The sequence below is a fragment of the Garra rufa genome, chromosome 10 (genome assembly GCF_049309525.1).
Source record: "Garra rufa chromosome 10, GarRuf1.0, whole genome shotgun sequence".
In the NCBI taxonomy this organism is placed as follows: Eukaryota; Metazoa; Chordata; class Actinopteri; order Cypriniformes; family Cyprinidae; genus Garra; species Garra rufa.
Genome location: NC_133370.1, coordinates 18,222,566 through 18,366,744, shown reverse-complemented (window position 1 = coordinate 18,366,744; position 144,179 = coordinate 18,222,566). Strand labels below are relative to the sequence as shown.

The window sequence follows — 144,179 nt, the reverse complement described above, 5'->3', positions numbered from 1 at the left end:
CCCAGCCCAGATGCTAAAGATCCGTCATGCTGTCACTGGCTCATTAAGTTTGCTAATTTACAGACGCTACCCTACAGGAGATTGCTTTGCTTTGTTGTTTTTTTCTCTTTTCTTTTCTCCTTCCTTCTTGATTTTTTGCTGCTTCCTTCGGATGCTTACCTCATTTTTGCGTGCTATCATGTTTACAGTGAGGGGTTGTGGGTGGACCAAATCTGGGAGTGACTTCTTCAGTATTTCTGTCGGTAGACTTGCTCAAGTTTTGCGAAATGCTATTTTTGCGATGCCTAAAATGTGCAAAATGTGGGAAAGATTCTTGCCTTTTTGCATTTTCTTGCCAACCATAAGCTAAATGGGCCATGAAATGTAATCCATCAGAGCAGCGTTTAACACTGTAATCTAAATGGACACTGTTGTGATTGCCACCTGCTCATGTGCTGTCTGAGCACAAGCGACTGCATGATGCAAGTCTCAAATGCACACATGTAACAAGTTTCACTAATTCAGAGCACAACCCCAAAATACTAGCAGAAAGAGACTGCGATGAAAAATCAATTTACTTTTTTTTAAAAATCTAAATAACTTTTAACACCTTCTAAACCAAGTAAATGCGAAAAAGAATAAAAAATATGCTGAAAAGGCATATGCTAAAGCCTTTATTCAAAACTTTCATTACTTGGAAACAGTGTTGGGTAAGTTCCTCAAAAAAAAAAAAAAAAGTATTCCACTACAAATGACTAATCACTTCTTTAGTCCCCATGAAATTAAAATCAAAGTTTTGGGCTTTTAGTATGAATATGTTAGCCTTAAAGTTAACTTTAAGCTAGTGTGCTCCAAAACAATGACAAAATTTGCATTTAAAGTTATAAGCATTTAAAACCTACAGTCAACGATTTGGATGACGTCACCCTGAACTTCAGCTTCTCATCAAACTTTCTGTCCAATCAAATGCTCCCTAGAATCCAAAAAGTCCCACCCCCTACACTACAAATAGACGTTGAAGCTGCGGCTGAAATCGGTCACTTGCTCAGAGAGTTAGTATTTTCTGTAAGGGGAATGGCATGTAGTGCACTATATAGGGAATGATTCAGACAGTGTAAATATGCTTTCCATTGGGGTGAAAGAAGTCTGGTTTTGCATGTAACATGAACCGCTGCAGCACCCACACAGTCTGCTTGCTCCGGTCCAGAGACACAATAGCATGGAGTCATATGTGCGAGTTGGTGCAGAACACAAAACGTGACAGACCCATTTGAATTCTACATAGAATGCTATATTTTATAGCAATAGATTTGAGATGAAATAGTGGCTACTGGCTATCATAAGCAGTCAAATGTGGCTTTACCAAGCTCAAGGGGTTTGGCCCAAGCTGTAAAATAAACTAAATGCTATTGGCCATTTAAAAAAGGGGGCATGGCTGCTTGATATGTCCCACCCTGTCTTCCTGTTTCAGTTGAAATTACGTCAATACGTCAACGTTTACTTTACTTTTCAAGTTATCTAACCTAAACAAAATACACTTTCAAAAGTACTTTCAGTATTTAAATCTTGACTGAAAAATTTTAAAAGTATCAAAACAGCAATACTTTTTTCCTGGTAACAGTGAAAAGAACTTAAAATGTTCCGTCATTATTGATCATACAGATAAGAGTAATACATCATTTAAAACTGTAAAAGGTACATTTTATTTGTATACATTTGCAATATCAACAAAATCAAGCGCAACATTTTGAAATGCATTTCATTGCATCTAAATGTTGTATGACTCATTTGCATTTTAGCTTGCATTCTACGATGATTTATTAAAGGGCATATACTGACACGCAAAACAGATTTTAAAATGCATTTTACTTCATATTTTTTCTTTACACTGCATTTGTAACGTAAAGGAGAATTTCACTTCCAGAACAAAAATTTACAGATACTTACTCGCTTATCATCCAAGATGTTCATGTCTTACACTAAAGCTACAGCCTTGGGTAATGTAGCAAGCTAAGCTACAGCATCATGGCGAAAGCAGTTCACCACATCTAAGCTATTTTTTCAAATTTCATTTTTCTATTGAACCAACATCATACCAAGTCAATGCTCTCTCAGTGATCAATTAAATTGTCAGTCATACAGGCATACAAGTTCAGTTTAATTGTTTATTCGACCACTCTTCCAAACCAATTTGGCAACAAAAATCAGTATCATGTACAGGGCTGGATTTATCTCATATTTTGGGGGGGTTGAATTCTTTCTTGAAAAAAAAAATAATAATAAATAAAATAAAAAATGGCACCAGTTTCAGAATATTAATAACACAGGGAAAACATGAAATTTGTAAATAAAATTATTTTATACATATTATTGAATAACATAAGTCTATATATGAATGGGTGTTCGTCAGCTGATTGCATGTCAGAGTTTACAGTGTTGACAGCTTCATAAAAAATAGCCTAATGGAAGCGCTGTAGATTTGCTGTATATAGCTACTAAAATATGACACAAAAACAGCACTTTAATTTACTGCCGTTTTTGAACAAAGATAGTGATTGATTTCATGAACACAGGAGCCTGTTTTTTTTTTTAATTGCCAGAATCTATAGTACATAACAAATACAAAAATAAAACAAATCACAAACATTTGCAGTCAAGACTGTGAATAAAAGACAAGTGCGTAATGTAAGCCAGATTTGGCCCAGACCCTGTTACTATCTGGGAAGCAAAGCTAAATTCTATTGTAAATTTGTTAACTGACAGTAAGAATATACAACCGAATCAAGCGGCTATTTTCATTTGCAGAAGGTAAAACACATTAACATAAATTGTAAGTCTTTGAGAGGAAAAATTAAACCGACAGGTCACAGCGGCTAGGCCTATAAGTCACATTTTATTATAATGTGAAATAAACAGGCCTACAGCGTAATGTTATAATGTTTTGACATTATTTCCCAAACTCCACAACTAATCCTTTAACTTTAACCTTTTTCAGAACAGAACAATGATGAAATAAATAAATAAATTTGCCTAAACAATCCAAAACAAATTAAATGCGAAACTGAAAGTAAAGTTGGGCTTATGTAGACTACCTCTCTTGCCACAAATACAAATGATCCATTTCTGCAATGTATTTGAAGCGAAATTATTATGCATTGGGTAAGCTTTGTACTTCATGCACGTCGACGGAAAATATCATGATGAGCAAAAATGTGCCACAGGACCGGTGGTCACGCTGAACTGCATGTAATACACACTATTTAAATTGACTAGTGTAACTTTTGGGTGACTGTGTTTTATTTTTCAAATGAACAGCTGCAGTGATAGTGTGCGCGTAATAAGACACCGGCGCGATCAAACAGCTGAATGGCATATTCTGTCATTTTGGTCATAGTAAAGACATAATTCGATACTGCAAAGTCCAAAGCAGTTTGAAGTATCAAGAATATTAGCAAATATTATTAGAATTTGTTTATTTTTGCTAAGAACGAACCGAAACATTTTGCCTTTCGCCATGAATTTGACACTCACACCCACCCACTCCCCATCTCGTACTTCTGAGGTTTGAGATCTTCCCAGAGCATTAGCCTGCTTCAAAGACTAAAATCAAGGCGCCCATCACTAGTTCTAATACTACGTTTTGCATTGCGGATTATACAGTTTTCTGTTGATATGTGGGCGCTCAGTTTTTTTCTTACATTTAGCTAAAATATAAAGATTCACATAAGCAATTTGGTTGTGTCGACAACAAATGCTAGACTAAGACACACTTTTCTCATCTCCTCGAATGCAAAAAAAAAAAAAAAAAACATTAGCCTTTATAAATACAGAAAACGTACTTTTCAATCAACACGTCTTTATTTACCTCAAGTCTGCAAACACGCTGAGATGCTTCAGACTGTGCGCCGCACTTCATTCACGAGAGAGGCGGGAGGAATAATACGGTTTGACTGACAGTTTAACAAGCCAATGGCGTCACGAGGTTTGGTGGCGGTGGCGCTGCTTACTGACCCAGGATCAGTGATCCGTAGCAGTTATATTTCCGATTTGAGCTTAAAGTATAGAAAAATATATAGCTTGTAGCTTTTGTTGACGCTACCGCGCTACTCAAAAAAAGAGCTTAGCTACTGAAAAGCTATTTGATTCAGAAAACAGCGACGCTACCACCACGCTACTGAGAAATGTAGTTAAGCTAGTAGCGTCACTACTTGTAGCAACGCTACTGCCCAACACTGATTATCCTTGCATTTTTGTTCTGGAACTGAACTTTATACTCCTTTAAGTAACATAACTTTATTGACATTAGTAACCGTACTTCTGTCAAGACCACTATCGTCAAATAACTTACAATTAGCATGCATTTTAGGTTGGGGGTATGGTTCTTTTCTGGGCAAACACTCCCTGCCTATCCATGCAGCCTTGCATGGATAGGAGCAGGGAAAGCATAAATAACCCCCCATAGGGTAAACAGAACAGAACCAACATTAATGCTTTATGTAGCAGATATCATTAATGTTCTAAGTGATTATTTTATGTAACAACATAATTCAGTGGTCTGACTCAACAAGAAATATCCAAGCCAAGTCCTTACTGGACAAGAGGAGGAGTTGGGGATGGAGGTGGGTGATTAGCTCCTGAGCAAAGTGATAGCTGATGAATAATGACTGAAAGGACCTTATAAACAGAATTATGATCGGCGTCATATTCCTATAGGTAGACGCAGATCTGCTGAGCATCAGCTGATGCGAGCTTGACTAATGTGACCTGCCAGAACTAACGCTGCGCTCCATTCAAATTACATAAATGTAACATTACATTACTGTGTTATCAGGAAAAGTAATTAGCGTTAAGTAAAATGTATTACTGCATATGTTACTCCCAACTGGAAATACTCAAAAGAGTCAAAGAAAATTAATTGTAAGTTTCCTCAACTCTAAAAGCAATAGTTTGTTAACTCCTTGCCTACTTTTTAATAAAATATCCAATTCCAGAGCTTTGTAGTACAGCAATGAATGAAGATGTCTTTTAAACGACAGGCCAGAGTCATTCCCACAATGATAAAATTCTTATTATGGCATTAACAACTAATCTTGCTTTCTTTGACTCACTCCATTGGATGCATATTGAACAACAGATCTGTTGGTAATTCAATCACCAAATGTGCAGCAGAAGTATACCAAAAACTTCATTCTAGACTACCCAAACCCCCATTTCTCAGAATCACATATAAGACCCCAGACAGATGACTCATACGAGTGAAAATGAGAAGCTTTAGAGACAGATTGCTATATGAATCTAGTTCGTCACTGTTAAATTGACTTTAAAAAATATGGTTTCAGCATCTGTTGGGTTCAGAGGTCTTTTTATGCAATAATCTTGATAGACAAGAAGAGACATAGGTGTTAACAGAGGATTCATGGTCACTATTGCCAATATGTAGATTCACTAAAGGTGCCAGGAGGTCATTAATACTGCCTGGCAGTGAAAAGAAGGAAATGTCCTAATGCAATGATGCATTTCTAATAAATGGAACTTTAGTCTTCACTGTGATGCCATGAGAAGTCATAAAGGGATTCAGGGATTCTAAGAACAGCAACCTTGTTGTCTTTTACTAGCGAGCTTGTGTTGTAATTTTATTAGACACGAGCTGTACACATCAACAGTTAGTTAAATTTTCATTATCATTTAAGTATCTGCAATAAAAAGTCAAGGTAAAGATTATTTAAAATCTTTTCATTAATGACTCTAGTTAAGGTATTTGCTTCCAGTCATTCAGCTAAAATGTACTCTTATAGGTTGTTCTAGTTGGTTGGCTAAATTATTGGAAACGAAATACAAAGCTCTCAGCAAATCAATCACAAAGGCACACCTGTGTGAGCAAAGACAAGTGGACATGAACACAATTAATCAGAGTATTTAAACAGGTCTCAGACAAGCGCTGAATATCAAATAGGCTCACAATGAGAAGCAAACAGCACTCAATGTCATCCTGGAATAGGCTTTCTTGTTCAGCGGTGTGGGTAATGAGTTTAAGGTTGAGTCTTTAATTGTTTTGTTTGAGGAGGCTCTAGTTATCGGTATGGAGGAATGAGGGGGAAGGAGCAGGGGTTTGTGGGATATTGATTTCCTGTGGCGGTTGACGCTGAGGCTCCATCATTTGCATTAGTTCTTAATCAACATCCCAGCGCAAAGTCAGATAGGAGGAGAGAGAAAATACACAAAAGAGCAATAGAAAAATCAGAGAATCCAAAGGAAATTTATAGTGCTCAGAGGTTGCCCTTTCATACCTCAGGAGATTTAATGGAATCTCAGTTATGTTCCAATTTCTTCTCAGATGTTTCTGGGAATAAAAATGGGATAAATGTTGGCTAAGAAATGTCTGTTAATAAAATATTTGGGTTAATTTGATTACGCTTCAATCTATCAGTAACAACTGCCACAGACTTTCCATAAAAAAGAGAGAGTTAGAAAAAACTCATAAAGAGATGAACTCATAAAACGACAGAAAATAAGAATAAACAGCATTTGGTTTTCATGCTGGTGATCAAACGTCTTGTACTCCGTGCTGAGAAGGCCTTGGGGCGGCGTGTTTTTGTTTCAACCTCCCTCCTCGTCCTTCTCTTCCTCTCTCCTCCCTCTGGAATATTTGTTTGTTTGCATCTCGGAATTGATAAACGAAAGGGGGGAGTGCGGGATACGGAGGGATGCGGTGACATGAAGAATACCAGGCAGGCGACATGGTGCGTGGCAGAGGTAATGAATTCTTCAGCAAGGCAGAAACGCAAGGCGACACAGCTTGCGGATCAATTTTTAATAAGGAGCCTGGCTCTCCCAGGCAGTGCTAAAAAACAATATTTTAATCAGAGCCCTCCTGCCAGTTCTCTTTTCACCACCTGATTAAGTCAGAGTTGGCGGATATGGTTCTTCGCATTGCGAACGGAAAGAGGCCGCTATCCGTGGCTCAATTAGAGAGCCAGGCCGTGGTCCCAGCTCCTGATTATCAGCACTAGCTCATATGTTACATCACAAGAGGCTGATAGCATGCGCAATAATCCTGTTTTCTACAGGCAGAGCTGAATTTTTAGTATGGGAGGGTTGTGAGTTAGTACCACAGACAACAACTAAACAAATGCCCCTTTTACTTATTTACATGTGCGAGGACCAAAAATGTGTCACTGTGAAATTAAGATGATTATGACTATATGTGACCATGGACCACAAAACCAGTCATAAGTAGCACAGGTATATTTGTAGCAATAGCCAAAAATACATTGTATGGGTCAAAATGATCTTTTTTCTTTTGACAAAAATCCAATTCCATTATGATATTTTGTCATTTCCTACCGTAAATATATCAACTTTAGTGGGGTTTTTTTATATTTTGATTTCTTTTTTAACCCTCAGATTCCAGATTTTCAAAGTTGTAATTGCCAAATAATGTCCTATCTTATCCTCAATGTAAAAAAAAAATTGACCCTTTTTTGTTGTTATGACAGCCACTATTCATAATCATATTATTAGTATAGTCTTCATTTAATACAACTCAAAATGTGTTTCTGAATCAAAATTATCCAAAATGATGGAGCAGGTCATGAAGTTTAGCTTTTTCCCCCAAAATACTCTTCTGTAAACATTCCTGTGTACAAACCACAAGAAGTTACAGAATCTCTGGATACAATTCCTTGTTTTTTTTAAAGCATTTAATACTCATACACCAGCGATTGTGGTTTTAAAGACTGCGGGTAGAGATTATGGCACAGTGTGGAGTATAAATGCTGTGTGAAGAACTGGATGGCCAAAGGAAGGGGATTATTTTTGGGATTCAGTGCAGCCCTGTGTATTAATAATTTATGTAAATCCATTTATTGCAGTTTGGATCCTCTCTTGAAATGCTCAAGGTTATATAAGTATGTTTTAATACAAAATTGACCAGAAGAATATAATTGCAATGCATTGAGATACAATAAAACATTGAATAAGTATTCCCCTTCATTGCTCAGAGCAAACTCGACAAAAAGAGAGAAAATGCTTGTGATGGTGGTCACAGAGTGCGATCTGTCATGACCTGGTTTGATGTACCACAACTGCCCGATTCAATCTGTGTGAACATAAAACAACGAAGAGCCGGATGTGGGAACACAAGTTATTAAATCACTGAAAAACAGCCCCATAGCCAAAATCAAAAGCCCTATATAAAGTTTGGCCTCGGAGAGGAAAGAGATCTTCAATTTCTCTGAGCTTTATTGACTGATGTCACTGCGATATGAAGGACGACCCGCATTCGAGTGAGAGTTTCCACTGTGCCCAGCTGGACCGTAAAGTCCCATCACACTTGACTGGACAATGAAGAAATGGACGTCAGTCAACTTTCTGCAGAGACAGTCAATAAAGGACAAGCTTTTAATTAAGTGAAGATACAATATAAAAGTTTACGAGTCTCTTTGAGTAGTGGGCGTTCTGCTTTAAACATCCAGTGAGAGCAGAAAATAAATAATAGGCGAGGAGAGAAAGGAATAAACTAATTGCTTAACCTCGTGAGATAATTTTCTAAACATTTAATCCGCTCAAATAACAATACCCAAAAGTGCTTTGCATGTGCACAGCTTGAACACTGCTGTCTTTATCTATTACATGATCAGTTTGCATTGTTTGCTTGGCCTGAGCTAAATATAATCCTGACTCGGAGGATGCATTGCTTTCTCCGTTTCTCTCTTCTCCGTTCCTTGCGTAATCCTCCCCTGCTGTAAAAGAGACGCACGTCTTCTTTTGTCAATACAACAATTCTCGCTCGTCTTTTCTGTACAGCAAGGATACTGAAAAGACGCCTTGTAAATGTTATTGTAACTATGGAAATGTGAAGAATTATGGTTTATGGGCAAAAAAAAAAAATAGCTTTATCACAAAAAGCACATGAAAACACAAATCTAGTTTTGTAAGTTATGAGTGTTTATCCTTGAGAGACTTCTAATTCATCTGGCATGTTGTCTAAAACCTGGAAGCTAATGAGAGAGAAAAAATGTCATGAATAAATCAAATCAAAAAAGTATGAAACACTGTTTCCGCCACTGAATAATAATAAAAAAAAAAGTTATTGTGATTTTTTTCATCTCACAATTCCGACTTTTTTTCTCAGAATTTAGTGATATAAACTCACAATTGTGAGGAATACAGTCAGAATTGTGAAATATAAACTCACAACTATGACTTTTTCTCTGAATTGATTGATATAAACTCACAATCTCACAGTTCTGACTATTTCTCAGAATTGTGATATAAACTCACAACTGGGAGTTATAAAGTCAGAATTGTGAGATATAAACTTAGAATTGCAAGAAATATTTCACAATTCTGACTTTTTTTTCTCAGAATTGTGAGATATGAACTTGCAATTGTAAGTTATAAAGGTTACTGTACACTGAGTCCTTTCCTATTGAAATGCTTGCTACGGATGCGAAAACGCTAAAATGTAACCTGATCCGAACTTTTTTTATGACGGACGAAAGTTTCAGAGGCAGTGTGTAAATGTGATTGACACAACATGAGGTCATATTTATTTTTTAACATGCAAAAATTTTGGACAAAAATTTAACACTCAGTGTGCAATGACTTTATATGCAATTGTAAGTAATTAAAGGAGAACTCCGGTGTGACATTGACCTAAAGTGTAATGAATCATGATACCGAGTCTGAACTTACCTTTCATAGCTCATCTCGGCTTGACCCCTGCAGTCCGAAATCTAGCACTAGTTAGCCGATGCTAACAACAGGTTGTCTTTGAGGGTGAATAGGGCATCGGACTAGCCATGTAAATAAATCACTGTTTTACACCATTTACGAGGCACAAAGTAGATCCACACTTCATTGGTAGACTTCCAAGGGCCCTTACATTTAAAACGAGACATTGAGAACTTTGAAAAAGCACTGGTAGTTTATTTACAAGAAGATTTATATAGACAGTCCCTTCAGGAAATTTACCGTTCGCCGCCATCTTGAATTTAGTCACGATAAGTCGAGTGACGAGCAAGTCAGAATTGTCAATATCACACCGGACTTCTCCTTTAAGTCAGAACCGTGAGATATAAACAAACAATTCTAACTTTTTTTATCTGAATTGTGTTATATAAACTTAGAATTGCAAGAAATATTGCGTGATCGCAATTGCGATAAAGTCAGATTTGCAAGATATATATTTGCAATTGTGAGTAATAAAGTCAGAAATGTGAGATATAAACTCACAACTCTGACTTTTTCTCTGAATTGCGTGATATTAACTTACAATTGCAAGAAATCTCACAATTCTGACCTTTTTTATCAGAATTAAGATTTAAACCCACAATTCTGACTTTTTTCTCAGAAGTGCATGATATAAATTCACAACTGTGAAATATATCTTGCAACTGAACTGTGAAATAAAAACTCACAATTGCAAGTTATAAAGTCCAATTTTGAAAAAAAAATGGGGGGAAAGACTGACATGTTTTCATAATTGTGAGTTTATATCTCACAATTCTAAGAAAAAAAATGTGAATTGCGAGATTAAAAAAAAGTCAGAATTGTAAGATAAGAAGTCGCAATTACCTTTTTCATTTTTTATTCAGTGGCAGAAACTGGCTTCCATAAGAAAAGGCTTTGGTGACATTAGGAAAAAATGTTTCTATATGATTTAAGAGAAAATTCTGTCATAATTTAATCAAACCTTGTGACTTTCTTTCCTCTTTAGAACACAAAAGAAGATATTTTTTTTTAATCAAGTTTTGTCCATACAATGAAAATAAGTTAACACCAGACTTTTATTTTATTATTATATTGACAAGAAAAACTTTTCAAAATATGTTTTGTGTGTGTTCTAGAGAATGCTAACACGATCTCATAGGCAAACAAGATGGCAATGTAAAATGTGAAATGGCTGTAGGACTCCCTTCCAGATTCCTATAGATTCCTAAGATGAATGAATGAAGAACCTAAAATGTGGCATTTGGTAAAGTTCAGAATTCATATCAATTGAGGTCAATTACATTTCTATTGAAAGAGGTAAGAAAGCACAGTCTGTGTGACTGTGAAGACCATACTAAATACTGCATGTAAAATATCATACCTGTCAGGTTCTTCCCACTTTTATTAAGAACCATTCCACAAGTGATGAATTTAATTTACCTTTGGCCACAGATCCAATCTCAGAAGATTACAATAAAGCAGTCATTATGCAAATCCTTTAATTTGCATGTGAACTACCCATGAACCTTTTCAATTCAAGTAGAAGGGTTATATGTTGCCATTTAATCACACATTTCTGGCATTTCTCCAAACGAATAAGAATCTTGATCCCATTTTTAACAGTAAAATCAATTTTGTAACAGTAGGAGGGAAAGTATTTTTATATGCATCTATGACCTTTACATGCTTCAGAATAAATAAGCTGTTCAAACCAAATCTGACTAAATGATACAAAAGTATCACCAGACAAAACTATTCAGATGCCATCTCAGCATTTTAAAAAATTATTTCCAATACACTGTTTTGGACATTTCGTTTTGAAAGTGTTGAGCATGTTTTCTGTGCCGTTTTCACATCATAGCCTATAATGAACCTGATTAAGCATCTAAAGGTTGTGTACTGATATTGCAGCATGCTCTACAGCACTACAGGAAAAGCTAAGTTAAATGACCCAGGCTAAACAGCACACTTCCTTGATCTTTTACTCTACTACGCTGTATTATTGGCTTCCCTCCCAGTAGGCTGGTTAACACAGCTGCTAGGTGACTTTTTGTGGGGACACAAGCCTTAACAAAGTGTAACGCTGCAAAATTGGCCTACATTTGTCAGGGCTATGACAGATCTTGGCCATTTCCTACCGCAGTAAAGATCACCTTTAGCTCATGAAGGGGAAAAAAGGGCTTTGGCTTCTATAAGTGGATATGGTAAACAGCAGTGTGATCATATGTCTCTGTGTACATGCACAAGGTCACCTGTGTGGAAAAACAAGACTGGTACAGAAACAACTCAACCAGTTATGTGTCTACAGAAACTGACATAAAAAAATCTACCTTGAGAAATATTCACTGGAGAGGAAAAATGACAACTAGCCTCAGCCTCTCCTACACAAAATATTTGGGCCTGTAAATTGAAAACAATCTAATTAAGTGCTAAATTAAGGCGGGACAAGTCTCCTGTGCCTGTCACACAGCTGAAAACCTATTTTATTCCACTTCATTTGTCACTGTATGTCACATCCAGTCGAGGAGAGACTACAGTGTTGAGTATTCATAGAACAAGGGCTTTACCTTTCAGTTTGAGGAAGGAAACAAATGCGTCTCCCTCATCTTTCAGCTCATGAATATACTGTTCCTCTGCGACCTCCTTGGCAAACAACGGAGAGTGATTACTCAGACAAGCAGCCTTTGTTACACACCTTCCCTTACAAGCCTTGGAGCCGTCGCCTATTCTGTTCCACCACACAAACTCGTCTCGGGATGTCAAAAGATCTCATTTGCATTAACACAAGGACATGAGCTAAGGTGTAGCAATTAACCTCGCACCGAACGACATGGATGTGGGGGCCGAGGCATCGGTGGACAGGCCACGCAGAGAGGGTCTCACACACAACACAGAGTAATGTGAGCTGCTCAATAAGCCATGCAGCCCCTAATAGTTCAGTCTAATTAATGGAAAAGAGCTCTTGCTTCGGCACTTTAATGAAGGTAATAGTCCCACTGCAAAAGTAAAATATTTACAGTCCTTACAGGGTTAGTTCACCCGAAAATGAAAATTCTGTCAATAATTACTCACATTCATGTTGTTCCAAACCCGTAAGACCTTTGTTCGTCTTCGGAACACAAATTAAGATATTTTTGATACAATTCTAGAGCTTTCTGAACCTTTATAGACAGCAAGGAGTACTTTATCGATGAACTTACTACCTTTCTGGGCCTTGAATGTGGACCCTTGCTGTCTATGGAGGGTCAGAGACCTCTTGAATTTGATCATATTATCATTTCACCCACGTGTCGTTCCAAACCTGTATGACTTTCTTTTTTCTGTAGAACACAAAATAAGATATTTGAAAGAGTGTTTTGAAGTCAATGGGGTCCAAAATGACAATGGACCCTATTTATGTTAATTGTATGGTCAAAAACAGTTGGACAAGTTTCAGCATATCTTCTTTTGTGTTTCACAGATAAATGAAAGTCATACAGGTTTGGTACAACATGAGAGTGTTTGGATAAACTATCGCTTCAACATTTATGAAGGGGGTCTGCCTCTTAAAAGGATAGTTCACCCAAAAATGAAAATTCCTTCATTAATTACTCACCCTGAACCATAACCCATAAGACCTTCATTCATCTTCAGAACACAAATTAAGATATTTCTTGACCAAATCTGAGAGCCTTCAGACCCTGCATTGACAGCAATGCAACTACCACTACCATCTCATGAACGCATGGCGAAAACTCATTATATATACAAGTCATTATTTTTGTTACCTTTGCACACAAGAAGTGTTCTTGTAGCTTAACTTTACAGTTGAACCACTGATGTGACATGGTCTATTTTAATGTCCATACTACCTTTTTGGGGCTTGAATGTGTCAGTGTTGCTGCATATGCAGAGTCAGAAAGCTCTTGAATTTCATCAAAAATATCTTAATTTGTGTTCTGAAGATGAACAAAGGTCTTACAGGCTTGGAACGACTAGAGGGTGAGTGATTAAAGGGTTAGTTCACGTAAAAATGAAACTTAGCCCATTATTTACTCAACCTTTAGGGAATCCTAGGTGTATATGACTTCCTTCTTTCAGTCGAATGCAATCTGAGTCATATTAAAAATTGTTCTGGCTCTTCCAAGCTTTATAATGGCAATGGGCAAATGGGTGTTTCTCTTCAACAGTCCAAAACAAGTCCAATAAAGTGCATCCATTCATAATAAAAAGTGCCTCACAGGGCTCCAAGGGGGTGAATAAAGGCCTCCTGTAGCGAATCGCTGCGGTTTTGTTAGTTCACAAACTAAAAAGATTTTTTTTTAAGATTTTTCATTGAAAAGGTTGTTGGTATTCGATCATCAATTGTTCCACTCTGTTCTAGCCTTTTGGGTGATTGTTCAGTTTCTACAGCTACCTTTTGCAGTTTTCAGCCTGTGTCGCTCTCTGAGTTAAGGGACCTAGTGATGCAGACAAAATCTTCAACCTCACCTTATGATCCTGTTCCCTCTAATTTTTTCAAAGATGCTTTCGATACAATTGGTCCTAGCATTCAAGTAATTATTAATTCCTGCATAGTTTCGGGCACAGTCCCTGCATTTTTGAAGCATGCAGTTGTCCACCCATTGCTTAAAAAACCCAATGCTGATATTAATTGCTTGAACAACTTTCGGCCCATTTCAAAACTCCCCTTTCTGTCAAAAGTTCTGGAAAGAGCTGTCCTGTCACAACTACAATCATTTTTAAATTCAACTCATATTCTTGAAACTTTTCAATCCGGCTTTACTGCCCTCCACAGTACTGAAACAGCTTTGTTAAAAGTGTTAAATGACTTGTTACTGTCGGTTGATTCTGGTGATAATGCAGTTTTGGTTTTATTGGATCTGAGCGCTGCTTTTGATACTGTAGATCATAGCATCTTGCTATCTCGCCTTGAACATTGGGTGGGCTTAAAGGGTACAGCACTTTGCTGGTTTGAGTCCTATCTGAAACTCAGGTCATTTTCAGTGTCTCTTGGCCAGTGCATGTCTTCATCTGCCACTTATTTCTGTGGAGTTCCGCAGGGGTCCATTTTGGGGCCATTGCTGTTTAATTTATATATGCTTCCTCTTGGTAACATCATAAGGAAATATAACATTTCTTTTCATTTCTACGCTGATGATTCTCAACTGTATCTTCCTTTAAAATCTCCAGATTCTATGCAGCCTCTCATTGATTGTCTTGAGGATATTAGATGCTGGATGTCAAACAACTTCCTGCAGCTCAATAATGATAAAACTGAGGTGATTCTTTTTGGTCCCTCTAAAATCAAGAACGCCGTTGTTGAGAGTTTAGGACAACTCACGCCATATGTTAAGTCTAGTGTTAAAAATCTCGGTGTTATCCTTGACTCTGAGCTGTCTCTTGAAAAACAAATAAGCTCCGTTGTTAAGAATAGTTTTTATCAGCTGAGGACCATTTCCAGACTTAAAATTTCTCTTTCCTTTCAAGATCTGGAAAAGGTCATTCATGCTTTTATCACATCACGCCTAGATTATTGTAATTCGTTATATGTTGGTCTTCCACAGTCTTCATTGGCGCGGCTACAGATAGTCCAGAACGCAGCAGCTAGAATGTTAACTGGCACCAAAAAACGGGATCATATTTCTCCAATTTTAGCGTCTCTTCATTGGCTTCCTGTTTTTTTTAGAATTCAGTTCAAGATTTTACTTATGGTTTTTAAAGCTCTCAATGGACAAGCCCCATCTTATATTGCTGAACTTATTTATTTGCACTCCACGCCAAAGTCGCTCAGGTCGGCTAATAAAGCTCTATTACATATCCCTCGGTCACGACTTAAGTCAAAAGGAGACAGAGCATTCGCAGTCGCTGCTCCACGATTGTGGAATGAGTTGCCTCCTGACATAAGGAGTGCGTCGAATCTCTCTACTTTTAAGTCCAGACTTAAGACACATTTGTACTCTCTCGCTTTTCCGGGCTATTAATTTGTGGTTGTTGTTGTTGATTACTTTATTGTTATTGTCGTTTTATCTTTATTCTATTTTATTTTGTTGTATGGGCTATGTTCAGCACTTTGGTCAGTGTAATGCTGGATTTAAATGTGCTTTATAAATAAATTTTATTTATTTATTTATTTATTTAAAAGGGTACAAAACGAGGATTTGTAAAGGATTTCAATATAACCCAAGAGGAGACTGGTTTTCCTTTGCTAAAGTAAGGAAACTTTGCTTCCTTTGCTCCTGTAAACAAATGTTCGTTTTCGCAAGACTTACAGGCGCATGCGTAACGTTGACGTCCTACGTAATGCGCCCGGGATGGCTTCCATGTACAACTCTTAGCACAAGCTAGATTGAAGTGATTATTACGTTTTAAATATGGATATTTTTCGTACAAAAATTCATCAATTCACTACAGTGGTGAATAAAGGCCTCCTGTAGTGAATCGATGCATCTGTAGCGAAAATGAACATTTGTTTACAGGGGCAAAGGAAGAAAAGTTTCCTTATTATAGAAAAGGAAAACCAGTCTTTTCTTGGCTTATATTGAAATCCTCCGACATTTTTCTTTACAAATCCTAGTTTTGTATATATTTGTGACCGTTGTTTTGTTTTGCTCTCTCCACTGCGCATCCGGCATTCTACATCATTTATCCGGAGCGACTTTTTGTGTACAACAGTTAGTGCAAGCTAGAGAAAATGTATTGTTTCATTTTAAATATGGATATTTTTCTTACAAAAACGCATTGATTTGCTACAGGAGGCCTTTATTCACCCCCTTGGAGCCCTGTGAGGCACTTTTTATTATGGATGGATGCACTTTATTGGACTTGTTTTAGACTGTTGAAGAGAAACACCCATCCATTGCCATTACAAAGCTTGGAGGAGCATGTTTGGGTGAACTATCCCTTTAAATTGTTGGACTTGACCTTCAAGAAAACATTCTGTTTACAAATGTACTAGTTTTCCAGTCCTCCCTGCTACATTCAGATTGTGTTTGCTTTTATAGGCTGCTTTATTTAACTATAAGTGTGTTAATGTTATGTTTATTGCTTTCTCCTCTCCTAAACAACTTATGCATGTCACTAATAGGCGTCATCCAGGTGACAGCAGTGTTTGGCATTTTCCTGCCTCATTGTAAGCAGAGAATCTAGATATGTCACAAAAAAGAACATACTTACTGTCTTCTGTGCATCAGCTTACATAAGGATGCCGTTAGCTATCTTCGTCCCACCCATGTAAAGTTGCATGTTTTCCTTCTGCTCATGAGAAGTTTATCTCGTCAAGCTCTGCAAGTGACAGACAAACATTGAAGGAAAGTGACTGCGCTCTATCTCAAGACATAACATCTCATTTCAAAATAGACAAGCGAGACAACAGCAGCCTTGGTGAGCATAAAATAATTTTTTCAAAAAAATGTTACAAATCTTAATGATTCCAATTTTCCTGGTATGTGGTAAAAGAAAACAAATAGAACAGAAACTAAGGAAATTAACAAGCCTATTTGAACACATTTCACACTGACAAAGACCAACAACGTGATCTGTTGCTACAGCACTAATGTATCTAATGAAACAGATAATTATGATAATATTGAGCAGATTTGTAAGACTAACCGTTCCTCTTTTTGTGTAAAAGAAAACAGCAGCTATGATAGTAACTGAATGATTAAAGGGGTCATGAACTTGAGATTTTAAAATTCCCCTGATCTTTAAACATAAGTTTAAAGCCACTCCATGAATGTGCCACTCCATTATGTAATAGTGTGGCTAAAAACATGGCTTATTTAGCTGCGACCACTTAAACACAGATGAAACGATAAAGATGGCTCTGAAGACAACAAGACTGTGTGCAGTGCCAACCTCTGCATTGCCTTCCTTATGATTGAAATATTAGGAAAGAGTGGATGAAGTTTATTTTTTAATGAAGATCCAGACTGCATTAGAAAGAACTTGGTCCTTTGATCACTTTATTTTACAGCAGATTTGTTTACAAAAAAGGCACAATTCAACACAGGTTAAAACTAAAAGATGCTGTGCCAGATATGTCAGAGAACAGTATAAAAAAGACAGTTCATGACCCCTTTAAGAAAACTATGAGCAAATACCAAATATACATACAGTAGCTTAGTTTGTCAGCACATTGTAGCTATGCAAGCTAACCATGATGTTCACAGTGCCCTTGGTTTTTACTGAGCATGCACATATTGTGTTAAGTCTATGGTTTGTTGCCATTGTAGAAAAGTTTTATCTTTCTGCAGTCATCCATTGTATATTCAAATGTATGCTCTTGTCTCGAGCTCACCAGCAGGTTCAAAATATAATTACATGGTGTGTGACCCTGCAAACAATGCACAATCCAAAGATTTCCCATCTCAGCATATTACTGACTCAAAGCAAGGCCAGGGCCAAGGTAGTCAGCTTTAATACATGAGCTAAGCGGTATTCCCAGGCACTGGGTGTACCATATTATGGAGACACCTCTTTATTCAATTTGCACCCATAAATGAAAATTCTATTTGCGTTAAAATAGTCAAAACAATGCGTGTGCAAAACAACTTTCTGTCAAACATATAATGAGATCTTTTTATAGTTACAGTAGCCTACGTGACAGTTAAACTTTAAAGCACTGACATATATTTTCTCAGCGTTCGGCATCATAATATGATGCTTCTAAAATGAAATCTTAGGCCCAAACAAAATAAACCAAGTGTAACGTCTCCAGAGTTAGCCATTGATTTTCCCGTAATGAAAAACACAATTAGCATTTCTTAATTATGATTCACAAGCGCTGATGTGTTTTCCTGCTTTTTCATCATTCTCCCATGACTGCAACATATGGGGTGAGTTAATCAAGCTAATGATCTAATTCAGTGACTTCATTATTTCATGTAATTCATTTTCCAGGAGGGACTCCTGTTTTCTGACGGAAAAAAAGATGTGTGAAAAATATATAAATAAACACAAATACAAGCAATCAACCATCTTTGACTCACATAAGTATGCAGACAGGCAGATTTTTGAGGCAAATAAATTAAACTTTGCTACAATTAAATTAAACTTTATGTAACTTGCATCAAAGTAGGTTTGCACTTATGGCACGATTTGGTCAGTTACCCGGATGTGTCGGATATAAACAACAGTATGGAATGCACGATTAACTACTGAATACATTGTTCTACTAATTTGTCCTGTCTAAACTATGGGAAAAAATGTGTGGAGACTGCTAAATCATATAGAGAATGACTTAGTAAACAGGAAAGGGCGCATTATTTTGACAAACTAAAGTTAATAGGTGGTAAAGATATATACAAGCAGTATTAATTAAGATATTAGCCTAATATATTTCACCTACCTGTGCGAAAAAGAGAAGAACAAACACGAATGTTGCCAAGATTCTTGTCTTGGTTTAGTTTGGCCAACCACAAACGCCTTTTGTTCCTCAGACAGTTTTTGGCCGCCTTCTCTTTGATTTGTTATAACTTTTTGCAGTCTATAGTACTCCAAATGTTTTTCCCGGTCCGACCGATTAGTACAGCCCAAAACATGACAATACCTGATCATTTTCAACAGCAATAATCAACATGGGTGAAAAATATGCGAGTTTCGTTCGGTCCAGTGGCATTGTTTACGTTACGTCGTGAAAACACCCTAGACCTGAAAGCGTATTTGAATTGGTGAATCGTATTTTAATCGACTCATTTTATTGAACCGCACAAACGAACCAATTCACTAGAATCTAAATGGCAAGTGCGTTTGTTTACTTCTTTGGTTTCACTTGACTGTAAAGCAGCATTTATGGCAAGCCTTCTTAGCCTAAAATATACTATGCGTTGCTCGTAATTGCATTTTTACTAGAAACAATTCAGTTAGAGAGCTCTACAATTCAGTTCATACTAGTAACAATTCCAGTTACAGAGCTCTACAAATTAATTTTTACTAGTAGCAATTCCAATTAGAGAGCTCTCTAAATCAATTTTTACTAGTAACAATTCCAATTAAAGAGCTCTCTAATTCAGTTTTTACTAGTAACAATTCCAATTAAAGAGCTCTCTAATTTAATTGTTACTAGTAAGGACTGAATTAGAGAGCTCTTTAATTCAATTACGGAACTCTGCAATTAAACATCTTTAATGTGTTTTTTTACTAGTAAAAATTGAATTATACAGCTCTGTAATTGCATTTTACTAGTAATAATTAAATTACAGAGCTCTCTAATCAGAATAGTCACTAGTAAAAACTGAATTAGAGAGCTCTTTAATTGGAATTATTACTAGTAAATATTGATTTAGAGAGCTGTCTAATTTTAATTGTTACTAGTTAGAATTCAGTTGTAGAGCTCTCTAATTGAAATTCCTACTAGTGAAAATTATGTTGTAGAGCTCTGTAATTAAAAATGAATGGAAGTCAATGGAGACATACTGTATGACTAGTAAAAATTTATTTATAGAGCTCTGTAATTGGAATTGTTACTAGTAAGAATTTAATTAGAGAGCTCTCTAATTTGCATTGTTACTATAGGAATTAAATTATAGAGGTCTCTAACTGAATTGTTACTAGTAAAAATGCACTACGATGAGTAACACTTAATATATTTTAAGCTAAAACGGCTTGCCATAAGCATTCGCAATACAACGTGATGCAGCGTTGTCAAGTTTGAGTTTTTTCCACGGAATTGGGCTACTTGTGGTGTTGCCACAGATTGATTTCTTTTCGTGGTTTAAAGGTTTGATATTGCATAAATTGTAATTGACTAAAATGCGTGTATTGTATTGAATTAATAAAAAACACATTGTCAGTAAAAAAACTGTACATTACGGGTTTGTGAGGGAGCTCCTTTATGAAAACAGACCGTTTAAGACTAGTGATTTTAAAATGTGTGTTTCACATAACAGTGATTGTAAAATATGTATTTTAGTAGCATATGTGATATTCGGATCCACTACACTGGTTTTGTTACAGACATGGCAAATGTTGTGACGTCAGAAAAGAAATAAGTCTTTTTATTTATACAACATTTTATATAATACATATTGTTTCGAAGCAGATTTACAAGAAAATAGTGATTCAATGATGCAAACAAAATTCAATTCTGCTGTAAAGCAGCTTTAGAAAGACAATAGTAAACAAATAGAATGTGGTTAATATTAATATTATTAAGTTAATATTGCCACTAATTTAGTTAGTCCCTAACACCACCTGCTCGTTTTGGAATGATGAAAGGGGATTGTTTGCTGTTTTGATTTCCTTATAAGACAGTTTTACAGTTCCTGATAAAAAGACAGTAAACACACTCTCCAGCCATCATACTTCAGTTATACATGGGTGGGCACACATTTCAATGATGTAGCAAAGTGCAATATGAATGAAGCCTACAAAATGTCTTTTGGGCATACTTGAATTCTACATGCACCTGGAGAGCATCTGAACATTCAGGGGATGAGAAAGAAATGCATTTGTCAGGGGACTTCGGTGCTGTTTAAAGTAAACATGCACTTAAAGGAAGTGAAATTAATTTAGCAAAAAGAGGACTCTCAGAAGAGACATTAGCCACGGCAGAGAAATGATCCCCTTCATGTTCAATCTCCCACCGCGTGTGTGAGAAATGGGATTTTTCACTTCGGCATTCAGTGACGTTTTATCCATCGCTTCTCTGAATATCTGAGAGAGTTTCATAAATATGCTGCTAAATTTCATTCTTACCTTACCTTTTTTCTCTCTCCTTACGCCTGGTTAGTAGTTAACTGTGAAAAAATTGTTATAATGAGTTATGTACACCAGGTGATACTTAAAGGGATACATACCAAAAAATGAAAATTCTGTCAATAATTACTAACGCTCATGTCGTTCCAAACCCGTAAGATCTTTGTTCATTTTCTGAATGAAAATTAAGATATTTTTGATGAAATCCAAGAGCTTTCTGACCCTGCATAAACGACAACACAGCTATGTTTAAGGTCCAGAATGGTAGTAAGGGCAATGTTAAAATCAGTGGTTCAACCGTAATTTTATGAAGCCATGACAGAATTTCGATTTTTGGGTGAACTATGCCTTTAAGCTTGACTTGATGAATGGACAAACCTTTCAAAACTTTTCAGACTGACCCAGTAATCCACACTGAATGAACATGACCCAGAACACTCTGTAGTCCCCCACATTGATTAGTTCAGTAATAATAAAACATGCTAAATAAGCTGTTACCTCATTATGAGAGCAAACAAAGTATTCAATGGGGAGCAGATGCCTGAATCATTTCACGACCCCAGCTGTTGTTATTATCACCACATTGCACTAGTCTCTGACTTTTTACAATGACTCATCATGATTCATCATCACTGTCATCATCATCATTCTCGAATTCCTCTTCATCAGCACATACCGAATCCCATTCTTTCCGTCCCCGTTTCTGTGCCGGTCTCCTGAAAGTTGCATAAATCATGAAAAGGGAATCGTACGTTGTTTTACAAACCATTTGGAAGCGGCATGAGGCAGTTTAATGTTCCATTGCTAATGTCCCTACCCAGTCATATTCAGTAATGATATAAAATTACTGCCGTCAGCCTGATGATGTTTGCTTTAGGCGCACTTAGAAGGCACTGCTTACACTGTAATTATGGGAACAGCACCTCCACCAGGAGGATGAGATGAGATGAGACGAGTGGGGCTCCTGACCTTTTCTCTCCACGCTGGACTCTGGTGGTCAATTTTCTTCCCTCCAATGTTCAAAACACTGTACTGTACAACAGCACCTCAGCAAAATGTAGACCTTCCCCATGGAAATGCTAACTTGCCCTATACAAGCTTCCGTTTCTGCAGTGAGCATCTGGAAGACAGAGTCTGCAGTGAATGGGTGCCGTTAGAATGAGAGTCCAAACATCACAAAAACATTACACAAAAAAAGCAGCTTATAAAAACATCACTTTATCTCATGTTAAAGAGGACTAAAATACATTGTATGAGTCAAAATTATCGATTTTTCTTTCATTCCAAAAATCATTAGGATATTAAGTAAAGATCATGTTCCATAAAGACATTTTGTACAGTTCCTACCGTAAATATATCAAAACTTGGCAGTTTTCTCAGTATTTAGATTGTTTTGCACCCTCAGATTTCAAATAGTTGTATCTTGGCCAAATGTTGTCCGATCCTAACAAACCATACATCAATAAAAAGCTTATTTATTCATATTTATGACTGGTTTTGTTGTCAAGGATCACATATTTTCTTTATGATATCTTTTTCAATAATTCTGTTTTCACATCGCTGGTCTTCTCCAAGCATCTTTTCCTCTATACAGTTCCCTTTCACTGCACTGTGTTTCCAGATCAGGTGGTTTCTATATATGATAGCTTCCTGCCAACTCAAAAAAGAAAAAGAAAAAAATCATTAAAGTAGCACAATACCCCAAAGAGAGCCGCAGTGCTTTGATGTGACAATAGTCTGAAAAGTGCCCTTTAAAGTCTATCTTTCATGACAGCTGCAGTGGAACGCTTTCATTCTGCAGCCAGAGTTTCCCCATAAACTTCAGGATAAAACTTTGACTCTGTTTCCAAAGAACCAGTAAGCGTTTTAGTCTTTTAAAGCCTTCCTTTCTTCCGTTTTCTTACAGCATGGAATATATCACATGACCATGGTTTGTAAAGTGACCAATGTACTTGTTTGATTTGTATCAAACTGTTCTCATTCAAAAGAAACCTCTTTCATTTCAGTGGGAACAGTTAAATCACTACCATGCATACTGTGGCTCTTTTTTCCTTCCTTAAAAGCAATTTAAGATCTCTTTCTGAGTGATATAGCTAGCATTTTATGGAGAAACATATTTTTATTGTTTGGTTTATTGTTGCTTGTAAAGAAGGTCCTATTTTCGTTTGAACATTTCAGGGTTTTTATCCTTTGGTAAGGAAAAGGCAATTACCCTTTAAAGGTCAAGTTGGCAGTAATAGAACTTCCTCTGCCTCCAATGTTTTAATGATACAGAAATTTTTTAAATGTCCAAAGAGAGCAAGCTTCATGGGACTGCTTTCATGTACGGCCTGACTAATTTAGCATTGAGCAGTACTCCATATGCAGTTTTTCACACCAATAGAAGCACTCCTTCTTTGCCTTAAGCTCAGGTAAAAACAATATTCTGGTAAATGTTAGTCTTGGAAAACCCTTGTTTCATGGTTACTTAAGTAAAATTAGACTGGACACTTAACCACACGACCACTAAAAGTATTCTCGTAGCTTCATAACATTATGGTTGAACCACTGATGTCACATGGACTGTTTTAACAATGTCCTTACTACTTTTCTAGGCCTTGCAGGTCAGTTGCATTGTCCATGCAGGTCAGAAATCTCTTGGAGTTCATCAAAAATATTTTAATTTGTGTTCTGACGATGAACAAAGGTCTTACGGGTTTGGAACAACATGAATATTCAAAATTATCACAGTACAACAAAACTGCACATTTAAGGTCACTAGAACCACAACAAAGACTGAAAGAGAAGTTATGATGGATAGCAATCTATCCTGTTGTTTTTGGATGCAATGAGACCACCTCTGTTTCTCTGTGAGGGTGAAGGGCCAGCCTGGCTTTGGGATGAGAGACAGAACTCGCCACTTCAGCGCAACACCTGCTAAGAGCACAATTAGAGGCAATTAGCCGGGTATGAAAAGGCCATAGCTGGATTTCCAGGCTCAGCTCTAAAATTAATGACTCCTGGCAAAGTGTTTATGCGCGTGTATGTGTGTGTTTCCGTTAAATGTGACATTGAGTGCGGCTGGAGGCGTGCCGCTAATTTCAGGCCTTTGTGATCCTCATTCACGGCACTGAGGAGATTAATGCCATCCTCACACGAGAGCGAGGGATCACCATGACAGCAGGGGCCAGACAACACAACGTCCAGCTACATCTGTTCAGATGACACATTAGTGGAATTGAGAGGTTGTTTATATCAAGAGGCTGCTGATAGTATTGCTCAAATGTGAGGTTCACAGATTCCATAGATATGCGTTATGTTCAGTCATTTTGGGCAATGATGTACAGTTTTAAATGACTAATTAAAAGTTGAGAAACATCTTCAATCAGCTGTTATACAGAAGTGAGACAAGTTTTATACCAAATCAAGTTGGACATCTATTCTACATTTAAATAGCTCAGCAACAGCAACAGTCAGCATAACACACAGGTTTTGGACATTGTGATGCCAGTTTAAGGTGACCAGATGTCCTGTTTTTCCTGGGACAGGAATTTAAAGGTCACATATTGTACACCTTTCTGGAGGCTTATTTTAGCTGTTGATGTCCTTAAGAATATGAAGAGCTCTTTTCCAAAATGCCGGCATTATGCCATTTTGCTGTGCACTGAACCTATTCACTGCTCCATTAATGTTTCATGCCAAATCGCCATATTTCCTTGTTTAAAATGTACTGCAAGATGCAGTTTCTTTCCAAAACGCTATAAGCGGCGAACCTGTTTTTAATCTAAATGCGATATGTCCTCTCGACCAATCAGAATTCGGTGAGCGTTTCGACGCAATCCAACATGGCAGCGCTCAGAAGCGAGAGATGTTCATGTTCAGTCTCCAAAATGAGTGCTTTAAACTCTAATAACACTTTTGATGCCCTGGATGAGTGCTACCTACACCTGTGGGTAGAAAATGCCGACTAGACAAAGAAAATCACAAAAAAGAAAGTTAGTCACTCAGGCCCTGTTTACACTAGTGCGTTTTCTTTTTAAAACGGTGTTTTAAAATGAAAATGATCCTCACCTACACTAGCGTGTAGCGTGTATAGGTAGATTCCCTATTGTTTAGATGAAGGACATGCTTGAAGTGGTCAAAGGGGAATCTACTTATACATATCTATGGGTACAGCAACAAGCATGATATTGTTTACACGGTTGTCAAGGATACGCAGAGAGAATGTGGGCAGCCATGCGCTGCGTCCGAAAAAAACAGTATGTGAAGAGAGTAGTATGTCCGAAATCATAGTATTTGAAATACAGTAGGCGAAAAGTACCCGGATGACCTACTGCTTCCACCCGAATTTTGCAGTACGCATACCATGGACACTTGAGTCTCCGGGAGAGGAGTCGTCATATTCGAAAAATGAAGGAAACTAGAGATGCGGCGGATGTAGTACATCCGAATTCCATTCATACTACCCATATTCATACTATATATAACATACTTTTTTAACGGTCGGGAAGTACATTCAAATTTAAATGTAGTACCTACTGAAGCAGTATGTGATTTCGGACGCAGCATCAGTTTTGGTCCATTTACAATGATACGCAACCCCGGAGTTTTCAAACTAAAACGTACAAACTAAAAGCTGTCACCGGACAACATGATGATGAATTTTAACAAGTTTTATGAAAGACCAAACAAGGTTGACCAGGACAGGGCCATACTTCATCTCCTAAACATAATGCAAGTGAAAAGGCAGCGTCTGAAAATCCTGGACGTAAACAAACGGAAAGGCCGACATTAAAAATAAACATTTATATTAATTTATAGCATGAGTCCCTAATGTCATATGTTGCATGTTCTCTTGTTTGTTTGTTTTTAAAGACATAAACAAACAATGTTTTGGAAAAAAAGGATCGATTTATAGCGTTTTGAAAAAAATAAAAATTAATTTTCAATTTATAATCGACAATATTGTTGTTTAATTTAACAATCATTGTTTAACATGTTCAGACTGAGCCAACAGACCATTTTAACAGGATAAATTGAATATTAACAAAATGTATGGGTCTACGTAAAAAGAAAAAGTCATTTTCATGAAAACTATTCAAATGAATTTATAGCATTTTGGAAAAGAGCTCCTCATATACAGTATATTTGCGATATAAGTGCCAAAAACCATCTAAATATATTTTTACAGCTCCTCTCTTAGGAGCTCTGTCAAGAACAAGTCGATTTTGGCCTGTCTAATTAATATTCACCAGTCTCTCTTCTGATTGGCCTGTTGTTTTCTGAGTGACGCACGTCCAGGTCAACCACAGGTAACTAGAGTCACGTATGCTGTAGCCTGCTGTGGCTTGGTAAAGAGCCTTGGTGATACTTAACAGGATGTTTCAGAATGGTAATTAATGTTTTTTTCAAACACTGAACGCAGTAAGCTACGTAACTATTGCTTTAGTAAAGCCCCTTTCACACTGCGTGTTGATTCCAGAAAATTGCCAGAGTGCCTTCTGTGTGAATGCAAACACGTCCCGGGATGGATACCGGGAACGATCCCAGGTTGGGGACCTAGTAACATTGCTGGGATCAGTCCCGGAACGAGCGCTGTGTGAATAAAAGCCAGAACCAATGCCATAAAGGCTGTGTTGTGGTGATGATGCACATTATCATGCGACTCTTCATGACGAAAAAATAGTGCAAACTGGAATGAAGCAGCGATCAGGAGTTCCTCACTATCCGTGCTGAAGCGCAGAACGTTCGCTAGTTTCAGTTTGGTGCAACGTACCCGACGCATTATACGTCACATCCAAATGTCACATGTCTTTACGGGATCTTTACGGGTTGTGTGTAAAGCACGCACAGATTCCAGAAAATCACTGTGTGTATAAATGAACCAAATCAAACAATTCCAGAACAAATCATGGGACACATTATCTGTGTATTTTCCGGAATCGATGTGTAAAAGAGGCTAAAGTTGACATGCCACTGGTCTCTTATATTAATGTTTTTCAGAAGCCTGTGCAATGATGTAGTTTCCTGACTTCTATCAACTGAACAGCGTTTTCTCAACTTGTTTCCGTGTTGTTGTTGCTCAGCAATGGCATGGACGTAATGTCGTCAGCGGGTTTGGCAAAAGGAGGGTGAGATGGTGGTTGGTGCTTGGGGTGGTGACTGAAGGCGGTGACTGAGTAGATCGGACATCCCATTTTTATGGAAGTCACAGCGGCTCTGAAAAGGCACAGCTACTTTATACAGGCTGTGTGTATTTTACTGTGGACTGACTGTTTTGAAACTTATATGGTATTTACATAGCCCCTAGACCTCAGTTATCATCAAAAAAGCCAGGAAATTTCAGTTTTGACAATATGAGACCCTTAAGCTCTATTTCTAGTGTCCCGACTTGTTAAGAAAATTAGAGCGAGCAGTGGTAGTGGTAAAAAAAAAAAAGCATTAAAATTAGATACATGTCAGTATATTACATCCATGCATTCGGTCTTAAAGAGACAGCAGCCTAATTAAATGCATGTCTGTGTCAATAATGTTAATTAAACAAAAGAACAGAAGACTGAGACGAAAAAAACTGTTGAATGAAGTCATTATTTTTGCTTTCTTTGCACACAAAAAGCATTCTTGTAGCTTCACGAAATTAAGGTGTCCACCGATGTCACCTTGACTATTTTAAAGTTCCCATGAAAGCAAAATAGTAAAAGTATGAATATGTAAGCCTTAAGGTTATCTGTAAGCTAGCGTGCTCCAAAACAATGACAAAATTCACATTTAGAAGATATAAGTATCTGAAACTTAGTCGCTACCTTCCACCAATATGAATCTATGACTTTGATGACATCACCCTGCACTTCAACTTCTCATCCCGCCCCCTACACTATAAATAATCGCTGAAGCTAAATGTATCAGACATATTCAAATGTATCAGACACATTTGAATTTTACACAGAATGCTATTTTATATATAGATAATGCAATATGGATGAGATTGTGGCTGTCACACGCTGTCAAATGTGGCTTTATTGAGCTCAATGGCTCTGGCCCAAGCAGTGATATAAACAAAACGCTATTGGCTATTTAAGAAGGGGTGCAGGGCTGCTGTTTTCCTGTCCTGTCTTCCTGTTTCAGTTAAAATTACGCCAACACATAGAATAATCCTGTGTATTTCAAAGCACTTCACTGGACCTTTAACAATGTCCTTGCTACTTTTTTGGGCCTTGAACGTGTTAGTTTGTCTATGCAGGGTCAGAAAGGTCTTGGATTTCATCAAAAATATCTTAATTTGTGTTTAAAGATGAACAAAGGTCTAACAGGTTTGAAACGACATGAGGGTAATCAATGACAGAATTTAAATTTTTGTGTGAACTATTCCATTAAGAAAAGTAATATTGTGAAATATTGTTACAATTTAAAATAACTGTTTTCTATTTTAATTTATTTTTAAATTTAATTTATTTTTTAGCACCAATTACTCCAGTCTTTATTGTCAAATGACCCTTCAAAAATCATTCTAATATGCTCATTAATAATTATTAATGTTGACTCTTACTGACCCTACAATTATGAACAGTATTGTACATTTGGGTACACACAGGTGTCAAGTGTTTTAAGCAAGAGAAATACTTTTCAAAGTCTCAATGGTTCTAAAATATGACTAAAGAGACTAAAATCATTTTGGTTAAAAAGAAATGAAAGAGCCACCTGGGCCCCCACAGTCCCTCCCTGTCTGTCATCATTAGTCGTCACGGCTGATTCATGAGGCTGAAGAGGTTGCGGAGCTGTAATCAGAGGGTCCTCTCCTGCTCGATGCCTGCGGAGCGCGTGTGAGACTGTGAGGGGGAGTCTGCTTTCAGCCCTGCAGGCCCAACACAGGACACCCAAACCTCCAGCCCTGATGAGGGGAAAGAATGTCAAAGCATTCTGATTACCAGAGCTCTTCAATCAAAGCTCTATATCCGTCTCTGAACCAGAGAAGTGATTGGAGAGCTCTGGCTTGCCAGAGATTCTCTCTGATTGCGATTGTGGAATGAAGTGAGCCTTGTGTGGCGTGGCTGCAGCTGCAAATTTGAAATGTGTGGCCAAAAGGCCTTTTGGGAAATTATTGGTTGTGAATTTGTGACTCGAGTTAGCAAAACAAGCCGCTCTGAAAACGTTTTCAAATGAAAGAGGTGTGATGGATTGAGAATTTGGATTGGTGTCAGGTGGTGCAGTGATCTAACAAGCTTTTGATGACCTTGCAGCAAAATCCAGTCAAAACCAGCTGAATAGTTGGTTTTACAAGGATTGTATCAACCAAAGCTGGTCTAGATGTGGGATCTTCAGCCTTTTAATGGCAATTATCGCTTAGTGGTTAGAAAAAAACGGAGCAGGGATGGTCTATTAATGGTCTAGACAGTTGACAAGATGGACCACCAGCCAGTGTGACCGAGGTAGATCATGGTTGGTAGACCACCCTAGAGTTTAACTAACCACATGGCCTGTTTTTTTTCCAACAGGGGAGACATGAATGCTAAGCACATTGGTACAAAGCTGGTGATCACCAACCAGAAATCCATTTAGCCGCAGGTAATCGGCTTATACTTGCAGTGACTCCCATGACAATGAGGTGCGCTTGAGTTAAATGAGAAAGACACAGAGTTCCCACATCAACTGTGTCGGTGATACCTGTAAATAACAGATGAAAAAAGCATAGAACTCCCAGACCTCTGAGACTGTTACACTGTTAGAACTTCCTGCTAAACGGTTGGATGTAAATGGTAAAAAGAGCTGGGTAAACTTTTAAAAAATGAAAAAGCACTCACTCTCTTATGCAGACACACACAGTCAGACCATTATATGAATTTGAATAGAATATGTAATCTCTGCTCATTTCATGTGGAATAAATGGCGGTATAAATCAACAGCCAGGTTGTCCGCAGCATGATGAATGCATGGGTAGAAAATACTGGCTATACTTAATGGGGCGACTCAATAATATAGGCTATATTAAAGTTTGTTAGGTCATTAGAGCCCATTCTTTACGATAATTTACGGCTTAGATGCCTTTCTTGTAAGTTCTTCAAGCAAAATTTCAATGTGCACATGAAAAGAATATATTCTCAGCTGCAAAGCCGGAGAAACTAAATCAAAAAGAGACAAAAGCCTTCCTATTCATTGTGCACGGCACATGGTTGCTGAAAAGAAGGTGTTTTAAACACACGTTCTGTTAATGGAGTTCCATTTGGTCTTCCTCGTGTCCGACGGAGATAAGCATAACTTAATGATAGAATGGATACCCTCAACTCACATAAAGGGATAATGATGAATTGATTAGAGTTGTTATTACTCACCTTCAGAGCTTTTTGAGAATATCGAGAACTTTCCAAAAGCTTGGTGCCCTCCTCTTCCTCTCAGCAGCTGACTCATAACCATTTCTCTCTGGCCAGCTGAGCCTTTCCATTAATACTGAAGGGAAAATTGCCAGAATGTGACATCTGCTTAAGGGCTCTGGAGAGGAAACATGAAATTTCAGCCTTGTTCATCAGTCACTCTCAGACTGTGACTTCGGCAATCAGAGCTCCTCAGCTCGGTTCTTCACGCCGAGAATCAAGCGTGATTATACAGAAATGCATTCGACGATGTGAGCGCGTGTTTGAAGGAACTATTTTAATCCTATAATTGAGACGAGTTTGTTTGTGAGACTGCAAAATAGGGTAATTCCTTCAAGTACAAGGCATTTTGTACCATTTGTTTTGCTCTTTGGGCACTTTGAATGGCAGGTGAGTGAAAGGCGGTTTATTTTTCCATCCTCAACCTAAGTTGGATTGCTTAGCTGGTTCCCCAACTTGTTTTAGAGAGCCTAATCTCATGACGAAAATGTACCTGTGGGAACATTTTCAGAATGCACGAACTACATAACGCCATGTACATTTCGTGACAGATTCAATGTGAAATGTCCACTGACATTGAATCTGTAACAGTATAGATCCGGGCTAAAAACCTGAATATGTAATAATGACTGGCAAAATATTCATGCATTTAAGGGTTAAAATAACGTACCATCTGCACTACACCTCAACCTACTTGACAGTATGAACAAAAGTGAATGTAATGTAAAAACACAATCACAAGCATGCTGTTTTAGCTTGTTTTTTGATCTCTCATCTTTCAGCTCTTTCATCATGAGTCATGTTTTTCATAAGATTCGTACCCAAGAATTCTGCATTCAATGTCCAATTCCATGCCGGCTGAGCTACCGAGCAAGCTTGTTACGTTCGGAAAGCGAAACATACAGGGTTGTGGCTAGAAGGGATACAGCTGCAGCCAGAAACTAACAATAAATTTAATTTTCTACCTATTAGATTAGGTTTTATTAACGCCTACACCTACCCCAATCCTAAAACTATCCCTTACAATAACGCAAAAACAGTCATTATTGAGCTGTAATAATTTTTTTTTTATTGAAGTAGCATACACATAAAAAAAACTATGAGCAAAAAAAGCTGGGAAATCAGCTGGGAAATCAGCTTACTGACCTGCTAAACCAGCTCAAGACCAGTTTGGACAGGCTGGAATGCCAACTAGACCAGCTAAAACCAGCAAACCAACTTAGGCTGGATTAACCTTTTTCCCAGCAGAAACTATTTTTTTTAATTTTTTGACTTTCGTCTTTCATTCAACAAATATGGTGGAAAAACAAAGCTGGATTCAGACCTGTCGTAACTGCATGGGTTGACCACTGTACTTTGACCACTGAGCTCCAACATCTTCGTTCTATTGTTTTTTTTCCTTTAGAGAGCCTGATCTCATGACGAAAACACACCTGTGCGAACGTTTTCGCAAGACGCAAAACACGTACATCCATGTACGATTCGATGTGAAATGTCCACTGAGTGGCGCTAAAAGAGTGTTTGGTTTTTCCCCGGAATGTACATATGGTACGTTTTATGGTACGCTCAGTGGCGTTATAACTCTAATGACATTTTAAAATAAGGTACCCTCTCTGCACTACACCTAAATCTACTCGATAGTATGAACAAAAGCGAATGTGATGTAAAAACAAGCATGCCACTTTAGCTTGTTTTTCGATCTCTCATCTTTTAGCTCATTTATTGTGAGTCATGTCTTTCCACAGGATTCGTACGATTCCACATCCGGAGTCCAATTCCGTTCCAGCTGAGCTACCAAGCAAGCTTGTTATGTCTGGAAAGCGATACATATAGAGTTGTGGCTAGAAGGGCTACAGCTGCGGCCGGAAACTACCAATAAATGAAATTTAATGTCTACACCTAGCACAACCCCAAACCTACCCTTTCCAATAATGCAAAAACAAATGTATTTCGTGTCTTGCAAAAAAGTTCCCACAGGTACTTTTTTGTCATTATATCAGGGTGGTTTTAGAAGTGTTTTGGACACGTGTCAACTGGGAAATCAGCTTACTGACCTGCTAAACCAGCTCAATGCCAACTAGACCAGCTAAAACCAGAAAACCATCTTAGACTAAATTAACCTTCTTCCTAGCAGAAACTACATTTTTTATTTATTTTTTGGACTTGGTCTTCTTTTATTTAACAAATATTGTTTAAAATACAAGGCTGGATTCAGTCCTATCATACCTGCATGGGTTGACCACTGTACCAGAGCTCCAACATCTTCGTTCTGTTGTTTTTTTCCTGGAGTAGGAGGACAAGAGCACACACAACACACAATTGCCAAGGTGAGATGACCACAATTACACAAAATGAATAGCGAGATGCTTCGGTGGCCACCTGCCTCTACAGCATTACCTCTTGTTTCCTGACATGCGGCACGCACACACACAGCAGGTCAAGGCCCCGACATGTGCATCCACACTCGCCGTGGAAGGTGTACAGGGTGCGGGATGTTTCAGAGCTCAGTAATTGATAGTGACTGGACAGATAGTGGTGAAGCGGCCGGGGGGAGGATGCTGTCAGACCCAGAGACAAGAACTCTGCTGAGGAGAGCAATACTTCACTAGACTCACCCTCCCACTCTCATCTCATTCATTAGCAGCCACCTGATGGAAGGCCACTGATCGATCCACAGGGCTTCCTCTGCTGCACAGAACCAGAGAAAACCCACAGTTTCATTTCACAAAAGCCACGGAGAGGAGACCTTTGGATCAAATGGAGAGAGAAAAATGTACAGAGAGCATCAAAACTGAGACCACGATTTAAAATTAAAATTTTCATTTAAAGTTTTAGTTGGCTTTTGAGCTGTTTGGTATGGAAGCCTGTTTACGCCACTGAATAAAAAATGTTAATGTGACTTGTTATCTTTCAATTCTGACTTTTCGCTCAGAATTGTGAGATAGATATAAACTCCCAATTCTGAGAAATAAAGTTGCAATTGGGAGTTATAAAATCAGAATTGCATGATATATACTAGGGGTGTGCAAAGCAGCCGGTATTTGTATCTGTATTTGTATTTGTTGAGGGGGGAAAGTATTTGTATTTGTATTCGAGTAAAATCAAAATAGGCGTAAAATAATGAGTGACGGGAAGCTATGCTAAGGTTAACTAGCCTATAGCCTACACCTTGCTGTCTGCAAAAGACAGAGTAACTTAAACGTACCATATAAGGGGCTGTTCACATGTCGCGCCTAAAACGCGTGGAAAACGCTAGGCGCACCGCTTTCTCCTTCTTTCCAAAGCACTCTGCAGATTGCGCTCTCATGGCGTCTGCTGTTGCTAAACAACCATGACCTGCGCTCTCCCTGAAGACGCGGAAGTTTCAGCAAAGGATAAATGGATTTCCAAAACTAAAAATCGCTTGCAGTAACTCTGCTACTAAAAGCTGTTATCCCTGTAACAGCTATGATCAGCTGTTTCTCCATCTTGGCTAAGCTTTTAATGTTTTTGTGAAAGGAAGAAGCTGATTCATTGGTTCTTGTCACATGACCCGCGGTACGCTCGGCATACTGAAAAGTTGACATGTTTTTATCTGGATACGGCGCGGACGCGCCTGGAACTCAGAACTGGATTTTAAAACCTGCAATTGCAAGGTTATATCTCACAATTCTAAGAAAAAAAGTCAGAATTTTGAGATTCAGATTTTTTTGTCGCAATTGCAACTTTGCATTTTGCAATTCTGACTTCATTTCTCGCAATTGTAAGTTCATATCCTGAAATTCTGACTTTATAACTCACAATTGTGCGTTTATATTTTACAGTTCTGAGGGAAAAAAAATTGCGAGTTTACATGATCCAATTCTGAGAAAAAGTCAGAATTGTGAGATGTAAACTCGCAATTGCGAGAAAACTAGTCAGAATTGTAAGATAAAAAGTTGAAATTACCTTTTTTATTTTTTTATTCAGTGATGGTAATGGGCATCTATAGTTTTGAAATTAAACATTGACAAAGTTATATATAAAAAGAAAATCACTTACCCTTTTTTTTTTTTCAAATCTTGCTGTAAAACATCTAGTTTTAAAAACTTGGAGTTCATGGAGCTCCAGTGCTGCTGTCAATAAAGCAAAAAGAGGAAAACTGGAAAAAACACATACAAAAAATTTCAGACTCAATGTGTAAGGACCTTAACACTGAGTTTCAGACATTTAGACTATTCCGTATGAGTTGTGGATGTAACATATTTGTAAAAAATGATACTCACTAGTGCATTTTGTCATGAAGGAAAAAATAGAGGTCCATTTCAGTCCTCCACGCATGGAAAAATGGCCAGGCATGGTCCTATCTAGGGCAGAAATGTACATCACTATGTTTGTATGGGTAGCGGACACGAGAGGCACCCATGAGGGGTTTCCATCAGGGGGAAATTACACTGATAGAACATGGGACACAGAACAGAGAGAAACAGGTCACAGTGCCTGGGGTCATAATAGAAAGCAGAGCAGGCGAGAGGAACATTAGTAACCCCAAACCTAATGGTCTGCGCAGAGCTTGCTGCAGGCGAGAGAGAGAGATAAAGAGACAAAGAGAAGGTGAAAAACAGAGGGCATTGTGGGGACAGTGTGTTTCCACTGCAGGCTTTAACAAGTGCTGTGAAAGATCTAAGCCTCGGTGGTTTGCTGTGATGCATGTGAGGTGTTTAAACACTGAGAGTTTGCTGGAAATTAGAAAGGAGAGTTGACAGGAGCAGAGCTCATTTGGTTTGTTCTACCTGATTGGGTCCGTTTCAGCAATCACAGAGGGAAGACGGCGGAACGTCGCTGGAGGCAACGTACAGTGCACTGTTGTCGCCAGGGGTGATGAACAAAGCTACATCTCCAATGGCAACCACAGCATATAGAGACATATTGTGACATACCATACTGCATGGTCAAGCAGCCATTTGGTTTGTGGCGCTCAGTGCTTCATCATATTTGTGGCAAGTACCTAGAATGGAAATGAGTGTCAGTACTGTATCTGTTCATTCAACCATTCATTAGTTAGAGTAAGTTGGTTAGTTTTATACAGTTAGTTGTGCTAAGTCTTAGAATGTAAACAAGCCTCAGTATTAGTTAGCTAACAGAACGCTTGTTTGCATTCAAAGACAACAAGCACAACTAACCGTTTAACTACTGTAACTGGCACTGACTAACTTATAGTGAAATTAAGTTACATTTAAAACACGTGGCACAACTAAACTGTCTAATTAACTAATTTAACTATCCAATTAACTAACTTATTGTATACTGATGTTCATTTAAATTCTAAGACACTTAGCACAACTAAATAACTAACTGTCCACCTAGCTAACTAATTAAACTAACCTATAAGACATTTAGCATAGTTATTTAATTCAATTATACAACAGTCTTTTGCTGTCTACCTAACAAACTAATTAATGCTGAAATTCATCAACATTCTAAGATATTCAGCATATTTTTTAATTACCTAACTGATACTAATTGCATTCAAAGACATCTGGCAGAGGGTCTGTTTAACTAACTTATAGTGAAATTCATTTATATTCTTAGATACTTGGCACGACTGTCTAACTAACTATTTAACTAACTAACCAACCAACTTAGGCTGAATATCACTCACATTCTAAAACTTTTAGCCTAGTTACTTATTTAACTAACTGATGCTAACACTCATTCACATTTAAAGAAACCTGGCACAACTAACTGTTTAACTAACTAACTTAGAGTGAAATTCATTTCCATTCTAAGACACTTGGCACAACTAAATTACTGTTACTAACCAACTTAGGCTGAAAATCACTGACAGTTTAAGACATTTAGCATAACTATTTAATTAACTAACTGATACTAACACTCACATTCAAAGACATCTGTTTAACTAACTTACACTGAAATTAATTTACATTCTAAGACACTTGGCACAACTAAATGACTAACTGTTTAACTATTTAATTAACTAACCAACCAACTTAAGATGAAAATCACTGACATTCTAAGAAATTTAGCATAGTTATTTAATTAACTAACTGATACTAACACTCGTTTACATTCAAAGACACCTGGCACAACTAACTGTTTAACTAACTAACTATTGACTAATTACTATTTACATTCTAAGACACCTGGCACAACTAAATGACTGTCTAACTAACTAACTATTTAACTAACTAACCAACCACCTTAGGCTGAAAATCACTGACATTCTAAGAAATTTAGCCTGATACTAACACTCATTTACATTCAAAAACACCTGGCACACCTAACTTATAGTGAAATTCATATACATTCTATGATACGTTGGCACAACTAAAGGACAAACTGTCTAACTAACTATTTAATGACTAACTTACCAACCATCTTAGGGTAAAAATCACTTTCATTCTAAGACATTTAGCATAGTTATTTAATTAACTAACTGATACTAACACTCGTTTACATTCAAAGACACCTGGCACAACTAACTGTTTAACTAACTAACTATTGACTAATTACTATTTACATTCTAAGACACCTGGCACAACTAAATGACTGTCTAACTAACTAACTAACTATTTAACTAACTATTTAACTAACTAACCAACCACCTTAGGCTGAAAATCACTGACATTCTAAGAAATTTAGCCTGATACTAACACTCATTTACATTCAAAAACACCTGGCACACCTAACTTATAGTGAAATTCATTTACATTCTATGATACGTTGGCACAACTAAAGGACAAACTGTCTAACCAACTATTTAATGACTAACTTACCAACCATCTTAGGGTAAAAATCACTTTCATTCTAAGACATTTAGCATAATTATTTAAATAACTGATACTAACACTCATTTACATTCAAAGACACCTGGCACAACTAACTGTTTAACTAACTTATAGTGAAATTTGTTTACATTCTAGGGCGCTTGGCACAACTAAATAACTGTATAACTACCTATTTAACAAACTAACACCAACTTAAGTTCAAAAAATCACTGATATTCTGAGACATTTAGCATAATTATTTAATTAACTGATACTAAAACTCATTTACATTCAAAGACACCTAGCACAACTAACTGTTTAACTAAATAACTTAAAGTGAAATTTGTTTACATTCTAGGATACATGGCGCAACTAAATGACTAACTCTCTAACTATTTAACTAACTAACCAACCAACTTGGCTGAAAAATACTGACATTCTAGAAAACACAACTAAACGACTGTCTATCTAACTATTTAACTAACTAACTAACTAACTAACTAACTAACCAACCAGCTTGGCCTGAAATACTAACACTCATTTACATTTAAAGACATCTGGAACAACTAACTGTTTAACTAACTAACTAACTTATAGAGACACTTGGCACAACTAAATGACTAACTGTCTAACTAACTATTTAATAACTAACTTACCAACCAACTTAGGCTGAAAATCACTGACATTTCTTAGACATTTAGCATAATTTATATTTAACCAACTGATACTAACACTCATTTACATTCAAAGGACTTGGCACAACTTACTGGTTAACTAACTTATAGTGAAATTAATTTACATTCTAAGACACTTGGCAAATGGCTATGACTAATGACTAATTAACTAACTAACCAACTTGGGCTGAAATACTAATAACTTTTTACTAATAAATACTAATTCATTTACATTCAAAGACAATTGGCACAACTAAATGGCTAACTGTATAACTAACTATTTAACTAACTAACCAACCAACTTAGGCTGAAAAATCACTGTCATTCTAAGACATTTAGCATCATTATTTATTTAACTAATACAATCACTCATTTACATTCAAGGACAACTAACACAACTAACTGTTGAACTAACTGAAATGCATATGCATTCTAAAACACTTGCCACTATTTTTTAAATAACCAACTTTTACTGACACTTATTTACATTCTAAGACAAGTGGCACAAGTAAATGACTAACTGCCTACCTAACTATTTAACTAACTAAATAACCAACTTGGGCTGAAAATCACTGAAATTCTTTATAATTAACTAACTGATACTAACACTCATTTACATTCAAAGACACCTGGCACAACTAACTGGTTAACTAACTAACTAACTAACTAACTAACTAACTAACTTACAGTGAAATTCATTTACATTCTAAGATACTTGGCACAAATAAAGGGCTAACTAACTATTTAACTAACCAACCAACTTAGGCTGGCATATTTTTAAACTAACTGATACTAACACTCACATTCAAAGACACCTTGTACAACTTTTTAACTAACTCATAGTAAAATTCATTTACACTCTAACACAATTGGCACAATTATTGAATTACTTATACAAACACTGATTTACATTCAAGACAGATGGCACAACTAACTGTTTAACTAACAGAATTGAACATGCATTCTAAAACACTTATAACTTCTACAGACATACATTTACATTCTAAGACACATGGCAAAACTAACTAACAGTAAGTAAGAACTCAGATTCTTGGACATTCCAAATGTCTACGCTGTTTGAAGATGTTAAAGCTCCGTTGCTGATACACTGAAACATTTTGGTGCATTTTTCTGCCAACTGAACTCCAAAACATGTCCTTTTTGCTGGGCTCTGTACTAATCAGCGAATTCAGTCAACACAGATCCGCACTAAACTTTATCTGCCTCACTATTTCCCTCTGCACCTCTCCATCTGTCTTTCCAGCCTCATTCTGTCGCGTGAAGTGACCCGTTCTCCACTAGTCCATTCAATCACGCTGAGCCCACACAACAATAACTGCAATATTGGATTTTCACAAGCTCTATCCCTCAGGACAGAAGATTCAGCATGAGTATAACACAAACCAGACCAGGTGGGAGGGCAACTGGCCACACACTAGCGAAAGTTATTGACTTGGGGAGGAGACTTCAGGGGACAGTGACATTCCCAGAAAAATATAAACCACAGGACCTAAACAGACAGAATGAAAGTGTGATAGATGTATTTAGGCCTCCATCAATGTCACTGATGTGATTTCTAGATAACAGCTTTACCGATTAGCCGTTATCATCCCAACATTTATGTGCTGGAGATCCTGATGTTGCCGCATTGTCATTGTGCCGTTCACTGAATGAGAACGACAAAGACATTAACACAGGAAATAGGATAGAATCTACACATAATCTTGTAATCGTTGCACAATCTGCATTCTCAGCAACATCCCTGATCAGATGAAGCACGTCAAGGTGAATGCATTAACAGGCAGGCGTTAGGTTTTTTTTTATGTGCGTGCATGCATGAGAGATTATCCACTTCAGTTACTGATTTTGTTTGCAAGCTACTTCAAAAGATTGTTTTGAATTACAGCAAACACCAGTTTCTAAGCAACAAGAAACATGTATAAACACGTTTCATCATTCAACAAGCTATCGTTTATGACACCGAGACTTATGATACTCATAACTCACACTTTACGAACAAAGCTCCACAACTTAAATAATAGATTTTGTTTATGGAGGAAAACGCCTGCTGAGAAAACAGTGCAATGGTGAGCTGTAGAACACAGAAAAGAGGAGGTGGGGAAAAATAGGAGATTTTTGTCAAGGCTTTGACTGATCCTGGGGCATTATAGTCCCAGTGAAACTAAGATGATTCAATAAGTTGTAAAACTGTGATGCCAATTGTTGTGAAGTTGGATAGTGAAGAGGTTTTCTTTTCGGCTGGTTTAGTTGACTAGAAAAGCCAAAAAGCTAATTCACTAACCATTTGCAATGCACTTTAGCCAGGAGAGTTTGCCGTGAAATAGCATTGCATCCAGAGTATATAAAATGAGTTTTACTAACACCGTGTCTACACCAGATGCGAGCGGCGCAGTGCGGCGCAACGCGACAAAATACAATAGAACCTATTATGCTGTCTACACTGGACATGGCAAATCCCCGACAGTAATCTGCTGCCACGTTCTATTTATGACGTGCTCACACAAAGTTTAAATGATTTGCAACGGTCGCTTTGTCACGTCCAGTGTAGACAGACTTTAGCTGTTGCGTCCGGTGTAGACACGGTGTAAGTTAAACATGTTTCCTTTCTATGCAAATTAGCATCAGATTTTGTATTAAATAAAATTTTCTTTTGATGACACATGGTAGTTATTCAAGTTATTTAAAGCAGAAGTTCACTTCCAGAACAAAAAATTTACAGATAATTTACTCACCCGCTTGCCATCAAAGATGTTCATGTCTTTCTTTCTTGCGTCGTAAAGAAATTATGTTTTTTGAGGAAAACATTTTAGGATTTCTCTCCATATAGTGGACTTCTATGGTGCCCCTGAGTTTGAACTTCCAAAATGCAGTTTAAATGCAGCTTCAAAGGGCTCTAAACAATCCCAGCCGAGAAAGAAGGGTCTTATCTAGCAAAACGATTGGTACTTTTCCCAAAAAAAATTGACAATTTATATACTTTTTAACATCAAATACATGTCTTGTCTAGCTTTGTGTCAACTCTGTGTATTCCAGTTCAAGACAGTTAGAGTAGGTCGAAAAACTCCCATTTTATTTTCTCCTCCAACTTCAAAATCGTCCTACATTGCTGCAGAAGTACTATCCCAGTGTTTACAAAGTGAAAGTGAGCGATGTAGGACGATTTTGAAGTTGAGATGGTAGTTTTGTCATGAACTGGAATACATAGAGTTGATGCAGAGCTAGACAAGGTGAGAATTTGAGGTTAAAAAATATATAAATTGTCTATTTTTATATAAAATAACCGATCATTTTGCTAGATAGGAGCCTTCTTCCTCGGCTGGGATCGTTTAGTGCTCTTTTAAGCTGCATTTAAACTGCATTTTGGAAGTTCAAACTCACGGGCACCATTGAAGTGCACTATATGGAGAGAAATCCTGTGATTTTTCCCTCAAAAAACATAATTTCTTTACGACTGAAGAAAGAAAGACATGAACATCTTGGATGAAAAGGGGGTGAGTAAATGATCCATATATTTTTGTTCTGGAAGTGAACTTCTCCTTTAAGTGATGATCTAGACTATTTTAACAATGTCTTTACTACCTTTCTGGGCCTTAAACATGTCAGTTGCGTTGCTGTCTATGCAGGGTCAGAAAGCTTTTGGATTTCATCAAGAATATCTTAATTTGTGTTCCAAATATGAACAAAGGTCTTGCAGATTTGGAACGACATAAGGGTGAGTAATTAATTCATTTTTGGGCGAACTAATCCTTGATTGTGTTCTTGATTAATAAAAATATTAACTTCAAAAAACTAAGTTCGCAAACATAGTTTGTACGAAAAAACGACTAAAATATCTGTGGAAAAACAGCCTACTTTCCACTCCAAGGTGAGATACCTAAAGGGTGTATGTGTGTGTGTGTGTGTGTGTGTGTGTGGCCGCTATCTCAGGACGTGAAGTCCAGGCTGGTAAGAGGCCCTGTGGAGAGGACAGCAGTCGGGTTATGCTATTCCCCTCTGATGTGACGAAAAGGTCAGTACGCCCTTCTTTTGAAGCCAAGCCCACACACACTCTCAGTAGGGTACAGTTCTGTCCACACATCCTCTGTCCTATCTGATACCTTCAAAGACACGCACGTCCTGCCCTTTAATGCCCTACATGGGCCGTGAAAGGAGTTCTGCTTTGGACAGACAGGTACATGATAAGAACAAATAAAAAGCAGCATGAGACAGCAGACTGGCATGCTCGCTCGCAGGAGAACACGTGTAGAGTGGTTATTTTGTCAAATCGCTGGTAATGCGCACACAAGGGGGAGAAAACACACCACGCTATAAGAACTTTAATTAGCCTTGAAAGCTAAATGAAGAACTTGTAACATATAATAGTTAAAAATACCTACACCTAAAAATAAAAAAGGAGATTATATACTTACCCTCAAGTTGCTCAAGTCCCATATGAATTAGTGTCTGTGGAAGACAAAAGGAGTTGTATTATTTTATAGTGTTATGCATGTTATCTTTTGATGAGCATTCTCTTTGGTATATAATACAATTAAAGAAGATGGCTGTCAGATTGCTCAAATGACAAAAAAGGACCATGAAAGTAGCCCATGTGACTTGTACAGCAGGAGTTTTTTTTTTGAAGAAAAAGAAAACAAATCTGTTAAACAAATGCATTAAAATAAATTCTAAAGTAAAGTTGTTGCAATGTGTATGCATTTCTTTCATCTGCAGAATACAAAAGATATTTCAAAGAATGTTGGCACTTTGTTTCGGTTCTCATTGATTTTTGTATTTTATGTTATTATAATGGATGTCAATGGTAACTGAAATAGTTTTGACACCAACATTCTTCTTCATTCAAGTTGCTCAAAGGACAAAAAAAAAACAGCATAAAAGTAGCACATGTGACTTTTGTAGCAGGAGTTGCCATATAATATTTCATCTCCAACTATTTTTTGAGAAAAAAGAAAAGAAAAAGAAAATCTGTTAAACAGAAATGCATTAAAAAGATTAAAGTTCTAAAGTAAATTTGTTGCAAACGTGTATGCATTTATTTTATCTGCAGAATACAATATATTTCAAAGAATGTTGGCAACCAAACCTTGTTTCAGTTGCCATTGATTTCCATTGATTTTTGTATTTTTTGTTCATATAATGGAAGTCAATGGCAACTGAAACTGTTTCGATACCAACATTCTTCTTCTTTCAAGTTACTTAAAGGTAAAAAAAGGAGTATGAAAGTAGCCCATTTGACTTGTACAGCAGGCATTGCAGTATTTCATCTCAATTATTTTTTTTTTTTTAGAAAAAAGAAGGAAAAAGAAAATCTGTTAAACAGAAATGCATTAAAAAGATTAAAGTTCTAAACTAAAGTTTGTGCAAATGTGTATGCATTTCTTTCATCTGCAGAAAACAAAAAGATACAGTATTTCAAAGAATTTTGGCAACCAAACATTGTTTCAGTTCCCATTGATTTTCATAGATTTTTGTATTTTATGTTCATATAATGGAAGTCAATGGGAACTGAAACAGTTTCGATACTAACATTCTTCTTCATTCAAGTTATTTCATTAAGTCCGTCAAGGACAAAAAAGGAGTATAAAAGTAGCCCATGCAACTTGTGCAGTAGGAGTTGCTGTGTGATATTTCATCTGCTGGTTTTTTAGAAGAAAAAAAAGATGGAAAAAGAAAATCTGTTAAACAGAAATGCATAAAAAAGATTAAAGTTCTAAACTGAAGTTGTTGTATGCATTTCTTTCATCTGTAGAATACAAAAATACATTATTTCAAAGAATGTTGGCAAGTTTTTTTTTTCAGTTCCCATTCATTTTCATTGATTTTTGTATTTTTTGTTCATAATAATGAAAGTCAATGGGAACTGAAACTTTCAATACCAACATTCTTCTTCTTTCAAGTTACTCAAAGCACAAAGCTGAGCCATGAGTTGCCATATAATATTTCATCTCAAACTATTTTTGAGAAAAAAAAAAGATAGAAAAAGAAAATCTGTTAAACAGAAATGCATTAAAAAGATTGAGGTTCTAAACAGAAGTTTTTGCAAATGCGTATGCATTTCTTTCTTTTGCAGAATACAAATGATATTTCAAAGAATGTTGGCAACCAAACTTTGATTTTTGAAGTCAATTAGAATTGAAACTCGATACCAACATTCTTCTTTTTTCAAATTACTCAAAGAACAAAAACAAAGCCTAAAAGTAGCCCGTGTGCAACAGGATTTGCAGTATAATATTTAATCTGAAACTTATGAAAGAAAAGACAAGAAGGGAAATTAACGATTTTCTTTATATTTCTTCGTATATGTAACCCTAGACCACAAAAACAGTCATAAAGGTCAATTTTTTTAAATGAGATGTATGCATCATCTGAAAGCTGATGTATGAAAAATGATGTATAGGACAATATTTGACCGAGATACAACTATTTGAAAATCTGGAATCTGAGGCCTTTAAAGTCGCCTTTAAAGTTGTTCTTCAGCAATGCATATTGCATATTAGGTACTGTATAAAGGTACTGTAGCTAAAGTTTAGCTAAATCTTTCATTGTCCCTCTTGCGTCAAAATGCAAAAACTACAAGTAATATTAAAATGTATGACTTGCATTTAGTAAGTACCATACTGAACACCATAATCATTATTTAATGACCAAGTACATGCACTTTCCTCCAAGGTGGGCTGAAAAAGTCTGTAGACTCCTATTCTGTATGAGGAACACACAGCTATGGTGCAGACCTTTTATTTTTAGGAGAACTGTCCCTTTAAATTCCTCCCATCAAGGCTAATTCTCAAATAATGTTCTTATTGATGAAACGCAACCCATTATTCTTTAAAGACATTCTAAGAACTTCAATTACCTTCATCCACAATTGAGTGTCCAATTGAGTACGAACTGAATGACAGTTGAATGTCAACTGTCTAGAGTCCCAAGTGCTTTTCTTTTACCTTTGTGCAATGGTATAATCCACACAAGCCTCTCTATAAAAGAGCAATCCTCGTAAAGAGACTGAGCTGTATATAAAAGCCCACCCTTATCCTGCTTTAGCAAACACACGGCATAAATAATTGTCAGGCACAGAGAATATACTGTATCTTGCTAATGATAGAACAAAAGCAACCGCGTCCAGGTCCTCTCCATAATATTGTGTTATATTACATATATGGTTCATTTGTTGTGCTGAGTAGTGTTATAATTGCTAAAAATCTTTTTGAGTGAGGAATGACGGCTTTCAAATGCTTTTCTTGCTCATCAGATAAACAGATTCCTTTTACAGTAAGTAATCTTAAAATGAGTTTTACAGCAATACAGTGGACGCCTGCCAAGTATGAGAGTTACATTTTAAAGTCGCTCCATGTCACGGTGGCCTTATTGAGCATGCTAAACAAAAGCATTTCCCTGGATCACTTAACTTTTGACAAGCACATAAATGGCAGAGCAAACACATTAGATGCGTACATAAGCAATAACTCAGACTTTCCCGATAGATCTGAAGAAAAATCAATATGCAAACAAAATGATGCAGAGTTACTGCAGTGATGGAAAGAAACTTTAATGAGAAACCTTTCTGGAAGAGAACTTTTGTGGCTTTTGCAATCTCTAAATCCAAATCTCTCACATTTTGGACTAATCTAAGTTGAATTTAAGAGCCTGTTGGGGAAGATTCAAGAAGCAGTTTAAGAAAATACGATGTTACAGCTGTTCCATTTCTCCTGATTAGGACGAAGTTGTGATCGCTTACCCGGCTCGGCTTTGATCCGTCTCAGCGAGTCAATGCCCTCCTCCAGGAATCTTTTCTCTCCCTCACCGGGCCGCTGATGCACAGATCAATTGTTGTTTTTTCTTCAAAGTCAAAGTGAGTTAGTGCTAATTCAATGGAGAACGCGAGTAAGAAGGCCTCTCGTGCTCCTCTGGGATGCTCCATCCACCTTGCTGCATGCTGCAATCACGGCTCCGGAATAGCAATGCAGAAATACTGTAACCTTCAACATAGTGGAAGAATATCAGAGATAGATATTAAGACACATAAACATTTATAAAATGTGATGGATTTGTATTCTATCTTGCATCAAAGTGCTGATAACAACAGGAGACAGCTGACAAAGTAAGCTTTTTCTCACGTGCATGGGAAGATTTTAACGGCACAGTCCACACCAAAAATGAAAACCTTCATGTTGTTTCCAAACATGTATGACTTTCTTTTTCTCATAGAGCACAAAATGTAGTGACTGTTTTTGCATAAGTATATAACTGGCAAGAGGTCCTCAAGCTCCGAACAAATATCATAAAAGTTCATACTCATGCTCTATAACCATGTATTTATGTGGAGAAAGCGCAAAAATTTAAGCTGTCAAATCTTATTCATGTTTGTGTATATTAAACATGGCATGTCAAGACATGTCACACCAGGTTTGGAGTCAATCATGAATGCAAATTGTAAATATTAAAGGGGTAATTCACCGCTGACAAGATGAGATTTGAATAAAAGTTGTCTGTCTATGCAAAAAATGGTATTACTTGAATAGATTACAGAGGAAAAGGGCTGTGGCAGAAAAAAAGTATTAATATACTCAATCAGACTATACACAAGTGTTTAGTTTTAGATTTAAAAAGCCCTGAAGCTTTTAAAAGGCCACCGTCATCCTGCAGACTTTCGCTGAATAATAAATGGTGATATCTTGATGTAGATAACAGAAAAATTATATATTGTTCATTTAATTTAACTATTGACATAACTGTATGCACATTACAGAGCATAAGACAACTTTCTGGTCACAGTCTACTTTTACCATTGACGCGATAGCTTCGTGGGCAAGGTGCCGACATACAGTGAGGGAAAAATTATTTGATTCCCTGCTGATTTTGTACGTTTGCCCACTGACAAAGGACTGATCAGTCTATAATTTTAATGGTAGGTTTATTTTTAACAGTGAGAGACAGAATAACAACAACAACAAAAAATCCAGAAAAACACATTTTTTAAAAAAAGTATAAATTGATTTGCATTTTAATGAGTGAAATAAGTATTTGACCCCTTCGCAAAACATGACTTTGTACTTTGTGGCAAAACTCTTGTTGGCAATCACAGAGGTCAGATGTTTCTTGTAGTTGTCCACCAGGTTTGCACACATCTCAGGAGGAATTTTGTCCCATTCCTCTTTGCAGATCCTCTCCAAGTCATTAAGGTTTCAAGGATGACGTTTGGCAACTCGAACCTTCAGCTCCCTTTACAGATTTTCTATGGGATTAAGGTCTGGAGACTGGCTAGGCCACTCTAGGACCTTCTTCCTGAGCCACTTCTTTGTTTCCTTGGCTGTGTGTTTTGGGTCATTGTCATGCTTGAATACCCATCCACGACCCATTTTCAATGCCCTGGATGAGGGAAGGAGGTTCTCACCCAAAGTTCTCGACCTGTCCAACGTCCCTTTGATGCGATGCAGTTGTCCTGTCCCCTTAGCAGAAAAACATCCCCAAAACATAATGTTTCCACCTCCATGTTTGACGGTGGGGATGGTGTTCTTGGGGTCATAGGCAGCAGTCCTCCTCCTCCAAACACGGCGAGTTGAGTTGATGTCAAAGAGCATGATTTTGGTCTCCTGACCATAACACTTTCACCCAGTTATCCTCTAATTAATTCTGATGTTCATTGTCAAACTTCAGAAGGGCCTGGTGTGTTACCAATTGTTTTCTTGGTGACTATGGTCCCAGCTGCCTTGAGATCATTGAGAAGATCCTCCTGTGTAGTTCTGGACTGATTCCTAAGGTTCTTTGTCTTGTTGTCACCTTCTTACCATGCTGCTTGGCGGTGGTCTTGTACCCCATTCCAGCCTTGTGTAGGTCTACAATCTTGTCCCAGACATCCTTGGAGAGCTCTTTGATCTTGGCCAAGGTGAAAAGTTTGGAATCTAATTGATGGATTGATTGATTGATTGATTGCTTCTGTGGAAAGGTGTCTTTTATACAGGTAACAAGATGAGATTAGGAGCACTCACTTTAAGAGAGTGCTCCTAATCTCAGCTCATTACCTATATAAAAGACAACTTTCCACAAAATCTTTTCATTAAAATGCAAATCAATTTATAATTTTTTTGAAATACGTTTTTTCTGTTTTTTTTTTTGTATTCTGTCTCTCATGGTTAAAATAAACCTACTATTAAAATTATAGACAGATAATTTCTTTGTCAGTGGGCAAATGTACAAAATCAGTAGGGGATCAAAATATTTTTTCCCACACTGTATTGTGCTTTGAATATCCCGAGTTTGAGTCCCAGCTCGCGGACCTTTCTCGATCCCATTCCCCTCTCCTTTTCCCACTTCACTTCCTGTCTAAAATACTGTCCTGTCTAAATAAAGGCAAAAACACCCTCCCAAAATCTTGAAAACAGTGAACTTTTACTGTTTGGAAAAAAGAGCAGCATGAACATTCTGCTCAACATCTCATTGAAAGTTCTACAGTATAAAGAAAATCAAAGGGTTTGAAGTAAACCGGGGTGAGAAAATGCTGACAGAATCTCTCACTTATGGGTGAACTATCCATTTCAGATTATTTAATAAGAATGGAAGGAAAAAAACTTGAGCTGATTCAGATCCTGAAAACACAGAAACAGAAGCATGACGTATGCCAGAATGAGAACTAACAAATCGGATAGCTAGGACGGCGGCTTAGACATCTTTACAAAGAGGGTCTCTCAAAGCTATTTTTCAACCCGTTTCAATCCACTGAGTGGAGGGAGAAAGATATCTGTGCTGTCACTGCCAAGTTGATTTCTTATAAACAGACTTTCCTTAGTATTTTTTCAATGAGGCAGACTACTTTACTACACTAATACTATTATAATAGATTCCTTCATGACAGACAGAATGTGAGTGCAATCTGCAACTAATATAGTATCATTAGCCATTCAGAATGTCAATTATAGACAAACAGCCAGTGACTTGTATATATAACGGCCTCATAGAATTCAAAACGGTCTGGTAACAAGCATGTTTTAAAAGGCAACACATCACTCTACAGCCACTTTCACCGTTTTTCTTGTTCATCTAAGAAGCAGTCTTTGAAGACAAGACTCTGTGGAACTAAAAATATGTTTAATAAAGTATCAACAACCTTATCTAACCAGTTCAAGCCAGCTATTTCCAGTATAAGGTGGCTCCGGTGGTCCCTGATATGTGACACATGGTCAAAGCGCTAGACTGTGAGCTCTTTTCTGAACTAATGAGCATAAATGACCCTTTACGTACAGCAAGAGAATAACGGGGTTCAGCTGAGGTCACACATGTGTTATTATTTTATTTAAAGAACATGGAAGCAGGAGAAAGGACAAGGTTTCCAAGGGAAATCTCAAAGTGATGAAATGCAAGTGCTTACAAAAATGTATGCAAATAATTCCTCAAAGGTGCTATATTTTTTAGAAACGGTCTATTTTGACTCTATCGACAAAACTATTACAACTAGATTAAACAATTTATTTGACTTTAACAGTGGTCATTTTTATAAATTCAACTATTATTTTCTCTTGTGGACTATATGTAAATGTCTTTTATGTGAAATATCTTATTCAGGTCAATACTAAAAATACCATGCATTTTGTATGATCCTTCTTATTTTAGTAAAGCAATTAACATTTTGCAGATTCTGCAAGATGCATGTAAACTTTTGACCTCAACTGTAAATTTCCGGTATGAGTGCTGACATCTTTTTCTCCACTTTACTGAAAATTGTTTGCAATATCACCTATTTGATGTATTTAAATCCCATTTCACATGCTTCCTTCATTACTTCAACAGAATAATGAGTATGTTCTCATTAAAAACATCTCTCAACAGATGCCTTAAGATTATCCTCTCAAGACTTTTAGACTTTATTAAAACTTTTTTGTGCCTCATAAAGGCAAGAAGTTTGAAAGCAGGGTTTAAAGAGCACAATTCTACTCTTGAGACAGCTACGCACTTGTTTTGTGAGAGCATTGCGTAACTAACATCTTTGTTGTGTAAATTTGCCTGTTTTTGACCATGTAGCTCCAACAGTTGTTGAAAGCAGTCATTACAATGCATCACATTATCGCTTTTATTCTACAATGTAATTGGACTGACCTTAAAAAACAACTGTATAATTATATAATCATGTAATAATGTCACTCTGAAAGCAGAGAAAAAGTGTCATTTCACTCAAAGAAGTAGAGGGATCTTGATTATGTTTGCTTTCCTCAGCAGCAGGCCAAAGGTAACTAATTAAATTAATTTATAATCTAGTGCCAGGTTTTAAAATACTACCTTACAAGGCAGATTTCAAACTCTTTTTCTTATAACACAGTGTACTTTTACATGATGCATAAACAGTGTTCTTTAAACTAAGTGATTTTAGGCAAGTTAAGGTGCACATTCTTTGTAATCAAGCATTAATAGCATTCGCTAAGGATGCAAAGTGTTTGGGATGTCTCTTTACAACAGCACAGGAAAAGAGCCCTGTATTTCTCTCAGCCTGGGATGAATCCTGGCTCATTTCATTTAGATTAGCCTGTCCCCCCCTACGGTCCCCCGAATCAAATATTACAGCCTGACCATTCACTGCTCTGACAGCCAAGGTCAAGAGACAAGCCATTGGACTTGATATAGCAGCTCTCACAGAGAGAAAAACTGACAGTGAGAGAGGTGAATCTGATACGTTCAAAATGAATCCACTTTATAACGTCAAACAACGTACCTTTTCTACTAATAGCACTTGTGCATTCATCTTTTAGTGAAATTGAAAAATGTCTTCCTGTTTTTCAGATGCAAATAGCATGTAACATCAGAAGTATTAGGAAAGAAATATGCTCTGAGCAAATCTGCCTCGTAGCCAGATTTGCCCTCTCTAACAAGTGTTAGCCGCATGACTAGAATCTATAATAGGCCCCATTTGTGTGCTAAATCTATGCTGGATCTGATCATTATTCATTTGTCTATAGAATACTGCAGGAATGTAAGACCACATAGCGAGCTCAAGCGGGAAGCAGGTAACTCATGTATATCCACGTGCAATCAATAGAATCCCTATAATATCCTAGCATCCATACATAGCGGGTATACGTTAAGGCTTTGTCCACAATCCCCTTGAAGCAAATGAAATTGCCTTACAGAACACACTGAATGCTTTCTGATGAAAGATGTGGAGGTCAACACACCAAACTCTAACATGCCATTCTGAAGCTGAAGTACCATAACCTTGAAAGGGAAGGAGAGGCAGGGGAAGACAGAGCGATTGGTTCATCTTTAGGTAATTTCCAACATCTGCGTCTGTCATTGAGTCTGGACTCTCGTCACCTTATCATTCACCTAAATGTTCAGACTGTCACTTACCGGCTGAATGTGATCTCACGTGGCCTCGTTCAGTCATTTCTTTTCTTTTACTCTCTAATTCTCAGATCTGAAGGTAAAGGGTGGAGAGACAGGGGCATTCATTCCCGTTTCCAGCTCACCTAATTGGAAATATAAAAAGAGGAAAATTAACAGCTTGGTCCTGAGGAGCAGCGCTGTAAATTTAGTCATGAACTCCCAAACGCTAATATGGACCTTGGCTCTGAGTCTGGTGTACGGATCCAAAAATGACCTCAGAGAATTACCATCACCATTTAGGGACTTCTTTAACAAATGATTTTCTCTGAAATAATGCGTACTCGATCATTTCAAATGACTTGCTTTTTCTACCTTATAGCTATTGTTATAAAGTTACAGCAGCACATTCTGATGACTCCAACGAATGTGCTTTTTCCAACGAGTAGCAGGTGTGACACAATAATATCATATGTTGCCGTTTTTTTTTTTTTTTTTTTTGGCATGTTGTACTTCAACTGTAGCTTTATAGCAGAGATGAGCTTTAATATTGTCACTGTAACTGAGATCATTGTAGCATCATGTTAATAATATTTACAATTTATATAATTTATAAGTAACTTAAAGTGATAGTTCACCCAAAAATGAAAATTTGATGTTTATCTGCTTACCCGCAGGGCATCCAAGATGTACTTTGTTTCTTCAGTAGAACACAAACGAAGATTAACTCAAACCGTTGCAGTCTGTCAGTCATATAATGGCAGTCAATGGTTACCAAATCTTTAAGAGTAAAAAAATGAATAAAAAAAAGAAAAAAAAGATATAAATACTGTTCAGTTTCTTGCAAAGACCGATCGTTATGTGTCTTAAGACCTCAATGTATCATCACCTCAACATCATTTAATTTGGTTTTGTCTGTGTATGCCAGACAGAGTTTTGTCTGTGTATGCCTGCCATTATATGACTGACAGACTGCAACAGTTTGAGTAAAAAATCTTTGTTTGTGTTCTACTGAAGAAACAAATTCACCCACATCTTGGATGCCCTGGGGGTAAGCAGATAAACATCAATTTTCCACTTTTGGGTGAACTATCCCTTTAAGTGTAGTTAGAATAGAACAATTTAGAGTTGACGTCACAGTTACGTCACTTGCAGCTGAGCGCGCAATGTGGTGGCAGAAAAACACTGGACCAAGTGTTGGAAAATGGGTAAAATGCATGGAATAAGAGAAAAAATGTATTGTTGTGCCTTTGAATGTCATAATCAGAATGCAAATCATTTTTATAGTATACTATAATCAAAGACGCCATTTGAAGCTAAACGCAAATGTTTAAACAGAGAGGCTAATGGATGAAATCTAAACAATTTGTCTATATTATTCACATATGCAGTTCATAGAGGACCTATTGTATTAGCCCTACAGTTACAACATGAAATACTATTTAAAACTATAACAATTTACATATCATTTACCTATTGTATCTCACATTTCTGACTTTTTTTTTTCTCACAAATCAAAGTTTATATCTCCTAGTTCAGACTTTATAACTTGATTAAACTCATTTAAATCATAATTGTCAAATTTGAGGTAAAGAAACAAACAAACAGAAGTGTGGGATATAAACTCATGTTTCTAAGAAAAAGAGAGAATGAAGAGCTGCATTTTCCTATCAGAATTGTAAAATATAATCTCAGATTTGCGAGTTTTGAAATATAAACTCAAATTTACAAATTACTTTTTTATTATTTTAATCCATGGCTTCCCTAGATCGCTACTTGAAAACTGTCATTTTCTGCCACCAAGCTCTGCCCACAAAAAACATCATCACTGTTTGCAAAATCCTGGAGCAAAGACTGACAATGACAACACACCGACAGACAAAACAGTTACTTTTGGTATGAAACAAAGTCTCAGCTTTTAAAATTTGTCATTTTTTAAGAAATTCAAACAATAAATACCATTTTGTTGCTCTTTAATATTTTGTGACAGATTGCTGTAGTACAAGTAATCTCGCCCCCTTTAGTAGTTATATCATGAAATAAACATGAATGAACACCAAAAGGTATCTTGTTTCAACCACGGAAAGATGTCAAAACACACCATTTTCCGAGTTCAAGTCCACTGATGTAAATCTATTCTCCTGTCTGGTTTGTTTTCCATTTAACAAAAGGTTCTTTGTGGTGAAATAAGGTTATTTAGATGGTAAAAAGGTAAGAAAAAGATGGTTCTTTAAAGAACCTTTGACTGAATGGTTCTTTGTGGAACCAAAAATAGTTCTTCTATGGCATCGCTGTGAAGAACCTTTTAAAGCACCTTTATTTTTAACAGTGTAGAGGTAGTTGCACAGAACTTTCAAAGTAGAAATGAAGCAACCGTTAAGCCACCTTTCTATTATCTACGACAAGCGACAGACCGGAAGTTATTCATTTCCAATGGAGAGTAGTGCAGGAGCTGTGTGGAGTTCCGATCATATGCATATGCGGAAATTTCGGCTCTGATTTGTGCTTCGGATCCGTATCCGTAAAATATTTCTGCTGCTACACCGTGTGCGACTACCACTAGGGGGAGAAATGTGCCCCCTACAGGTAGTCGCACAGAACTTTCAAAGTAGTCGTAAAGCAATCGTTAAGCCACCTTTCCATTATCTTCGACAAACCACAAGCCACAGATCAGAAGTCATTCATTTCCAATGGAGAGTAGTGCAGGAGCAATGTGGAGTCCCGATCATATGCATATACGGAAATCAATCTCTCAATATTATGCCTGATTATTCACACCCAATTTGAAGGTTCTGTGCGATTGCCACTAGGGGGAGAAATGATTAATTTTGCCATGGTAAATATGCAGAGGTAACGGTGGCTACATAAGCAATTTGAAAGTTTTGTGCGACTGCCACTAGGGGGAGAAATGCGACAATCATATCCAAATGTCGAAGACAGTGAAAATGCAAAATTTTAAGGCATCTGAAGCTCAAATCTAAAGGTTCTGCATATGCAGTATAGAAAGATAGTTAGAACCATTGCTAAAACATTGGATACAACCATAGATAGAACGACTGAACGACTGAACGATAGAAAGATAGAACGACTGAACGACTGAACGATAGAACAACAGAACGACGACGGACGGACGGACGGACGGACGGACGGACGGACAGACAGACAGACAGACAGATAGATAGATAGATAGATAGATAGAGGCAAAAATAAAAAAATAAATAAAAGAGATGAAAAAGCAGTCTAGTACATGGTATTGTGTCTTACTCAAACTTTTAATTGAATTAATTAATTTATTCTATCTAGAGTCAACTGTGTTTTTGTCCTCTTATCAAGCCCATTAATGTAACTCATGTTATTTCAGCAATTAAATGAATTTTCAAAACAGTGTCTAAGTTAATTCACTCATCTAGTTTGTAAACTGTACAAGCCAGATGCTCGTTTGGGAGTTCACCAACTGTCTTTTCATTTAGTGTTTTTATAGAGACACACAGTCTAATATAGACTAATTAACACATACTGACAGTAAAACCATGGAGAAGGTATCTGGTCTGTTCCAAACAGAAGACAAAACTATTTAACCAAGGTAAACAAGCGCTCTCAGGTCACTGTTGCCCATCTGGTTTTGAATAGGCTATAGACTGAATGACACGTTTTGCATGTAAACCACGCGGCGCCTTATTTTTGTAGCCGGGCTGCACAATGCAGAAAGAATGGGAACAGAGGGACAGCATTGATTGCACAGTTCCTGTGAGATTCAGATAACAGCGCTTGAATTTCCGGAGTAAAACAGTGCAGGCACACGGCACAACGGAGAAGAGGAGTCTGACTGCAAATAGAAAAAATAAATAAATAAAATACTAGTCTCATATATTTAATGTATGGCTGGCTGATGCACACAGATGTATACAAGTGGATCCAAATTATTCACTAAGGGAGAAAACCCATTTAAAAACCATTTACTTTTTTTCCATTAAAACTTTTCAACAACTTTTACAACAGTCCGCACTGTACAACACGAGTTACACAAGGCATCTTTATAGCAAGTCTAATGGAACTAAATGACACAAAAAAGAAATCTAATACCAAATATCTGTCATCTTTTTTAGCTAGCATCTGAAAAAAATTGTGAAAGTTTGGACTTGGTGGGACTTTATTTTTGCAAAAATCAATTACAAAACTTCAGGCCTTTACTTAGGTCAGGTCAGGCTCTTGTTTATTCAAAGTTAGCCCACAATTTGGAAAAAGAAGCAAGTAGTAACATCATGACACCCTTACAGTGCTATTTGTTGTGAAAGTGAGCATGAATTAAACTCTCAACTTCTGCAGCAAATAAAGTCTCATCTCCATACCTCACAGCAGGACTGTTTGGAGCTCCCAGCTGGTTTGTCCCTGGTTGAACGAGTTCTCGGCTCATCTGCATAGTCGTCCTGAAGGGAACTTCATGCGCTCTTGGTAAAACCAGCCTCGTCAAAGTTCTCCACACCTTCCAAATGAGATCCATCCACTTATGAAACATTTATTAATGTGATTCCAACTAATGAATCTGAGTCAACAATGAATTATGTATTGTTTTCTAATTATTTACCGTTTCCATAATTACAGAATCACACATTGAGACAAATCATCAGATTACAAGTGTGTTTTTCTCTGGTTGTTTATGAAGACTCCCTCCCCCAATAGTAATAATTAAATTACAAATAACAATGAATATTGGACCCACCTCGATGAGATCTTTCATTACAGCTGTAATTTGCAATCACACAACCAATAACAGGATGATTGACCTGATTTTTTTGCTCAGAAGAGACAAGAATCTTTCATGCAAAAGTTTATTTTTGTTTTCATTGCTGTCTAAGGCCAAAACTGTGATGTTGAAGATTTCGTAATTTTACTTTCCCGTGGGGGATGGGATGTTTTCCTTAATAACCCTATTAACTGACATATTAATATTTTATAAATGTTGAGAGGAACATTCCTCCCTCTCCCTTGGGATCTACACACCTAATGAGAAATCATCTTGCAGGTTCTTAAAAAAAACCTTTCTGTGGGATAGAAAAAAAAATCCAATCCTATAAAATTACAGTACCTTATGGAAACCCATTTCCGCCATTGAATAAAAAATAAACAAGGTATTTTTCTCAGAATTCGATGATACAAACTCTCAATTCTGACTTTTGTTTGTATTGATTCTGATAAAGTCAGAATTGCATGATACAAACTCGCAACTGCAAGAAAAAAAAGTCAGAATTGTGAGATACAAACTTGCATTTGCAAGAAAAAGTCAGAATTGCAATGATTTATCTTGCGATTCTGACTTTATTTCTCATAATTGTCTGTTTATATCACGCAATTTTGAGGAAAAAGTAAGAATTGAGTTTATATCTCACTATTTTGACTTTAGAACTCGCAATTGCAAGTTTTATCTCACGATTCTAAGAAAAAAGTCAGAATTGTGAGTTTGTATCATGCAGTTCTGAGGAAAAAGAATAACCTTTTTCCATAGTTCCTATAGTATGTTATGATCTAGAGGAAAACAAAACCCTTAAACTAAACTAAATTTCAATCAATTTGAGCACGTTTTTGTGCTTTTGTTAGTCAGGCCTAAGAAAGGCCAATTTCACCTCAGTAAAAAAATAAATAAATGTGACCCTGGACCACAAAACCAGTCTTAAGTCGCTGGGGTATATTTGTAGCAATAGCCAAAAATACATTGCATGGGTCAAAATTTTAGATTTTTCTTTTATGCCAAAAATCATTAGGAAATTAAGTAAAGTTCATGTTCCATGAAGATTTTTTGTAAAATTCCTACTGTAAACATATCAAAATGTAGTTTTTGATTTGTAATATGCATTGTTAAGAACCTAATTTGGACAACTTTAAAGGTGATTTTCTCAGTCTTTTTGATTTTTTTGCATCCTCAGATTTCTGATTTCAAATAGATGTGTCTCAGCCAAATATTGTCCTATCCTAACAAACCATACATCAATTTATTGAGCTTTCATGTGATGTATAAATCTCAGTTTTGAAAAATTTAACCTTATGACTGATTTTGTGGTCCAGGGTCACAAATAAATAAAATAAAGTGAGATATAAAGTGGCAGGTGTAAAACTAAAATACAGAGTCTAAATTTTAAAGAAAATTTTGCAATTACAAGAAATTAATCATATAAAATCACATTTTGAGATACAAAGTGTATGAATTATGAGAAGATAATTATGAGAAACAAGTCAATTTGACAAAACGTTACACTGTGAGATATGAGGTCGCAATTACTAGAAACAAACTCACAATTAGGAGATATAAAGTCACAATTACCTTCCTTTTTGTTACTAGGGACACACCAAACTGACGCCAAAGAACTAGTGTTAAGGAAAGCTGACTGTTTTGTTGCCTCACCTGGTCTGCATCTGTACAAAAAAAAAGTTGCACTACAACCAGGATTTATATAGATGCAGTAAAATAAAATTTCAGGATTTACAAGGACTTACAGGGACTACTTTTTTGATTTTCAAGGACTTCAAACAGAGATCTCACTCATCAAACAAGGTCTTACAAATTCTAAAAAGATAAATAGATAAATAAAAACGGGAAAAATAAAGTTTTCTTAAGGGATTTGTATTTGTGTATACTTCCTATTTTTTATTTTGTTTTTATGACTGTACTGCCTTAATAGTTTGAGGTTTTCTACTGTTTAATAAACAAGCAAAAAAAAAACAAACAAACAAAAAACGCTAATTGGCTCCAAAGTCCCAATCTCCAAAGTCATGATCTGAATCAAATGACTTGCGAACCCGCTCTGAAGTTCTGATCTAAATCAAATAACTTGCAAACCATCTTTTCAGATCAGACTTGAAGCGGATTGTGTATCATTTAATTAGCGAAACGAACCCGCTACAAAGTCATGATCTAAATCAAATGATTCGCGAACCTGATCCAAAGTCATGATCTGAATCAAATGATTCGCGAACCCGCTCCAAAGTCATGATCTAAATCAAATGATTCGCGAACCCGCTCCAAAGTCATGATCTAAATCAAATGATTTGCGAACCCGCTCCAAAGTCATGATCTAAATCAAATGATTCGCGAACCCGCTCCAAAGTCATGATCTAAATCAAATGATTCGCGAACCCGCTCCAAAGTCATGATCTAAATCAAATGATTCGCGAACCCGCTCCAAAGTCATGATCTAAATCAAATGATTCGCGAACCCGCTCCAAAGTCATGATCTAAATCAAATGATTCGCGAACCCGCTCCAAAGTCATGATCTAAATCAAATGATTTGCGAACCTGCTCCAAAGTCATGATCTGAATCAAATGATTCGCGAACCCGCTCCAAAGTCATGATCTAAATCAAATGATTCGCGAACCCGCTCCAAAGTCATGATCTAAATCAAATGATTTGTGAACCCGCTCCAAAGTCATGATCTGAATCAAATGATTCGCGAACCCGCTCCAAAGTCATGATCTAAATCAAATGATTTACAAACCCGCTCCAAAGTCATGATCTAAATCAAATGATTCGCGAACCCGCTCCAAAGTCATGATCTAAATCAAATGATTTACAAACCCGCTCCAAAGTCATGATCTAAATCAAATGATTTGCGAACCTGCTCCAAAGTCATGATCTGAATCAAATGATTCGCGAACCCGCTCCAAAGTCATGATCTAAATCAAATGATTCGCGAACCCGCTCCAAAGTCATGATCTAAATCAAATGATTTGCGAACCTGCTCCAAAGTCATGATCTGAATCAAATGATTTGCGAACACGCTCAAGTCATGATCTGAATCAAATGATTTACAAACCCGCTCCAAAGTCATGATCTGAATCAAATGATTTACAAACCCGCTCCAAAGTCATGATCTGAATCAAATGATTTGCGAACCCGCTTTGAAGTTCTGATCTTATGATTTGCAAACTCACTCCGAAGTTCCGATCGAATTATTTGCTAACCTGATCCGAGGTCCTGATCTGAATTAAATGATTTGCAAACCTGCACCGAAGTCCCAATTGGAATGAAATGATTCGCCAAATCAGAGTTCTCTTTTTCGTAGATGAGCTCCGCCTCTGATTTAACATTGGGTGTGAGATAATAAAGCAATTCGTGGATCTATACTACGATGCATTGCAATTCTCTCTCGATTCGATTCTGAGCTTAGTTTTTTAACAGGAGATGCCACTACCACATGCTTTAGAAACAGCTCTGTACTCTGCTTGCATCCAGTTCTTTACGTGTACTTGAACCTAAAATAATCATTCATAAATTACAAAAAGATTGAAGCGAATTACAGTGTTTATAGTGGGCGGTATTTATATTAATCTTGTGTCATAAAAGCCGAGGTGCAATTACATTTAACCACTTTATTTAGTTTAATGCACAACCATTCTTCTTCGTAAGCATTTGAGTGTGCCGTTAAAAAACAGCCTAGAGTGCCATCTGCTCTTAAAAACTAAGTTAAGTTTATCATTGCACCCCATTCAATATGCAGAAGTGGCGAAAAACAGCTGATGGCATCCGATCAGTGCCATCAATGCGAAACACAAAAAAAGCCGGTTGACGCGCAAAAACACCCAACGTGGCCTGTGTGGGATTGAATCTCTGTGTAACCACTCTCACCGTTTCTGTCTATAGTATGTGCGAGTATCAGTAACAGCATTGATTAGTTGGCGCTTGTGAACATCTCTTAGCATGATGAACAGTGAGGAAACAGCTAGGAACACTTCTCTAATCACATTTTCATTTTGTTTTACCTAATGGATATTTCTTGCTTCTGCTTTTTTGGTGCAACATTACGATGATTTAAGCGCTTCCCCTTGCTTTAAAAGTGTCTGCTTAGCATTTGCTTTCACGACGGACTTTATTTATCTCCCTGTTTTCAAAAGTAATTTCAAGTCTTAATGAAATGCATTGGGTTGTCTAAATCCCTTTTTAAAGGGAAGTGTTGGATGGATTGATGGACGCTTGAAAGAGTGTGGCCATACGGAGGGGTGTCAATAACTCTATTAGCCTGATCACGTTGCACTGGCCAACGCTTGCACGCATATAGTCGTAAATCCTTTTCTAATGCATAAAAGCAGCCTTAAAGTGCCAATGATTCTCTAAAAGGCATTGCGAAAGGCGTCTCCACCTTGACAAGAGCCATGACGAAATATCCATATGCTCATTTCCATTTCAAAACGATTCTTTGCGCTGGCAAGGACAGAGTGTTAGTCCTCTTAACGGGTATTTTAGATTTATGCTTTGTGCAAAAACACTGGTATTATTATTGTCATCATTGCTACATAAATCATAAGCGAACCAGCACTGAACTAAAGGAGTTTCGTAGACTAAATCCTATAAAAATGGCTTTTAATCCATCAAGCTTGTGAAGCTATTAGCGGTACAACCTGAAGTGAGAAATTTCAGAGGGAGGAAGAAACTGTCGGCTTCACAGACCAGATGGAAGGGTCCCGTCTTCACAGCCTCCCACAACATCCAGCTTCACCTCCACCTTCTGATTCCTGTGCTCCTCCTAATGATTTCAGAAGATTTTCTCAAAGCTTTGGCGGACATTAAAGCAGGATGTGTGTCCATGGAGGTCGCGGCCCCCCTCTGATAGCCGTTACATTGATGTCTGGTTGATCTGAGGGACAGGCAGAGGTCTTCTGTCAAGGCTGTCCTCTGTGAGAAAGACAGGGGTGAACAGTGTTAGATTTTTACCTGGCAAATGATACTGAGCTGAGCTGAGTTTTAGTGCCTGATGTTCCAGACATACTTACGTAATGCTTTGTACGACATAAATGACTGGCAGGCAATATCAATAGTTGTGCATGGCAGCAACTGTTCTGTCTAAGCTTCCATGTACCAATCAAAGTCAATCTGACTATTTTTAAAATAGCTCTCGGACATATTTATGACTGTAGCTCACAGAGTCCTCATGTCTCGAGTGACTCTAACAGACGGATACAAACCCAGGCAGAGAAAAACCTGTGAAATAGGCCATTAGCACTGATTTTCCATCTTTTTATGAGTTGTGTGCTTTCATTTAGCATCTAAGGGTGGGTAAGAAATGCATGTTTCATGCCCCCTTACACTTCCTCCTTTATCTGTCGTAGCGTCTGATTCCATTTTCCCTTTTATGTCTTGCCAAATTTTACTTTTTCCTTCCACACACCTGTTAACATGCATCTCTTCAGCAAAGGGAAGCTCTTTATGGATTTTTATGGACACAAACATGATTCTGAGATGAGTTAGGAGGACAAAAATAATATCTAAATTGTGGTGATATCTCAATGAAGGGTAACTACTTCAAGAAGTGTTGTAATACAACAACTTACATCAGAACACCGGCTTGCATGTGGTACTCTGTTAAACGAGCATTAAAGACTGACAGAAGAAATAAATAAATTCATTATTTTGGGGGGGGGGGGGGGTTGCACACAAAAAATATTCTTGTAGCTTCAAAAAATGTCACATGGACAACTTTAATGATGTTCTTACTACTTTTCTAGGCCTTGACCATGTCAGTTGCATTGCTCTTTATGCAGGGTCAAAAAGATTCTGGATTTCATCAAAGGTATCTTAATTTGTGTTCTGAAAATTTACGAGGTCTTGTGGGTTTGGAAAGATATGAGGATAAGTAAATTATGACAGAATTTTCATTTTTGGGTGAACTTTCCCTTTAAAGCATTAGGTATTGTGAACTAAAACTTTTTTTAACAGCATTTATTAATCTAAAGTTAATTTTGTTGATACTACTGTTGATTGTCAATGTTCATTCATAATGGCTAATATAAAAATCATAAAATTTAAATGTAGAAATTATATTAAACTAATGGATAGATGACTCGTGTTGTAGCCAGAAGTAACAAATCAATAGTTAAAAATGTCTTATTGTTGAATTTGTTTCTTATAAACATGCAGATTGTTGCTTCACATGTTAGTAATTGATGGACTGGAGTTGTTTGGAATAGTTGCGGATTGCATTGTTTTTATCAGCTGTTTGGGCTCTCATTCTGACGGCACCCATTCACTGCAGAGCTTCCATGGGTGAGCAAGTGATGTAATGTTAAATTTCTCCAAATCTGTTCTGATGAAGAAACAATCTCAAAAATGTTTAGCAAACGTTCATGTTTGAGTAAACTATTCCTTTAACCAAAATTAATAAACGCTGGAAATGTATTGTAAGAGATACCAAGATAACTATACTGCATTAATTAATGTTAACAACATAAATCTAGTGTATGATATCAACATTAAAGGGTTACTCCACCCCAAAATGAAATTTAGTCATTAATCACTTACCCCCATGTCGTTCAAAACCCGTAAAAGCTTTGTTCGTCTTCAGAACACAATTTAAGATATTTTGGATTTAAAAAAGGGAGGATTTTTGACTGTTTCATGAAGTGACGAGAATACTTTTTGTATGCAAAGAAAATAAAAATAACGACTTTATTCAACATATCGTCTCATCTGCATCACCGTAGCTCCATTTTGGACAGTATCTCCTGTATGCTGTTCTCTGTCAGCTGCGTCCCGTGGATATGTTTTCTCCGTTTATTTATGCTTTGATTCCAACGAAAACAGCGTATCCGGGTGGCGCAGCTGACAGAGAACAGCGTACGCTGTTTGAGTACAGGGGATACTATCCAAAAAGACGCTTTCGGTGACGCGGAGGAGACGAATTGTTGAATAAAGTCCAGTGTTGCCAACTTAGCGACTTTGAAGACCCCCTTAGCGACTTTTTTTTTTCCCAAAAAAAGCGCCAAGCGACAAATCTAGCAACTTCTTGGACAAAACTTATTTAGTTTATGAGACTCTCCGGTAGCCTACTGCTGCGCGAGCGCAAAGTCATGCTTTCCCAGCACGCGCTTTCTCTCTCTCTCTTTGCTCTGTTTAGTGAGCAGCAGTAGGCTACCTTTTAGAAAAAAAAAAAAAAAAGATATTAACGCTAACGCTATTTTACATGCAAGTATAGCCGAAATCAGCACAGCCATTGTCTTAATCTTATGTGTATTTGATTTCATTAGACAAATGTCATGATTATTAATCAGGATTTTAGTGTAGATTAATATCTTCGAGAGCTGGTTATGTAGTCTTAATGGGCTACGTTTCAGTCACTATTTCATATTCACCCCGTTGTCTGACAAATGAAACCGTAAAATATATCATATCTATGAAATATCCCTGGTGAAAAAAAAAACAGCTAAAACCAGCCTAGGCTGGTTGGCTGGTTTTAACTGGTCAACCAGCCTGGTTTTAGCAGGTCAGCAGGCTGGTTTTAGAGGGGTTTTGGTCACTTTTCCAGTCTGGCCAGGCTGGTTAGGCTGGTCTTAGCTGGTTAGGCTGGAAAACCACCAGCTAAAAGCAGCTACTTCCAGCTTAAACCAGCTAATACCAGCCAACCAGCCTAGGCTGGTTTTAGCTGTTTTTTTTTCAGCAGGATATCAATGAAAACCGTTTTATTGAGAATTTGGCTGCATTAAAATGCAGTATGTGAGCACAGAGAGGCAAGACAATAAGACACACTGACGTCACGAATATGCAAATTGGCGTATGGCGTCATTTAGCGGCATTTGGCGACTTTTCAAGCGTGGTTTAGCTACTTTCCATTGCAAAAAAGTTGGCAACACTGATAAAGTCGTTATTTTTGTTTTCTTTGTGTACAAAAAGTATTTCTGTAGCTTTGTAAAATTATGGTTGAACCACTGATGGCAGATTAACTATTTTGATGGCGTCTTTCTTTCATACTTTTCTGGGTCTTGACAGTGGTATCTACCTGGCAGTCAATGGGACAGATACTTTTTATCCAAAATATCTTAAATTGTGTTCCGAAGACGAACGAAGCTTTTACGAGTTTGGAACGACATGGGGGTAAGTGATTAATGGCAAAAAAACTTTTTGGGGTGGAGTAACCCTTTAATTCAATAGCTCTTTATATCTAATTACATAAAAATAACTTTGCAGTTTCTTTTTGGTTTGATCTCTCTCAAGAAAAAATGTATACTTAAATATAAATGAGAACTCTAAATCTAACTCTAAAGAACATTTAATCTCCAAAGTCATGAGAGATCAACCTCTGAGCAATCAAATTTTCATCTGGGTTCAAATGAGATCCAAACTTAACATCCAGCACATTAACACTTAACACTTTTAACTGATTAATTGATCTAAACCTCTTGTTTAACCCGTCCTTGCACTGTGGTGGGAAAATAAAAGACGTTTCAATTCAACTCTCTGAGTTGGGATGTCATCCAACATTTCAAAAAAAGAAGAAGAAAAAAAAAAAAAAAAGAACAGAAAAATCCATATTTCATTTGAGTACTTAAAACGCTGTTGTGCCGACAAGGCTGGATGGAGTCATTAGGCTGAGGCCCCTGGTTTCTTCGTTCTAGAGAGAGAACAGGACAGCTAGTACACACACTAGGGAGGACACAGGGGATCAAGGGCAGGGAAAGCGTGCAAACACAAGCTCAGGGCTGAGTTATCAGTATTGACTGTGCTTCAGGCAGGACGCCGGAGGATAGAGGGGGCTGTGTGTGCGTGTGTGTGGTAGACGTGTTAGCGCAAACCTCTTTATTCTTTCAACACCTGCTGAAGGTCAGTCAGATGCAGTGTTGCCAATCACCTGCTGGGCATGAGGTTGCAAAACACATCCCACGCCACAGCCTCCTTACCCACTGTTAATTGACGGTTGTCACTTCTTAGAGGATGTCAATCAATGTTAATCAGATTTACTCTCTTATTTTAATCTGGTTTTCACGCCAGATGCATTTACAATGTCCTTTTGTGTACCTTCGCAGCAGAATGACAATAGGAATCACGCTGAGGAACCCCGCCATGTCTTTGATTTTTCAGAATGCTGTGAACACACACAAAACAAAAAACATTTATCTGATGAAAGTGACATGTACTAGTTCTCTGTGGACATCAGAATCAGATGATCAATATTTAATTGAGCCTTTGTTTTTGTGTAGAATTTGTATTCATTACATTTTTCATTCTCATTTATGATTCTTCTTTCGTACATGCTGAATGTGTTACAAATATTGATCTAGTGGCCCTGAACATAATTTGGACTTCATCTTCTTTCAAATTAGGATATTTTTGATGAAATCTGAGAGCTTTCTGACCCTGCATAGACAGCAACGCAACTGACAAGGCCTAGAACAATACAGTTGAGGTCAAATGTTTATATCCCCCTTTCGGAATCTCCTAAATGTTAACTATTTTAGCAAAATAAGAGGGATCATACAAAATGCATGTTATTGTTTATTTAGTACTGACCGGAATAAAATATTCCACATAAAGGATGTTTACATGTAGTTCACAAGAGAAAATAATAGTTGAATTTATAAAAATGGCCCCCTTCAAAAGTTTATGAATGATCCACAGATGTGTGTTTTGTTGTTGTTGTTGTTGTTGTTTAGTGATAGTTGTTCGTGAGTCCCTTGTTTATCCTGAACAGCTAAACTTCCTGCTGTTCTTCAGAAAAATCCTTCAGGTCCCACAAATTCTTTGGTTTTCCAGCATTTTATTGTGTATTTGAACCCTTTCCTACAGTGTCTGGACAACTGAGGTATTCATATGCAACTATTACAGAAGCTTTAAATGCTCAATAATGCTCCAGAAGAAAAAAAAAAAAAAGGAAAAATAACTTTTTGAAATTGAAGGTGCTGTAGCCTCTGAAGAACAGTACTAAATGAAAAAATATGATATTTAGGCAAAATAAGAAAAATCTCCATTCTAATCAAAAGTTTTCACCCCCCGCTCTCAATGCATAGTTTTTCCTTCTGGAGCATTAGAGAGCATTTGAACCGTCTGTAATAGTTGCATAGATTCCTTCAGTTGTCCTCAGTGTGAAAAGATGGATCTCAGGATTTTTCTGAAGAAGAGCAGACAGTTTAACTGTTCAAGAAAAACAAGGAACTCATAAAGATGTATAACTAAACAAAAAAACAAAGCTGTGGATCATTCAGGTAAGGGCACAGTGTTCAAAATCAAGGGGATGCAAACTTTTGAACAGGGTAATTTTTAAACATATTTTAAGTGAAATATCTTATTCAGGTCAGTACTAAATCAACAATAACATGCATTTTGTATGATCCCTCTGATTTTGCAGATTCTGAAAAGTGTAACTTTTGACCTCAACTGTGGTTTAACATTGTTAAAATAGTCCATGAGACATTTGTGGACCAACTGTAATGTTATGAAGCTACGAGAGTACTTTTTTTTTTTACGCAAACAAAACAAAAAATAATTACTTTATTCAAAATGTTCTTCTCTTCAGTGTCATTCAGACACGCTGTACATAAAAGTCTTCCTAAACATGCCTGGAGATTTTGACAGAGAGGATGACTTGCAATTTTTCACCCAGTCTTACTTATTTGAACCAGAATATACAGACGATAAACTAAGAGAGATGGACGTTCTATGTCAGAACGCCAGCTTCTGCATCAGCAGCACTAAACGCATGCATCATGGTACTCAAAGACTGCCACGAAAGAGAAAAAAAATGTTGAATTAAGTCATTATTTTTGTTTTCATTGCACACAAAATGTATTCTCATAGCGTCATAAAATTACGGTTGAATTACTGATGTCACATGGACTATTTTATCGATCTCCTTAATACTTTTCTGAATGTGTCAGTTTCGTTGCTGTCTATGCAGGGTCAGAAAGCTCTCGGATTTCATCAAAAATATCTTAATTAGCGTTCCGAAAATGATCAATGGTCTTACGGGTTTGCAACAACATAAGGGTGAGTAACTAATGACAGAATTTTTGGGTGAACTACCCTTTTAAGACTTTTGTTCCTCTTCAAAACACAAATGAAGAGATTTCTGTCCCTGTCCACCAAAACTTTGACGCTTCAAAAATCTCATTAAGACATCATAAGAAAAATCCATATGAACTGAACGGTTTAATCTAAAGAAGTCATCTGAAGAAACGAGACAGCTTATTATGATGAACAGGTTTAATTTTGCTTTTTATTCACGTTTGAACATATGATCAAAGCACATACACAGAGCACAGAGAGTAATTGATGTCAGAATTTTCATTTTGGGTGAGCTAACCCTTTAAGGCACACTTCAGAAGTATGATTTCATTTACGTTATATTAATAAATAATTGAGTCAAGCTGCAAACAAATGATGCAAGACCTTTTCTCCTAAACCAACTTTTCTCAGCCATTTTTGAACCTAGTTGTGCTATCTTTCTTTAAAATAAATGCCATTTGGTTTGACATTTTGTTATCAGACGCAAAGGTGTTTAAACATTACATGTGTTGAAAGTGACTTTTTATGCCACTGCATGTCTAATAACTGAGGGGCCATATAATATTCCAGTCAATCTGTTTAAACAGGGACAAATAGAGAGACACTACCTCAATCTGCGGAACCGAGTCTGTGTATCTTCTTGTTGCTACCTCAGTGAAACGTCACTTGCAGTCTCTGAGGAAAAAAACGAAAGAAAGAAAACTTTTGCAGGAGAAATGTGAATCGTAAATGGCAAACAGTTTGCAAACAGGCAATCTGCTCTTTAACAGCAGGCTTGTTTTATTAGTGAGGAGGATCTAGATTTCTGGAAGGGTTCACAGACCTGGTTAATCAGCAGAGAGATCCTGAAGTCATCAGTCAACTTGCTGTGTTCTAACTTCCGTGGGCAAATGCTTCATGATGATCATAATGGGAACTCTGGCACCAAAACCTATTAGTCTTGGCTAATCAAGTGAAAACTCATAGACTATAAGGCCTGCCTAATCAACTGTGAGCACATATATTCACTGGCTGACACATGCATCACTAACTAAATGTGTTAACCAGGGAAACAAGGTTTGGCTGGTTAGCATGACCCCGTCAGCCCTGGCTGGTAAATTCCTACACTATGTGGTTATAAAAAGCATCTTTCCTACATGAAGGACATTCTGATGCAATAGTTTAGTATAGCTGGAAAAGCCAACGGGTAGCTTTATAGACTATTTATAGACTTGCTTAGTGTGAACACACTTTTGCTGACCTCAGGCTAATGATCTAAACATAGTACAAAGTCTGTGCTGTGGTTAATAGTAGCCAAAGGCTAATTTAGACTGCTACAATGAACACCAATGTATTAGGTTTTGTCTGATCATTGTGGTAACCCTGTTTGTTCAGGCAGTGTGAAAATGACTAAAGCAAAATCTAACAGCTTAGAACTTGGTGTGAACGTTAACATTTGTTGGCGCATGTGTGAAGTAGCTATTTACAAACCAACAAGAAACAACACAGACATCTTTCTCCCTGTTTAGGGTGTAGAAGTATATGATTTGAAAATGTACTTCATTGTACTTCTAAAAGCCATTGAATGGATGTTCCTTAAAAAACAACAGATTTGTTTCCTCTGCTATCATCTTTGTATATGAGAGTCACTTTGAAAAGCAAGACCAATTAACTTAAAAACGTCGAGTGTTCATGTTTACATGCTACCGAACGGTTTGCTCTCAGTGGCTCATAGAGTAACAGCGCCACCCAATGCCTCGCCTCATCACTGCGATACAAACTAAATACATTTTCTCATGTTTTTTGACGTTCATCCCTTGACATCAATACTTTTTGAGACAGATATAGATTTGATATAACTGTTAACAAAAAGAGCAGCCCATTTTTAAAATGAAGGAATAAAACAGGGTCTGTATGCGGCTTTCAGCCTGCTGAGACATTTGACCACCTGAAAAGGTCTATAGAAAAGTGAAGACAATGGGACACAGAGCCAGACTGTGGAGTGAGAATGACATAAAGGTTATGGAGGAGAGCAGCAAGGTTGTACCATCACCTGCTGACCCAACTGGCTTTAAAATGAAGGCTAGAAACAGAGGTCAAGGCACCTGTATGGTTGAGGGACTAAACAGGAGGGCTGCAGAACAGTCACGGCATGAAAGGCAATCAGTGCTATAAAAAAGGGAGAAAAAAGTAGATGACACCTTTTGCTCCTCAAGATTTACCACAATGGGCAGTCATCAGCTCAGAATTGGTTTTATAGCAGCATGACAACTCACCGTCTTCTCAGGCAATACATTTTAAAATTGATTTTGTTCATTGAAATAAAGAAAAAAAATACAAATGTTGCCTTAGCTGTTATCTGTAATAGGTTTAAGATGAAGTACTGAAATAGCAATAGAAATAGAATCAATAAAAAAACTGAAACAAACAAAATACTTATATACACACAAGCACACACTAACACTATAATGACATATAAGCCTATAAATAATACCAGAAAGCAGCTCCTTCGCTGTCTATGAAATCCCATAATCCTGTGAGTGCCCTTAGAGAGCAGATACAATTTTTTGATAAACTCTTTTTTTCAACTTATGATTCTGTTCAATGATATAAGTGTTTATATTTTGTTGCCTGAAGCTCGTTTGAAACCAGTTTCCTCAGGATTGGGCAGCAAAGAATCTAGTCTAAAGTGAATTGAAACACACAATAAAACAGTTACATAATTATTAAAAATAAAAATACCTACAAAAACTATAAAACTACCTTAAAAAGTAAATAGCTGCAAGCAGTGATTACCGGGGTTTGAGTGATTTAAAGCATTTAAGCACATAGAAAAAAAAATACATTATATATTATTTAGCAAGCCTATAACTCCATAAATCAATAATACAGGTAATTTACCACAGAAATATGTTTTTTGACGTTTCATGGTCCTATCTCCCTAAAACTTTGCGTGCTTGTTTAGAATCACCTGTCGCATGTGCTAACAAGGTTTCGTGAAATTTTGAGTTTTCATTTAGGCTTTATAGGCCTTTGGGTATATTTGGACTGGGCCCTTTTCTAAACAACCTCGTTAAAGCTTCCCAAAGGATATTTTTTTTCTTTTTTTTTTTTTTTTGTTAATAAGTATTGGCCAAGAAAGTCTAGAGAACTGTACTGCAGTTTTTTATTTATTATATATATATATATTTTTTTTTCAGATTGAGTGGAAAGCCTAGAACTTCACAAAAGTAGGTATTTCACATCTTCTCAATCATTTAACTAATGGTTTGATTGACAGCAGTGGTTCTAGAGGTAAAGTTGTTCGGAACGAGGAGGTCTATCATATGATATGAATATCATGCGTATGTGTAAAAAAAAAAAAAAAAATTGAAATATACAATTGTTTACTCCAGTGCAACATCTGCCCCAGTGGCCCATTTCTTTTAAATTTATTACAAACCTTTAAGGCCCACAGAGTTTTATTCCGATCAGCCTCCATTAGCCTTGTCTAATAGGTGCTCAAAATTCATTGGCCTATGGAGGAATTATTTGTTTTTTAACGCAAATGTCCTTATACACTCTTGTGACACTTTGGACCAAGACTGTGTGTATTTTCACATCAATAGGACAAACGGTTGTGTTGTTCTGACCGTTTTTTATTGACAGTTTTATTTTTACTGGTTTGGTTCTGATTGGGCGAAAAACCTAAAACTAGTTTGCAAAAGTAGGTTTTTCAAAAAATGCTAAATACCTGAAAATTTCACCAGGGAGACAGACAAATCTAAACAGTTTAGGAGTTATGAGTGACTTTGTACTTTTGAACGCTGTAGCACACCCATCAGGCCGATTGAAACCCTAATAAAGACATTTAATAAAATTTTAAGTATGTTAAATTCCAGAGTGTATATAGCAAAATGTAGTGAGGCAAAAGAATCAAAAAACATTTTTTGAATCACTTTGAAATGTTATTATTATGTACTATTATTGTTTTTATTAATATTTTGAATTACCTTTTATATTTTTAGTTTTCTTTTTAATTTTAGTTTAAGTAATAAACTATTCATATATAAACATATATACACAGTATACACACACACACACACACACACACACACACACACACATATAATGAAAACAAAAACTTTTTCGCTATTTATTTTTATTTTAGTTTTTTAGTTTTAGTTTAGCTATCTCCTTTTAGTTAGAAAATTTTACGTTTTTTTTTTTAATTTATTTACTTGTAGTTGACAACGCTAAACCAGACCATGGTTTTGAAATAGCATAAACCCAGCCAATCAGACTCCTTGCAATTTTGACAAATCTCTTGCCATTTGTGTTTGCCACACGCATTAGACGCTCGCTGACTACTTGGCTGTTGAACATTTCTCAATAAACTCTCAAATTCACTGCTGCAAACAAGGTAAAGCCTAGCCCCAGCTGGCAACACGCTACTAAAAGTCTTCTCCTGCTGGGCCGGGGGTGACATGGGTACAGGCGGCACACGGACAGCCTCCTGGCCCAGACCGACAGACGTTAGCGAGATCAAAGCGTAGCCGCCACTGCGAGGGCAGAAGGCACCGGGATGCCCGTATACCCAGACAAGGGACGTGGCTTAACAGATGTGGGTGTTGGTCATTACTATCAGTGATCCGTTTTAATGTGCCCGCTGAGTAAGGGACGGCTGACCAGTGCCATCTGGATAGAGACACGGAGACTCCCCTCCCTTCCTCTGTTAGAGCTCCGGAGCCACGGAGTCTCCCCCTGCAACAGGAGGGCTGCCCATTTTCTGTCCGTCTCGCTCTCTCTCGTCCAATATGACGCCGAGCTACATCACTTTTCTCTCTCGTGAGGCCTCAGCGGACTGAGATCACCATGACCGGCGAGCAGAGAGTGAAGAGACAGATGAGATGGAGAATAAACCGACGGATTAAAGGTCACAAAAGGCGGGAAGAAAGACAGGAAAGATAAAACCATGGGAAGAGAGAAAGGGACAGTGAGAGAGACGGGAAGTGGGGGTAAAGACAGACAGCACAAACTCATCTACATGCAAATTCATCCTCCTAAAAAGAGGTCTGGAGAAAAAAACCGGCCAAAGCAGAGGACGAGCAGACTGCGCCTAATGTACAGAAATAAATGGCATGCGCGTTGTCATGGTAACTATGAACTGACAGAGAGAAAGGGAGAAAGAATGGATCCAGGCTAAAACTATCATCTACATGTAAATGATCCTCTTTCTGGCTCCACTGCTCTGCTCTCAATTGATATTGACAAACTTTTTGTTTTTTCTTACGCTGTAAATAGAAGCGTTAACTCTTTATGCTTCTGAGATATCACCACTGTAAACTTCTCACTAACTATTTAAAGGGAAACCCGAAATTATAATAAAGTAACCCTTGTTTTCCTCTACAAAAATACCGTGGTAGAGAGATGTAGGCTACACTAACGTTCAAATGTTTGGGGTCGATAAGATTTTTTTGGTAACACTTTACAATAAGGTACATGTATTATACTATTTATATATCGTTAATGTTAGCCCTGCTGAAAAAAACAGCTAATACCAGCCTAGGCTGGTTGGCTGGTCTTAGCTGGTTTAAGCTGGAAGTAGCTGGTTTAAGCTGGTCTCCCAGCCTGGCCAGGCTGGTTTTAGCTGGTGGTTTCCCAGCCTCTGGAAAAGTGGCCAAAACCCCTCTAAAACCAGCCTGCCTTCCAGCTATGACCAGCTAAAACCAGCCAACCAGCCTAGGCTGGTTTTAGCTGTTTTTTTCACCAGGGAGTTAATAAAATACAGTCGTCCATTGTTTTGTTCATGTTCGTTCACAGTACATTACCTAATGTTAACAAGCTCAATTTGTGATTTTGACAATGCATTAGTAGTAAATGCTGAAATTAACCTAAACTAGATTATTAAATGCTGTAGAATTATTGTTCATTCCTAGTTCATGTTAACCAATGTAGTTGAGTTCAGAAGTTTACTCACTTTGCAGAATCTGCAAAATGTTGATTATTTTACCAAAATAAGAGAGAGGAATTACAAAAAGCATGTTGTTTTTTTTTTATTTAGCACTGACCTGCATAAGATATCTCATACAAACAACGTTTACATTTATGACATGTGACATAATTTATAAAAATGACCCTGTTCAAAAGTTTACATACGCTTGATTCTTAATACTGAGTTGTTACCTGAATGATTTTTTATTTTTATTTGTCCCTTGTTTGTCCTGAACAGTTAAACTCCTGTTCTTCAGAAAAATCCTTCAGGTCCCACAAATTCTTTGGTTTTTCCGCATTGTGTATTTGAACCCTTTCCAACAATGACCATGATTTTGAGATCCATCTTTTCACTCTGAGGACAACTGAGGGACTCATATGCAACTATTATAGAAGGTTCAAACGCTCACTAATGCTTCAGAAGGAAACACGATGCATGGGGTTGAAAACTTTTTAATTTGAAGATCAGTCATTGTTGGAAAGGGTTTAAATACACAAAAATGCTGAAAAACCAAATAATGTGTGGGACCTGGGGCCAGTTGCATAAACTTAGTCTCTATGTTAAGACAGTGTCTTAAGAACTCGTTTGACCAGCTAGCAGATAACTAAGGGGTAATCAGTCTTATATTTTGGATCCAACTTAGACTAATCTAAGTTTTTATGTAACCAAATTTAAAAAAATTTGACCAGTCTTAAAGAAAAAAAATGAATGACTAACTTTTAAGTCTGTCTAAACCTTTTATGCAACTGGCCCCTGAAGGATTATTTTCCCGTGGATTAAATGTAAAGGTTGTTTATGTGAAATTTATTTAGTTCAGTACTAAATAAAAAAATAACATGAATTCCGTATGATCCCTCTGTCACGTATCAGCCGTTCCTCGTACATTGCAGCATGTGCAACCCCGATCCAGAGCCCAGCCAGCAGCTATCACCCTACAGCACGGAGCACCAGCCAGAGCCCGCCGCAGCCGCAGCGCAAAGATCTGCCGTATTTAAAGCGACAGAGGACGTCGCGACTGACCAGGTGTGTGAGCCGGCTAGCGTCACCGTGGGAGTACTCGTGGAGATCGAGGGCTTGGAGGAAAGCCCCGCCCACACTCCTAACCCTGAGGGTGAGCTGAGACTGCGCTGTGGAGGATATTATGAGGAGTTATTGGAGATATTTGAAGCAGATTTAATTGACTGGTTTGGAGAAATAATGTCCTACCCTCCTGAGTCCCCGCTGGTTCCGCCCAGCCGTCCTGAGTCCCCGCTGGTTCCGCCCAGCCGTCCTGAGTTCCCGCTGGTTCCGCCCAGCCGTCCTGAGTCCCCGCTGGTTCCGCCCAGCCGTCCAGAATCTCCGCCAGTCTCATCCAGTCTTCCAGAGTCTCCGATGGTTCCGTCCAGTCATCCAGAGTCTTCTCCGGTCTCGTCCAGTTCTCCAGAATCTCCGCTGGTTCCGTCAAATGCTCCAAGGTCTCCAAAGTTCCCACCCAGCCTCCCTCTCCCGCCTCCACGCAAGCCAGCCAGTCCTCCAGCCCTGTCTCCGCTGCTGCCCGTCTGTCCCACAGCTCACCCTCAGGCAGCGCCACCTAGGAGTGTGGTGCCATCGTGGGACATCCAGGCTCCAGCTGCGCCAAGGCGGATCATTCCCCAGTCCCTGCCTCCATCCTCCGAGTCCTGGACTCCACCTCGGTCCTCCGACCCTTCGGCTCCGCCTTGGCTCCTGGCTCCCTCATCTCCACCGTGGCCCGTCATCCCACCAGCTCCACCGGGCTCCCTCGTCTCTCCGGCTCCGCCTTGGTCAGTCGTTGACCTTCCGTCGCCTAAGGACTCCACTCCTCCGGCTTCACCTCGTCATTCCGTCCCTCCGGCTCCGTCAGGCTCCTCCTTCCCTCCAGCTCCGCCTATGTCCTCTGTCGCTCCGGTGTCACTGCGGTCTTCCGGAGCCCCAGCTCTGCCTCGGTCCCCTGAGCCTGCTGCGTCACCTTGGCCCTCCAGACCTGCGGTGTCACCCTGGCTCTCCGTCTGCTCGGCTGCTCCTGGCTCATCTTCCCCAGAGGCTTCGTCTCCGTCGCTCGTCCCCAGGGTGTCGTGGACCAGTTCTCCACCATGGCTCCTCCCTCCCTCGACTCCACCCTGGGGTGTCATCCTGGCTGGGCTCTGGACCATCATCCGGCTCCTCCTACTTATGACTATACTCTGGCTCCTTCCTCCTTCCACTCCACCCTGGCCTCACGTTCCAGTTCATATGTCCATCTCCAGTTCGTCACCTGCTCCTCACCCGCCTCCTGAACCCCCACCCTCCCTCCGCTGGTGTATCCATTTCGGCGCGAGGACGCGCCGTTCCGGGAGGGGGGCCATATGTCACGTATCAGCCGTTCCTCACGCAACTCATCTTCACAAATCACCGTCACCTGGACCCAATCACCCGCGCACCTGTCTGCAATCATCCTCACTATAAATCAGCACGCCACACACCACTCAGGGTCCGGGCTCGTTCCCACGAAAGCGGACTGCTAGTGTCTCTCTACGAGTCTCACTATCTAAATACTTACCCTATTGTACTTACCTGAACTCTGTCTCGTTCCAGTTCCAGTCTTCTGTGTCTTCTCAGTTCCAGTCGTCAGTGGTGTGTGGCCGTAAGCTGACTTCCACGTCAGCGGAGGTTGGTGGACTCACGGACCCTCAAGTATACCTCCTTCAATCGTTCTTGGAATCCTCCCGTCTCACCTCCTACAAGGAAAAGGATCTGTTATTCCCATCAAGTCCCAAACCGGCTCTGAAACCTTCCTACTATCACGTACTCACCATCACAGGATCTCCGTTCACCTCCGGCACTGCTGCTAACACTAATAAACATCACTTGTATCATTCTTACCTTGTTGTCCCGTCTGCTTCATAACACCCTCTTATTTTGGTAAAATAATGAACATTTTGCAGATTCTGCAAGGTGTATGTAAACTTTTGACCTAGACTGTAACTAATGTTTATATAACCTTAGTATAATGAACCTTCATTGTTAAGTGTTATCGATTTTTTTGTAAAGGTTTTGAAAGAAGTTTCTTATGCTCATCAAGGCTGCTTTTTTCTATGTTCTATTTTAGTATATTTTAAAATGTAATGTATTCCTGTGTTGGCAAGGCAGAGTCTTCAGTATCACACGATCATTAAGAGATTATTCTAATACGCTGATAATATTTTTTGTACATTCTTTGATGAATAGATGTGTCCTTGCTGAATAAAAGTATTCCTTTCACACACAAACAAAAAACAACTTTCGAACAGTAGTAAAACACTATGGTGCTGATGATGAACATGAATGTACACTAGTATGTTATGTACATAATTCTTCAAAAATGTATTTCATGGTGCATTACCATGGTACAGAGTCCAAAATAATAGTAATACCATGGTACTTTGTTGTTGGTGTCAAATCTAAAAATCTAACCATCTGCACCCTTCACAATTCATTAAACCATTGATCAGAGTCAAGGACACATTTATTGTGTAATAACGAGAGTTTGAGCTTTTTAATTGACTTCATCACCAAGGCAAAATGAGCTTTAATTTGTGTGCTAACTGCATTATTCAAGATCATTTGGAAATCTAGTATTATAATCTAGTTAATGTCAAAACTGAAAAGAACTTGGAAGAAGTAACAGTGAAAATACATTGGTGAAGGACAGATTACTATCATACCTTCTTAATGCAGATGTGAGACGTATTATCCAAACAACAAGAAATTTCATCAGAAAGCTGCATGAACAAGCTCTTATGAACAATTTGATATGAACTTCTCTGGAGCATAATAAAAATTATGTACACTTTACAATGACATGTGATCATATATGTGACCCTGGACCACAAAACCAGTCTTAAGTCGCTGGGGTATATTTGTAGCAATAGCCAAAAATACATTGTATGGGTCAAAATTATTGATTTTTCTTTTATGCCAAAAATCATTAGGAAATTCAGTAAAGATCATGTTCCATGAAGATTTTTTGTAAAATTCCTACTGTAAATATATCAAAATGTAATTTTTGATTAGTAATATGCATTGTTAAGAACTTAATTTGGACAACTTTAAAGGTGATTTTCTCAGTATTTTGATTTTTTTGCACCCTCAGATTTCAGATATTCAAAAAGGTGTATCTCAGCCAAATATTGTCCTATCCTAACAAACCATACATCAATTGAAAGCTTATTTATTGAGCCTTCATATGATGTATACATCTCAGTTTTGTAAAATTTAACCTTATGACTTGTTTTGTGGTCCAGGGTCACATATACCACTTAAATCTCCAATATTGTCTTGAAAAGCACAGTTTGTACTAGAAAAACTAAAAACAGATCTCATAGCTTGCTTTTTTCACATTTGTCTATGCAAACGCTGAAGAAATGTTTGGGTTTGCTCGTGTTAAATTTTTTTATTTCAGTTTCATGATAAACTAGGGGACGTTTAAGTGCCAAAGACAGTCTCTAAAAGAAAGATAATAATCATCAATCTCTCTCTCTATAGTATGGTCACAGTTTCACTACTGGACTGTGCTGCCATCATTTGGTAGAATAAAGCATTGCAAGAAAGTGAGAGTGATCTGGTGCAAAAGTAGTGTTTAAAAAAAAAATCAGTTGAATTATTCGCTTCCATTTGGTACATCTTTTATTACAAAACACTGTCATCCCACAATTTATGTTACAGAAATTCCAAAGGATCAAAGTGTTGACTAAATCAGTAATTTTTCCCCATATTAAGTGTACTCAGTAAAAGAACAGTAGATAAACCACAAGACACTGTAATGTACCTCTCAAACAGAACGAAGCACAAGGCACTGTACAAGCCCCGCTTTTCATTTCCTTTCACTTTAAAACCTGACATTATACACACTCTATTGGCGATTTCCAGGTAATAACCAGAGATGAAAATTCTGCATGTATCTATATTACGTAAATGCAAAAAAAAAAAAGTCCCAGCCCATGGGTTATGATCAAATGTTTGAAATTAGTGGTCAACAGAGGCCATTCTCAAACTTACAAAAGCATTACCACAGAAAACTTTTGAAATCCAGTGATAGAAAAACAAACAGAAACTAAATTTAAACAGCAGCCTGTAATTACCTGCTAGCAGCGTCTCTGAAGGAAGATGGTGTTTTTCTTCTCCCTCGTAATCTTCCAAAGACATCGTTCTAATCCTGTAGGGCTAAAAGGACCATTGACTGAGTTTCATTAACTGCCTGCCATTATGAATCATTTTAATGTAGAGTAACCATGAACCAACATTAGGCTGTGACAACACTACTGGAGCTTTCAATGCCCACAGAGATTTTTCAGTAAATTAAAATTTCCCTCTGCGGAACGGAAAAAATTCTTAAGCTGTGACTAAATCGACCGAATAGCTTGTTCCTGAGTTAAAAGTGCTTTTGATGTGTCTCTTTGAAAAGCGACGCAATTTGAACATTTTTGCCAGAGTATATGGAAACAGAAGTTTCAGAATGTTTACCAAAAGATCTGAATTTTTAAACAGAGCCTCTAACTGAACTGTGATGTGTCACAGGAAATGATCTGGCTTTAAAGTCTAAACTATTATGACATCTTTTTGTTGCCGTGTCGTTTCAACACCATCGGTGGCTTTTAAATGAACAGTCTGGATCTTATGTTTCATGATTTAATAATCATTTCCATGAGTGCCTGATATTACAGCTAAGAGGGGCATTTATCAAATCTGCTTTAATATTAAAATCGCGCACATGCAGTTTCTCGTTCAATTAATGTTATTCCCTATGGAACTATCTCGACCAGTCGAGACTGCACTAGTTTTTTTTTGTTTTTTTGCCCTAGTGGAACTGGTATTGTTTATGGCATATGCAAGGCGGGTTAAACATCAAAAGTGCCTGGATAGAGGAGATGTCCTCTGCTTGCGTCGTTTACCCAAAACCCCAACACGTCCACAAGCAATCAGATACAAAAAGAGGGAATTTTGCATTAATTCTGTTCAAGTCAAGTTCAGCACGAATGTCAACCCATTCCTGGAGGATAGGCTTGGTTTAAAAAGGGTGAAGAAAAGATGACTCTTTGAACAGAGTCCCCTGTTCTTCGGTTGCAGAGCATCTGCTCAAAGCTCTGAGTGCGTGTCACCACCTGACAGAGTGAGGAAAAGCAGAAAGAGACTCAAATTAAGCAAATCATTATAAAAAAGGTATTCAGCACTTTCCACAATTAGGCAAAACGTTGGTGTTCAATTACATTTCTAAAGAGACTTTTATAAAAGCAGAGATGTTAGATACTATTAATTAAAGGAGAAGTTCACTTCCAGAATGGAAATTCCTTGATAATTTGCTCACCCCATGTCACCCGAGATGTTAATGTCTTTCTTTCTTCTGTCGCAAAGAAATTAAGGTTTTTGAGAATCACGTCTCAGGATTTTTTTCTCCATATAGTGGACTTCAATGGTGGCCAACGGGTTGAAGGCCTAAACTGCAGTTTCAATGCAGCTTCAAAGGACTCTACACGATCCCAGCTGAGAAATAAGTGTCTTATCGAGCGAAACCATCTGCCAAATGCTTGTCTTGCACTAGCTCGACCTCATGCATTGCATTACAGTCATGTTGGAAAGGTCATGCATGACGTAGACGGAAGTACCGACCTAGTGTTTACAAAGCGAACATGCAAAGAAAGTCCAACACCCTGTCGGACGATTTTGAAGTCGGAAGAGAAAATGAGATGGAGTACAGAGAGGAAGAAATAACCGTGCGTGGCTTTTCCAATGTGATTATGCAATGTATAAAGACGTGCATGTGAATCACAGAGCTAGTGCAATGCTATTAAGCATTTGTGGTTAAAAAGCATATAAATTTGTATTTAAAGAAAATGACCGATCGTTTCGCTGGGTAAGACCCTTATTCCTTGGATGGGATCCCTTTGAAGCTGCATTGAAACTGCAATTTGGACCTTCAACCCATTGGCCACCATTGAAGTCCATTATATGGAGAAAATTCATGGAATGTTTTCTTCAAAAAACTTAAATTCTTTGTGACTAAAGAAAGGAAGACATGAGCATCTTGGATGACATAGGGGTGAGTAAATTATCAGGAAATTTTCATTCTGGAAGTGAAGTTCTCCTTTAATTATACAGGCATGTTCCAGCTCAGAGATCTCGATCTTTTCAACTGTATCCTCTGATTTAAAATCGTACACTGCTGTTCACAAGTCTGTGAACAGTATATTTTTGAAAATAATTAATACTTTTATATTTAGCAGGAATGCATTAAATTGAACAAAAGAGACAGTAAAGACAATTATGTCACAAATGATGTCTATTTAAAAAACACAGTTCTTCAGAACATTCTATTCATCAAATCATCCTGGAAATCTTTTGAGTTTCCACAAAAATATTTTCAACATTGATAATAATATGAAATGCTTCTTGATCACCAATGAGCATATTAGAATGATTTTTGAAAAATGATATGACACTGATTACTAGAGTATTGACTGCTGAAAATTCAGCTTTGCCATTACAGAAATAATGACACTATAAATTATAATAAAATAGAAAAAAGGTATTTAAAAATTTTATATTTCACAGTATCCTTTTTATATAATTTTAATGCAGTTGCATGTTTTTTAATATACAATTAATCACAGAAACCCAAATTTACCCAAACTGTAGTGTACAAAAACGTGATATTTGTGATATATGTTGAATAGATTTTTAATTCATTTAAAGAAAAAAAAGTGTTAAATTACTGTTAATTACATGAATTTTCCTCTATTAAAACAAAGCAACATTATTTGTATTTGTGACAACTTATGTTCCCATTTGATACATTTTATTTATTTTTGTTATTTATTTAATGCTTACTATAAAAGCACAAAAAAAAAAAAATCACATGACACTGGATCACAAAACCAGTCATAAGGGTCAAAGAAAATCAAAGTTGTCAAAATTACGTTCTTAGCAATGCATATTACTAATCAAAAAAGTTTTGATATATTTACGATAGAAAATTTACAAAATATCTTCACGGAACATGATCTTTACTTAATATCCTAATGATTTTTGGCATCAAAGAAAAATGTATCATTTTAACCAATACAATGTATTTTTGGCTATTGTTACAAACACACCCATGCTACTTAAGACTGGTTTTGTGGTCCAGGGTCACATATATGTAAGGGATTTCAGTTGTATATAGACGTTGTACTGTATTGTAGCTCTTTTCTCCCTAAGTGGATGAACAACATATTTAAAGTGCTATTTTGTACCATAATTGTGAAAAGTGCAATTCAGCATTTCAAAATAACTTCCAGGAGACACAAAAAAGAAAAGGACAGTTTGGTCTCACCTGGGTGTTTTCTGTCTGTTTGCTGAAAGCTGCCTGTGGTGCCTCTTTCTTTCTCCCCCAGGAAGTTGTTGTAGATTCTCTTTAGTTCCTGGTCATAGTTGCTCCACTCTGCTACTATACGCACAGCAGCCTGCAGCTTAGGCTCTTTTGTCTGTGGATTATTGCACTAAAACAAATACCAAGTATTAATTACTGACAACAAACAAACATGAAAATCAAAACATTAGTTTAACAGGAATTCACAACCATTGTTTGCAGACTGAGAGGAATAGACTTACCAGATCTATAGTCTTGGCTTTCTTTTTCGATGCATCATCGCACCAGGTCTCACACCAAAGCCACTCTTGAGGAAGTGACTTTATTGGCACCTGGTGGATCATGTTGTTGGGCAGATCCTGAGAGGAGAAAAAAAACACCAATGACCCATGTTGCACTACACACGGATAAAGCTTTTTCTGTGAAGGAAAGAACAGCCCACCTGGTCCAGATTGGACAGGCTGTTGGGGTCCTGACTCAGACCCTGGTACTGGCCTCTCAGTCTGTCTCCAGCTGCGATCTTCCTGAACTTCTTAAGATCGACCACATATAGAGCACTGGGGAGAATACAAAACCAAATCAAGTCTCATTTATCTATATAGAGCTTTATAACCATTGTTTCAAAGCAGCTTCACAGTAATAAACTGGAAAATAACATTTTTCAGTTATGAAACAAATTCAATTTCAGCTGTAAAGCAGCTCTACAGAAGACAAATCATTTGATTTACTGGACTCTACTGTGGCATTTTAAACAGAAAAAATTGGGTTGTTTGGTATGAATCATCATTAAAAGTGAGGTAGATAAAAATTATGTTCTTTCTATGGAAACCAGTTTTCTGCTACTTTTTGCTAGAAAAAAACCTCAGAACTGTGAGACATAAACTCGATATATAAACATTGTAACACAGAGTTGCGAGTTAAGTCAGAATTGTGAGATATAAACTCGCAATTCTGAGAACATATCAGTCTTTTTCCCCCCCTTTGGAATTGGACATTATATCTCGAGTTTATTTCTCACAATTCTGACTTTATTTCCTGCAACTGTGAGTTCATATTCTGCAATTTTGTCTTTATAACACGCAATTGCGAGTAATTAAGTCAGAATTGTAAGATATAAACTCACAATTGTCTGAAAATATTAGTCTTTTTTCCCCCTCAGAATTAGACATTATAACTCAAGTTTATTTCTCACAATTCTGACTTTATTTCCTGCAACTGTGAGTTCATATTCTGCAATTTTCTCTTTATAACACGCAATTGCGAGTAATTAGGTCAGAACTGTGACATATAAACTCACAATTGTCTAAAAATATCAGTCTTTTTCCCCCCTCAGAATTAGACATTATAACTCGAGTTCATATCTGGCAATTATGATTTATTTCCTGCAAATGCAAGTTCATATCCTGCCATTTTGTCTTTACAACAGGCAATTGCGAGTAATTAAGTCAGAATTGTGAGATATAAACTCGCAATTCAGAGAACATATCAGTCTTTTTTCCCCCCTTTGGAATTGGACATTATAACTCGAGATTATTTCTCACAATTCTGACTTTATTTCCTGCAACTGTGAGTTCATATTCTGAAATTTTGTCTTTATAACACGCAATTGCGAATAATTAAGTCAGAATTGTGAGATATAAACCCACAATTGTGAGAAAATGTCAGTGTTTTTCCCCCCACAGAATTAGACATTCTAACTTGAGTTCATATTTCGCAATTCTAACTTTATTTCCTGCAATTACAAGTTCATATCCCACAATTCTGACTTTATAATACATCAATGGCAAGGTTTTAAGTCAGAATTGTTAGGTAAAAACTCGCAATTCTTAGAAAATATCAGTCTTTTTTTCCCCTCAGAATTGGACATTCTAACTCAAGTTCATATCTCGCAATTCTGACTTTATTTCCAGTATTTGTGAGTTTATATCCCACAATTTTGTTTTTATAACACGCAATTGCAAGTAATTAAATTTAGAATTGTAAGATATAAACTCGCAATTCTGAGAACATATCAGTCTTTTTTCCCCCTCAGAATTAGACATTCTAACTCAAGTTCATATTTCACAATTCTGACTTCATATCCCGCAATTCTGTCTTTATAACACGCAATTGCGAGTAATTAAGTCAGAATTGTGAGATATAAACTCACAATTGTGAGAAAATATCTGTCTTTTTTTCCCCCTCAGAATTAGACATTATAATTTGAGTACATTCTGACTTTATTTCCTGCAATTGCAAGTTCATATTCCACAATTTTGTCTTTATAACACACAATTGCGAGTAATTAAGTCAGAATTGTAAGATGTAAACTTGAAATTCCATTTGATACATTTGAGAACATCAGTCTTTTTTCCCACAAAATTGGACATTACAACTCGAGCTCATATCTTGCAATTCTGACTTTATTTCCTGCAACTGCAAGTTCACGTCCCGCAATTTTGTCTTTATAACACGCAATTGCAAGTAATTAAGTCAGAATTGTGAGATATAAACTCACAATTCTAAGAACATATCAATCTTTTTTTCCCCTCAGAATTAGACATTATAACTCAAGTTCATATCTTGCCATTCTGACTTTATTTCCTGCAACTGCAAGTTCATATCCCGCCATTTTGTCTTTATGACATGCAATTACAAGTAATTAAGTCAGAATTGTGAGATGTAAACTGAAAAAAAAAAAAAAAAACCTGGGTTGTTTGGTATGCATCATCATTAAAAGTGAGGTAGGTAAAAATGCCAGACAAAAATATTAGCGAACTATCCTTACCTGATGTGGTATTTGCGTCCTGCCAAATGACTGGCCCAGTAGCCAGACTTCCAGAAACGGTATCCATCCATCTCTCTACGGCTCTCACAGAAAGGTGTGTAACCGTACGGCGCTCCCTCCAGATCAAAGTCCCGCAGCTCCTTCAGATCTGTGCGAACTATCTGTGGGTAAAAGCATGACAACATTTATCAATCCAAGACTGTGTGTCTTTGTATGCACAGACAAAATAAAGGTATCAGGACATGAAATTGCTCAGATTAAAACCTGAATTGCCCATTGCATATTACAATATATTTTTTTATTGTCATTGTTTACATTTATTCTCCAGCTGTATTTTTCTTTACCCAGAGGTGGCAGCAGTGTATCATCAGATGTGTAATGTGCATGATACTCTCTCCAGTTTGCATAACAAACACCCCAGATTAAAACAACTGCTGTGCAATTCCAGTTACTACAAATGGGAGATCTGTCTGTACACAGACTTTCCAAGATAAATCTCATAAGAGCAGACTTGTGCTTAATGCTCACTAGAGACAGGATTTTGTGCCACACAACTGCATTGCTTTGTTTTCGTACCTGATCCGCATCTACAAAGAGAATCTTGTCCACAGCCAGGGGGAAGAGCACGTCGAGGAACAGGATCTTATATCCCCAAATGATCCTTTGCTTTTCTGTCTGCTGGTGAAGCCAGCGTGGCCATTTATACTGTACCAGCTCATACTGGAAACCATACTTCTCTGCCATATATGGAATAAACTCCTACAAAAGATAGACAAAAATGTTACATATACATATACACACACACACACACACACACACACACACAAAAGCAGATTTAAAAAAATTAATTAAATCTTTTATTTATCAAGGTGCCGTAAAGTGACATTATAATGTCACAAAATATTTATATTTCAAATAAATAAAATCAAATTAATTATCCCTTTTTATGGAAGCCTATTTCCGCCACTGAATAAAAAATGAAAAAAATGGGAATTGCGAGTTTTTTCTCAGAATTGCATTATACAAACTCACAATTCAGATTTTTTTTTTGCAAGAACAAAAATCTCAGAACTGCACAGAACTCGCAATTCTGAGAAAATAACATATTTTCACCCTCAGAATTGGACATTATAACTAGAGTTTATATCTTGCAATTCTGACTTTATTTCCTGCAACTGCAAGTTCATATCCCGCATTTCTGACTTTATAACATGCAATTGCGATTTAAGTCAGAATTATAAGACATAAACTCGGAATTCTGAGAAATAATCAGTCTTTTTTCCCCTCAGAACTGGACATTATAACTAGACTTTTTATTTCATAATTCAGACTTTATTTCCTGCAACTGCAAGTTCATATCCCGCAATTCTGACTTTATAAGACGCAATTCTGAGAAAATATCAGTCTTTTCCCCCTCAGAACTGGACATTATAACTTTGTAAGACATAAACTCACAATTCTGAGTAAATATCAGTCTTTTTTCCCTCAGAACTGGACATCTCATAATTCTGACCTTATTACCTGCAACTGCGAGTTCATATCTTGCATTTCTGACTGTATAACTTGTACAGTAATTTCAAGTTTATATCTCACAATTGCATATTATAAAGTCAGACTTGCGGGATATGAACTCTCAGTTGCAGGAAATAAAGTCTGAATTGCTAGAGATAAATTTGCAATTCTAAGAAAAGGTTTTTTCCCCATCAGAATTGGTCATTACAACTGGCAAAAACTGAGTTTATATCCTGCAATTCTGACTTCATAACCTGTAAATGCAAATTTATATCTCACAATTCTGACATTATGTGTATCCCCTTAATCTGAAGAAAAGGTCAGAATTGCGAGATAAAAAAAAAAAAAATTGCAATTTCCCTTTTTTAATGTTTTATTCAGTGGCAGAAATGGGCTTCCATATTTTTCAGACATCAAAGAATCACAGTTTCCACAAAAATATTAAGCAGTTAATAAAATTAAGACATGTTTGAGCACCATATCAGCATATTAGAATCATTTCTAAAGTAGCATGTGACACTGGAGACTGGAATAATGGCTACTGAAAATTTAAATTGTAAATAATATAACTATAAAAAGTATTTATATTATTTAGTTACATCCATTCTTTTTAAATTCTAAGAAAAGAAAGATTTTATATAGAAATTAATATATATTGTGTAATTAGGCTGCATTATTTGATAATCGCAGCATAAACAGCAATATTGTGAAATATTTGAACTAAAATGTAATTTAATTATTTGATGGCAATGCCGAAATTGTGAACATAAATATAAAATATATTACACAAAATACATATGACATAAGGGTCTGATAGCAATGCCATCATGTTCAATCTTGAATCCAATACCTTAAAAGCTGGAGACAGGTAGTTTTTGAGGAACCAGAACTTGACGGGTGTCTTGGTGTGTTTGAGCACAGACAGCATCATTATCCTGCAGAGACAGAGAGAGGCCAAAGCTCAACACAGAGTGCCTGCAGTGACAGAGTTATGCGACTGACCTTCTAAACTGAGCTGCATTACACAACCAATAACATTGCCGCTAATAAGACATAGCAAGTTACAGAGATCAGCATTTAAAAACAGGCCTAAACACAACTATATATAAGAAGGAAAATGTCACAAAGTCAAGATGTGACCCAAGCCAGATGGTCACGTAAAAGTTATTGCATTTTCTTAATATGTGAAATTAGAAGACATATGCGTGTCATTTTGTAATATCAAATAAGGATATACACAAGAGAACTTGTCTGCATTACATGTCAAAGGTGTAGCAATTTCTGCTGCACAAGAATAATATTAAAGTCATATATTTGTCACAGCAGAAATGTCACGATTCATTTGAGAACATGAACAGGGCTCCATGCTAACATTTTTTTTGTCTATGCAAACAACGACAGTCCTGACGGATCACTTCAAGAATATTTGATAAACAAAAATATATTGGTTTTGCTGAACAGACCAGTAGTTTAAGAATATTAAATCATCAAGCTTTAATACCAATGACATTCATAACTATTTGAATAAATTTTCATGAATGATCTGTTAAGCCGTTATATGTTTATGTAACTGATCAAAATTGTTTTACTGGATTTACTGAATAAAAGCAGGGAGATTTTATTCTGATTCTTTTATATGTGACCCTGGACTACAAAACCACTCATAAGAGTCAATTTCTTTAAATTGGAACTGGATCATCTGAAAGCTGAATAAATAAGCTTTCCATTGATGTATGGTGTATTAGGATAGGATAGGATACTTGAAAATCTGGAATCTGAGAGTGCAAAAAAAAATTAAAATAAATATATTGAGAAAATCACCTTTAATGTTGTCCAAATGAAGTTCTTAGCAATGCATATTACTAATCAAAAATTAAGTTTTGATATATTTATGGTAGGAAATGTACAAAATATCTTCATGGAACATGATCTTTACTTAATATCCTAATGATTTTTGCCATAAAAACAAAATCAGTGGCTTTTGCTACAAATATACCTGTGCTACTTAAGACTGGTTTTGTGGTCCAGGGTTACATATATGCAACATCAAGTGTATTTAAGTCTTCACATTGAAAGTCATTTTCACTAGCAATGCTGACATTTTAAAATCTAACTGAAAGCAGCTGTTTACCTGAGGAACCTCTCGTACAGGTGACCGGAGGCCACAGAAAAAATGTTAATGACGTCATCTTTCTCCTGTTTGGGTTCTTCTGGCTTTGAACCACCCGTAAATCCTCTGAAAGAGATAAAGAAAGAACCATTAACAGACAAATACTCTAAGTGAGAGCTACCGTAGAATTAAACTGGCAACACTTTGTACCTGGTTATAGATGTCCAGAATCCAGAGTCGTTCTCATGGGCATCATCACTAAGAAGCTCCTCTTTCATCATATCAGGCTTCTTCTGCACCTGTAAACATGATATAGGGCAACAGAATATGTGCATGAAATCCCATAGCACTAATGTTGGGCATATATAATTGAAACATTCTAGAAGCCACTTAAAGTGGCTTTAACTTACTGTTAAAGACAGTTTAATAAATAAGGTAATTTTGATCAAGGACTTCATCACAGGAATCACAGAAATCTTAGATCACAGAGTTCTGGTTTTGTGAGACAGGTAACAGGCAGGAGGTTTTTTGCTAGTTTGGAATTGCAGTGCAATAACAAAAGAACCTAATGTAGAATTGGCTTCCTTGCTAAAAACAAATGAATCAAAGATATGCAAATTAACTACTTTAAGAGAACCCTAGGTATTAAGGCTTCTATGGCTTAATATAATGTAAATAATGTCTCTTACTTAAATATGCAGTAGAAAACACATGAAGGATTTACATTATTTAAAAAATCCACATTGTTTTATACATATTTTGGACTATGGGAGGCGCCATTATTTGGACGATGTCAAATGGTTGCACTCGGTGAGCTGATGGCACTACCTGTTGCTATTTTTACCGCAACACAACTCTGAATACACAACTTGGAAAATAAAATACTGCAATGATGACCACAGCTACTGAAAGAGCTTACAGGTGGCGATGGATATAAGCGTAGGCTTAAACCAAATGATACCATTGATTTTTCCCCTAAATGCCCCTGGATATCAAGTGAAATCAGCACAGATAAACTGCTTCAGTGACTGCGGCGTCATGACAAGCGCTGACATGTTTACATCCTGCCAGGATGGCATCTAGCGTTTCTTGTCTCTTCAGTTTGTAAGCTCTTTCAGTAGCTGTGGTCTACTAAAAGCCTCAAAGGCATCAGGGCTCAAGTGGAGAGAGCAAAGACATTGGTCTTTAGTTTTATTTGTCCACTGGCATCTTTTCATTATTTTCTTCTCTTCTTATTGCTAGGAAAGCAGTGAAGACTTCCATCACCTCTCTTATTGCCCTTTGACTGAAAATTTTAACCAAAAGCCGCACAATGTGGCATCGTATCAGTATTTTATTTTCTGAGTTTTGTATTCTGAGTTGTTTTGTGGTAAAAATAGTGATGGGAAGTGCCAGTAGTTCACCGAATGCAACCATTTAACATCATCAAAATAATGGCGCCCCCATAGTCTAAAATATGTATAAAACAATGTGAATTTTTTTTTTAAATAAATGTAAAATTCTCACGGGTTTTCTACTATATATTTCAGTTAAAGACATAATTTACATTATATTAAGCCATACAAAGCTTACAACTTATTACCCAGGGTTTACTTTAAAAAAAAAAAAAAAAAGTTGATGTCCCATCTATACTACTGTTCAAAAGTTTGGGGTGTGTAAGACTTTATTTTTCTTTTTTAAATAAATCAATAATTTTCCTCATCAAGTATGCGTTAAATTAATCAAACACATTTCTATTTATCATAAATGCTGTTCTGAACTTTCTATTCATTAAAGAATTAAAAAAGTAGCACAACTGGTTTCAACATTTATACAAAATAAGAAATGTCTTTAAAGGAGAAGTTTACTTCCAGATAAGAAAAAAATTACAGATTATTTACTCACCCCCTTGTCAACCAAGATGTTCATGTCTTTCTCTCTTCAGTTGTAAAGAAATTATGTTTTTTGAAAACATTAGGATTTCTTTCCATATAGTGGAAGTCTATGGTGCTCATGAGTTTAAACTTCCAAAAAGCAGTTTCAATGCAGCTTCAAATGGCTCTAAATGATCCCAGCCGAGAAAGAAATGTCTTATCTAGTGAAATGATCGGTTATTTTCTTAAAAAAAAAAAAAAAAAAAGAGAATAAAGACAATTCATGTACTTTTTAAGCTCTGTGTAAACTGTATTCCAGTTCAAGACAGTTAGGGTAGGTCAAAAGAATTCCCATCTCAATTTTTCCTCCAACTTCAAAATCATCCTACATCGCTGTTTTACCTTTTTTGTAAAGGGTGTTTGATCTTCTTTGCTTGTTCACTTTGTAAACACTGGGTTGGTACTTCTTCCTTGGCTGGGATTGTTTAGAGCCCTTTGAATCTTAATTTAAACAGCATTTTGGAAGATCAAACTCGGGGGCTTGAACACCATAGAAGTCCACTTCATGGAGATAAATTCTGAAACGATTTCCTCAAAAAATTTCTTTATGACTGAAGAAAGAAAGACATGAACATATTGAATGACAAGGGGGCAAGAAAATTATCTGTACATTTTTGTTCTTGAAGTGAACATCTCCTTTAAGCACTGAAATTTTGGATGAGTTATATTTTAACTTCTAACACAGTTAGATGTATGAGCAGGAAGCTAAAAGTGTTCTGCATTGTTGCAACTCCAAAATGTGTAGTGCCATTCCAAATGACTAATAAAATCTAATAAAAGGACAAACTAACTCGAATCAAATGCAAATGCAGTTTCACAACCAGTAAGAAAGATAAGGGACATTACATTTAATTCTCAATGTACCAGCGACTGGCAGGTGAAATTAATTTCGACGTGAAGAGAACACGACTGCCATCTTTTGATGAGGAAACAATAATGCAAACCCTGAAACAAGCGCTGCTGCATAAACAAGCACATTCCCTCTGGCCCATGCTGTATACTTAAAGCCACGACATGTCAAAAATTCAGATATATATAAACATACACTCATCCCAGTCCACATTCTTAATCCACCCACAGCCCCACAGGAAGCAGCAGACCTCACATTGGACACACGCCCACACAACGGCTGACATGTGACAGCCTGTCAGATATTAAGAGTATATACCGGAAAAGTAAAGACACTCTCTTGCTCTCCATCTCTCCAGTCGAGCAAAAATGGAAGGAGTATCTCGCTCGCTCTCGTCTACAGCACATTTATCGCCGCTAATACCCTCAAACTACAGAGACAAAGTCCTCGCATGTGACCTCACCCCGACACCTGATTCAGACACCCATTACTTACTTTCACTTTAATGATCTTGCTCTTGAAGTTGTTGAGGACGACGATTAAATCATCAGCTTCGGCTGGAGAGTCCGTGCCATCGTGACTGCGACAGAGGAGGGGGGTTAAAATAGTGAACCCACCAATCAAGTGAAGAGACAGAAGGACATTAAGAGAGACAGACGTCTGACACGGCATAATTGGGTACCTGTAGATCTTGTAGATATCGTCCGACCTGCCTTTCCGCAGTCTGAGGATCCAAGCTCCTGGGTTTGCTTTCAGCTGGAAATAACCCTGTTAAAGACGGATCACAGTAAACGACAGTGACCTCTACGGCAATCGCCAACTATTTTCCAGATGAATCTGTGACGTTTGCTCACCAGGTTGGCCATGACGATGGTGTCGACTATGACAGGGTCGGAGGCAGAGCCCAGAGTGAACTGCAGCCCACGGGGTGGCTGACCCGTTGTTACGTCAAAACAATGACCCTCCAGTAATAAATATTCCAACTCATACTCAGCGGCCACGACACTGTCAACCTGCAAACAAGAGGACATGACTTGAATGCTAATGATCACAATAATGAATATCTGCAGATGGCTTACTAAAATGTGTTATATAACAAATAAAAGGAATAACAATAATAATAATACTGGATGTCTATAATAAAATAACTGTGCTTTAAAGAACTCAGGTAAAGTATCGATAGCCTGATAGACCTATATATTAGGGCTGCCGATTTAAAACATCAATCTAATAAATTATTTATGAAAAAGAATAAGGCGTTACGTTTTTTAACGCAATTAATGCACCAGCCTAGCCTGGCTAACGCCAAACCACGTCATGACTTCGTCATGATTCGTGGTCTGGGAACCACATGTTCATTTTCTCGTATTTGAGGCGTGGTTTACGAATGCCCAGAGCCGTTTATTGGGCGCTACGAATGTCTATCAAATGCGCCTGTGCGTAGCTCATAGCCAATCGTTTACCGGACGACGTACGTAGAGCGACAGAAATTCGACAAGGAAGAAGACGAAGAGTTTTGACTGAGGACAAAGTTATGCTTCATAAATTATTTATCAATCGTAATTCAACGATTTTGCTTTTGTCTTTATTTCCGATTACATAAGTCTCTTATACTTTACACTTATACTTTTATAATGGCTAATATTGTTCATTAAAACTGACATTTAACAAAAAAGGCAGAGTTGTGCTTGTCATGTTTCATTTTATTATACATAGAGTAAAGATGTATTATACACAATGCACATATAGCTTAAATCACATATTAATAATGTTTTATTATTTTTAAAATGAGTACGAAAAGGGAGTTGTGGTTTATATTTTGAAGAAAGCAAAGAGGCAGCGGTGTTTGATATCACTTCCTTTTATTGTAATTATTATTTTGTAACGCGTTGCATGAACCACATTTTTGTCGCTATTAATGTGTTAAACGTTAAATGAAACGGAAAAGAGGCAATGCTGTTTGATATAAAATATTTTGTTTCACTGTAATGTTGTACATTCCCTGAACTACGTTTTTACAGCTATTAATATGTTTAAATGAAAACGAAAAGAGGCAGAGGTGGTTGATTTCAAATTTCGTCTTATTGTAAATACATACAGTGAAGCAGTGAAGATAACCGGAGTAGAAAAGACGAGCTGACTGACGTTATCAAGTACACTGCTGTTCCATTTGCAGAACTGCAGGACTTGCATCCTCACGTCCTCGGGAGTGCGTACTCCCAAGTCAAACTTCCAAGTCCGAACTTTGCGTACTTGGTATTGAGAAACGGCCTTGTGTGTAACTTTCTAATGCTGCATCGAAAGATAACTTCGCGTCTGCTGCCATGCTGGATCCATATTTATAAACAAACTTCTTCGGTGAGTCGCACAGAAGGCGTCATCGTCTTGCTGCTCCCTCCCCGTTCTGTGATTGGTTCCCTATCTGAGGTGAAAATTTGGTCCATGGTTTCCAGGCTGCCTAGCAGCATGAATAAAATCGCGCTGCGCGCAAGGCAGCATGGGGTAACCCAGGCTAGCACCAGCCCTGTCCTGCCACCAAATACCATTGCTGTTTTTGTCCCAAATAGCACGAGAGCAAATGTGATATTGATTTTATACAACAGTTCAATAAGAACTTAATATTGTGTTATATTTTAGACACAATATTGTCTGTTTTGTAGGGCTGCAACAACGAATCGATAAAATCGATAAAAATCGATTACTAAAAGCGTTGGCAACGAATTTCATAATCGATTCGTTGTGTCGCGCGACGCAGAGACATTTGGTTGTTATTATATATATTAAAAAAAAAATTGAGCGCAGAGCGGAGTGGACACATTCGGTCTCTCTCCCGCTCTGATGCCAGCAGAGTTCGGCACCTCATAAGCTGTGTTTCCATCCAAAAATGCGAATTTAACTTATGCGCAAAACTGGAACATTTGAGCATAAAGCACCGTTTCTACATTATATGCTGCCCCGATTTACATCAAACATGTTTGATATTTAAGCCTACTTTGGCTAGCGTACTTTCACAGCAGCCAATGCTCGATCACAAAACAGCTGCTGTACGGGTCGTTGGATAGTGGAGATGGAGAAAACTACTTCTATAGTTTTTTGTAACACTGTCTGTCTGTATAATGTGTCGAAAACATACCACAACCGTAAGGAGAAAGAGGAGCTCTGCTGAGGTGAAATCGTCTCAGTTTTGAATAGGGCTGTGACGGTGGCACGTTGTTTTTTTATATATAGCCTACACTTCAGTCAGCTAACAAGCAGCCTAAAAACGCTAAAATAAATCAAAGAAATAATATATTTAATTAAGAAAGTAGCCTAAGAGTATTAAATAGGCTATTAAACAAACATTCCTTGTAAAAATGTCCGACAGCTCATCAATTTTTGGCCGACTGAATTTCCAGTCAGACTGTCTTTTTTTCTCTTTCTCTTCCTCATTACACAGCTGCTGTTTTTAATAGCTAAGTGATTACATTTATTTTCGTTCCTTTAGTTTATAAAGTTAATTTAGAGATATATTTGAAACACTTTTTGTTTGTTAAATTCAAGTTTTTGTTTTTTAAAGTTATACCTAGCAAACAGCGGCAGACAGATCTAAAGCCTGCTTAATTCATCGCGATTTAAATTAAAATCCATTGATATAAAAAACTTAAAACATATCACAATATTAGTTTAATCATTCAATCAAGATAATTCCAAAGTTTGTGTGGAGAGAAGCGCGCTTTGCAGCGCATGGAGACGCCAGTGCAATGTGAAATTTCTTTTTTGCTCATAAAGGTAAGAGTAATTTACCACCCGGGCCGGAACTGTAAAGGGTCTACCTTAGTTTGTGTGTACTAACAGTATCAACAAAATGTGCTCTTAAAGAAAACAAACAGAATACGCTTGATATCTTTGGTTTAAACAGGAGCGCTTCACAATAATTAACCGAAACCCAGGTAATTGCCTCACAAACACAATATCTATAGAAAGCTTTAAATTATTATTTTACTATAAAATGAAATAATTAAAATCGAAAACAAAACTCTTTCATTAGCTAATCCATAAAGATGCATTAGGCATTAATGAGCAGATGGCAGGATCGTCAATTTCATCTTTGCAACACTGAATCAGAAAATACTAGTTTATTAATAAGTAATTCGAATATTTTCTTAATTTTTGCCTTGACACATTCATGGTAATTACTTTTGCTGGGGCTTTGAGGCCAGTTTTGCGTGCATTTGAATGCGGAACTCTTCCAGCTGGTCGCTGCTGATGGCAGGACACTAAACACCGCCATGGCAGAATGAATGTAGCAGAACGTTAGTCAAGTTATCCCGTTCCAGCGTGCAAAGTCACATGACTTTTTTGATGCGCACTGAGGAATCTAATTTGAGAGGCTTCTTGATGGGAAATGCAGCATGTACACCACAGCAAGCCGCTGTCTTGACGGATAGTAATTTTAGTTTATTTAGTCTATATATTTGGCAGATGTAAAGCATACATGTGTATGTTTTTTGTGTTAGTCCATTTTTATTTTATTATTATTATTATTATAACAGTTCAAGGAGCAACATGTTCGTGCACTTTCTAAAGATTTTAGTTCTGTTTTTGAGTAAAGGGTTGTAAATCCCTTGTTTTTTTTTTTTTATCCGATTCATCGATTAATCGAAAAAATAATCGACAGATTAATCGATTATTAAAATAATCGTTAGTTGCAGCCCTACTGTTTTGTCAACGCAAGTATTACCTACTAAAGCCATAGGAGAACTGTTGATTTAAATGCCCATTCATAATAGGGCTGTGTATTGGCAAGGGCCTCACGATATGATACTGTACATATCACGATACATGGGTCACGATACAAAATATCACGATATATTGCGATACAATAAATATTGTGATATATTGCAATAGTTTGTATTAGTATGCGTGTCACATTATATTGACAACTTGATAAAGTCGGCAGATGAATTAAAATTCCAATTCCAATTTATTTTCCATCCATTCCAATTCATTAGAACTGCACAGTGTGATTGAACAGAGTAGCCAACGTTACTTTTTCCCGATACTTTAGCCTACTTTGTGTAATACCGAAAACATTTATTTCAGTGAAAAAATAAGTCCAAAACTCTCAATTTTAACATTTTGAACAATAGGGCTCTACAATCTTTTTTTTTTTTTTTTTTTTTAGAAATTCTTGTGTGTTTTAATTTTTTTCTGATAATCAAATGAAAGCATAAACATTTATTTATTTTTAATCAAATGAAAATAAACCCTTTTAATTTTTGGCAAACAAACAGATGTTTACTGTTAAAATCAATACATGGAAGAAAAATTATATTCAGTTTAAAACGTTTAAATAATAATTGTAGTTTTTTTTCTACAATTAAGTGGTTAATCTTGTTGTAATATTTATTTTTTATCATATATATTGTTTTATGTAAATTATTTAAATAGGAATATATAAACAGCTACATTATACTGTACAAAAGTAATACAAGACTAATATTGTTCTGTTACATGTTAAGCCGTACTTTTATTTTGACAGGTTGCCGTGAAGTTTCTGTGTGTACAGTATGATATGATGCTAGTTTTCTCAAATGAAACAGCAAAAGTGATACTCACAGCAGCTTTGGAGATTGAGTTTATCTGTTCATGTGAGATGCAAATGCCAAAAATTAGCTGGAGCGTCACGCGTGCTTCAGTATGCGTGTAGTAAAAAACGCATCTCCGCCATTCATACATACAGAGACAAACGGAACATGCAGGATTCATATTGAAACGGTCTTTTTGCATTTAAGTTTTCACAGACACTAGTCTATATCGCGATTTGAATTAAGTGACAGACCAACTTTTGATTTATTAATCCAAAAATCGACGATTCCGTGGTATTCCGCGCTATAGTAAATTCGGTTTTTATGAAGTCTGCGATCCCGTCCGTGTTTTCGCGGAGGAGATATTGTAAACGCGCGACCATGTAGAGACAGAAATGACATGCCTTCGTGTAAATAAGATAAATAAATAACATAAGGCAATTTAGTTTGTTTAATAAAAGAACAATGTATAGAGCTGTTCTATAGGAAAGATAACCTTAAATGACTTCTATTGTGATCTGCCGTTATATCGAAAATAAAATGAACTTGACGTTCAAGGGGGGCAGGGGGTGCCGTTGGGGGGGCGGGCCGCCCCCTAAGATAATGGTAGGGGAAACACTGGATTTGCAAAGTTTACAAATGGCATTTTTTTTGTCTAATTCAGTACTCCCTGGTATAGTGTTAAAACCAAAGTGCAGCCACACGTCAGCTCTAAAAGCTGGAGGCGCTTTTATATTTTCCGCCATGCTCACTCTTGCTTACTTCTGATACCGTACTGCTTAGCGTTTTGTTGATAGCGAGTTAGCGACATCTACTGAAGCGGAGGAGGAGGTCGTTTGGCACAACTTGGATCGATACTTGAGGTTGGACTATCGAAACACTATCGTAAAAGAAATTATCGCGATAGATGTATCAATATTTTTGCACAGCCCTATAAAGAGAGTCATTTATGTCAGTCCTGAATGAATTAGCTGTTTAAATGAATTAAATGAATGAATGACTCATTAAGACATTTACTGCCACCTACTGGCAGTTTTAGATTATTATTTAGAGAATAATTTCATTAGAAAATAATTTCATATTTACATTAATAAAAAAAAAATCGGAAATAAGAAAAGAAAATTCATATTAATTAAATTATTATTAATAATAATAATAATAATAATAATAATAATGAGATAGTTACCCCCTCCCAAAAAAATTATATGTATATCTGATGTATAAGAATATATATATTATAAGAAAAACAACTACCAACTCTAAGTCTATTTGACCTAGACTTCGTAAGTCAGTGAAAGTAATGAGAAATCCCACCTCTTCAAGGTAGATGTTATCCAGATCGTAGCGTGTGTGGACAGACTCAACCATCCAGCTTTCAGGGGTGTTCAGGTTGAGGGTAAACAACGGCGACTGCGGCATATCCAAGAACTTAGCCAGTGGCCCAGGAGCAAAGCTGCTATCCGCCATAAACGAAACCTCTGGCTCCAAAACATACCGATAAAAACTGAGGAGAAAAAATGGTTTTGTTTTATCAGTAGCATAAAAATAACATTGTACAAAAATATCAGCTAGTCTAAAACAATATTGTAGCACTTCAGAGTAAATCTCTTCATGCCCCATATTACTGTTGCCTGTAAAAAATTCTAGTAAGCAGTGAAATGTGAAGGTGACTCTATAATGGAGCATGTGTTCTCACAGAGACAGTGTCTTTCCTCTAACCTTTTCAGTGGGAGGTCAGAGAGCTTGGACTGGCAGTTCATGAACACTCGCAGGTTGACGTTGACCAGCTGCTTCAACACCTGAGTGGGCACACAGAGAAACAGGAAGTGACATGAGTCAAGGTACAAACAACCAAATGAACCTGCTCTCACAGACAGCTGGTCTCAGAGACAGAGCCAACAAATGCAGACTGACTGCTGACTGACTGTACCTGTGTAATGTCACAGAGAGGGACCAGACTTCCTGTGATGACTAATGCAGGTATATACACAACATGTAAGACAAGCAGGACATGGTTCTGGATCAACATCCTTTGGTCAACTTTATAAATAAATAATAATGGCTCTAACATAACCAAGAGGTCAAGGTTTATCTGGTTCCACATGTCCTACTTGTGTAAGTCATGTGAAGTGAAGGTATACTGAAGTTCTCACCAGGAGGAGAGGTGCCAGTTTCTGAGCATCTCTGGTCACTGGATCCACAACAGCTACAACATCAAAGTACACTTCCTCTTCCTTTGGTCTGATCTTTACAGCACTTTGAAGAGAAATGGAGAGGAAGAAGTTAACAACTAAATTCTGAGGATTTAGAGATATTCTGGTATGAGAAGAAGTGACATACCTGTATCTGTCTTCTGCAAAAGTGTGCTCGATCCTCGCCTCACCTTTGGGTTGGGAGGACAGCAGGGAGTCCACCTTCATCACCAGATCACTTGCTCTAAATTACAACACATACAAAACAAAGTCTAAACTAAGTCTAAGGACAAAAATCTACTCCAAGCAAGTACATGAATGCAAATGCTTCTAGTTAAACAAGCTCCATTCAGTTTGAAAAGAATCTTCCTGTGCAACTTAGTTCATTAGTGTTCATCTGTGTAGACATGTTCATAGCTAGATAGATGATTAGGAATCATTTTATTGGCACAGACAGTTGAACAAACTTTTCATCCCACTCTGTAGGGGTGATTTGATTAATATTGTGGTATTCGAATAACATTAATATTGTGGTAAAATTAGAGTTATTTCAGGCTTGGTTGGAGTTTTTCACTTTAGTATGACCTTAAAATATAAATACCATGTTAGGTTTAGTGTTCAAAATATCCTGCAAAACATGCAAGAGAATAAAATTAAATAAAATTAAATAAATCATTAAATGCAATAAAATGAAATGTAATAAAAATTTAATTAAATGTAATAAAATAAAATAAGTGCAATAAAATGAAAAAATAAAATAAAACAAAAACTTAAAAAAATGCAATAAAAAACTGTAAATTAAAAATATGAAATAAAATTAAATAAAATGCTATAAAATGAAATATAAAATAAGTTACAGAATGAAATACAATTCAATAAAAAATGCAATACAATATAATTAAATGCAATGAAATAAAATAAAAATTAAATAAAAACTTAAAATGCAGTAAAATGCAATAAAATAAAAAAAAAATCAATAAAATGAAATTAAATAAGATAAAATAATAAAAGAAAAAATAGTCATTAAATCTGAATGGCATAAGGAATAAGGCTATATTTGTGCTGCTTTTTACATCCAAAAATGTGACACTATATAAATCTTATATAAATACAAAATTACATTTAAATACATTATAGCCTATTACATTAATTTATCTAAATATTACTATATAAATAAATATTGTATTGATATTTAGTGCCACATTGTGTTATTTAGTTATTTAGAGGTGAAACAAAGAATTCTATTTGTGTCTGTGTCTCTTGATTTTGGTGTATTGTGTTTTGTCATTTATTGACATATATATTAGAGAAAGGATAAGAAACGTCTAGGTTATGAAGGTTACCCTCGTTCCCTGAAGGAGGGAACGGAGACGTTACATATGGGAACTTGCCTGAGAGACCAATCATCTCTGAGCCTTATTCAAAAGGTCAATGAACACTGGCGAGTGGTATTTGCATGCCAAGCCACTCCCCCATATTTACGGGTATATAAGAGGGCGGCTTGCAACCACTCATTCAGGTTTTCGCTGAGGAGCCGGATCGAGCCGGCGTCAGCGCGACGCCAGGGTCGTGGCAGGGGATGTAACGTCTCCGTTCCCTCCTTCAGGGAACGAGGGTTACCTTCGTAACCTAGACGTTCCCCTTCAGTAGTTTCACTATGACGTTACATATGGGAACAGACCCATGGAACAGGCCGCGACCCTGACGCTGCGTTACGCACAACCCCACATGCTGACAGGCGGACGTGTCAGCAGATGGAAGTTGTAACGTAACCTTCCCAACGCCCTGGGGGCCAGTAGAGGGGGCAACTCGAGGCAATTGCCCCTGCAGTGGAGGTCCTGTCGAGGAGCCCGATGCTGCTTGCCCGTTGCACATGGCACCTCAACCCGTGGTGGGCCACGGGCCAACTAGGCAGCAACACTGCGGGAAAACCCCTGTCCGGAGTGTGCCAGGGTGCCATGCCCATCTCGGAACTCGATCGTGCTGAAGCGGTCTCATATGAACCAAGCTCAGCGGCAAGATTGCGGCTGCAGCTGTCATATGCCCCAGGAGCCTCTATATTTTGAGAGGGACCGCTGTCCTGTGTCTGAATGATTTCAGACACTACAGCACTGACTGCGCGGTCTTGCTCTTCCCTCGGTTGACCTGAAGGCCCAGATGGCTGAGGTGCCGAAGCACCAGGTCCCTCTGTTCGCACAACAGATCTTGCGAGTGAGCTATGAGAAGTGAGCCAGTCGTCGAGATGGTTGAGAATGCGAATGCCCGCGACCTTCGTGAGAGAGGGACAGGCCAAATGGAAGCACCTTGTACTGACACGCTCGACCCTCGAAGCCAACCACAGAAGGGGTCTGTGTCGAGGGAGAATCGAGAGGTGAAAGTAGGCGCCCTCCAGGTCGATGACTGCAAACCATGTTAGCATGCAGCTTGTCATGAGCATCTTGAACGGCAGCCTGAGAAGGGACCGATTCAGGGCTCGGAGATCCAGGATGGGTCTTAACCCACCGCTCTTTCTGGGCACAATGAAGCAGGGAATGTAGAACCCTGACTTCATCTCGGCTGGGCTGATTGCATCCTTCGCCAGTAGGACTGCAACCTCCGCACGAAGCACAGCGGCATTTGTGTCTGAATGGACAAAAAGTGAAAAGGACGCCTCTGTACCTGGGTGGACGCCTGGCGAACTGAATCGCATAGCCGAGACGTACCGTCCGAATCAACCACTGCGAGGGACTGGGAGGCTGAAGCCAGGCTCCCAGCCGAGTCGCCAGGGGAATCAAGGGAGCGTTGACCGATGTGACCATGGTGGGGCAGCCTGGGGGGGAAAAAGGGAAGGGGACTGATCCCAGAAGGATGAACGTCCTGGAGAAAAGTCTGACTGCCATAAGCAGTGCTTACCTTCTTCCCTGGTTCCCGCGCTGGCGATATCCGGCTCCAAGTCCAGTTCCGAGGAGTGGAAGTGCTGCTCGAGAAGGGAACTCGGGGCCGAGGACCCAGAGGTGAAGAAACTAGCTCCTTTTTTTTTTTTGAAGAGCAATCTCATCACCTCTGGGCTGCCCGCGTCAGGGACGCTTCGCAGCTTTCCTGCGGTTGTTTTTGGCCGGTCCCTGAGAGGCGGGTGGCGCTTCTCTGTCGCAGCCGCCCGTCTGGCATCATGAGCCTCGGCGGGGGACGGAGCTGTTTCTTGGGGGCCGCAGGAGGGCGCCTTAGGCGACAAGCAGGCGGAGGTTGAGGCCCTGGCGGCAGAATGGTAGCTTTGCGGCGGGGCAAGATGTGTAAGATGGCCTCTGTCTGCTTCTGAACTGTCGAGAACTGCTGAGCAGTCCTTGACAGTGTCGCTGAATAGGCCGCTCTGGGAGATAGGAGCGTCGAGAAAGCGTGCTTTGTCGACATCTGCCATCTGGCCAGAGTCAGCCATAGGTGTCACTCTGGACCACAGCTGTTGACATCACCTGACCAAGGGAACGTGCCATGACGAAGCCGCGGGGGCCCTCCCCAAGAACCAATCATCCAGCCTGGAAGGAGCCCGGAGGCATTTTTTGTTTTTTTTCGTGGGGTACCCCGAGGCCGATCCCCCTGGCGGCTCGGAGGAGCATAGCCGGAAGCTCGGCGTCCACCTCAGACAGGACAGCGACCACGGAGGGGCGCTGAGCCGCCGAGACGTCCGCCTCACCCCCTGACTCTCCCTCTGATGCAGCGTCAGACATCTCATCTTCCTGAGGAGTACCGAAGGAGACGCTCAGCCCGGCGTGCGGGGAAGCGTACTGCTCTGGGAACTCAACGGGGATACGCTGAGGTGCAGAAGGTCGCAGGGCTTTGGATGCTGGCGGCGCGTTTTTTTTTTTTTTTAATAACTGTGATGTCACCCTCGCGTCTCGCAACAGTGGCCGAAAAACATTGACAGCTCAACGACCTGCCGGGAAGCCTGCTCGCGAATGAGCGGCGGGACTTCAGCGTAACCATGGTTATGCGTTCGCAATGAACGCACGAATCATCCGTGAACGGTGTTTCAGCACGCTCTCAGCCCAGGCATTCGAGGCAGCATTCATGTCCATCCTGCGAAGTGAGGAAACTGCCGCACCCAGAAGCGCACGGCCGGAAAGGCATCTCAAAGGAATGTCTTTCACAGCCGTGAGAAATTCACTCTTTTTTGGTCTGCCCAGGGAGGAGCGCGGCACCACTGTACACTCAGATGAGGCTGCTCGCTGGTATGCAGAGGCTTCTTAAAGCCGTGAAAATGGCAGCCCGCAGGATCCCGCTGGTGGCTGCCAAAATGCTCTTTTAGAAATGCTCTTTTAGATCGGCAGCACGCCAGCGGGGGAGAGAGTGAGAACTCATCGCAGGAATTCAATCTGTTGTTCGGCTCGAGCACAGAGAGGCTCTGAAGCGAAAATCTGAGTGAGTGGTTGCAAGCTGCCCTCTTATATACCCGTATGTACGGGGGACTGGCTTGGCATGCAAATACCACTCGCCAATGTTCATTGGCCTTTTGAATAAGGCTCAGAGATGATTGGTCTCTCAGGTGAGTTCCCATTTGTAACGTCATAGTGAAATGACTGAAGGGGAACTAGATTCGACCTGTCATCCATGTAAGCACCATAGCTAACCAAAACCTAGCAAGGCAAAGTTCACTCAAACTCTCTCAGAGAGGCATAGTGTCAGATTCAAGCGCTGATAAAGACAATGACTGCCTTCTCTATTACAGCCAACACTTCAATAATCAACCCTCTAAAAGTTTACTGAGAGGATAATGAACATGGTGTCACTATCTCAGTCTGCTCTTCCAGTAAATACACATAAAATGGCACGTTTACTACGTCTGTGTCTTCAAGGCAGACCGACACACTTCATTAAGATGAAGTAATTACTGCTGAGAGTTCATGTGATGGTAATGTGTAATGCATCGTAATCCTCCAACAGCTCTGACATGAGGACATTCTATACTCAAATGGGTTTGGAGCTCTGCTATTGGTTTAACAAGCAAATAACTTACACATTTGTTGATGCAGATGTTCAAATATGTAAGTAACCTGTTGCACAGGATTGTTCTAGCATACCTGTCCTCTACCATGCCCAGTTGTTGAATTTTGCCTTTAATGCGCTCTCCTGATGTCTTTAAGATAATGCTTTCCAGAAGCAGGAAATCATCCTGGTTGAAGACCTCCTTGTCTTCCAAAGGACCAATGATCTGCAGAGAAACAAAAAACAAAAAGGCAAATAAGAAGAGCTTTCACAGCCTCAGAAGTCTTGATATACAAAATCTAACTCACTCTTCCATTACTGATCACAGCTCTCTGGCCTTTCTGCAGTTTGAGGACATCCCGACAGTAGGCAGAGTGAGCCAACAGGAAGTTCACGTTAGGGGACTCATATGCACTTTTAAAGAGAGGAACATCCATGCCCTGTAGTGCAGAAAAATGCAGACAGATCTGGTTAAAGTGGTTCTATATTAAATTCTGCAGTTTAAAAGTGACATTCGCAGCAGCAACAGTGAAATAACCCAGAGCAAATAATCCATCACAGCTGTAAATGAATTACATGAGAGCTTATTTTACCCCGACAGCAAACTCCGCAATGTCACTTCCTCCGTAAAGAGCCTGTGCAGTCTCTTCTTTAGCCATTTTGGTGATGAAGTTTTTGGCGTTGTTGGCGGTTTGGGTCTGCATGGCTGCCCATATGGCTCGAGCAATTAGGCTGTTCTCATTAGACAGGTTCTCACTGGGATTGTTGATCACTCCTAATCGTACGTTATTACTGGTTTTCTACAGTAAAAAAGAAAGCAAATTATGATTAGTTCAGACTTTTCCACTCTAAAAAAGTTATAAAAACTATAAATGGAGTTGATATAAAAATAACAGGCCAGGTTTAGTGTTTGAAATATCCATTGCTGTTATCCATTTCAAGTTTTTAGTTTTAATTGGAAAAAAATAAAAATAAAAAAACAGTGTATATATACAGTGCACAGCATAAATGAGTACACCCCCTCTTAATATACATAAAAGATGTATTTTCTTAATGATCACTAATATAATTCATGGAAAGATGGCAATATTTAAATGTCCTGTTTAACTCTTGGAGGACGACCTCCTTAAATGCCCTGGTCTTTAATGGAGACTTTTGCTTAGCCCCTCTCTACAGAATCCCCCACAGCTGCTCAAGAGTGTTAATACTGAGTGAAATACATGTCCACTGAAGGATTTTCACCTTGGGAGAATAAATACCCTCATTGTCATGCTGAAAAAATGGCCAATAATGCAGGGAATGAGGGGAGGGTAGCATCTGCAGTTTCAGTTTTTTGTATTACATCACACAGTAGTGTGTGAATTCATGACAGCACTGATAAAGCACAGCTCCCTCACACCTTCGGCACTCATACATCCCTGTAGAAGAGCTTTACTACCACTGAATGTCACTGTAGGTACCAGGCACTTCTCGCTGTACTCCTCCTGTAGCAAAACCAGAACAATTTGGATGCTTTTGGATCCGAAATGATTGACTCGGTCCCTTGATTGACTCGGTCCCTTGACACCAGAGTATGGATTCCCAGAAGTCTATATTTTGTAAATATGGGCCTTGGAAGAGGTTAAATGAGTTTACTGTGCTTTGGCTACAGTAGGTAATTCTAGTGGTGACAATAACCATGCATGTCACTTCTGCAGGCTGCTTCATACTCTGTGAGATAAACGGTCACTCTTTTCATAGCTTTTGCCGGCTCTGATACTCTTACATGGTATTTCTCCGCCTCATTTTGTTGCAAAAATTCACTCATCATTAAATGAAAACTTAAAGTGAAGACCTGGCTATTTCAGGAGCCTTGTCACAAGTCCATTGTTTTTGAAAGTCAGTGCTACTTCTGCTATATTTTCACACTTAAAACAATAATTCGGTATTCCTCTTGTACCACTGTCCTCTTTTCTGCTAAGAAAGAAGTCACCTGGCAGTTCTCTCCCAAGTGGTTTCATTGTTGACAGCATGAAGTCTGTGTATGATTCAGTAGGCTATAAAACACCTTTAACTGTCAGGAAATTACTTTTCTTTAAAAGTTTTGGTTCAGTATAACTACCGATTGATCAAAAATAGCTTTAAACCAACACTTTTGTTTTCTTTTTTTAGTTTTATTTAGTAACTTTCAGGAGGGTGTACTCATTATTGCAACACAACATTTTATCACTTTGATAGGAAAATCTTAATTTGCTAAATAATTTTGACATTCTTCTTTGGTAATTGATCAAGCAGGCCTGTTGGAACATTATATCTCCAAAGAATCCTAATATGTCTTTCAAGTGAAGAGTAATTGCGCAATTTGTTAAGTTTTAGAGGGGGTGTACTCATTTATGCTGTGCACTGTATATATATATATATATATATATATATATATATATATATATATATATATACATATACATACATATATATATATATATATATATACAATATATAAATATTAGATGAAAATGCAATACAGTGACTAAGACTTAAAACATACATAAAACAAAATAAAGCTAAATATAAATATTTGAAATAACCTAATAAATATGATAAAAGCACAAAATTACTAACACTAAAATAAATGTTATTTAGAAAAATTACCAAAAATGTTTTTTTTTATATAATTTTAGTTTGTTATTGAAGTAAAGGCATATAACAAAAACATTCTATATAAATATTAGATGAAAAAATAAAGAAAAACAATTAAAGGAAATTATAAATGTTGCCTTTACAACTATCTGAAATAGGCTTACACACAAAATGACTAAAACTGATTATTAAAACAGAAACAAAACAAAGCTAAATAGAAATATTTGAGATACCCTAATATAAATTACAAAAGCACATAAAAAACTAACACTAAAATAATGTGAATTAATAAACACTATAATAGTGTACAAATAACACGAAAATTACAATGGAGATATCCAGGAAAAATGCCAATATTTGAGACTACTAAAACATGTTCAAAAATAATATTTGCCAAAAGCCAAGATAAAAAAAAAAAAAAAAACTAACCAAAAAAACAAAAAGAATAAAACGTGCATTTAATAATATAATATAATATAAAGTATTATTAATATTGTGGTAAAATTATGGTTAGTTAAGACTTGCTTTTTCACTCTGTCACATACATTTAAAGTTTAGAGTTTTTCATATTAGTACTATATAAATTTAATAATGAAAGCTGTTAAATAAATATAAATGGAGCTGATATATAAAAAAAAAAGCATGCTAGGTTTAGTGTTCGAAATATCCACGGTTGTTAAGTAAAATGATCAAAAATAATTTAACAATAGTTTTAATTGAAATAAAGGTCAAATAAAAAAAAATTATTAAAAAAATATATATATACACTGAAAAAATATTATATATAAATATTAGATTTAAAAAATGAAATAAAAAATTAAGAAAACTATAATTGTTGCCTTTGCAACTATCTGAAATAGGTTTACGCACTAAAATGACTAAAACCGATTATTAAAACAAAAAAAATAAAGCTAAATAGAAATATTTTTCTAAAAAAAAAATGAAATAATCTAATAAAAAGACGAAAGCACATAAAAAAAAATGACTAACACTAAAATTAATTAAAATTAAAAGTGAATTAATAAACACTATTATAGTATACAAATAATAAAAAACACCACTGGAGTCCACGAATGCATGTTCAAAAATTATTATTTGCCAAAAGCAAGACAAAACAACAAACAATGTGCATGCATACAATAAAATATAATATAATAATATTTTAAATGCAGTAAGGAACAACGCTATATGCACATATATATTTCAAATTATAAATTATAACTATTTACGTTATAAAAAAAATATCAGCTGTTATAGATAATTTTCACAATTAATTTAAAATTTTTATTTCTTTCAAGTTAAAAGGCAGATTTGCTCTTATAGTGAAAGTTATAAAAACCAGACCATTAATTGTGGATTTAAATTAATCTTTATGGTTAAAACATAAACACTTTTCCTTTAAATAAATACCTTAATAGAAAAATGACTTTCGTTGTAAATTAACTATATGGAAAAACAATAGTCTAAATACACTGAGTATTTCAGTAAACGCTATAGCTTAAATCAGAAAAAAATACTCTAATTATAAACCATTACTTGTTTAATACATTTAATACATGTCTATGTTAATAATTCAATAAAATTCAATATGAATATCCCACATTTCTGCCACAATACCATGGTGCAGTTAGTGTTACTAAAGTAAATCCATGGTAAATTATGACGATTTGTAGATTAAAAAGCCTTCTGACAGTATCACTGCTCACAGCGTTTTGAACATTTATCAAACTCTTGTTATAATTTATTGAGGAAAATTCATTTTATCGCCCAACCCTAGTTTACATTAACATTCTGTAGTGCAATTTAATGCCACACTGTGTGAATACTTGTTTAGATTAGATTCACTAACAAAGGTAGTAACAATAGAACAAAACTGCCAGTAAATGTCTTCGATTCACTAGACACAGACAGCTGTGACAAAAAGTTAATTTTGTACACTGCAAATGAGGTTTTATCTTTTACAGCTAACATTGACCAAACTGGCTCAGTGACATTGTCCTACCATGTGACGTATAGCATCGTACAGCAGCTGTCGTCCCGAGGGCTGGTCAAAGTCTCCCACCACCCAGAAAGTCACTGGACGGATGATGCCATCATCTGCAAGTCAGAGAAGGACAGACACATGGGCTGAAGGAAATTACACAGACGAGACATGCTGTTTCCTCATGCAATCTAAAAAGGTGAGTGAAAATGATGTGAGGGACTGAAAGCGTTCTGGCTTGTCTTAGGTTTTAACAGTCAAAAAGGCGAGACGTATCTGAAGTGCCCAAGCGGCACACAAAGACAGACAGGCAATTTCAACCCAGATATAAACCTGTAAACGTCTGTAAAAGAAAGATATTACAGGGGACCACAGGATAGAAAGAGATTCTCTTTCATCCATCACACACTGACAGTTCTGACAGATGACAAATGCACAGCTCTGCTTAAATCAATAGCAAGCTTCAGAAAACTTCTTCACTTGGTTAAAGGAAAACAACAACAACAACAATCATAAAACACTAATCTTAAAACTTGCTGAAACACTTAAAAAGGATTATTCAGGGACATTTACAACCTTAGCTATCAATATCATCAGTGGCCGACTGTCAATTACCACAGAAAATTATTTAGAGTTATCTCTCAGTATATTTTAAACAACTAAAACGTATTCAAATGGAAGTCTAGAATATATGGCTTGTATTTTTGTTCAAGTGAGGTTGGACTACTTTTCTAGATGGATGAATTTCTAATGGACGATGTCTCCACGATCTGCTTTTGAAAAAATATCGTAGTATCGTGCTACAGCGTGCCTCCGTCTTAATATACTGTACAACAGGACATGGATTCACTCACAGGACACTGCACTTATTCACAATCATGCCTGTAAATAGTAGGGTTGCATCGACGCCGATCCAAGCTTTTTGAATGGATCGGATATCGGTGATGCATGACCGATCCAAATTCGATACTGTTACCAGAGTTTGATTGAATAAATAGCAAGAAATAAGAGCCTACTGTAAAAACTATAATAATTCATACAAGAACAATTATTTTAAAACATTGCCTTACAAATAAAATACATTTAAAATACGTTGCGCTGCTTACACAACCACACGTGACGTGAATGTGAGAGGCGAGTTCAGAGGGAACTTTTACATGCAAATTCTACCTCAGCGTGGTAAACATGTCCCTGATTTGGAAATATTTTACTCTTGATACAGCAGCTAGTAGCACTGCAAATTGTAATATTTGCAAAGCCAAAGTTTCAAGAGGTGGAAGTAGTGTTTCGAATTACAACACCGCAAATTTAATCAAGCGTCTTCAGAAGCATCACGCAAAAGAACACAAGGACTTCGCGATTGTTTAATACAGCAGTTAAATAAATAAGAAATTATTATTAAATGACTTGCATTGTCTGACTGTAACACTGTTGCCTGATTTTGCTCTATTTCATCGTCAAAAGTAATCTGAAACAAGTCACAACTGAGCCGCTGCGTATCTCCATTCAAACACAGCGGTGTTTCGTTTACGAATGAACGTGAAATGATTCAATTTCCCATTCAAACAGAGAGTCACTTGCTTTATTCCTGAATGAACCATCCGTTCAAACGAATCAAATGAATGAAATGATTCAGTAATTAAATCAGTGTCTTGCCGCCATCTGCTGGCAGATCTGTTCAGTTATTTATATCTGTAATATTTCTGTTGTCAAAATGTTATTTTTAAAACATTAATCTTAATATGAATTTATGAATTTGATTACACTCATGCATGTATCTCTTTTTTCACCCTTTTTTTATCCAACAATGTGCAAGCAGATTTGGTATTTCTTGCTTTACCTAAAACAAATAAATCTTAATGACTAAGTGAATTGTATACATTCTTTAGTTTTGAAGGTAAAATACCCCCACTGGTATCGGCCTGGTATCGGTATCGGCCGATACTCAGAATTTTTGGTATTGGATCGGATCGGTTTTGAAAAAAATGGTATCGTTGCATCCCTAGTAAATAGTGTTATTTCGTCCACAAGTTGGCATGCGCTTCATAAGCGCGTACACCTGAAGCGCGTGCGCTAAAAGCCTGCTAAATGACATTTTATTTTTTTAATACTCCTTTTCGTTTATTTCTCAAAAATTGTTGTATTATATTTATTCTGGTAATTATTAAACCATAACTCGTTTGTTATTAAAAGGATTTTTGTATGTTTTGTACGTACTCTAACCTTTGTTATTAATGCAATTTAAAAAAATATGACAACACAGAATAACGTACATTATCAAAAACAGACTTTGTCTTGCATTTATTTTTCGCAAAATCTTTGCTCTCTACAGTCGTGGCCAAAAGTTTTGAGAATTACATAAATATTGGAAATTGGAAAATTTGCTGCTTAAGTTTTTAAAATAGAAATTTGCATATACTCCAGAATGTTATGAAGAGTGACGTGTTGTCGCAAACCTCTATTAATTTTTTTCTTGTGCTAAACACAAAACAATACATTTTGAAGAATGTGGATAACAGTAGCTGGTTCCACTGACTTTGATAGTGGGGAAAAAATACTAATGGAATTAACTGGGGACCCAGCAAATGTTTGGTTACCCACATTCTTCAAAGTAAGTTTTGTTCAACATGTTTTATGTTTGACTGAAGAACTTTAATACAGTTGCTTTAATAAGAGTCAATGTATAATTTATGTTATGTAGTGTTTTAATTTTATGTGTTAATTCAATTTCTTAAATGCTACTGCTAAATACACCTACTGTACATTATGTTGTATATTATGTGTATTTGTAACATGTAGCCTATCTTTGTTCTTATTTTTTATTAACAATGCTAAAAAAAAAAATCTTCACTCAATTTGGCCTAAACATCTGCCATTCTTTTTATTTCATATTTTGTTTGCCGAGACAACTTGCAAAATAGTAAAACCAACATGACAATGAATCGTGATATTTCTGAAAAAAATCGTGATACGTTATTTTTACCATATCGCCCACCCCTATTCTGTATTACTGATGTATTTCACTTCTATAGATACGTCACATCTCTTTCATACAGTACTTTCATCCTGGTATCCTTGTATACACAGGTCCAGTGCAACTATTTTCATGTTTGTACTTTCAAAACAGTGTGACAGTAAAATAGACATGTTAAATATTTATAGATATTTATTCAAAGTAGCTTCACACTGACCTGCTAGGCTTCCGTTATAAGTGTATTCCTGTAAATGCGTTCCTACTTGTGTACACAAACTGAGACAGAATCAGAATTATTTCCTGTGGTAATCGACAGCATGCCGCAGACGTGGTACACACGCATTAAGTTTTAAATAACCCGGAATATTCCTTCAAGCAACAGACAGTGTTATGTTAATGATGGCAATGTAGGCGTTTTCTAACTATATTTCCACTTGAGCACTCTATGTTTTGATGAGATCTATGGGAAGTGGGCTGTCAGTTAAGTGAGTATAACAGCTCAGTGCAATTACCAGATCCATCCCTGGTTGACATCCCTGAAAACAGCATTCAAGAAGAAAAAAAAGGGATGAAGAAACACAAATAAAGGCAGACAGATATGTTTAGTGGTACACAGACAGTTTTTGGAGTCTAAAGCCATGTGTACACTTTAATTTTTTGTGTGCCTGTACGATTATACAATGAAATGTTGGCTAAAAGACAAAACAGACTGTACACATTAAATATCTTTCATGTCAACAAATGTGTAATACACATGTCAGGCAAGTCTTTGGTCATAATAGACAGTGTTACCAGGGTGATTTAAGTCAGCAATCCATGTCAGTCACCTTCATTTGCATTTGACTGCTCATTTACCAAGGCAACATTAAGGACATTTTTATATTATAGTGCAAAGAAAAAAATCTACACTACTGCTCAAAAGTTTGGGATCAGTAAGATTTTTAATGGTTTTTAAAGAATTCTTATATGCTCATCAAGGCTGCATTTACTTGATCACAAATACATAAAAAAAATTATATTGTGAAATATTATTACGGTTTAAAATAATGTTGTTTTATATTCATATATTTTAATTAAACAACATTTTTAATCAGCCATTATTTTAGTTTTCAGTGTCACATGATTCTTCAAAAATCATCCTAATATGCTGATTAATTACTGTTATTGTCAATGTTGGAAACGGTTGTGCTGCTTAATATTTTTTTTTTGGAACCTGTGATTCTTTTTTCAGGGTTCTTGATGAATAGAAGGTTAAAAAGAACAGCATTTATTCAAAATATAAATCTTTTATAACAATATAAGTCTTTGCTCTAACTTTTTATCAGTGTAACACAGCCTTGGTGAATAAAAGTATTAATTTCTGTCAAAAAAAGAAAGAATACAAATGTACTGACACCAAACTTTTAGTTGCTGAAGAATCCTGGAGAGAAAAAAATATATATCACAGGTTCCAACAAAATATTAAGCAGCACAACTATTTTCAACATTGGTAATAAATCAGCATATTCAAATGATTTCTGAAGGATAATGTGACACCGAAGACTGAAGTAATGATGCTGAGAATTCAGTTTTGTGTTAAATGAATAAATTACATTTTAAAATATATTCACATAGAAAACAGTTATTTTAAATTAAAATAATATTTAATAATATTACGTTTTTTCAGTATTTTTAAACAAAAAAAAAAAACCTTGATTAGCATTAAAAAAACTTTAAAAGTCATTAAAAACCTTACTGATCCCAAACTTTTGAGTGGCAGTGTAAATAGATATTTGTTGCATATAATATGAGAGCCTGGAACACAATAAGGGTCATAAGGGTCACTTTTTTGAAATTTGAAATTACATCATATAAATGCTGAATAAATAAGCTTTCCATTGATGTATGGTGTTTTAAGATAGCATAATATTTGGTCGTGATACAACCATTTGAAAATCTGGAATCCGAGGGTCCAAAAAATAAATAAATTTTAATATTGAGAAGGGTCCAAAAAAAAATAAATAAATAAATAAAAAATTGAGAAAAATCACCTTTAAAGTTGTCCAAATGAAGTTCTTAGCAATGCATATTACTAATTAAAAATTAAGTAAAGTTTTGATATATTTACTAAATATCTTCATGGAACATGATCTTTAGTTAATATCCCAATGATTTTGGCATAAAAGAAAAATCAATAATTTTGACCCATACAATGTATTTTTGACCCATAGAAGTACTTTTTATGATGAATGGATGCACTTTTTTGGGCTCTAAAATCTCAACAGCCATTCACTGCCATTAAAAAGCTTAGAAAAGCCAGGACTTTAATATAATTCTGATTGTATTCATCTGAGAAAAAAAAAAAAAAAAAGTAATTTACACCTAGGGGTAATCTTCATTTTGGGGTGAAAATTTGGTTTGGTTTATCAAAACAACAGCATGCACCTGGTAAATAATGTAAGATGGACAGAACAACCAGAAAGGACATTTCATAAAGGTCCCATGATCAGAAACAGGTTAGAGGTATAACATTTCTCATGGAGATCAATAGCAGCAATCACCTTACCTTTCTTTGTCATGTAATTCATGCTGTTGGCCACCGCTGCGTTCTTGTCTTTGGTGTCCAGAAAGAGGAAACGTGCATATTCGTCGATAAAATGATTGTCTGGAAAAGAAAAGACTTGGTTTTTTTTTTAGGTCAGGCAAATGATGGCAAACACTTGGGGAGAAATTGAAAATAAGGTTGCGCTTTGTTCTCTGTAAGAGGTACATTCACATTCATAATTGAATCCAAGCAAAGTCATTTCAAATGCAGCTATTTCTGAACATCGAGTGCTATTCGAGATTGAAATGAGTCTTTTTTTCTCAGCTTCCTGAAAGACTGCAAATATGCTATTCAAAAGCTATTAAAATTCAGTTTCAAATTCCTTGCAAAAACAAAGCAGTTTATGAATATCATTGCCGCAGTCTCATTTGTACGTCTTTGTAAATAAATGGGCTATCAAGAACAAACAAGACATTTAGCACAGAATTCACAATGAGGCAGATATTCATTCCCAAGAGCCTGTGAGAGCGTACGTGTTGTATAGCTCAAACTAGCTCGTTTACAGGAAGAAAAGCTATTTATGATTCAACAGAAAAGAACCGGAGAGCAGCAAAACACTGAAGAAACACATTTTTGCCATGAACCCAATCAGACAAGAACTCACTGGTGGCAGAAAGGTCCAGATAATTCCTGTTGGTGCTCAGGATTCTGGAATTGATTCGTGGGACTACATTGGGCTGATTCATGATAAAATCCACCACATCATGGTCACTGTTCAGCTCACCCTGAAAAGATCATGAGAAGCATTTAAAAACAAAACAATGACAATAAATAACCCTAATCTGTACTTCAGATAAATGCAAACATCACGTCAATAGAAATTTACAAAAGTGATTTTATGTCCATAGAAAGCACTTTATACGCAAGTAAAGTGTCTACTTTTAAGGTTTTAAATAAGTTTTTGGAGAATAAAATGTCAAAATATGGTTGGATTCAAACAACATCCTTATTCTGACTTGTACATATTAAAATATAGAAAAGAATACAGGAGAATACTAAAGTTTATTGTGTTTTAAATGAGTAAAAAATCTTACTGACAAATGGGTAAAACCTAGGATAGTGGCAAACTTTAAAAATGTAGAATTACAACTAATTAGTATTTGGAGTGAAAGTAATTAAGTTTTATTATGTCATAAATTAATTTTTGTTGTAAATATGCCTGACAAGACTGTTACACTAAATGACATTTTAGTGGGTCTTTTGTAAATTTGAAAAATATGTATATTTATTTTTTGCTCAGAAAAAAAAGCAATTAAAATAAACAGAAAACTTTTTATTTTTTAACAACAACAATTTAAAGCAGAATTACAGTTATTGTCTTTATGCTTAAACCCTTTTTCGTCATTGACCGATATACACATATATCAGTCAAATGTTTTTGAACAGTAATTTTTTTTACATGTTTTTAAATAAGTCTCTTCTGCTCACCAAGCCTGCATTTATTTGATTCAAAGTACAGCAAAAACACTAACATTTTGAAATATTTTTACTATTTGAAATTACTGTTTTCCATTTGAATATATTTTAAAATGTAATTTATTCCTGTGATTTCAAAGCTGAATTTTTAGCATCATTACTCCAGTCACATGATCCTTCAGAAATCATTTTAATATTCTGATTTGCTGCTCAAAAAACATTATTTTTATTATTATGTTAAAAACAGCTGAGTTAAATTGTTTCAGGTTTCTTTGATGAACAGAAAGTTCAGAAGAACAGCATTAATCTAAAATAGAAATATCTTAAAACATAAGTGTATTTATTATCACTTTTGATAAATTTAAAGCATCCTTGCTAAATAAAATTATCAAGCTTTATAATTACTTTCCAAAAAAAAAAATATCACAGAGAAAAAATTACATTTTAAAATATATTCAAATAGAAAACAGTTATTTGAAATAGTAAAAATATTTTAAAATTTTACAGTTTTTCTTGTACTTTGGATCAAATAAATGCAGGTTTGGTGAGCAGAAGAGAAAAAAACATTAAAAATCTTGACTGTTGACTGGTAGAAAAAAAAAATTTATATTATATATATATATATATATATATATATTTTTTTTTTTTTTTTACACCTTAACTACTATACTATTAACTATACTATTTCCATTAAAGCTGTTCTGGAAGATTCGATAATGGGTTTTGCCTTTTTTTTTTTTTTTTTTTTTTAGGAACAGTGCAATGATATAATGTGTTACTTTTTAACCCAAAAAGGACACCATAGAGACTACGGATGGCAGACATGCAATTCTCACCAGGTAGACTGTGCGCTGAAAAAAACTTGTGGTCTCCAGAATCTTGTGCATGACGACTGTCTCAAGTTCATCTGGGTCTAACTGCTCACGTTGTAAAGGCATTCCATTATACAACACCACGGGCAATGGGCCAACACCGGTTTGCTCATAATATGCCTTTCCCTCCTGTGGAGACATAAAAGATATGACCTCAATAAGGGTTATGGTTACTGGGAGACACAGAGAGCTATTAGCATAGGAAGCACCTCTGGCTGACAGTTACATCCTTAATCTCTAGAGCTGATCAAAAAATGACTTCATCCACTATATTCTGTCTCTTTTGGCAAGAATATGACATCTGAGATAGCGAACTGCTGAAATATTCAAAGCACAAGCACTAGAAAAACAAATCCCTCACTTTTCTGTTGTTGTCGTAGGCAGAGTCATGCCCCAGGATGCTGCTGATCTCTACATAGGGATATCTCTTCTCCAACACACCCACCACATGTTCCACCTTCAGTTTGCCTCCACTAGGAACTCTGTTAAACATCTGAAAAACACAAGATAATCACATTCACAACACATCCCTGCACAGACCGTCAACTGCCTTCTATATTAAAATCTACATTTATTTTATTTTAAAGTCTGTTTTTAGGCAAACCTATATGCTAGTGTGCTCCTAAACATTGACAAATGTCCACCTCTATATTGATGTGTTATGAAGCACTGGTGATGTTGTTCACTTACAGATATGATGGCATCAAAGGCCATCTGGCTGTCAACGTCATCAGCGATGTAGTTGAAAGCTCGAAGCAGTGCCACACCAGCATCCTGCATCCCATCCACTTCATCAGAATCATTCACCACAAACACCACTCCAATCCTGCAGATAGACAAAAACACAGAAATCACCAGAGAGACACAAGAACGACACTCACAGGTTACACTTCAAGTCTACAATTAGAGAATTACCAGTCAAAATTTTTTGGACAGTAAGATTTTAATGTTTTTTAAGAAGACTCTTCTGCTCACCAAACCTGCATTTATTTGATCCAAAGTACAGCAAAAACAGTAAAAATCTGAAATATTTTTACTACTCAAAATAACTGTTTTCTATTTGAATATATTTTAAAATGTAACTTATTCCTGTGATTTCAAAGCTGAATTTTTAGTACCATTACTGTAGTCACATGATCCTTCAGAAATCATTCTAATATTCTGATTTGCTGCTCAAAAAACATTTATTATTATTATAATATTGAAAAAGATGTCTTTTATCACTTTTGATCAATTTAAAGAATCATTGCTAAATAAAAGTATTAATTTCTATAATTCTTTCCTAAAAAAAAAAAAAATTAATTAATTGATTATACCGATTCAAAGCTTTTGAATGGTATAGTGTATAATGTTACAAAAGCTTTTTATTTCAGATAAATGCTGATCTTTGGATCTTTCTATCCATCAAAGAATGCTGAAAAAATGTACTCAACTGTTTTAAATATTGATAATAATAATAAAATGTTTCTGAAACAGTGAATCAGCATATTAGAATGATTTCTGAAGGATCATGTCACACATAAAACTGAGTAACTACGCTGAAAATGTAGCTTTGATCACAGGAATACATTACATTTATATATTAAAATATATTCAAACAGAAAGCAAGTATTTTAAATAGTACAAATATTACTGTTTTTGCTGCATTTCAGATCAAATAAATGCAGGCTTGGTGAGCAGCCAGACTTCTTTAAAAAAAAAAAAAAAAAAAACATTACAAATCTTAGTAGTGCATATACAAAAGAAATATTTATGAGTTTCAGTACCTTTATTATATATTGAGAGATACTGAAAAAAATTAAATGAAAGGGTAAGAATGACATAAGAAATCACTAGATTTTAACCTGCTTTCCTGCCACTGTGGCTCCTACGCATTGTGAAACATTAATCATGTTCTTGTAATAATGTTCTGTCTATTTTCAGACTGACCTGAGTGGGATGTTGTTGCTGTAAAACATCTCAGCCACGCTGATGAGCTCTACTGTGTTCTCATGGGTCGGATCCAGAATCATCACCTGTCAGAATGACACAGACGTTCTGAAATGACTTGCAGAATTTAGATCTACAAGGGGTTTACACTGTGAATTGTTAAAGGGATAGCTCACCCCTAAAAAAAATAATATTCTGTCAATTATTACTCACCCTCATGTCATTCCAAACCTGTAAGATCTTTGTTCATCTTCAAACACAAATTAAGATATTTTTTGATGAAATCCAAGAGCTTTGCGACCTTAAATAGACATAAACCAACTACCAAGTACAAGGCCCAGAAAGAGAAGAAATTGTTGAATAAAGTTGTTATTTTTGTTTTCTTTGCACACAAAAAGTATTCTTATAGCGTCATAAAATTAAGGTTGAACCACTGATGTCACATGGACTATTTTAACAATGTCCTTACTACCTTTCTGGGCCTTGAACGTGGTAGTTTCGTTGCTGTCTACGCAGGGTCAGAAAGCTCTCAGATTTCATCAAAAATATCTTAATTTGTGTTCCAAAGATGAACGAAGGTCTTACAGGTTTGGAACGAAATGAGGGTGAGTAATCAATGACCGAATTTTCATTTTTGGATGAACTATCCCTTTAATGTGAAGGATATTGTCATATTTGCATAGCACCTGCAATACTTACCAGGTTATGGAAGTTCTTCCGGATCTGTCGAATGACTCCTGGAAAGGTGGGCCGCAGCAGCTCCTGGACATTAGAGGGCCAGGACACATATCTGCCATCTGTCTCCAAGTTATTAATCCACTGGAGAAAGAGGAAAAAAAAAAAAAAGAGAAAAACAGGGCTTATTTTCTATTTTCTCTCACAGGAAACGGGTTTAATCAAAATAACAACAACATGTGGCTCACGTTAACAGCAGGGCTGCGGATGTCCACTGCATAGTCAGAGTCTGAAGGCTGGACATTGAGTTTGAGGATGTCGTGGATGTAGGGTGTGTCTATGAGTAGACTACGTAGTCCCTCCATGACCCTTGCCTCATTCCTCAACACGTCAAAAACACTGAGAAAAAAAAAAAAAAAACACAATATACAGGGTAGCAGCATGAGAGATCAAAACATTAACAAATACACTACCAGTCAAACGATTTGTACTGTTCTTTAAAGAAGTCTCTTCTGCTCACCAAGCCTAGATTTATTTGATCCAAAATATAGCAAAAGCTGTAATACTGTGAAATATTTTTACTATTTAAACAACAGCTTTCTGTTTGAATATTTTTTTTAAATGTAATTTATTCCTTTGATCAAAGCTACATTTTCAACATCATTACTCCAGTCTTCAGTGTCACATGATCCTTCAGAAATCATTCTAAAATGCTAATTGTGTTCAAGAAACATTTTATTATTATTAATTATTTAAAACAGTTGAGTGCATTTTTTTCTGGATTCTTTGGTGAATAGAAAGATCCAAAGATCAGCATTTATCTGAAATAAAAAGCTTTTGAAATATTATACGCTGTACCATTCAAAAGCTTGGAGTCAGTATAAGACATTTATAATGTTAAAAATGACATTTAAAACAAAAGATTTTTATTTTAGAAAAATGCTGTTCTTCTGAACTTTCTATTCAAAGAAACCTGACAAAATTCTACTCAGCTGTTTTAACATAATAATAATAATAATAATAATAATAATAATAATAATATTGAATGATTTCTGAAGGATTATATGACTGGAATAATGATGATAAAAATTCAGCTTTGAAATCACAGGAATAAATTATTTTAAAATATATTCAAATAAAAAGCAGTTATTTTAAATAGTAACATTTTCTAAATTTTACTGTTTTTGCTGTACTTTAAATCAAATAAATGCAGGCTTGGTAAGCAAAAGAGACTTCTTTCAAAAAAAAAACATTAAAAATCTTACTGTTCAAAAACTTTTGACTGGTAGTGTATACTCAAATAGATTCACAATATTACTGCTTTTACTGTATTTTTGAAATAAATGCACCCAAGTTGAGCAGAAACTTCTTTAAAAAAAACATGCCAAACTGTTGAACAGTAGTGTATAGGTAAATATTTTTAGTATACTTTTTAGTTACATTTTTATTATTAAATACATATTTTTAGACTTCTGCTAAGTGTAAGTAATTATTGTTTATAAATGTAACATTTATATTTATTATGACATCCGTAATTAGAAAAAGCTGCTTACCTGAAAATATCCTGCACATCCAGGTCAATATGGAGTCCATTGATAAACAGAGCCGAGTCCCCTGGCTGGAGACCTAAGGTCCCTTTAAAATACTAGAGGAGACATAAGAACGTGAGACATTAGGTATGACATATTCACAATTAGCCTTAATGTAACCTCCCAAGCCCTGTGGGTTGCTAATCCCTGGATGAAACATATGTCTCTGTCACTTCTTAGAGCAGAACAGAAGTTGAAAGAGATGCTTAATATGATCTATAATTCAGACAGACTCTTTCGAGCCTTGGGCCATTTCCACTCTATATATTCATGCTTTTATCCGTCGCACTCATGTTTGTTATTCGGTAAAGGCACATGCATTAGAGCGAGGGAGCTCGTTAGAGAACCTTAAAGAGCCTCCATTCGTCAAGTTTCCCAGCATGCAATTACAGTGAGGAATGAGGAGCAGGTCCGTTACACGTCCTCATTACAAGAGGCAAGAAACAGCTTTAATCACAGAAAGGAAATGACTGAAACAACGAACGAAGCCACGTATAAACCACATTCGCTGCAATTACTTCATTCATTACCTTTTCAGTGACAAAACAAAAGCGTTTACACTCGTTCCAATACAGAGGAGCGTGAAGAAAACAAGCAGAGAGGTGTAAAGGAATGATTCTGCGTTCCATTAAAAACTGAAACACTTTCAAACTAACGTCCTGTCATTTTAGACACAGGTTTTGATGTAAGGGAAGAGAGAATCATTGTAAGACTTTGTCAAGAGTTTTCTTGGTGAATTATGAGGCAGAAAACAAAGAGTCTTCTTTGAGTCCATTATTTCAGCGCCGCAGCAAAAAACGTAGTGAATGAGAACACCTGCTGACGCCACAGCTTTGAGAAAAGGACTCTAGGAAGATGAAAAAAGGACAATGCTAGCCCTCACCTTTTGATTTTCCTCAATCTCCTTCCGGATCTCTGAATTAACCACCGTTTTTGTTATGGACCTGAGAGGGGAGAGAGAAATGTGAGCGGTTATACTGAAAATGATTCATTAGTTCATCGTGGTGATTCATTATAATCAAATTCTGAATGCACAGCCTACTGTAATCTGCAGAAAAATGACTGTTTTAATCAACGCTGTTTAACTAGATAGAGATGAGATTGCTTTCACTGACGTCATGCAAATACATTCAGATATAATTTAAAAAAAAACTAAACATTTTTGTAGAGTCGATGAGTCAGAGCCAGAGTTTATTGCTCTGGGCAATACATGACTGCGTATTATGCTCCATGATGTCAAGGATCACTTTAACAAAATTGCATTTTAGCGTGGGCGGCACATTTAAAATACATTTGCCAAAAAAAAAAAAACAGCTGGGGCTGCGCCGTCTAGGCCAAATAAAGCATATTATTTTCATCATAACTGCTGACGGCTCATTTTTTTCCCTTAAAGTGTTAATTAAACCTTGGAAGGCAGTAAAGACTCAAAACATCCAGCTTGGAGTAAACTTTCTAATGACTTGAGCGATCTGCTGCCAGGGTTTCTGAACCAAAAACACGTAACTACTATAAAGCCAATGAGGAAATAATGAAAAGACACAGAAAAGTGGCTTTTGACACAAATTATGTCACACCTGGTTAAGACAGTTTCCAGCATCAATTGACAGCCTTCGCTGAAAGTGAAGCGCTGTGTGAAGTGTTAAAGGATTATTTCACTTCCAAATCAAAAATTTTCCTTGTCATCCAAGATGTTTATGTCTTTCTTTCTTCAGTTGTAAAAAAATTATGTTTTCTAAGAAAAACATTTGAGGATTTCTTTCCATATAATGGATATGTATGGTGCCCACAAGTTTGAACTTCCAAAATGCAGTTTAAAAGCAGCTTCAATCCCAGCAGAGGGAGAAGGGACTTATCTAGCGAAGCGATCGGTTATTTACGAAACAAATTGACAATTTATATACTTTTTAACCTCAAATGCTCATCTTGTCTTGTCTCTGCAATGCGCATGTGTAGTCTGTGTAATCCGGGTCAATACAGTTAGGGTATGTCGAAAAACTCCCATCTCGTTTTCATCTTCAACATCCAAATCGCCCTACAACGCTGTTTTACTTTTTTTGTACATGCTGTTTGATCATCTTTGTATGTTCACTTTGTAAACACTGGGTAAGTACTTCTGCAGCGATGTAGGACGATTTTGAAGTTGGGACGAGAGCAGAGACGAGACAAGACTAGCATTTGAGGTTAAGAAGTATATAAATTGTCAATTTGTTTCGAAAATAACTGATCGTTTCGCTTGGGGACAAAACTTAGGGCACCATACATATCTGTTATATGGAGAGAAATCCTAAAATGTTTTCCTTAAAGGTGCCACAGAATGCATTTATACAATATTTAAAATTGTTCTCTGATATCTACATAGAAGGTATATGGCATAGGAAAGGGCAAAAAATCTCCAGAAACGGTTTTACAGGTCCATTTACAACCCTAGAATGAAATGCTCTGTTATTGCCTTATTTGGAAGGTCCGTGAATAATTAATGAGGGGCTCTGCTCTGATTGGCTGTTTCACAGAGCTGCTTATCTCAATAGCTCACACATGGAGGAAATATATATTTAATTACGGAGCGCTAGCCGCTTTTAATATGCGGTTTGTTGAATCTGCCGTTTTGAATCGTCAACATTTTCCTCTCACTATGTGATCGCATGTGCTCTGTGTAACGTTATAATGCGGGAGTGCTTACTTACCACATAAGTTCAGGCGCTTGTGAGTGATGCTCAAGATCTGTAAATCATTCGCCATCAACACAGTCATTTCTCCATCATTCACCATCATCAGCGCAGTCATCTCTCTGTTTATGTGGTAAGTAGGGCTGGGCCGATAAACGATATCATATCGTATCGCGATAAAATTTATGTTAATAACGATGATAAGCTCTAGACATTTTTTGCTCGATATGGATTAATCTAAGAGCCAATCACACAGCAGAAATGTGTGACATCAGCCAATCAGCGTGCAGCGTGCGTGTGCACGTCAAAGTACAAAGTTTATTTCCTACCGTACTTTGTGAAGCAAACTTAACACCAGGACGACAAAAGAAAAAAAAAGAAGAGTGGAAGCAGCGAGGAAAGTGAATCTAACCTCGAGTTATTATGCAAAGATGTTGTATTTGTCGACAAAAAAGGTAGCACGAATTCCGTTATATAAGTGGTTTGGCTATCTGAAAAGTGACTCTCAGCTTAGCTGAGAGTTTCGTGCGATTGTTAAAACTGAAACCGAAAGCAAAACACGCACGCGCATTCAAAAGCAATTTTAATCCCCCTTGTTTAGAGAGTGACTCCCCAATGCAACGCAAATTAGGCTACATGACATCTAGGCTGTTATTAGTACGTAGGCTATAATAGGTTGTGTATGTCTATAGCTCTGTCATGATTGAAATATTTGGTCTCTATTTGCACTTTGAATATGCACTTAATACGGTTAAGAAAGAACTGTGTCGTAATTTTTTGTTATTTATACTGTAGATTGTTTCAAAATGCAGTGGTTGCCTCTAATTTAAATAGCTCAGCCTATAATAGAGAAAATAAACAATTGTGTAAATAATAATAAATAATAAATAAATAATTGTTACAAATTATGTTTTTACAATAATTTTATGTTTTTTTTATGAGTATTTTGTGCATTTACCATACTCTGTCACAACTTTTATTTTTTTAATTTATTTTAGTAAGTTGTTTTAATTTAAGGCCAAAACTGTAATCTGTTTTTGTTAATAAATTATACTTTAAAATGTAATTTAATGAACCCTTTAATTTTTTAGTCATTGTTGAGATACTATTTTAAAGTTGGCAACATCAACAGCTTATATCGAAATATATATCGTTATCGTTCAATATGGGAAAAAATTATCGAGATTACGTTTTTGCCATATCGCCCAGCCCTAGTGGTAAGTGAAATCCTTTGTACTGCAATGTAACAGGCTAACACTAGCAGTAAGCTAACCGTGTCCCTTCAGTAGCTCGCCTTATTTTACTGATGTACTGAGGTTAATGATGATTGGGCGATCCAAATGTTGGGGGCGTAACTATTAACGATCCCGGGGCTATTGCGTAATAGTTGGTGTTATGTTGGAATTGACCTATTTTTCAGTGGTCTTTTCTAGTGCAAACACTAGATTTATATAAGGAGGAGGAAATTGTGGTGTTTGAGACTCATGGTATGTCATGTCCATGTACTGAACTGAACTATGCCAAGGTAAATACAGTTTTCCATTCTATGGCACCTTTAAAAAAAACGTAATTTCTTCATGACTGAAGAAAGAAAGACACAGACATCTTGGATGACAAAGTACACTGTACACTTTTGTTCTGAAAGTGAACTAATGCTTTAAAATCTTAGCCAATCAGAACATGTTTCATGTAAAATATACAGCTAAATGGAGTAGGATTTCAGACCAAGCCATTTTAAAACAGGAAAACAAACAAAACCCACAGGAAACATGATTTTTGTCACTTCATCATGTCTGGTTAAGACTGTGTCTATTTATTTACCTGGCTTTTGTGGGGAAGTTCTGGCTTAAATCCCTCATGACATTGAGAGCATCCACAGAGGGAGCTGCCAGGATACGTGCGGCAGTCTGAAAGCTGAGATCTTGAGAAGAAGGATAAAGAACGCATGTTATTCAAACTTGCATTTCTGCTCCTGAAATATTCAACATCTAATTTGAAATAGCCACGACCTGTATACGCCATGGCAATTTCTCAGATTCTACATATAATGAATTTGATGTGCCAAAGCACTTTTCCAGCTCCGCTGGGAATCGTGCGTTCAGCTGTGTGTGCGTTGGCTCAGAGGTTTTGCTAAATGTGACTAGTCTCTGATGAGTTTACCTTGATAGAGCAGTAATGAGCTCTGGGCTAGAGGGAGTTGTGTTTGACAACCACACAAGGCCAGCAGAACCACAGCTAATTAAGAATGTGAAAACGTTCCTTTGCATACCATCTGAATGAGTATTGAACTACCCGAATGCTCTTTTAGTCACAGGTAATATAATAATTGAGTTTGAAAGGCCTTGAAGTAGTGGCATTAATATAAGTGTGTCAGATATGTGTTAAAGCAATGATACAAGATCTCTTGTGGCCTTCTGCTTCAATATAAGCAATATGCAGCCAACAAGCATTTTATGGCAGAAATTTCACCAGTTCAGAAACACTCACCTTGCATCTGCCAGACTTTAAGTGGAGCCATCTCATTGGTGCTCTCAATCAAATGCTTCCGGAGCTCCTTCAGCTGTTCCTTAAGTTCAGGATAAATGGTCCTGACAAATACAACATGTTAAAGATACACTGTTATGTCATTTCAAATATAGGGATGCATTTTAGTCAATGGAAGGTCATGTTTAATGCTTTTAAAGTTTTAAATTACTTGAGTTTGCCAAACAGAAAGCCCTGGACTTCATCCACAGGATCGTTTTCACCAATTACAGTGGCATTGACATCAGCTCCTGTTGTGTGGAGAAAAGATGAATGAGTTTGCTTATTAGACAATATCTGTTTTTCAATTATACTTTCTTTCTAAAACCACAACACAAAGACTTATGACTCAGGGTCAGAAATTAACATTTCCATTTAGGGGCAATATTTTTTACATTTGTGAAGGTATTTTTTTTTTTTTATAATCACCTTATTATTATAAAAACCATATGGTGCTTTTAATGCCAAATTCTAAAATTTACCCAATTACTTGAATCAATATTTTAAATTGTTGTCAATAACAATAGACTGTTTAAAATTGTATCTAAATTATACATGTAAAAAAAAAAACTAGAGCTCATAGGGCTGCAATATTATGACAAAATCATTATTGTAGATTATTGCTCTTTATATTGTAATAATAATTATTAATATTGATATAGAACATTTTTTTTTTTTTTTTTTTCCATTTCCGGCACCTCATATTCTGGCTCCATAAACAAACATGCCAGTTCATGACGTTAGCTAAGTATAGCACAAGATATGCAAAAACTCCCGTTATAATCACTGAAGCTACGATTAATCTTTAATTTACATTGTATCTGCACTGCCGGTTATGATGGGGGAATTTGCAAGTGTGCGCCCTCACAGCTCCGGCGTCTTTACCACTGACTAATTTAAGTGTCCCTGATTGGTTAATGCATTCCTAAATTCAACAGAAACACATTTGATTGGTTAAGGCTCAGCGCTGCACAAAACAGTGCATAAAAGCAATCTGATGCAGTGTGAGCGAATCTACTGTAAATGTAATTCCGCGAATTGGCACTTTTCATTCATTTTTACATTTCATTTTAATCGCATAAGCCATAATACATTGTTTAATTGTGCAGGATTATTTTTTGCCTCTTAGTCTGGGCATTGCTGTTCATTTTGGTGGCATTTTTGCTATAAGCCCTTGTTAATTTCTGACCTTGCTTTGGCTGCTGTCATACCTTGAACTTGTGTGTCGTCTTTGGCTTTGTACTCTTGGTTTTTGATAGCCAGTTCCACTCCATATCCAGACAGGTGCACTTTACTTTTGCTGGGGTTCTGCATGGGTGATAGAGAATATGGAAGAATGAAAATTCAATTTTTAACATATTTAAACTATTTATCTTTACAATACTAAGAGTTTTAATTCTTACAGACAGAAAGTGGCGTAAAACATAAGTGATCAGGCCCTTGTTGGCTTTGGCCAGCATCAGCTGATGGAATCTGGAGAATTCTTTGGTGCCCAGCTCAGCATAAAGAATTACAACTGGTGCATCAGGATTGGCTGAGGGGAATTTGTGATCGCCTTTGAACAGGTATGGCTTGGGCCTGAAAAAAAAAAGATACAAAAACAATTGAACAAACAATTGCATTTGTCTATATTTTGCATGTAATTATTTAATTATTATATTTGAATTATTATATATAAAAATACACACACTGCCGTTCAAAAGTTTGGAATCAGTAAAATTTATAATGTTTTTTAAAGAAGTCTCTTATACTCATCAAAGTTCCATTTATTTAATCAAAAATACAGAAAAAAGTCATTTTATGACATATTATTGCAATTTAAAATATCAGTTTTCTATTTTACTACACTTTAAAATATAATTAATTTCTTTGATGCAAAGCTGATTTTTCATTATTCTAATATGCTGATTTATTATCAGTGCTGGAAACAATTGATATTTTTTGTATTATAATAATATAAAAAAAATTGCAATCTGTGATCCTTTTTTTATGATGCTCTGATGAATAAAAAGTTAAAAAGAACAGCATTTATTTAAAACATAAATCAAATCTTTTCTAACAATATGAGTTTCCACTTTTTATCAATTTAACACATCCTTGGTGAATAAAAGTATTAATTTATATCAAAGAAGAAAAAAACAATTCTGAACCCAAACTTTGAACAGTAGTGTATAATGTTACAAAAGATTTCTATTTTAAATTAAAGTTGTTCTTTTTAAATGTTCTTTTTAATAAATCAACATATTATAATGATTACTGAAGGACCATGTGAAAAAAAATCTATTTTAAAGTATACTAAAATACATTGCAATAACATTTTACAATATTACTGTTTTTTTCTGTATTTTTAATCAAATTAACACAGCAGAAAAGACCTCTTTAAAAAATCACAAAAAAAAAACTTACTAATTCCAAACTTTTGAACAGCAGTTTATATATGTGCAAAAATTTTGGATGAGTTTAGGTTAGCTGACACTTAACAATGTCAATACTTTAGTTTAAACGTATTTGTATAAGGGAAAGTTTAGGTTTTATATGTTTTAATGTACTTTTTACCCTCACTAGTTGAGACAAATTAATTCATAAAAGTACAAATCCTTTATGTAGTATGTAATTAAAGCAGACATAAAAACTGCATGCACAAAAAAAATATAACACAACATGAAAAAGGTTTTTTACATGAATTTAGATGTTAATCTAATGGTTAGTCATGCAAAATTCAAAATTGCTAAATTACCATGCTATTTTTATGCTTTTGTGAAGCCATAATAATTTCAAAAAACATTTAATTACAAAAATTTGAAAGTGCCTTATTTACTCTGTGTCCTGATTAGCATTTTCAAGCATCCTCAAGAGAGTGCTCATTTAAAAATGGATTTTGTGAGTCACTTCACCAGGCTTACTCACTGGTGACATTTTCACTTTTTTTTTTGGAGGGAATATTGGAAATATGTAAATATGTTAAATAAAAATAGTAGGTAACGTTGGACAGCAGGCTACAGCAGGTCTTGCTGTTACTCACCGTTCTAAGGCATTATCCAGCATGACTTTAAGTCTTTCTGTATCACATGATGTCTGTCCATGTACGTTGAAGAAAGCTTTACACCCAGGCGGAGGAGGCTCATTAGATGCGATCTACATGAACAAAAAGTCCAACAAATAGAGTAAAACAGGTTCTCTCCAGATTAACTTTGAGATTACATTAAATAGTTGTGGAAAGGCCCTACTCACCTGCTGGAAGGAATAGACAGTGGACGAGTAGGCCCTCAGAGATAGGGCAAACTTCAGCAGGTTTAGCTGCACTGGGCTCAGCAGCACACTAGCTCTCTTCAGGATCAGATCGTAGTACGCCAGATCCGTCTCTGAAATATGAACAACAGTCTGGTCATTTGATTGGCCAATAGCATGTCAAGTGCATCGACACAAATGTTGGTTCTTTTCATTAATTTTAACATAATGTAGTGCAGCATAAAAGTATACAATATTTTAATATATGACTTTCAGTACAACAACACTTTTGTATGGTATGTCACTTAAACACAAGATTTCAAAAGGTAAGATCTTTATAAAAATAGGCAAAAATGCTGACAAGCCTCAGCATGTCTATAAAGTGAAAGTAAAAGATGTGTTTCAGATCAAATATTACCATCATGATCATTTTCAACATTTTGATTGGCTTCCACAAAGTCCCAGAACTTGTCCTGACTCTCTTCAGCAAGGAACTCACTGTAAAATATTATAAAGACATATTTTATTATTAGTAAATGTTAGCATAAAGCTATATATTAAACATGCTGTCGTCATTGTGTGTTCAAGCTAACCTGGCCTCCAGCAGGAGTGGTGTAGAGGACCATTTAGTGGTCAAAGTTGTTGTTACAGCTTTTGAGTCCCCATTGACAGACTGGACAGAGCCCAGAGCCAGCAGTGCAGCACACAACATCCACATTTTCCTACAAAAGCCTGAGAAAATGAAACCGTTTAGTATCTGCCTGAGGACGGGACTCATAGGTAAAGGTACACCACAAATAGTCCAAAAGCTGGAGTGGTTAAACCATAGAGATATTTAGGTTAAACCTTTTAAATAGGACGTTGAAACTGTCCTCTTTTAACTACATTAAACACATAAAATCATGAACACATATAACTTACATACTATAATCATAAAACGCGTTAATATATAATCACACAGATAATCAGACACAGCCTTCAAATGTTTCTGCATTGTTTGTATTTCACTTCATTTGACAGCTTGAAGAGGACAGCGCGTTCTGACGCTCAGCCAATCAGAGCACTCATCGTGGACATTACGATTATCTTCAACCAATCAGCGTTCTCGTCGAGCAGGAGTTCCGGGTTCTCAATAACTTCCTGCATTACAGCAAATTCTACCAAAGCATATTTTACAAGGACGAATTAACATTTTATGCTATCTAACGTTAACTGGCACCCAGACCAAATTTCAACGCACTGCGTAAAAACAAGCAGTACCATATGCCTTGTGTTAATCATAATGTGACGGATCACAATTCGATTTTTACAGGTTATGATGCTGAGATGCGACTTAATTCAAATATCCCTAAAACATAATAACTAGAAAAGAAGAATCCAGCGTTTAAATGAGCTGACTTCTCTGTGCACCGCATTGCTAGTCCTTATAACTGTGCAAGAATGACTAATCACATACATTTGCTTCGACCCAGTCGCAAAATGCACTAAGTGGCGTATTTATACACACTCTCATTGCAGTAAATGCAAAGCGACAGCGTTATGCTGAGAATAAAGTGAGCAATCATACCAGCACCGGCTTCTGAATCTGCTTCGTGAGTTGCCATGTTTGGACGGTATAAGTGGTCCATCCCACGGTTCGTGTGTATCTGCTCTTTGAGCCTTACCAGAAATACAGCTTTAAGTGTATGCAAAATCACGTATGATAATACAAGTGCTACACTAACAACACTGTTAATAAAATACAATACTGTGTAGGTTAAATAGTGTCAGGAATTTGAAAACAGACAACAACACAATGCAATGTTTTTTCTGGCTATATGTTAGACAGCTAATTAGTCATAGCCGCCATTTTGGCTCAAGGAGAGCGCGCAGGAGCCTATAAATCAGATTTTAAAGGGCAGGAATGGAAACTGGATATGTAGTGACAACTCGTTAAGATAATGACTAAATATTTGCAAGAGCTTTTTGCCTTATTTCTTTCCCGTTTCTTTCCCACTAGTGTGTATGATGTCTATCTGTATGCTGCTTCTATTTTTAATCCATTTTTAAACAGCTACCTTAGTGTAACACTGTACTACACTGACACAAATATATTTCTATAAATAAGCCATATGGTTTATTGTTTTTGGGAAGAAGCCATGAACTTTCAAACAGTGACAGGCTTAGTTTGTGTCAAAGTATTTTAAAATATATACTGTAAATAGTATATATATATATATATATATATATATATATATATATATATATATATATATATATATATATATATATATAGTCCTAAAATTAAAAAAAAAAAGTTTTTTGTCAACTACTCATTTACAATAAATTGTATCTATTGAGTGTTTTCAAAACGTGTCATCAATCAGCCATATTGGCAGCACTGAACGTAAACAATGCTTCTGAAGCGAATGAAACTTGCATATTTTACTGATTATTCCTGCTGAAAATGGTCAATTATCGTCATCTTTTAGGCTGTACTATTCGGTTGGACCGGGAAAAACATTTGGAGTACTATAGACTGCCAAAAGTTATAACAAATCAAGGAGAAGAGTGGCTGAGGAGCAAAATGCGTTTGTGGTTGGCCAAAATGGACCAGGATTTTTAGGACAAGAATCTTGACAACATTTGTGTTTGTTCTTATCATTTTTGGTGAGGTGAAATATTAGGCTAATATCTTAATTAATACTGCTTGTACATATCTTTACCACCTATTTTTCTTTTATGCCAAAAATCATTAGGATTATAATCATTAGGAAGACATTTTGTAAATTTCTTACCATAAATATATAAAAACTTAATTTTTGATTAGTAATATGCATTACTAAGAACTTCATTTGGACAGTTTTAAAGGTGATTTTCTCAATATTTGGATTTTTTTTTTCTTTTTTTTTTTGCACCCTCAGATTCCAGAAATATTGCTCTATCCTAACACACCATGTATCAAAAGAAAGCTTATTTATTCAGCTTTCAGATGAAAATTGACTCTTATGACTGGTTTTGTGGTCTATGGTCACATATGATTTAGCATCTTCCACACGTTTTGTTCCATGGTTTAGACAGCATAATTTAGCAATCGGTTGCAGATCTTAAACTAAATTTAATTCCATTGTACACTTAACAAAGATTTTCAAGATCTGTCATGTACCTCAATACCTCCTAGCCTACACCTAAATGATATGTAGTAACTCACCGTCCTATGGGAACACTTAGCCTAAAAATAGGGATTGAATGAGTTGGTTTCACCTTTAACTGTCCCCTTTAATTTCCCATGGACCACTGCATGACAAATGTAAGGGGAGATACTGCAGGCAAAAACACCGTTTTTTCATGCACCTGTCAAGTTTGAGATTTTGGGCTTTTTGGTTTTTCATAAAGAGTTTTTTTCAGACTAGTGGAAAGAAAACATCCAAAAGACACCGTTAAGCATTTCTTTTATAGCACTTTATCTATGTGTCAATAGATTTCAATTACAATACATATTTTTAAAGGCCGTTTTCTCAAAATGAGTTTTTTCTTCTACACTGAGCCATAAATCTCCACTTCAGTAACACTTACACACGCCAGACTTTAAATTTTTATTCTTGTTTATATTCTGAAGGTTTTTACCAAAGGATTTGTTCATATATAATTTGCTTGATTTTATACAACATTTTATTTCCCAAAAAACTGTAAAAAAAAAAAAAACATTTTATTTTCTGCCTTTTCTAAGTATTTTCTGAATTATGGAGTGACAATATGAGACCCAAAATTCCTTATGTAAAACATTTAACTCTAATATGTCAAAAAAAATGTATGCAAATTAACATATATTTCATTAAATAATGCCTCATTTGCATATTAAAACCTAACATTTTAGAAAACTTGTAATACAAAAAAAATCTTTGCAATTATCAATGTAATAAATCAACTGAGTAAGTAAGTTAATAACTATTAGTTAATTTTTTTACCCTATTCACCTGCAGAGTCTTGCCTTAAACCAGAACAGTAAAGAGAAGGAACAATTCAAACTATGATGCTTCATAATGGATTTAAAAAAAAGAAAAGGTTTTATGTTTTCAATACACTCAGTTGCAAACTTTTTCAAATTGACACGTCTGCTTTTATGAAGTAACACTAGTCTCTCACTGTGAATATTCGATTCTCAATCATCTTGTCAGAGGAAATAACCATCTAGACTTTAATATGATACATTTCCCTTTTGGGATTCATAAACTTGCATTTTACATCTTTATCTTGCAATACAGATGATGCTTTCAGGCTGTTAGCAAAAATCTGAAAATATTTTTTATTATCAGAACTCTGCTACATCAAACAAAAGACTAATTGTGCAGAATCATGAGACATGGCTGTCAAGCTTTAGGCTATTCTCATTTTATTATTTGCCTATTCTTGCTGTTTCTACCCAGCATGAGAATGAAACGGCCTGCAGAGATCCTCTGATACTGCTAAACAGTTCAATGCCACTGCTGGATCAGATGTCAAAATCCATGCTCAATTTTTTCAATATCAGACGTGATTGGACACCCTGGTTCTGTTTGGCCATTACCACCCAAGCTCAAACTGACAAGGGCATGCTTGATGCTCCAGCCGGATATTTATACATGCTTCCATTGGCCTTTCTTATGGTGGAGCAACACAACCTGTGACGGTGTGTCAGAAATTGCATGCTCCGGCATCAAATTAAACTGTAGATCAAGTGTGACAGGTCGAAGTGCGCTTCTGAGGGGACAGGGAGCCCTGGGTGCTTTATGAGGTCAAGGTGGCTCCATTATGCATTAGCCTGTGGACAGAAAAGAGAAAAGTCTAGTGCAAAACCTGCTCTCCTCTTTGCCGCAGTGGCTGTTAACCTTTCCGGTGGAGCGCCTACCTTTAATATCCAAGGGGGACTGTAAAACCAGCAGCCTGATGCGAAAAGGGTCTGCTCATAAAAATCAATTACCCTGATTAGGAGGCAATTTGCAGACGTCCTTCAAAGCCAACAATGAGAGGAAATGACAGCACGACACAGAATTGAGTTTAATATTCTGTACGGTCCAGAAAATTAACATTGACTCCCGTCACTAAATTCTTCAAGACGTGCTGAGGGGAAACAAGTTTTTGAGAGGAATAACAATCGAGTTTGAAAGCTTTTGGAGGATGTGACATCATGTTTCCATGGCAGTGACTTATATTTCCCGGCGCTAAATTATATGTCTCACCTTTGAAAGCCAAGTAAGGACCACACACATAAAAGGTGAAAATGGCAACGTCAGTTCCACATCATACCCTTTGTGCAGTCAAATCAGCTAGAAACTAAGAAGCGAAGAGCACTCGCAACGTAAATTACAGTGGCAATTGATGACTAATGATTACAGATCAGTGCCAGTAAAACCTAATTTACTGTGACGAGTTTTGAATCGAGCCCTTTGAGGCGATTTTTGTGATACGATCAGGACAGGAACCACTTTAGATGTCAAGAGAGGGACGTGTCACCCCCTCAATTTTCAGATTGGTCATCAACTGATATATAAAAATATATCTATAAATACAAAAAAAATAAATCTAAATAAATAAAAAGTCAATTTATTGCATTTTAAAAGTGAAAATACTAAAATATCTAAAATAAATATACATATATAGAGAGGACAAAATAATTGAAATGTAACTAAAATAAATTTAAAAATATAAAAAAATATAAAAATAAGTTATTTGTCAACTGATCAGGGTTATTATTGTTAGCTAAAACTAAAACCATTTAATTAATTATTTAAATAATTGATAAAAATTAAATAATACAATAAAACACACATCCCTTAATATATACATATATACCTATATATATATATATATATATATATATATATATATATATAAATATAAATAAAATATAATTTTTATTTTATTTCATTACAGAATATTTTATTTCAGCTAGGTTACAAGGCAAAACTTCTCACTTTAAAAGTCAAAATCCTAAAATAACTAAAACTAAAAACCAATATAATGACTAACAAAAAGGGCAAACGCACAACAACAAGATTGAAATGTCACTAAAATTAACTGAAAAATATAAAAATAATTTAGTCGTCAACCGATCAGGGTTATTACTGTTAACTAAAACTAAAACCAATTATTAAAATAATAAGAATAATAAGAATAATAAATAAAATAAAGTTAAATTAAATTAAATTAAATTATAATAAATAAACAAATAAATAATAAAATAAAATACACATACCTGAATATATGTAAAAATAAATAAAAACAAAAATATACCAAACATTTCAGATTTTTCTGATTATTTCAACTAGGTGACAAGCTAAACTTCCCACTTCAAAAGTTAAAATACTAAAATAACTAAAACTAAAAACATCTCTCTCTCTCTCTCTCTCTCTCTCTCTCTCTCTCTCTCTCTCTCTCTCTCTCTCTCTCTCTCTCTCTCTCTCTCTCTCTCTATATATATATATATATATGGCTAATAAAAAGGACAAAAGCACAACTACATGATTACAATGTACCTAATTTAATCTGAAAAATATAAAAATAAGTTAGTCATCAACCGAAATTAAACCAAATAAAATACACATTACCTGAATATTTATAAAAATAAATCTAAATAAAATATACATATATATAATATAATATATACAGAATATACATGTATGTAACAAAAAGTAAATTAAAATATACAAATACAATAAATTATATGTAGTATAGTAAAAACTATAATGGTATATTATCAGTTACTAAAATAACACTGCAACAGCTTTTTAAATAGTTAATAATGCTAATAATGCTTAAAAGGATAGTTCCAAAAAAAAAAAAAAAAAAAAATCCATAATTTTTTCACTTTTTCTTCTTTGGAATCTAAAAGAAAACATCAAAGGGTTCTGAAATAGTATTGGACCCCACTGACTTTCATTATAAGTGACAAAATGTGTTCTGCAGGCAAGTCAATTTCATTTTGAGTGAACTATTACTTTAAAATTACTTGGTTCACTCCAGTCCTGAAAATATGGATATATGCTTGAAGTTTAGGCTCTTTTTGTTTTAATGCATTAAAGAAGCTGCTGAGGCCAATGGTTAATTGTTGAGCTTGAAACAAAAGTATGTTGTAGCCCTTCGTCATCTAGGTTCAATACTTATTGTGCAGAGCTATAGAAATTCTCCTAATTCTTCTCCCAGCCACTTCATCTTCTCTTTATATACTGTATTTGTCATACTGGGAATTCTTATTATATCCTGGCAGAACAATGGCCGGGGTGCAAGTGATTCTCGGCGTGGCTCTTGTCCAAGAGACACAGTGTGGCAATTCATTACCCCTGCAGAACTCAGAGGAGTCAGAGTGATTACCCCCATCCATTTCAGACAATAATGGCTGCTGATACGCTGCTTCTCTGCCGTTCAATTCAACAGGACAAAGAAGCGTGTCTTGATATCTGTGCCAGGAGGTATTTTGTAATTACCAGGGAGAGCGCTCTCATCTGAGTCAGCTGCTTCTGTAGCGTAGCCTAGGCTTCAGCGGCTGATGTCTGCTGCAGCATGTGTGTGTGTGTGTGTGTGTGTGTGTGTGTGTAATGCTGTCTGTCAGCTTTATGTTTGAGGTACTCACGGCAGCACTAAAGGGTCATTCCTGTTGTGCATTTTCATGTAAATATAATTTTTACTTTAAGGTATAGTTCACCCAAAATTTCTGTAATGTCTCACCATCCAAACCCGTAAGACCTTTGTTCATTTTCAGAACACAAATTAAGATATTTTTGATAAAATCCAAAACCTTGTTGTTCTGACATGTTTTCAAAGACTGTTTTAGGTACAATTTACATCTTTCTCTCCTTGTAAAGAAAGCACATCTGGGTTATATGTCAGAATGCCAGCTCCTGTGTCAGCAGCACCTCCTGAATCTGAGTAATTAATGACCGATTTTTTTTTTTTGGGGGGGGGGGGGGTGTATTTTGGTGTGAAATGTCGAAAAAGAGTCAAAATGTTTTGAGAATAAAGTCAAAATTAGTTTCCCAAAATATTCTTTTAACTTAAATTATTTCAACTTTATTTTCATAATTTAGATTTTATTCTCAAAATATTTTGACTTTTTTCTTGTAATTATTTTTTTTTTACTCAAAATATTTTTACTTTATTCTCGTAATTTTAACTTTAGTCAAATTATTTCAACTTTATTTTCATAATTTAGATTTTATCCTCAAAATAATTCAACTTTACTCTCGTAATTTCAACTTTTTCCTCAAAATTTTTAAACATTTTTTTTGGTAATTTAAATTTCTTTCTTAAAATATTTCAACTTTATTCTTGTAATTTTGATTTTACTCAAAATATTTCAACTTTATTTTGTAATTTAGATTTTATTCTCAAAATATTTCGACTTTACTTGTAATTTCGACTTTATTTTCGTTATTTTGACTTTTTTCAGAAAATATTTTTTTGACCTTATTATTGTAATTTCAACTTTTTTCGATATTTTGACTTTATTCTCGTAATTTTAACTTTAGTCAAATTATTTCAACTTTATTTCCATAATTTAGATTTTATTCTCAAAATATTTCGACTTTTTTCTTGTAATTAAATTTTTTTTACTCAAAATATTTTTACTTTATTCTCGTAATTTTAACTTTAGTCAAATTATTTCAACTTTATTTTCATAATTTAGATTTTATTCTCAAAATAATTCAACTTTACTCTCGTAATTTCGACTTTACTCTCGTAATTTCAATTTTTTTTCTCAAAATTTTTCAAAATTCTTTTTGGTAATTTAAATTTCTTTCTTAAAATATTTCAACTTTATTCTTGTAATTTTAATTTTACTCAAAATATTTCAACTTTATTTTTGTAATTTAGATTTTATTCTCAAAATATTTCGACTTTACTCGTAATTTCGACTTTATTTTCGTTATTTTGACTTTTTTCAGAAAATATTTTTTGACCTTATTATTGTAATTTCAACTTTTTTCTTGTAATTTACATTTTTTCTCAAAATATTTTGACTTTATTCTCGTAATTATACTTTAGTCAAATTATTTCAACTTTGTTTCGTAATTTTAACTTTAGTCAAATTATTTCAACTTTATTTTCATAATTTAGATTTTATTCTCAAAATATTTTAACTTTACTCTTGTAATTTCAACTTTTTTCTTAAAATATTTAGACTTTTTTCTTGTAATTTACATTTTTTCTTGCAATTTACATTTTTTTTTCTTAAAATATTTCAACTTTATTCTCGTAATTTTAACTTTAGTCAAATTATTTCAACTTTATTTTCGTAATTTAGATTTTATTCTCAAAATGTTATAACTTTACTCTCATAATTTCGATTTCACTCTCGTAATGTGACATTATTCTCAAGTTATTTCATCTTTATTTTCGTAATTTAGATTTTATTCTCAAAATATTTCAACTTTTTTCTCAAAATATTTAGACTTTTTTACTTGTAATTTACATTTTTTTCATAAAGTATTTCAGCTTTATTCTCATAATTTTATTCTCCTAATGTTTCAACTTTGTTCTCGTAATTTTAACTTTAGTCAAATTATTTCAATTTTACTCTCGTAACTTCGATTTCACTCTCGTAATTTCAACTTTATTTTCAAAATTTAGATTTTGTTCTCAAAATATTTCAACTTATTATTGTAATTGTGACATTATTCTCAAATTATTTCAACTTTATATTCGTAATTTAGATTTTGTTCTCAAAATATTTCAACTTTACTCTCGTAATTTTGACTTTATTCTCAAAATATTTCAACTTTATTCTCCAAATGTACTTTTTTTTCCCCAAAATATTTTGACTTTATTCTTGTAATATCTACTTTATTCTCAAAATATTTCTGCTTTATTCTTGTAATTTTGACTTTTTTTCTCAAAATATTTAACTTTATGCTCATAATTTCGACTTCATTCTCAAAGTATTTAAACTTTATTCTTGTATTGCTATGATATATTCTTGGAATTTAAAATTTTTCTCAAAATATTATGACTTTATTTTTTAACGTAGCACTAACATGCTGTTGTACCTCTAATATACTAAACTTAATATTTAAAAATTGAAATCATATTAATATTATATCACCACAATATCAGAAAAAAATTGCTTTTCAAAAGTAATACAGTACTATTGTGAAATATTATTAGAATTTTAAGTAATTGTTTTCTGTCCTATAAAAAAAAGGTAATTTACTACTGTGATGCAAAACTGAATTTTCAGTCTGCAGTGTCACGATTCTCTAAAAAACAATTTTACTGTCAGATTTGATCAACGTAATGCATTGCTAAATTAATTTCTGTGAGGAAAAATGCATACTGAACCCAAACTTCTGAATGGTATATGTACACTTTTTGTTTTAAAATGTAGTTTGAATGAATATTCCCAACAAAATACAGCAAATAATTAGAAGGAAATTAAGTAATATATTTATATACTACTTTATATGATATTTTAATTTAGAATAATTACACAGGTTTTTAATGTGTCCTCAGAAAGTAATAATTCATGTTTTAGCAATGCATTTAATTAAACTATATTACATTAATTTGTAAAATATGTTATTATTTAGTGTAAACATATAGTAAAGCTGCTAAAATACCTTCAAGGCTTCCACTGAAATGCATTACTATTAACACTTTTTCATTCATTTTCACAAACCGATTGAAGATTCAAACTTATTGTCTGTATCAATCAATGACCATACACATTAAAATGTGCTTATGTGAGTTTAGAGACACTTTCTCAAAGCAGAAATGAAAATAAAGACAGGAAGCAGTGACATGTTTATATAAAAATGAAATCTTTTTTTTAATGGTGTATTTGACGATCCATTGTTGAAATGATGAGAAAAATACCCAGAGCAGATGAATTGAATGTGATGAATAAATGCACCCGGGAGCAGAGCTCAGGGATTCGCTAGTGCTGCTCTCGCACGCTTACAAACACACATTCTTTCAGAAAGAGCCAGGAACATACTCTAGAGGAGCAGTAGAAAGGCAAATGCCTCTAGCTTCATTTTAGAGACTGTTCTGAAAACAGTTAGAATGCGACTGATAACACAACTCAAATGTGTCTCGCATTCTTAGCATTACCACAAGGGGCGCTATAGCAGGCTTTAGGTCAACTACTGTCATAGCTAAGTTTGTAAGTTAAACCATTTAGAACTAGTCACCTGAATAACACCTGAATAACCCCCTTGAGTCTTGAGGTTTGTTAGTGCCACTGTAGAGTATGTTCCTGGCTTAACGTTTGACAGCTGACCATTTTTTTGAAGCACACCAATACTCTATTCTGATTGGCTGGATGCCATTGTTGAATTAAGACTGAGAAACACATGGTCACCAAACTATTTTGCAATGAGACCAACAATTACTACAACCCACTGAGGGTCTCCATTAAGAGCGTATCAGCTGAAGGGAATGACAGCATCACATTGAGATATTAATAAAGGGCTGCCTTCATTCCTGAATCATGAATTAGACGTTTGTTCCTGAATAACATAACATAACACTCTAGGTTTGGTTAAATATGCAGTAAGTGAAGAGTAGTCTGTCTTTATGGTTACTGAGAAAACAAATTCCCACTGCAGAGCAGTAAGTAAAGTCAAAACGTCCCTCATAACACCTTATAAGACAAAGGACACATTTCCAGTGGGGTTTTTCTTCCTGATACCTTATTCACATACTGTTTACTCTGAAGTTGTTGCGTAGTCGCCATCTTAAAGGGACAGTTCACACAAAAATGACAATTGTGTCATTATTTACTCACTCTCATGTGGTTTCAAATCAGTAGGACTTTCTTTTTTCAGTGAAACATAAATAGAGATGCTTTGTAGGATGTTCATGCTGCTCTTTATATACTGTACGACAAAACTGAATGAGGACCAGATCTGTTAAGATCAAAAGCGACAGTCCTTATGACTTAAATACTTTAAATATAGCAAATTTAAAGGAATAGTTTAGCCAAAAATGAGTAATATGTCAGTAATTACTCACCCTCATGTTGTTCCAAATCCGTTAGACCTTCGTTCAAGAGCTTTCTGACCCTGCATAGACAGCAACTGACACATTCAAGGCCCAGAAAGGTCGTTACTTTTGTTTCCTTTGTGCACAAAAAGTATTTTCGTGGCTTCATAACATTACGGTTGAACCATGATGTCACATTAAGTATTTGAACGATGTTCTTACTAACTTTCTGGGTCTTAAATGTGTCAGTTGCTGTCTATGCAGAGTCAGAAAGCTTTTGGATTTCAACAAAAATATCTTTATTTGTTTTCTGAAGATGAACGAAGGTCTTACAGGTTGTCGGATCAGACAAACCAAACACCTTATATTAGTACACTTAGCTCATGCGATTTTCACGTACAGTATGCTAAAAGCTTAAATAATGGCTATGTTCCACGCATCTTCTGTCCATCCATCGAAATTTGCAACGAATGTGCAAATACAAAATGGACAATAGAACAGACCTTTTCAAGTCATGATTGTGAAAAGTTAATAAATCGCATCTAATAAGTGCTAAGGTCATTGCACACCGAAGTCCGAAATTTTCGTCCGAAATATTTGCACATTAATATATAAGCATGACCTCACGTTGTGTCAATCACTTTTACACACCGCCTCCGAAAATTTTTGTCTGTCATAAAAAAATTCTGATCAAATTCGCTATTTTGTGTTTTCACATCTGTAGCAAGCATTTTGATAGAAAAGGATGACGATTATGAAAAAACTAAAAAACGCATATGAAAATTTCGGACTCTTTAGGCAGCTCTGTTGATCTCAGTGCTGTAAGTTTTGCCTCTTTAAGGGACGAAAAAACCCTTTTAAAAACTATGTAAAGAAATAAGACCATAATAAACTAAAAAATAAAGAGACAGATGGTTTTCGTCACAAATTCACGGCTGAAATGGCAGCAGACACCTGAGCAAATACCTTAAATATTTTAAATACAGCAAATTTAAAGGGATAATTTGACCAGAAATGAAAATTCTGTCATTTATTATGTCATCCAAACCTGTAAGACCTTCGTTTAAGATATTTTTGATGAAACCCGAGAGCTTTCTGACCCTGCATAGACAGCAACTGACACAAGGGCCAGAAAGGTGGTTCAATCTTAATAAAGTCGTTATTTTTGTTTTCTCTGCACACAAAAAGTATTCTCGCAGCTTCGTGACATTATGGTTGAACCAAGATGTCACATGGACTAACTTTCTGGGTCTTGAAAATGTCAGGTGCTGTTTATGCAGGGTCAGAATACTTTTGGATTTCATCATAAATATCTTAATTTGTCTTCAGAAGATGAACAAAGGTCTCGCAGGTTTGAAACAACATGAGGGTGAGTAATTAACAACAGAATTTTCATTTTTAGATGAACTATCTCTTTAAATACAGTTTTGGTGCTCCAGCCCCTATTCACTTTCACTGAGCATTTGGAGTGAGTAAATAATGACAGAACTGCCATTTCTCAGTGCAAACTATTCCTGTAACAACAAACAACTCAAAGATTTGCATAAGGGGAGACATCTGACATCATTCTTGCCCCCTTACTGGCAATAGCTTTAGTCCCTGAGGACCATGGCAAGAGATTGGTCATGAAACACACACTCGCACACGTTCGTACAGAAAAAAGTAACACACAGACATGCTCGCATACGTAAAACAGCCATCCTCAATAGAATGCTTAGAGTCTCAAACACACACAGTCATCCTCCATCCACCCGCATACTAAATAATGAGTAGTCTCTGGGAATTGGGAATGGTGGTGACATTTATAAAGGCTGCGTTTGCTGCTTCTTCATTCTGCTCTTGCGTTTCACGAGCTCTCGCTTTCACACACACTTACACACAAACTCTACGACGCTCCTGTTATTGACTGACACACAGGCGTCATTACCGAGTCAATCGCATTTAGAAACGCAGAGCCCATCCTTACTAAGTGTAAAATAAGACACAGTTTCCTCTTTGGATCTCCACCGGGTTCCCGCTTCAGCTACCGAGAAATGGCCTTGATTGGGTGCTGATGACAACTTAGAATTTGTCTCGGCCAATAACATCACTGTCGGATCAGACAAACAAACACCTCTCACATTCGGTAAGGTTATATTCGTACACTTAGCTGACTGGATTTTCGCGTACAGTATGCTGAAAGCTTAAATAATGGCTATGGTCCACGCGTCGTCTGTCCGTCCGTCGAAATTTGCAACCGACGTGCAAATACACACAAAAAAGGACAATAGAACAGACCTTTTCAAGTCATCACTGATTATGAAAAGCTAATAAATTGCATCCAATAAGTGTTAGGCAGCTCTGTTGGTCTCAGTGCTGTGAGTTTTACCTCTTTGAGGGACGAAAAAATCCCTTTTAAAAACAACCAAAAGAAATAAGACCATAATAAACTAAAAAACAAAGAGACAGACGGTTATCGTCACAAATTCATGGCTGAAATGGCAGCAGACACTTAAGCAAATACCTCTATACAATTTCATTCGGTTCATTCTTTTAAAATCTGCAATGAATATAATTCCGCTAATTTTTATGTATGCTTTTTTCTCCTTCCGTGGGCGAATGCGCCTGTAGAAGTCTTCACCTCATAGTTTTAAGTTCAGGCTCAGTGCTTTAAGTTAGTCTTGATGCGCAGTGTGTCCTTTCCGTCCGAGACGATCGAAGGATATCCTGGAGCACAACTGAAGGGGGGAGGGCCGTATTTGATGGTGCCGCTAAAGTTCTGTCTCTTTCTCGTCCGCCGTGTTCCTCTCCCGTTTGATTGGACCTGGGGATCGCAGCCGTTTCCTCCTCATCAACCTGTATTTACCGTCCCCCTCCCCCCAGCACTGCTACCAGCGGTTGATAATGTGATTCATGTAGTCCTCCGTGGGCAATCGGGACACCTCGGACTCCGGCGCATCATCCCTGAAACCAGTATCGGAGCCGGGCGTCCGACGAAAGGGAAAGAGGGCTGGCTGATTCTTTAGGCGCTGCTCTCTTCGCTCCAGTTGTCGCTTGTACATATAACGCTGTTGAAAAAGATCCCTAGCGTAGTCGTACAACTGCATATCCAGGTCGTTGAGCTCTTCGATCCGCTGCACCGTGTCATTATCCAGGTCTACGCCGGCGGCCCGCGTGCTGTTGTACTGCATGAAGGGCCGGATGAACTTGAGGCGGAAGGTCCGTTCAAACAAGTATTGCGTTTTGCGCTGGAACTCAGTCAAGCCGAAGAAGGCCATGTCTCGTAGGTTCTTCTTGGCCGACTCGAGTAGTACCTGCGCACGCTTCTTCTCCGGGATGAAGGACATGTTGTAGCAGCCCACCAGGCTGAGATCGGCTAGCATGCGCACCTGTCGGTTATTCGCCAGGTTGTATGGACAGTCCATGAATTGTTGTAACGTGCAGCCCGACCAGTCTGTGCCCTCGTAGCAGGGCGGTAGCTCCTCCGGTGTGGGTGTTCGCCCGTCGCACATGTGCAGGGAGGTTTTCCACGTGGCCCCGCGCTGGACGTGTCTCCACTCGCTCAGGTAGCGAGACACGGGGTCTCGTAAGAGGGTAATGTAGTAGAACTTCCTGTAGGATGACAAGAAACAGAAAAGATTAGGACACAGGGAGGTTTTGTTTTTATCCGGAATCCTGAATTAAGACAAAGTTTGTCCATTTCTGGTGATATCTGGTCTTTATCATGTAGAGAAGGGATGTCTAAACTCTGTCCTGAAGGGCTGGTGTCCTGCAGAGTTTAGATCTAACTCGTCTCAACACACCTGCTGGGAAGTT

The 144,179-nt window shown here is 36.5% G+C and overlaps 2 protein-coding genes across 2 annotated transcripts in view; both read right to left on the bottom strand.

Annotated features, from left to right (window-relative positions):
• Window positions 1-78,631: 78,631 nt before the first annotated feature.
• Window positions 78,632-130,061, bottom strand: uggt1 (UDP-glucose glycoprotein glucosyltransferase 1). Its single transcript, XM_073848090.1, has 41 exons — window positions 130,015-130,061; window positions 129,041-129,179; window positions 128,866-128,945; window positions 128,451-128,581; window positions 128,242-128,354; window positions 126,623-126,797; window positions 126,431-126,527; window positions 125,392-125,470; window positions 125,184-125,284; window positions 124,518-124,617; window positions 120,914-120,974; window positions 119,995-120,086; window positions 118,690-118,840; window positions 118,466-118,585; window positions 117,767-117,852; window positions 116,528-116,663; window positions 116,199-116,330; window positions 115,802-115,966; window positions 114,154-114,274; window positions 113,511-113,609; window positions 111,478-111,501; window positions 108,013-108,107; window positions 103,988-104,194; window positions 103,703-103,834; window positions 103,490-103,620; window positions 98,587-98,682; window positions 98,400-98,502; window positions 97,966-98,045; window positions 97,561-97,750; window positions 91,534-91,692; window positions 91,362-91,447; window positions 91,175-91,259; window positions 88,127-88,215; window positions 87,938-88,042; window positions 86,657-86,741; window positions 84,871-85,053; window positions 84,295-84,455; window positions 81,970-82,084; window positions 81,770-81,886; window positions 81,492-81,657; window positions 78,632-79,284 (listed from the first exon to the last, which is right to left on the bottom strand). Exons 1-41 carry the CDS (start codon window positions 130,049-130,051, stop codon window positions 79,259-79,261), a joined length of 4,650 nt encoding a protein of 1,549 aa, XP_073704191.1. The 5' UTR covers window positions 130,052-130,061; the 3' UTR covers window positions 78,632-79,258.
• A 9,141-nt stretch (window positions 130,062-139,202) lies between these two features.
• The window catches only part of hs6st1a (heparan sulfate 6-O-sulfotransferase 1a), a 191,935-nt gene continuing 186,958 nt past the window's right edge, over window positions 139,203-144,179 (bottom strand). The window contains exon 2 of the mRNA XM_073849811.1: window positions 139,203-143,975. Coding sequence (XP_073705912.1) covers window positions 143,252-143,975 — 724 coding nt within the window. The 3' untranslated portion in view covers window positions 139,203-143,251. The remainder of the gene's footprint in view (window positions 143,976-144,179) is intronic.

Bases quoted from the DNA above. Each gene is read 5' to 3' on its own strand.
- uggt1 (XM_073848090.1), bottom strand. From the start codon at position 130,051: ATGGCAACTCACGAAGCAGATTCAGAAGCCGGTGCTG. The intron at 129,180-130,014 runs GTATGATTGCTC...TCATTTTCTCAG, and splicing joins AGATTCAGAAGCCGGTGCTG to GCTTTTGTAGGAAAATGTGG. The intron at 116,664-117,766 runs GTCAGTCTGAAA...GTCTATCTGCAG, and splicing joins AGCAACAACATCCCACTCAG to GATTGGAGTGGTGTTTGTGG.